Raw genomic sequence first — 120,741 nt, 5'->3', positions numbered from 1 at the left:
CATCTTAAAACAGTGTTGCGTTACGAACTCGAGGCCTAAGATGTTATTGCATGCGTCAGTAAGTCAGAAATCACATAAAATAGCCTTCCTAACCCACCAAGATCAAAATCGCAAGAAATGGTGTGACCTAATTTCGTATGTAAACAGAATCACTGAAAACAGCATGACTTAGTCTAGCAGAATTGCATGACATAGCGTGACCTAGTTTGCTTGTAACAGAATCAACCAAAAAAGCGTGACCAAGATCATTATGTAACGGAACTGCATAAAATAGTGTGACCTGGTTTTGGGAGTAATCACTCAAAATGGCGTGACCAAGATCAGAATGTAACGAAATCGCATAAAATAGCGTGATTTCATAGTTCTTTTAGCGTTAGCTCCCAGAACCAATATACACGAAGAACATGACAAATTGTAGGGAATCGACACTGAAATGATGAAGGAAATTCTTTCTTAGTGATTTGTTTTGCCAGCTGTACTAGACATGAACTTTACTAGTACGGTTCAATACTGAGACATAGAAACAGTAATGTATATAATTCAGTGTAGCAGCGTCGTCTTCGCAGTTCGTTTACCTTGTTCCTGTTCTGATCGTTCCTTTAGCTCCGTAGTTGTTTCATGTGGCTGACGCGTAATACAGTGTTGGTGTGTGTTTCTATGGTTACACGTAGAGCTCGGTAGTCGATACAGAAGCTAAGCAAGCTGGCTACATACACTCTTTTTTTATAAGACTATTGTTTTAGCGGCTTAAAATATTCTTGTAAATATTAGGGAGCTTAATAAACCACGACGGCGCCGAAGACAACGTCTGTTAAATAATAATTTCATATTTCACCTCCGAATCTCGCGGTACCTAAAGCCATTTACTTTGTTTATCACTGTCAAAGCTATCACGAAACTGAATCTAGGACACATCGATAAATTCCAAATAAGAATTTTAAAAATAAGCCGTTGTGGTTCACGTTCTCCAGGCAACGCAGAATTTGGTCATTTGACGTTGTTGTTTTGCAGAGTAAGGCAAAGAAATGTACCAAGAATTATAGCGCACGTGCACAGCCATTGTTCTCCTTATCAAACCTTTCATTTAGCGACGTTGCCGTTGCCCTATTCTTAGATTAAAGCATATGACATATCTGTTTTCGAAAGTATCTGGTGTCTGGATGGTGTTAAGACGGGTTCCGTTCCAAGTTCGAGCAATAAATGCAAAAATTATTTATTAAAAATCTACTCATAGCACGGTAACTTTGGAATACTATTCAAAACAACTCACTTTAGTTCATTTCTCTAAGCGACCCGCCATTAAATTCTCAAGCATTCTCTCGAAAGTTAATGTCAAACCTCGTAAGAAGGCTTAATGTGTGTGTTATTGCGGTTTTAACTAGCGCGAAACGTATGTGTTAATTGAAATATTGATAACTTCAAGTCAATTTCCCTCACGGGGTCAGCTTGAGAGCTGAAGTCTCGATAAGTTTTTCTCAGTTGTATTCAACCATGAGGTTTTTTTGGTAACTTAATTTTTGCCATTATTGCTCCAATGCTCTGTTGAAATCATCTTAATCATCTTAAAGTAATTCTGGAACCAGCCTATGAGGCACATAACGTCTTGCAGAAATGTTATTAGCATTGATCATACGGCTACTTCTGTTTTTGTTACTTTTTGGCCAGTTTTGCCGTTCAGAGAAAGGAAGAGTTTTATACAGCTTACTTAAAAACATATAATTGTATTGTATTTACAAACTTTCAACGCTCATTACTTATATTCTTTTTAAAATCTCACCCTCGGGTTTATTCTTAAGATATTTTTAAATTTCGCAAATTTCAGTCTCGATATTCTTCTAAAATATACTTCTGATAAAAAAAAGGAGTGTAGTATATCAATGAAGATGACCCTGAATTCTTATGTTATCCGTAAATAATGTTTCTACTTTTTTTCTCCATGACTGATGCAATTCAGCGATCTATTTCACCTGAACATAAGAAAGGAAACGAAAGGAAAAATAGAAGCGGAAAAATGGGAACTTATTTCGCTTTGAGTCCCACGCTCAACATCAAAAAATCTTCTCAATGTTTGCTTAAATATTTTCTACATGTCTCATTAAGAGAGTTTAGTTACTTAACTAGGCAATCATCGGTTGTTTCATTCTTATGGGTCAGTTAGAAAATGAGAAGTGCAATACATACGGAGAGAGAACTCATTTATATAGCCGAGCTCGAGAGCGCGTGTTCAAGCTCTGAAAATGACAGTGAATGTTGTTTTTATGCCTGGTCTGTTTTTCGCAAATGAAAGAAAAAAAAAGGACCTTGATCGGATTAAAAATAATAACAATAATAATAATAATACCCAGAACTAAAAATAACTTAATGATTTTATAGCGTGTTGTCTGGCGGGTAGGAGTAATCGGGCTTATGATTTTTCCCACGAGGAAGATGAGTTTAAAGTGATATAAATTGCATTGAAAAATTTCAAGCCCTTTAGAAAATCACGCGATCGTGTTAACTTGCTAATCCTTTTGTAGCATTTCTAAAACGGAAGGAAACATATTCAAGTGTCTTTCTTTCCCGCATTTTAGTTCGGCTGCTTTGAAGCTGAATTCGCTGCATCGGTTTGCAGACCAAAAAATAAAATTTGTGTTTAGGTACAGCCTGCTAACGACATGTGCAGAAACACGTCATTCCACAGACACAGTCATTCATGCTGTTAAGAGATTTGATGCTGAACGTCCCTAGCTGAATAGTGTAACAAAATTCAAGAGCTTTCGTTTGACAAATGATCACTCACTTTAAATTTAACGATGTGATATTCCGGTGCTGTTTTCAGAAAGGGAGACGGGCAAACATTTGCAGGATGCCTTAAAACTGTCAGATATGTTCTTAGATTACCACTCGCAACAGAAACGAAGATAGCGATTTTATAGAAGAATCCCGCCACATAGATAATTATTTTGAACCGTCTCCCCTTCAGTCACCTGATTCAAGAGCAATATTTCAATATGACTTTTATTTTGCTCCCCAAACCGGATCTTATATTAGATTGAGTAAGATTTTTTGAACTCCTGCAGTTGGTCTGCACAGTTCTTCATTTTTGAAAGGTCAATCTCGACCGTACTCAAGCTACAAAACTAGAAACAGTTCAATTTCCACATCGACCTTTTAAAATCTTCTTTTGACACAGTATGAACGAGAAAGGCAGAATTTCACTTGACAAACAAACTCGTTCATGTTTACTTGACTAGAATAGGGTATGCTGATGATCTGTAGTTGTTTAACCTTTTACCCAATGCTCAGTGACTTTGATCGAATATGTGTCAACTGCCCTTTCGGTCCACGGTTTCAAACTTCAAACAGCTATAAATCTCAAAATACCCATCACGGCCCATAAAAGTTACGAGCTACTTGACAAAAAAACCCATTAACTGTCGAGTCTAAATAACATTAAACCACCTCTTTTTGTACCGTACATTAACAAACCAAAATAACCCGAGCGGTGAAAAAACTATGTTCCGTGAAATCAGCCTTAGACAAAAATCTGAGACAAAATATTATTTATTTAAATCAACCGGCTTTTTGCCTGAGGCGAAACTAAATTCTTGAAGAGAAAAATCCAGGACCGTGCAAGTGGCGAAGCAATTCGCAGGTTCCTCCAGTTCTCAGTTTGATTTTCTTAAGCATGAGAAATAAATATCTTGTCTCGAACGGATGCTGCCGAGAATTGTCTGAAACACTCTTGGGGGTCTCACAAAACATTCGTGACAACACATTGAATTCGTGATTTCGAAACTGAAATTCGAACGTAACTTGATTGAAACAAGCACGATATACTGCAGATCACTTCAGCGTTATTTTTCGTGACACGGGATTTTCACCACTCTCATACCGATACATTTTTTCCCAGTTAATTCACGTCCGCAAAAGCTGTTACATTGGTAATTCAAGTCGCAGTGGAACCTAGACAAGACCAGACAAATATAATGACACATTTTTTATCGCAATGCGTAAAATTGGCAGGGTGAATAGGGCATCGTATCGGCTTGCGTCTTGTGTATGTCCTCCCGTTTTTGCTCGTCTTAATTAAGGGTAGATTTCTATCTGCGACTACGGTTAGTTTTGATCTGTGTCGGGCAAACTCTGTTGTTTTTACTTAGTCCAAGTGTCAAGCTTCACGAGTGGAGAAGATAATTTTTTTTATGTCAAACACCGGTCACTATAATTTCCGGTTCGCTGCCCTTTTGAAAAATTTCACTCCGCCTTCACGGTGTTGAGTTGCACATCGCTCCTTTGCATAAAAAATCAAAGATCACTTTTTAGCACTACTGCTCTCAAGAAACCTATAAACCAATGCATTTGTTTTTGATTCCCTGTTGTGCTCTAATCATTTGCAAATAAAACGAACCGCGCGTTGCTTTAGAAATTTTAACACAAGACTGACACATCTTGATGTCCGGCCATGACGCCCAGGTCACCTTTTCGCCTTCATATCCGTTCCAAGATATTTTCTACGAGTGAAGATCTAAAACGGCCAAAATGCGCAGCTTAAACTTTAGTCAGAGCGTTGTTAATGCATTGTATTCTTTAGAAAAACTTGTCAAAAATAACCCTGATTCACTGTTATGTAAATTTAACTGTAGGCACGTACAAAAAGCCAATTTAATGTGCCAACTTGTAGTTACTGCAGATTCATCTGGTTCCCAAGTTACATAATTTCTCAGGGATTTTTCGTTCGATTCCCGGCTAAAAGTTTAGGTTTGGTCCCCCTGAACTGCCAGTTACTTTTAGTTTGATTCTCAGAGATACTGGGACTGTTGTATAAATTCTTAAACACACATTTGCCTTGTAGGTCCATTGTTGAAGTGGGAGGCATCCAAGTGTGACAGTAAATCCAAAGGGAACCCACTGCCCGAAGGAACAAACCAAGCACACTTAACATTATCTCGTGAAAAAATAATTTTATTGGCCAAAAAATGGAAACATCAAATACGCGATTTCAGCCCAAGGCACAACAGGAATGACTATTTTTTTTTCTCTGATTATTACCGCAAGACGTTTACAAAAGCTATCATCTCTATCGATCTCTTATTTACATGAGGATAGAATCGTAAATCAAGTTTCATTTGGCAAGCACTCTAATGTAGAGGAACGCTATAAATTAAGAACTTGGTAGCTCTGTTGCAACATAACACACTGCGACCTGGTCTTTTTCTACCGCCTGTCAGATGATGTGTCAGACACAAAAGTTGGCATGTAGAGATTTTTTTTGGCTTTTCGCGGAAAGGGAAAACAAGAACTGTAAAATTCTGCTCCAAATAAAATAATATTCGGTTTCAAGCGCATGAATCGTTCCGTGAATTTTACAATAAGCTGTGTTCTAGTAAAATCGGGTTGCGAGGCACATCGCTTCGATTCCGCTAACAAGAAACCGTGTGTGGTAGCGTGTTTATAGCTTCTGTAATCGAAGCCATGCGAAATTTTGTTCTCCTAGCTGAAAGCTGCCCATGGCAGCAAGTTAAATTAAAATCCTCGCTCCATAGGAGCTAATTCGTCAATAATGTTCCTGATCCTTGAAATCGCTCACTTCCAAACGAGTGTGTGCAGACGAGAGGGAGGTGACTGTGGGTTCTGTGCGGTAGTGGTTGGTGTTGAAGCAGGAACAACAATAGAAGGAACATTGGAGATCGCGAAGGCCCGTGAGGTATTACCACTGACTTCAGGCTCACCGAACGGGAATTGAAAGGCACCGTTTTCAGGCTGGTTTCTCTGCTGCAGGGCTGACGGAGCGACTTGGTTCGGAGGGTAAGACGAGGGAAGCTTTTGTAGCTGTTCCATAAACTCCGTGTAACTGGATGAGACGGAATTATTATTCGACAAGAACTTGTTCGCTCCGTGTGTTTGGGTGAAGCCGTGAGAGGAAAACGTGACGGACGAGGCCGTTGAAGGTGGTGTGGACAGCAGCGGCTGAGTATACGAGTGCAGATATTGATCGAACTCCGTCGTGTCCACCATTAGATCTGTGGTCAGGTCGCCCATTTCAACGTGAAAGTCGATCGCGCTGTTGCCGCTGTTCTGCTCTGTTTTCTTTGGGCAGGCAGGAAAGCTGGATGGAGGACCTGGGATGTCAGACTCTGACACGCTCGCCTCGGAGAACTTCAGTCCACCTTCCAACTTGACCGTGGCTGTGGGGGTAGTTGGAGGCGAAGTTGCTGAACTGCTGGAGCCCGGGCTGCTAGCTTCGTCGCTTAAGCTGCTTTCTGGGCTCGCGCAGTTGCCCTCTTGGCATCCAGATTTTGGCACCAGCTGTGTATCGCCTTTCAGGACTTTCAACAGATCATCGGCTGAGATTGTTGCCTCCGGTTGATCGGGACCGCCGTTGCCTTTTTGCTTCTTTCTCCGCGGTTGATATTTGTAATCGGGGTGCTCTCGCTTGTGTTTCAGCCGCAGTCTCTCGGCTTCTTCGATGAAGGGCTTCTTCTCCGCATCATTCAGCAGTTTCCACAGTTTTCCTAATGTTTTGCTCAGTTCAGCGTTGTGAAGATGTGGGTACTGATCAGCCAGCTTTCTCCGCGCCGCCTGCGCCCAAACCATAAAGGCATTCATAGGTCTCTTAACGTGTGGCTTGTGTTTATGGCCTCCGTTCACTCTAACAGGCAGCGGAATTAAAGACCAGTCGTAGCCATCTAAGACATGATTTACCGCAGTTGCGATGGCGCTGCTTAAATCCATATTCTTCGCCTGAGCGATGTCCGGTTCGTTCTTCTTAATTTCGGGGTTCGTTTGTTCCGTCATGATCTCTACCACCGCAATCAGTTGTTTTCTAACGCTTTCAAACCAGGACTGAGAATTCTCCAGCCGAAAAATCGAACTTCGTGCCAATTCGTATATTGGCGTATAGATATTCAAAACACACATATAATAATATCCTGACCAATCAAGCGAGACAACATATTATGTTACCTCTCTCGCTGATTGGTCGAGCCGAAAACCGCAGCCAATCAGATGGCTCGTGTCAAGGACATAAACACCCGCTGGATGTAGGTGTGTTGAAACCACTTAACTAAGCTCTGTTATTGGCCATCGCCAAGGGATCTCAGAGCACGTGGGCGTCGAAGTGTTACTTTCAAAACCTCAGCAATTCTGTTATCTTTTTTTGTCTTTCTGGAGGCGAGGAAAATTTTGATTGGAACTCATTTCCTTTTCGCAGGATACGTAGGCCTCGAACGCTGCTACAGCAATTCCGTGAGAGTAAATAAACTACATGCCGTGCGCGCACTCTATAATTATCTCGCGCCGTACTGTTGACAGAGCTGGCGCGCTCTTCTCCCGTCTCAAATCAAACGCTTGCCATCCACTGGCACGACACGGTGGTGTGATCTTTGGCGAGTCTTAAACAGTATCAAGTTAAGCCACGGGAGATATTTTTTTTTTACAGTTGCATTGGTACCGTCTGAGATCATGAAATGCGACTTCGACAGTCTTTTTTCGAGACAACATTTTAGCGTAGGAGCTGGGAAAAAAGGATTTGCGTTCGGGAAAGGGTAGAGAACAAAAGAGGAAAATAACAGGAAAGGGCGACAAATATCTTAGCTGGAACAAATGTCGTAAGCGCTCGTGGGAGATATCAATTTGTAGAAGAAGTGTGCGCGCGTGTTTGATAAGGGCGCTGATAATTAGACGAACCGTTTGATAAAATCGTCCATAATTCAGATCTCCTGCGAGCAAGGTCACTTCGATCTTTCTGGAAAATAGGTCCTGTTAGCAGGGCATAATTAAATTACAAGTTCACAAGGCAACGTATTTCAGAAAGATCGCCAAACCCGACGTAACCAGAGTCTCGTTTTCAACGCCATTAACGGTTGCATGTGTGAAGATTAATAAACCCCAGATGGGGTCAAGGAGAGAGCAAAAATCAAGCGAGTGACTAAACGAACGGTGAATAAGCTAAATCGCAAAATTTCACGTCATGTCGTCGAGAGCAATTCCTTTTTCGCCTCGCCAAACCTCATTTGCGTTTTTTATTCCGACATTCGCGAGTATTTCGAGCTAAGAGCAAATGCAGATGCTTTCGGGGTCAGACCGAGACTAGACGGGAAACATATATCCACCCGAAATAACCCAAAGGCCATCGCACCATTATCTCCACGTTCCAGCGGCAAAATCAAGATAGGCCGAGCTGGTACAGTATGAGAGTCAGCAACAAGCGATAATAACTGACTGATTGGATTACACGGAGATTGTGAGGAGATAACGCGGGTTAAAATCACGAAAAATGAATTGGGTAAGATTTGGAAAACAAACCGATGAGCGTGAATGTTATATTGAATCGCCGCGTGCTTGCTGTGTCTCACATGCACAAACGAGGGGCTCGCGGCCGACGCATTTGTTACCACTAATGACATTACTTCCGAAGTGCAATACCGCACACTTGCAGTCCGATACTAGTCTTGAAGTCATGTTATACTCCGTCACATGGTGTTGCGGTCTCTAGCGATATATCTGCTCTCAGTTCTAATCCAGGGAGTGCTATAAGCCAAAAAAATATTCCAACTAAATAAATAGATAACAACCGCCAGGACCAACGCTGCGTGAACTTTTCAGCTACGCTTGAAGAACTGTGGTCATGAAATATCAAGTCGACGTGACCACGAACCGAAATATCTCAAAATATCTTTACCGCTGTCAGGGTTAAGCCGGGACCTATGTTTGTTTTAAACGCAGTCCCTGTGAGTGTGTTATCACTGCGTAACCGCATTTTTGTTTGATTGTCTATCAAAAGTGCTACTTTTCTAAGGTCACCAAAAGAGATACCGAGAGCATTTTTATCAGTCACTTGTGTGACAATTAGTACCAAGCTGTTTCCAAATTTCAGTTGCATATTTGCCGTGGTTTAATATATTTTTTGTACACACTATTTTTGGAGCAAGGAAATCGCGACCCCAATGTTTTTAAGTTGTTTACAAACTTTACAGCGAAACGTGCTTCGAAACGGGGACATGTGACGCACTTCCGGCACGGGGGGAATCAGAGTACGGGGGTGTATTTCCGGTGGCTTCTTACCCCTGGATTAAATCCACCATAATTAGAACTAAGTCTTCTGATGTTTCCTTTGTAAAACTAGTAAACATCCCAAGGAAAATGCCTATGGTGCTTTTTAATATTTTCATCAGAAATGAAGGCCATAATTTAAAACAAGTTTGGTTGTAGGTGCTAAAAGCACCATATCAAATGCAGCCTGCCTGTGAGCCAGTTGATAACTTGTTTGCGATAGGCCACGAAGGGAGACAACTTGAACTAGTTGGCAACAAGAGAGCTATCAGCTCCGAAGTTTTCTTGAAAAGAATAATTCACTTCTATATAGATGTTGAAGGTAGATGAAATTAAAATGATTCGTGCGCTGCAGTAAGAATCAAGAAGTGGGTAGTGTTAAGCATTTTTTTAAAATTTGTTTCTCTCTATTACCGATTACGATTAGGTTTCCAGGCATAAATTCAGCACCATTGAGTTACAAGGTATCTGTCTGATTTACAAGAACCAAACGCACAAGTACACACACAGCCTCAAAAGACATAAAACGTCTGCCAATCGCTGTGTATTCCGATCATTGCGCTACCTGGGCTGCGGTTGGTATGTAGCTGCGATGTTTGCAGTCTACAGGTCGCGCTGTGGGCGGCTATTTTGGGGTGCACCCATTTTTTTTTAGGTGTTAATTTTCTGTCTAGTCTGGACTTTCTAGAAATTTCGTGCTTAATTTCGACTGCATAAGAGTTTTATACCGCGGGTATCCACTCCAAACTGCCGAAAATCAGTGATCCTCGTGAGAGAGTAACTCTCTGCACGCTTGTAGCAGGGAAATAAGTTGAATATCACGACAATTAACTTTTTTTATCACCATATCGTCGGTACTACAATTGCGATAATAACATGCACTTCTTAGGACAAATATCTAAAAATTTTCCTGAGGAGTAGAATTCCCTGGTTATAATCAAAGCTGAAATTAACAGATAAAATGTTCAAAAATGTTTCTCTTTGAGTGCATGCTTGATCGGTTAACATCATTGATATCAACCGTTAATACTCTTAAAGAATTTAGAAAATCCTTGATATTATCCGTTTCAGAGAGCGCGACTTCAGAACCCTCCACCTCAGAAACAAAAATTTCAATTCCTCATCATAAATAGTTGTTGGTTTTTTTAAAGCTTAACGTTAAAAAAAAAAACTGGGAATGCCCTAAAGAAGCTCGTAAAATTAGAAAGAGTTGCGAGGTCAATATTCCTGAAATAACAAAACCAGATTTACTCTAGCTGTAATTCAGTTCGGGGTTTTATTTATTTATTTTTTTTTTCACACAAATCTTCTTTAATTAAGATTTTATGATAACGAGTTGCTATGCAAGGTAGTTCCTCTCTTAAATATGTATCGGCAAACACGCAAATGTATCTGTAGTTCCAAAGACGTTCCACTGAATTAGAAAGAAGCTTGCAAACGTTTCCACTCGATCATTTTGCTCTAATGCGGAAAAAACTCGTTGCTCTTACGTACTTGTTTGAGTTCACACGTTCGGAATTCTCCAACGAAATTCTCCAAATTTCACGTTTCAGAAGCACGTTATTAACCTGTTAATAAACCTCTTGACCTCTTTGGGAATTATGTTACACTTGTCACAAACATTTCAGTCGCAACATTGGCAGCAGAAGGAATGAAAAACTGGTGTCAAAAATTTCTCGCAAGTAGAGAGAAACAAAGTCCAACTTATTAGTGCTTCGTGTTATTATAACGTCTGCTAATGCCTTGGTATTTTGAAGTGATGAAAGATAACACCGAAATGAAACAGTAGCACTGATAGAACACAGGATTAAGATATCAAATATATAAAATTTTCAAAGTGTTAACCGGAGAGTTCGCTAAACCCAGACACAGTCGAAAAAGCTAGATCAGTGAAACCACCTCTACACTGAAGAATTAAAGAGAGTTACTGAGACCTCAATGATCACAGCTTGAACCTAATGCAATGTGTGTGATAATCGTTACTGGACTGTAATGAGATTTCGTAACCTACGTAACCTGAATTGCAAAATCTATTTTTTTTTTGTAAAATTACTGATTAGTGCAAGGTATGTACTCACAGACTGTAGGTCTCATTCAACAACTGAAACAGATGTTACTTGAAAGCAAGGAAATGAGATTACTGGTAAACTAATCAGCAACAACAAAAACGACAGCAAGAACAGAGAAACAGTTATCAAAATACTACACTTAAATTTTCGCAGTTACATGGAAGATGTGCTGCGGAGTTTTTTTTTTTTTTTTTTTTTTTTTTTTTTTTCCACGTGGAAGATATTAATTAGCGGTGCGGACCTTTTTTCTTATTGAATGAGATAGACGGGTCAATAAATCTAAGGGCTACGTCTTCGCCATGTTTTGCTATACATGGACCTTTCATATCAAGCTCGACGGGAAGATAAGAGGGGAGGGGGAGGGGGGGGCAAATAACCGGGGGAATTCTTACTCATACCTTGGGGAAACTCTTAAATCTGATTATAAGACAGATAATTTGCTACCTACTATGATGCTTGATTGACTTATCATGGGCCTTGAAGTTTCAATCTTGGGCGGTCTAGGACGCCTTGCAGAGCGAGAGAGGGTAAAGATTTCCCGGCTGGGAAAAGAAATGCAAAACATGTATGGATGAGTTGGAAAGTATGATAATAATTCTTGACTTAAGGCCTTTCATTTTTAAATACTACACTAATTTGCTTTCAGGGATGGATTATCTCGGAACGGGAAGGAAAGAAACTACCCACTATATAGTGATCTTCCCGACCAAAGTCAATAATCTCCTTACTATCTCGTTGCAACTTGTGAAGTCTTCTTCGCCTTATACAGTGTTATGTTTCAGTTTTACTGAGAAGTTTTAGGTTCACTACTTCACTCCTTAAATTTGCCAGTTAAAATTTTAAAAAGGAAATAACACGAGGTTATCAGTGCTTAAAAGGTTTTGTATTACGTGTACAGCTAATGAAAAACTCTAATGCGCGTTCATGATAAGCTATAAGCTAGTTACCTGTACACAGTAGGTGATTATAACCCTAGCAAGCTGATTTAATATTTTATAAAGTACTGTCTGGTGCTGAATGAGCACTCTTTCGTCTGGGAAATTCCGAAAATCAACCTCGATCTTTAAGTAATGAATCAAACTTTGATTACATTTCCAAACACCGACAAGAGAGTTTAACAAACGACACGCAATGGAGTATAAAACTAAGGAGAAATCGGTGGAATAAAATCGAAAAAAAAAGTGCTTATCAAGATCAGAAATCAAATAAAATCCTTTGTTTAAATGTGGTGAATTATGAACGGTTTGATAACAACAGTTTCCTGGCAAAGTGATCGGCAATTTCGAATCCCGTCAAATTACGGATAAAGATTTCCCGGCCACGAAACTTTGTACTATTCTGGAAAAAGCTTTTGATATAATTTAAGAGGGAGTGTTTTCATATCTCGTTGCTGGGCATTACCAACTATCATTCGTGCAAAGACGATACTCAAAGGAGTCCGGCTAAAGCAGTCAGCCGTTGTTTTTTCTTCAGTAAACTTGTTATGCAATAACATTGTCTGAAACAAGCTAAACAAGCTATATTAAGCTGCACCCAAAGCGCGAACTATAAACGAAACAACAATATTTACATTGGGCCAGCATAATAACCGCAAGCCGAAAAATACTGATGCACTAAATTTATCTACGAGCGGTCAAATTGTACTTGCCGATTGTTTTGTACTCAAAACAAGCAGAACCCACAACCTAAAGAGCATAATATTGCACATGATGAGTTCATAAAATTGAAATCTAAATTGTTTTGAAACGTGTTCTAAAATAATCCACGTTTCCTGTAATTAACAATCAAACAATGAGCGAAATCTTCCACGCTGATCTAGCGTATATAAAATGGCTTCCGGCTGAGTGGACACACCCGGGTACCTCAAGAGTGCAAGCAAATTAATTCTCTTTGTTGCGGTGGACGAACCTCGGTTTATTAAATGCTTGGCACGTACCGCGATACCGCGGCTATTTTCAGATTAGACTGCGGAGAAAAGTGTTTCGTCCATGCAAAAAATTACAACCAACTCGAAGCTCTTTGCATTAATCTTGGACCAATTCACCGTATAACCTTAGGCAATGGTGTTTGTTTTAAATGGGCCGGCTTTTACAAACGGAACAACATTTTACTGCTTTCCAAATTGCAAAAAGACCGGCCCCAAAGTTACTCGTGGGTGAGTTATACATGCAGAACAAAACTGAACAGGTTTGCTCTGCGGAATCAAGTACTCCACTAATAGTTTTCCTCTGGTCCGTCCGTTGTACCTCAAGATCTTGATATATAGAGGAAGCGTAAATCCCGAAAACCGCCCGATGACACAACATTTTAACAACCATTTATAATAAGCAGAAGTTTGAAATAACCGTAGTCTTAAATAAAGCCTGGCAATATTTCTAACTGCGACAGGATGCAGCTCCGCAAGCAATTATATCGTCGGCTGTTTCATAAATGAATATTCAAGAGCGGAAAGGTTGAGGTTAATCCAAATGAACAATTAAAAACACTAAACAACATACTGAAATAGAAATCGAAAGTGGTTATTGAGTTGAAAATAGCAATGCATGAGACGGGTCCTTTAAACTCAGCCAGCGTGAAAATTGGCGAGCGGAAACAACGGCGACAGGATGTAAGAAATGTTGGACTCGTAGTTGAAAGAGAGGTCGAAGACGTTGGGTGCAGTTAGCCTGCAATGAAGGCGTTTTTCGTATATTTTCCGTCAACAGAATTCTCTTCTCAACGAGACTGAAAAGGCGGGAACGTTTTTTATTGTTAATATGACGTTTTCGTTTTGCCCATTTGATATTATAAGAACATTAAACGTGCATTAATTATCATCAGCGTGACCTCGAAAAAAAGAGGAGTTGGTCAGAGTTCCTGTATAAATAAATGCACCGAAGCTATAAAAAGAGGCGCCATAATATCACGCATGCATTAATTTGTGATGTCAACTTAAAAAAGTCTAACGGGCTTTATCAAAGTCTTGAAAAAAAAAAAACTAAACAATTTATTCCACAATTCGCGTAATATCTCCTTCTTGGTGCCGGTGTTCTGAGAGCATTTCGTTTACGAGCCAAGGTACTGAAGCATAATTTTGGAACATGAAGACAAATCACTGCAATTGCCCTTCAAGCCAGGGCTGCAAGACACCCTGCGGGTTTCAGTTATCTCAATTCGCGATTCTCAAAAAGTCCGTGCAAATTCTGGGAGACAGCTCAGCGTCAAGGAAATAACCAAGTTAACGGCTGGGTGACACGGTCAAGATAAACAATAAAATTCTTCCAACCAGAATTACAAGAAACGCATACAGATCAGTATGGAGAACTCAGTTTATGATATTGACATGGTTGTAATTTGACTTGATTTTTTTTTTTTTTTCATTTTTTCACACTTTAAAGCCGTTAGTTAATCGTCTATCACCGTAAGAGTGCATTCAAAGGCCTGGCAACTGAAGAAATGCGACACAAGTCAGGACTTAGATTTCTTTCTACAGATCCCTTTCGTTCAGTGATTTTCCGGCCAAGTTCCGTCAGGCCAAATTGAAAAAGGGTGGGCCAATGGGAATATTGCTACTCTTTAAATTCCGCTTTCCAGGATAACCCTCAACCGGGGGTGTAGTATGTGAAGAGGGGGAGGGGAAATTTTGTCCCCCATGTTATAAGTTGAGGGAGAAGGGGAAATTTGCCCTCCGAGTTATAATAATGCCGAGGGTCCGGCTGCTGCTGGACACGCAAAGATGGTTGAAAAGCGACGTTAGACTCTCATCCCACAAAACAGCCACCTAACTGTCACTAGATAAAGGTTTCCCTTCTATTTTTAACGGTATGCTAGCCCAGACACTCTTTGTCTATAGATTTATTGCAATTAAGGTCATCTTCGCAACACCCGTTTGTATGCAATCGAATCTAGTTAATCCCAGTAATATTTGCACGTAAAGTAAAGTCACGCGAGGCAATAAGAGAGCTGGGAGATACGACACGAAATGTGAACAAAAAGCAGAAGAATATGTAGTGGGACACGGCTTGCAGACCAACATCAGTGGCGCTCTTCTGTGGAATTGGCCTCGAATTAGCTTGAGTGTATCAAGAATTGAAACGACTACTGAACTATGAACTCTAGCGTCAATTATCGCTTCGCTCTCAGACGTTCTTCCACATGCAGTAAATAACTGGCACATATTTGTCATGCCAACTTAACTTCTTCACATTTTTCAGTCTAATACGGAGGAAATGGGAGGCATTCCGTCATCCGACAAGAGGCATGCACGAAAGTTAAGTCCAAACACGGCAATGAAAATAAACGTCACATATCTGTGGCACTAAAATGCAATGAAGTCGACTGCCCAATTCATCAGTCACGTTTCACGTTTGACAGCTGTCTGGAATACGATATGTGAACTATGTTTTTTTCATGTCAGAGTTTTTCCAAACATGTTGAACGGCGATCTCATGACCTACTTGAGATGAATGTTCGAAGTTCATACAAAAAACTAGCGAGTTGGAATCACCTTGAGTTGTAATAGAGACCAAATGAAAGTACTGTTCGATAGCTGTTATTTGAATGGTCACACACTAAAGATTCATTCATATAAAGCGGATAAACCTTGCAGAGCACTTTAACAGTAGCAAATGAAACTATAATGCTAGATTACTGTTATTTGACTGGTCACACAGTAAGGATTCATTCATCTGTTCATGTAAAGCCGATAAACCTTGTAAGGCACTTTGACAGTAACAAGTGAAAGCGCACTTGACCTGCGATACATCAGAGATCTGACAACGTTGCACGACGATCTCGCGACACACCTTAAATCAAGGTATTTTGTAAAATATTGAAAACTAGTTAGTAGCTAGTTGATAGTACACAACCAAAAGAATGTAACGAATAAAAAGTGTTACTCAATTTTTATTCCATTTAGTGGTTTTATTACTGCTATTTTAGCCTGACACTTAAATAAAGTTATTACTTACTTACTTACTTACTAACAGTTTAGAAAATGGACGCAATATTGCTTATGTGGTTTCGTGCAAAAGGTATTATTTCTATCGTATTCTGCGAAAGGTACATGAAAGGATATAGGCCTAAAACCTGGGGAGGGGTACTCCCAGAAAAATCGGGTGGGGGTGTGCGACCCGCTTCCCAAAACCCTTACCCTATTTATGACCAAAATCTGCGGTATTCCCCACCCTATTAAATGACCTGACCAAAAATTCGAAACCCTATTTATGACCATACCCTTAAATCAAAACCCTGTTTCAGACCTGCGTTGTAATAAGTTCCCGAGTTCAGACCAATGTTAAATTACCGTAAACATAATTTGTGAAGGGCTTTTGTTGATTTTCTTTTCGATAATGACGAAAAAGTGGCTCCTTTTTAAAAATATACCCATATCAAGGCTAGAGTGCAAAAACCATACCCTATTTATGACCAAAATGGCTGAAAAACCATACCCTTTAGGACCGCACATACCTGTATAGCCCATATGAGGGAGTACCCCCCCCCCCTCCCCGTGGCCTAAAACTTGTACGCCGGTTTTAATTTGATAAAGCTCCAAGTTTAAATAAAAGATTCCATCCATCCACCCATACATCCATTCCATCCTACATATATTGACCTGTAAAGCTTCACTCCGGCTTTGTGGAGTACCCCTTCCCCTTTCCTGGAGAGGGGATTACCAGCACTGCCATCTCATGACAGCACCGGACACGTGTATAGTGTTTATACACGTGTATAGCGACTATATACTAGTTATGCAATGTTCTCTCGTGGTATACCACGGACTATCCCACGACTCACTTGTATTTTCTTTTAAGTAACAGCTATCTATTATTTATTCTTTTCCCTGTTTCCACTCGAGCACAAGTGACAAGTGGATATTCCATGGTATATCACGAGAGAGCATTGCATAACTATTTTATAGCATGCCATAGAATATTCAGTGGCCAAGACAGAAAATGTGACATACGCGCGGATACATAATGAGAAGGTTGGAGGCTTCCTGTCTTCTGAGTGGCTGTATTTTTTAATGGCAACACGTGTATAGTATAGATACACGTGTACGGTGTATATACACGTGTATCTACACTCACGTGTAAATGCACAAGTCCAACTTATTTCGGGGTGATTTAATTAACTTATAAACTTCTTTAAACATGAAAACTTTGACGGGAACATTTCAAGAACATTTTTAAACTCGAATCGCTTTTCGGCCCAAACGCAGAAATTCTTAAAAAACCTGTATTTGTCCTTCCCGATGACTACCTTAATCTCTTTTGATAACTGGACCTTCATCGTTATGACGAGGAATGTGAAGAGATAGTTTCAGACCACACAGTGTTGTAACGCACAGGTTATCATGCTATCTTGCAATCAGATATATTAAAGATGAGGCGGCGAAAGAATTCTAGCTGGGGCACTATCTTGAAATAAGCTATGGTCAGTTTTCGCAACCCATGAACTCTCTCCTACGCTTTAAAAGCACAGTGAGACCAACGGAAAAAAAAACAGCTATGTCTCGTAGTCGATAAATTAATATACACAGAGTTGGACTCCGCAGTCACGTTTCTCAAGTCATGGGGAAACAAACACGCGAACTAGGAAAATAAATAAATGAAAAACGCGTCAAATTAGAGCAATCTTCACCAGTGTCTCCGCTTGGATGAAGGCTTGGAAACGGTCTGCATTTTCCCCTACGATTAACTAACAGTCTTGCTGAAAGACTTCATCAATTCACGAGGGTGGGAGGTTTGATAGTTGAACGAATGCCTTGCGGCGGATTTCTCAGACAGAGAAACACAAACCTTTTCGTCCTACACACCTGTATATATTGACCTGTAATTAGTATAGTTCATAACGAGTGATACAAATATTGACTTATAATTGGATGTAGAAGGCTGGTCAAAAATAAATGTGAAAAAAATCATTGCGGGTTTCCTTCACGGCCCGACAAGACAAGCCCACTCTGCAAAATCAACTGAAACTAACAGAATCTGGTCTTACAATCGGCTTACGATGTACGTGCCCGGACATTGATACACTTTTTAAGGCGATAATCTCCAATGTAAACCTTAAAGTAAGTAATTGAGCTCTTTTAACACGCTTCTTGGGGAAAATCCTATCGCTTTAACTTTATCTTGTGGTTTTTCGGAGGGATTTGCGGTGCAAAAACCGGAAAAGAATGTTGACCATCAAAATGTTTGCGAATAAAATGAATGCCAGCTGCAACATTTTTTCGTCTCGAACTACCCGATACGAATACATGGTACGTTTAAGTCTTTATAAGCATCGAATTCTTTGTATACTTTCATTTACCAACAGGATGGTGTTTGGAGTGCCTTTGTTGGGAAGTCAGCCATCTATCAGCTAATTCTTTTTTTGGCTGTTTGTCAACTGTCACTAAGTCAGTGGTAAAACGGGGAGATATAAGTCAGTGATAATTTGTTAGCGAGCATTTGAAAATTTGGGCCGCAGTCAAAAAAGTTGCGGTAATTAACCGCATTTACAAGCTTCTTTAATCTACGGAAGGAAAAAAAGAAGGTAGCGTCTATTTCACTCTCTTAATCCGTCCATCTAATGGGATGTGAATGACTTTGATGCCCGGGGGGGACTCGTCGTACCTTTCTGGGTTTAAAAAGGCAGTTTTGGTACCTCGTAGGGTGTAGAGTCTCAAAAGGTCCACTCCGGGGGTCCACTGCAGGAGCTTTTGCGGTAACTTTTAGGGTATTGAGCCGAACAAAATATGACAGATTATGTGCCGTTTTAGAATTAGTACCTATTTAAGGTGAAAACATTTTAAGCCACGCCCACAAAACAGGATCTTGGTACCTCTAAAGGGGCTCTTTTCAAAACTTCCGACGAGCACCCCCGTCTCTTTTATACGGGAGTTCCCCCTCTCCCCCTCCGGGCTTAGATGCCAGCAGTTTAATCTGAGGTTAGTTTGAAGTCCGCGATTATCTGATGCATGCAAGCTTGGAAAACTATTGTCAGTGAATTTCGAGTTTCAGCCATTAGGAAATCCAACACTGCATGAGCAGACAGACATGCCTGATTACATGACCTACCGATATTAAAGAATAATGGTCTGTTCCATATATTAATGACTTTAAAAATTGCATTGCTCACTAGGAAAGATCTATCCGGTTCATTATACCATCATGACAGCCGGAAACGAAATAGTTCACTACGAAAACAATTTCTTACTCAAATACCATTTTCCGTATAATGACCGAACACCTTAGAAGGACTTTCAAATATCGACGAATCTTCAATTCTTATAATACAGTCAAACATTACCCGAGTATCAACAAGCAGATTTCGAAAGCTGTCTCGTCAAAGTGACTTGATCGATATGTGCGATATACCGGCCTCACCGATCTTAGGCAGCACAAGATGTGTAAATAGGCGGCCATTTTATACGAGTTGCTTCCTGCATGTTGGAAAACGAAGCTTCCTGAACCCCCCCCCCCCCTCCACCCTCCCTTCCCTTCCCTCTGGGGGATTACTCTCTTATATGGGTTATTTAGGAATGTACGGCCTCCAGTTAAGGGTATGGTCTTTGAGCTGTTTTGAGTGGAAGCCCTTCTCAAATGTTCACGCTAATGGCAGCCATTTCTAGTTAGCTGCGGTCATGTGTTAGAGCCATGTACTTCTTTAGAGATGTGAAATGGTGTAACGTTTTCTGGCTCAGGTCTGAGATAAGGCAAGGGTTCCAAGGCGCGGGCCTCAAACTCCTACTACCAAAAACTTTGGGGAGTACTTCCTGCGGGTTCGCGCCAAACCTAGTCTCCTCCGCAGTCGTTTTGTGGTATGCAACAGCAGCCGTTTCTTTGGGGGAAGCGTTGCGTGACATCCCAAAAAACGGCTGCGGAAGAGACTACGCCAAACCAGACTCATATGAAAATGCGTTCCCTCTACAGGTTCATTTTCATGTAATTCAAACACATTTTCGTATCAAAGGTTTTGCACGAGGCCCGGTCCGGATACAGAAGCGGAAACACGGGTCGAAGCCCTCTCAAATTCTAACTGGTTTATAAAAATCCTTCATAGCTGGCACAAAAATTCGAAACCAAATAATAAACAAACTACATCAAGTTCATTCAGACACTGAACGGGAGCTCCCCGACTGTGCTGACAGTAGCCGGAAGTGAAACCATATCTTGCGGTAGTTTGTCTAAATTACAGGAAATGTGGTTCATTCATTTCACGTACAAAGCTATAAGCATATCTTTCCTGCGGCTTTTATGAAGGTTATGTTTGTCGCGCGGTTGTCTTTGATACCGGCTCGGAAGTGCTGATCCAATATAAATATGTTTCTTCTGCAGCTTGGTATACTTCATAGACGATATGGAGCATTGTTGAAACCAACTTCACCAAATGATATTTAGGTAAGGTTTGACAGGAAAGTTAACAAACTACCTTGTGCAAAACAAAGTTTACCAGCAGGTTAATCCATCTGCAAGTTACTGTGAAGGGCCACATTTCTCTATAGATGATTTTCAACGCTTGACCGAACTGTACCGTAATGGTGGTTGCAGTGTTCACATTTCTTGCCATCACATGTAAAATTGCTACTGCAATATGTAATCAGTGGTGAATGAAATATCCACTATTGTATATCGATGTCAGTCATCACTTCAATGCAACGGAAGTCGTCAATCCAGATATTGGAAAAAAAAAAAAAAAAAGTACTTGTACCGACATGAAAATTTCTCTCTCACCATTTTTCACTGATCAGTGTTTTGTTCTGGTTGAAGTTAAAGCCTGGTCCTCATTAGCGACGCAAGCACAAGCATAGTAAAAGAAGCTTATGCTCTAGTGAGGACAGCCATGACAGAAGCATAAACATAAGCATAATAAAAGAAGCTTATGCTCTAGTGAGGACAGCCATGACAGAAGCATAAACATAAGCATAATAAAAGAAGCTTATGCTCTAGTGAGGACAGCCATGACAGAAGCATAAACATAAGCATAATAAAAGAAGCTTATGCTCTAGTGAGGACAGCCATGACAGAAGCATAAACATAAGCATAATAAAAGAAGCTTATACTCCAGTGAGGACAGCCATGACAGAAGCATAAGCAAAACAATATCAAAACCTTGCGTTCTTCTTATGTTCATGCTCATGTCGCTATTGTGTGCAGTGAGGACATGTTGGCATAAACATAAACATAAGCCCATGACTATCAGCCAATCAGCAAGCACTTTATGCTTATGTCAACGATGTCCTCACTGAACATAAGCATAAGCATAAGAAGAAAGCTTATGCTTATGTCGCGGCTGTCCTCACTAGCGCATAAGCTCCTCATGCTTATGTTTATGCTTGGGTCACAAGTGAGGACTGGCTTACTCCACCGATACTAAATAAACATGCTGAGCAGATGGTTTACATCACTGGACAGTTAGAAATGTTCTGCAATTATCACATACAACCAAGTTATATCCTTTTCCCTCGGTTTTCTTGCACCATACATGACAAGCCAAGAATTTTCACAGAGAAATTTCAGTTAATGCTCATAACAGGAAAAAGAAAAGGGGCCTCAAAAACAGCTGGTAAAAAACACCACGATCAGAATGGCAGCACAAAATCCTATCCCACCTCACCTTACTATTTTGTTCATTTAAATAAACAGCCACAAGCAGTACTTATGCAACGAGTTCATATACCACACCAGTAGAGTACTTCAATTTTCTGTTAACGTAACCACCCAATAAATGTTATCGAGAAGTAAAGTTAATCAATCTTTATTTTATCTTCAACTTTAAATATAATATTGGCCGCAATATTTGTCCATCACATATTTCATGTTCATTCCCATTGAAATGGAAAACCCTGCAAATGAAAGAACACATTTTTGGTTATTCTCACAATATTACAACAGCAGTAAACCATTTGAATAAGAACAGCCTATTGAGTACTGTCAAAGTTTGGCAAAGAAAAGGCTAAAATGGGTTGCAACTTGGAACAGCAGTACCTCACTCTATCAGTGGTTTCGTTAACATTTTTCGCCAGAGGGCAAGGCGGGTACAACTATCAGAACTGAACTTCTTTGTAAGAAACACTTTCCGCTGGATGGTCAAACCCGGGGGGCAAAATCGTCTTCACAACCAGTCAACTTGCCCGGTGCCCAGTCCCTTAAGAAACCCCTGCTCCATCAGAACATACTTCACTGTACCTTTGATACTGTTCACTACCTTTGTAATCTAATGTAAGATTTTCCCTCGCCCAAGAAGTCCCGTATACATAGTACCCACATGGCAAAGGGATGGTGTGGTCAGACAGTTCTGGCTTGCCACAGGGTGGCAAAGAGCTTATCATCATTGTCGATATGATGGGGAAAAAAGTTGCACATCATTCCACACATTATAACTTGCAGGTAACATAATTCACAAATACACCAAATCTATACTAAACCTCTAAAGTCCACAAAACTTACCAACTTACATTTCCTGAGCTTTCAAGTTCATGCCTACAAAATACAATACAAGCAACAATTTTATTTTCAATGAAAATTAGAGGAACCACTTGGAGCACATGGTTTCTTTTAATCAAACCAGTCAGACATCCAAGGAATTAAAACCATCAGCAAGATGCAATTACCTTTCTGGTGGAAACTGCGAACATGGCTGATGATCATCACACTGGTTTTGATGTACATGTGTGAATCTATATTGTTGTACCACCTAGAACACCTCATTTACAGTTTTTTATTAAACACTGAAACTAATTTATCTCAAAAATGGGCAATGTTAAAGAGGGTCTCTTACAGTTCACCGAGAAGCACTCCTTAAAGTGGTACTGTGACGAAAATTGCATCTTTCCTATCGCAGCAATTTTAAAACATAAACAAGTAGCCTTTGCGAGAAGAAAAATGCTGTTTACAACATTCAAATGTCTTTTTTCATTCCAGAAATATTCAAGTTTTTAAAATATCCAAATTAGCCCAGTCATGATGTCATACACTTAACCAAATTTTGATCAAATATGATGAAAAAAATATATCTCAGCCAATTTGTATCAGAAATGTTTGATTCTTTACAGTAAGATTCTACTAAATGTGCTCCACAATATGAGCTTAACAGTTTGGTTAACATGGCAATATATTGGCCTCCCCATTATTAAAGGCCTTTCTGGCCACCTTTGGTGTTCCATTTTAATATTTGCAAATTGCACCCCATATGCATGATCCAGCAAGCATATAAATGTGTTAGCTCAAGTTTGTGGCCTTGTTTAATGTTTTGCAAGCTGAAAATCACTAGCATATTGAAATCAAGTGGGTAGGGACTGGAAAAGAGTGAGTTGCCATGGGAACAGAATATTTTATAGCAGTAGGTGTGTATCCTGTAGAACTATTAGCCCACGAAGTTTCAATGGTCTGCCCTGCAAATTGACCAAGATAGCTCCATTTATATACTTCATATAAAATTGGGTTGAGTGCATAACGTCATCAGTCATCCATTTGCATATTTTACACATTTTTCAAACTTAAATATCTCCAAAACTAATGCAGATCATTGCAAACAGTAAACGGCATTTTTATTCTTTCATGGAATTCTATGTGATATACCTAAAAAAATCAAGGGGGAAAAATTTGATCATAGTACCACTTTAACTTTCACCACAAAATTAATTCTACAGTCAAAACCGCTCAAGTTCATCAAGTGAAGCCAAATAAACACAAGGGACTGGATGTTCTAACTTTTGACAAGAAATTATGTTTCAGTCAAAACCAATCAAGCATTTGGTCAGGTGAAGTTAGTCCAGTCAACATTTGAGGTTTGAATGAACATACAACTAAATGTACAAGAAATCAAATTTTAAAATTTTGTTTCGGGGAGAAAACCCAATTAATCAACTTGACTTCCAAAGCTCATTGCCTCACTTTACTGTATCTGCATTGTCAATTTGTTGGTTTGTCTAGAGTGAACTTACCAGCTATTTTGCTTCTTTTGAATAACCTTTTGCCCACATGTGTACATCTAAATCAAACAGACATCTTGTAAGTAATTTAGCTTTAGTTCTAACTGAAACAACTGGCAACTCTCAGAGCCAACCAGTCAGACATCCAAGGAAATGAAGCCAACATTAAGATGTGATTATCTTTCTGGTGGAAACTGCGAATATAGCAATTTATCATCATTCTGGTCACAAAGTCACACCTAGTATTTTCATCAATAGTTGCAACACAGAGGGAACTTACCAGAACCCATCTTGGTTGAAGTTAATTTCTTAGCTTTTCCTCGACAATCAACGCGCATTGTGGGTCTGAAATCAACAAATCACTGTCAATAAATCTCAGAGGACTTCATTGTTAGAGTAAAAGTTTTATATATATAGTTAACCAGTCAGACATCCAAGGAAATTAAGCCAACATTAAGACGCAATTATCTTTCTGGTGGAAACTGCGAATATGGCAATTTATCATCACACTGGTCAAGTAAACATGTTAACAGGACAGTAAAAACTTTCATGCTCACCTCACTGTGCATTCTTCAGTAACCCTTGAAGCTCTGTCTGTAGTACAGCTAGAATGTAAAAAGAAATATTTGTATATGGTAACTCAATTTTTATACCTAGCTTAAATAACCTGGTGTTCAACCCACAGTTCAGCTAAATTTATCCCCTTATAATTGTGAAGATCTTTAAACTGCATGGCAATGCTAGTGGGGCTATAACTTACTTCTAACTAGCTTTAAAGGTGTTCGATTTTTTCAGTTGTAGGGCTTAAAACCACAGCACTGAAGCATGAATTTATTATTCTCCACCCTTTATATTTAATCTTAATTCTGCACAGTACTAACAAGTTTTAGGTTTAGTTTAGTGAAAGAAACGGAGAAAAAACTTCTGCTCTGACAGCATGTAAAGACTTGTGTTTAGACAGTTTGGTTTCTTCAGTTGAATTCTTTGATTTGTTTTGAATTGCTCACTTTTACTTAAGAATGAAGTTTGTTTAATTGCCAAAAACTGACTTCTTAAGTTCTTTATTTGATCTTTCATGCTATAATTCAGATATCTGGATCCTTTAAGATATCAGGTCCGTTGGGCTGTCCTCATTGTGGGTCTGGAAATTTAAGGGGATGGATAGGAAGAGTTACAGGAACAATGCAAAGTTCATAAGCTTCAACACCTAGAGACATCCTAAAAAAATCCCTTACTTCAAACTAACTTGAGCTGACACTAGTGAATACAAAGAACAAAAACTCTGGTTTGGTTGCCATTGTGGAGAAGTGGCCATTAAAGAGAGGTTAAAATAAGAGTGAATGTGTGGTCCAACTGTCTGCTGGGACAATAAGAAGTGGCCCTGGTTGTGAGGTGGCTATTAGTGGAGGTTCTACTGTGTAAGGAAAACATAAAACCCAATAACCTGATGCAGTCAGAGAGGTTTGGCTTGGTCACATAGTGACGGAAGGGTTATCTTCATTGTCGATAAGATGGGGAAAAAAGTTTCACTCATCACCCTGCATCATTTCTGTTCCTACTACTTTCAGATAAAACTTGTAATCTGAAGAAACTTACCCAAGGCACAGAAGTTGCTGAACTGCATTTGTTGTATAATTTTAAAGAGTATCTGTAAGAGATTTCCATCTGTTAAATACAGTGATTTCAAGCAGCAAGAAACAAGAAGCTTAAAATGGAGAGAATCAGCCTGACGTGTCATCTCAGCATCTTTGATAAGACAGGGATAACTGAAAGTTTCTCATCACAACTCTCCATTTTGAAAAACAATTTTCATTAACATGATAGAAAGGGAATCATTACTGATGTTGTGCCTCTGGAAGGGCCTGAATAGAGGCCAACAGCTTACCTGCAAAGCAGAACATTAAATGCAGCTATTTAGTTTTGAAAAACTTTCGCCTTCAAACACCATTCATCACTTTCACACTAAGTAAAAATCTAGGGTTGAGCCTATCTTGCGGTTGCTCGTGAGACTCTTAGTAGGGACAAACCAAAAGATGAGTTCTAAGTTAAGCTGTCCCCAGTAACCATTCCACAAGGGACTGCAAGATGAGATTTTCCCCAGATATCTTCTCATTTCTGAAGTGGTAGGCCCTAGTCACAAAATTAAATCTTAGTTACATTGCTAGTGTCAAAGAGACTTAAATTAACATTGGCAGTTAAGTAAAACACTTTTGTACAAAAAAAAAACTTGTGTGTCTATCCAGTAAATGTACCTTTCTTAGATGTAACTCAACACCTTGTAGTGTCAGAGTCAACAAGCTACATGTAATTTCTTAAACCAAATATTTGGCACTTACCATTGTCAGACAGAAGAGGAAGCAGTTTTCAAATGCATCTCACTGAAATAGTAGGACAACAAAGTGAATTTTTTAAACAAGACAAGATGAAGAATTGGTCTAACATATGCTGCAAGCTACCTCAGAAGAAAAATGCGTTCAGCGTGCAACAATCATAATTGTGCACTCATACAAGAGGTGTCAGAAAGGAGTTTTCATCATATGTAACTTGTCCTGATGTGAATTTAAGCAAGACACTTTCTCTTTCTCGAAAGTACTTTCTCACCTGGTCTAATGTACCTCATCCAAAGGACCTGAAAGCAAAGCAACAGAACAGATTTTTACTTCTTCTACTGACCTTATTTTCCCATAAAAGATACAAGATAAATAAGTGACAGAATCAGAACATCAAAATTTTCTTCAAGACCATGTCATTCAGAGACTCTAGTCTAAGATCTCATCATACCATCACTCAATGCAAATTCTAAGGGACTGCTTGCACTCTGTGGGTACCATCAACTTTACTCTCACCAATCATTTCTACATTTGATAACACGTCGTCTACCTTTAGATAACACTTACGTATGTCATGCAAAGTGGTTCTAAATTTTAAGTTTGTAGATGAAACTTCCAAGTGTGAAACCATTTAAATAAAAGAAGCACCCCTTTTGGCAACCTAACTTGTACTGCAAGTCCAGATGAAGTCCCAGATTACGACATTTGCAACGCAAGGTATTAAGCTGTATTTTCACATGGCATTTTTGTAAATATTATAATATCAGATATAGACCCTTTTCATAAATGGCTGCCAATTATAAATTCTTTTGTAAGTATTAAAATTAGCCTGACTAACCTCGTTGATAATTCAAAAGAATTTTTACTCCCAAATGAGTTTAGTGAGGCTAATTTAAATACTTACAAAAGAATTTTAAATTGGTAGCCATTTATGAAAAGGGTCTATCAAAAGTGGTAAAAAAAGATTGGGTGGATGCTCTCTCAAGTAGGGTTAATCTTCACTGGTGAACAAACAACCAGTGACCACATCTTGTCTCAGTGTAGTTCCAGATATCCCACTCTTAAAAGATCTATTGTAACCTTTCCTTACCATTGGTAAGAGGTGAAAAAAAATCCCAGTGTCACTGATTTTTTTGTGGCCTTTAGAAGACCTCCACTACAAAATGCTGTAAATGAAAAAAAGAAATTGAGAGAGTAACATCAGTGCAATGCTTTCAAAGTCAGAAATTTTTCCCAAAAGAGAGAGATATGAAACGCAGCCAGGCAAATTTACCAGAAAACAACCATACTGTCTGATACTCAAGCACCAGCTTCAGACAAATGCCTCGATTCGACATCATAGTTCACAAAGAAGCTACACAAAACGCGATGCTTCAAAGATTAATCAGGCTCGTCATCTTGTGTCATCACCAGCTGGAACGCCGAGAACGACTGGCTTTGATATTAATTTTCTTCTAAACCCCTAAACTCACTCGCATAGCGATCGATCGATCTTGCCGCCGTTTTGAACACAAATTTTAAGCTTAATTCGATTACTGTACTCGCTACTTTCAATCGAGACTGCAGATTATGACCGAAGCCGAAATATTTTACCTTCTCTTTCATCATTTAGATGTTCAAGTACCTTTAAATAAGACTTTTGACCTCTCATGGCCGTTTCGAACGCGAATTAAAGCGAACACGTGGTACCAAGTATTCATCCACAATGAGTCTTACAAACCAATTTCATTATGAACAACCGTCGACCTAAGATTAAGCAACGTCTAAAGACTTCAGAACTTGATCCAGTATCTGTAGTAGTTGCTACTGAACCAATCTAAGCTTGAAATAACGACTTACCATAGCATAACCGTCCGTCAACGTCCGCCATCTTTCGTACCTCGTGCAAACTGGCTTGTGGCAATGATTTTATAGTAACTAGCACGTGATCAAAATGCAATACGACGATTGGTTCTCATCTGTGTGACGGTGAGTGGCGACGAGTTTCGTTAAAGACTTGCGCACTCTTGCACCTCGTTCCCAGGATCCTAAACGACTTTATTTTCTGAGTGGAACACTTGACATACCGTTCCTTGTTGTGCAAACTTGACGAAACGAGTGACTCTCGAGAGTTCCGTTACCGGCTCAAATTTAAGTAGTTTTAAGTTATATTAGCCACGATGTTTTGGATTACTGATGTCCAAATGGGTACGCACTCAAGCACGCGCGAAAATCAGTTCCAGTAGCTCTCGCTCGCGTCGACTTGCCGCCGCCCATTCAACTAACCCAGGGGAAGTGAGGGCTATCTGCAAGTCTATCCATACGCTTCAGTGCTTCAGGATTAAGGATTCTAAAGGGTAATGTTCGGTTTTTATTATGTCAGACGTCTTCTGTTGCTTTTGGACGACTGGCAAAAGCCGAGTCTATTTTTAGTATGTCTCGACGCGAGAGGCAACACCCATTCACAGTATGGTCACGTGTCACATCCTGCTACATTGAGGCCGGGTATCCCTGGGCTTATCGGGACTTAAAGTTCTTTTAGAGACGGTGGCATTTAATTAAAAAGGCGCCACGCGCTTGTTAAAATCTCTCGAAATTTTGATGCGACACACACAATTGTCCAAAGATGATTTATATTCGGACCAGTAGCATCAACAGCCATGCAAAACAAATGTCAGCGTCAGATTTCCCAATATTCGGAGTCAAGTAAATGAGTAGAGCGCAAACCTCGTAGAATAATTAAGTGCCGGTTTGTATTGTTACAAGCCCTTGAGCGAGTGTAACTTGGAAAAATATTCAACATCACGAACAGTGTAAATCCTTAATTGCTCGAGTTTTCATACGATTACTCAATTATTATATGTCCGAGAAAATTACGAACTCTCGCGGTGCAGTGCAAATTAAAAGTCATCGATTAATTGGCCTGCTCTCAGCCAGTCATAATGAAGTAACTTTCTCAGTCATATAATAAATATGGGTTGATTACATTTCAATATCGTATGTGAAAAATTACCCTTACAATAGAGGGCTTTCGACTTGTTTATTCTATTGAGAAATTTCACGCCAAACACCATGGCAATTTTGTAATTTCATATGTGAAATTATAAATTAACGCTGAAATGTCGCGACAAAATTAACGTGAAATTTGTCGCCCACGATATTAAGGGCTTAACTGAGGGCCGCGTTGTTGTTCAGTGGTACGGTGCTTATTCGAGGACAACGTTTTTTTTTTTTTCGAATAAATACTTGCGTCTTCCTCGAGCGCGCGAGAGAGGTACACGCGAAAAGAGAACATCTAGAGACTGCGCATGCCCTATCATTGTCTGTCCGAGCATCATTTCAATCATTATTTCTTTAGCCCAGCGCAGTTTGCGCAAACAATTCAATTCAAGAGCAAGACACAACGTCAAAGTTCTGGCCTTACATTCAAACGAAACCACGCTTTAATGTAGTCTTTATTAATTGAACAGTAACCCGATTTACAAAATATTTACGAGGATTCAAGTGAATACAAGAATGTCTGACTGATTTATCAATAATAATTACTAATAAATAAATAGCATCCATGTAAGGCTCTAGACATAAATTTTTGCACCAAAGTTGGCCTCTCTAAATGGAAAATACTAAAAACGTTCACATATAAATTTCTTTATATAGCAAAATGAGAAATTTTGAATCCATCATCTAGATATAAAACTGTCATTGACAAGAAATACTAACTATTTTCAGGCTCCTGGTATTTTAGATTTGCTGAAAATTACCTTTACTAGCAAAATAAATCTATTTCAGAGTATGTGAAGCACACTGGCCGCGATCATAAACGAGGGCATTTACCGAGGAAAAACCGCAAAACGCGACTTTAACGCGGCTGGTATCTTGATCTCCTGAAGTTGCCCAGCATCACATAAACTAGCTTCGGTATGAAAATGAAATCGAGGTGAGCGCAGCCAGTTTAGTGCAGTTCCTACGATATTTATGACACATTATGAAATGAATGACGTTTCGTTCTTCTTATAACCTTACTTTGGTCTATTGTACTTTTCCTAGCATTAACAATAGAAGAATATCTATCAAAGTGCCTCAGCTCTCACTAACAAACAAAACTTGAGAAATCCTGTTCACTGGTCTATGAATAACGGGAGAGCGTAACGAGACCACTACCGCATTCCAGCAAGCAATGACGCCGATTCGAGGTCAGGGCGGCCACATATACAGTGAATGTTTGAAAATCTCTACAGACAACAGCACTAGAACGAGACTGAGGTTCGTACTGAAGTGGCTAGTTTTCGCAAGCTGCAACTTCAAAAGCATCAGCAAGGCAATCAATATGTTAAGTACGAACTGGTCATTCGATAAAAACATTAGCTCATAAACAAACAGATATCTGACATTTTTACCCTAGCGGCTGAAAAAAAGGGAAACCCCTTTGTTGGTGACTAATGGGCGGCGTTTGCCTCCACTTTAATGCCGAAATCTACCGTAAAACGTAATTACATTTTTAATTGAAAATATTACCTAAATCCTTCAAGAAAATAAATTAAATTTTTACATATATAAATGGCTGGCAACTCACTTTTCAAAGCAAAACAAAAACAGCTTTACAATCGTATTTTTAAATTAACATTGTTTCAAAAGCGAGCGATGCGTAATATTATCGTAATGTGTGCTTTTTCGTTGTTGCTGTTGCTATTTTAATTATTACCATTATTAACTTAGCATTTTAAACATCTTAATAATAGGATCCGTTTAATTTCCTTTCTCCAATCAAAATTTGAGACGTTTGGCAAAGAGTTGACGTCAAAAGTATTGTGGAAATCCTTCCAGCGTGAAGCACACGTCGCCTCGACTCCATCACAACCCTATCAGCTTCTATCCCAACCTACACTAAGGTAAATGTTTATAATTTTTTGGCCGACACCCTTATGGGGTTCTGTTATTAGTCAAATCAAAGCCTACAAACATGAACCGATCAATTCTCGCTAAATTCGCCGTTCAAAATTTTCGAGCAGTGCCCACTTTTTCATTTTCCCGTCGCGAAACCTTACTTTGACACGTGGGAAGAACATGCATATCGCCCAATAACGACACATTTGTACCACGTGACTAGTTACAATGGACGAATCAAATGGCGCGAAAACAAATCAATGGAAGGAAAAAATGAAAATGTAGTACGATACCTCTAAGTATAGAAAAACTCGTCATGTTTGTTTTGCCATGAAGTCATGATTGTTCTGCCAAAGCATACTTCAGGTATATATAATGATGTAAAAAAAAAAAAAAAAATGATAAAAAATAGAAAACCTCCATCGTGCGGTGTTCGCAAAAACTTCACAGTAGTACCGATGAATCCACGATCTCTACCTTTCAGTCGGAAAACAACACGAGCATTCTCCGAACGTCCCTCACCTTAGCAAAATACCACCGACTCTAAAATCTGCGGGGAATGAAGACCACTTAAATTTTGCACTACGAACGCACAACCCATCGATGGTTTTACTTCTACTTTAGGTAAAAAATACTTTACATACAATGATGGAGTCATACAAAATTCCATCTGTTCTCGTTATTTTTCCTAACGACCGAAACTTGCGATTATGCTTCAACTGCGGAAGATGAAACTTTGTTAACCTTGACAGACTTTTTTCACGACAAGTAACCAAGTTGTTTCAGCGTGTTATTCTAAAACGCTATTCTGTAAGGAAATTTTAAACACCCGTAAACTTCCGTAAATTTCAAAATGTAAGTTTTCAATTCACGGCTGAGATAATCTTCACCGTGCATCTACATACACATATGAACACTGCATGCGATCAACAACTAGAATCTCCTTAAAACAGCAATACGAAATCAGACTAGTAAATTACGATAATAAAGGCGTTGATCAGCAATGGAAAATTTTCTTGATCTAAAATATGTCCTAACCAGTAACTGTACGAAATGTATGGAACCAATATTGATAAAACGCTGAACATACCTACCTACAATCGTTTCTTTCCAGCAAAAATTGCGCAAGTAAGCAAGTAACTATCTTTTTCTACGTTTATCAGGGGGTTCACTACCGTCTCTTTCAATGCCAGGTCTCAACTTTCTAAGTTCCCTTTCAAGTTCGGTAATACGAGGAGACAAACTATTTCTGACCTCTCGCAACTGGTCTTCTTTCGCGCGAACTTCTTCCGCCTCTTTCTCGTGTTTTTCGAACGTTAACTGCAATCTGTCCAAAGCTTCGCACCTCTCTTTCAGTTCGCGATAACGCACCTTTTCGCGAGCCGGTAACGCTCCGAACGCGAACCGCAAATCTTCCATTCTTGGTGGGCAGCGCTTCTTGGGATCCATCAACCCGTCAGAGGCGATCATGTTCCCATCACGTGTCAAAATCGTGGGACAAGACTGCTTCATTCGGGTGAGGTGCTCGCGATACGTCTGTCCAGACTTCAGATCTTTGACCACGATCGTCTTCGATAGAAGATTCCAAAAAAGGCTGCTGCGAAGGTAGCCATTGTCACTCGTAAACTCGAGCAGATTCACAGCGAATTCAATAGGGCTTCGGTAATTTGAAGGAGGCGCAGGGAGCTCTAAAGGCAGAGGTTTGCCATCGCTTCCATCAAAGTCCCTTTTCGAAAAGGGAAGTAAAGTCGCTTCGCAGTAAGCCGAGCATCCTGCGTCGTAAACCTTTCGTTGCTGTTCTGTGGTGGTAGTGAGCGCTACTGGCATTTTCGACTGAAGATACCACGAGAGGATGCGAGCAACTAATGGGTCAGAGACGTACGCGAGTTCTGCTACAATACCTGAAGAAGAAAAAAAGAAACAAAAATATTTCTTCGTCGTTTCCACACAATTTCTGGGAATAAAACAACACTTGTTGCTATAACGAATGACCAATGCTAATAACCAAGAAGAAAAACAATATCAACTGTCAAACCTAAGTTTACAATTTCCCGCCAAAACAGCAAGACAATTTTCTTTCTTACCTTCACGCCCACAAAATCAATCCAACATTTATGTGACGAGAACAAGCAAATCAGTAGCTGCTGAATTTTTTCAGAGATAACACTCCACCAAATCATGGTTATCAGTAACGGGAACTTATATCTCAGTTTTCCAGCTTTGGGGCATATTTCAAGCCGGGTGATTTGGAGTCAAGACACGTTTGAATTCACTAGTAGACTTTTGATTCATCTCGTTTAACCGTAATTGGGAGGACACTAACTTCGCGATGCTCTCGAAAGTTATGACATGAGTTTATTTGCCGCATGAATATCAAAATGCGAGATGTCCATAATATGTTATTTACCTATGAAACTCGGAAGAGCTCTGATGAACTCGCTAAAGTGTTCGTAAATTGACATCGAAGGAATACAAGAACCAACAACAAATTCGATCCATTTATGACGTCGGGTGCAGGATTCGACCCGGACCACACTGATGGGAGACGGGCGCTCTAATCATACACTGAACCACCCCCCTCCCCACCACCCTGCTCCGCAACACTGACTTATTAAACCAAATGCAACAGTAAACACACCCTTTATGTAGTGTCGTATCCTAGCAGGAGGGTGGCCCGGTTGTGTGATGACTGTTCGAGTAGTGGCCTGACTAGATTCCAACTGATTCAGTTCGTTTCTACTGGTCTGAAGTATATTCACTACGTCGGGTCTCCTCGGCATTCCTCGGAACGAGCTTCGGACAGGCGTGAGTGCCGTCGTCAACTCCGACTGGCACCGAGACAGTCTTCTTTTGGATTCTGCCACGTTCTGCTCGTAATCTGCAATCTGTTTTCTCAGCGGCTGTAGCTCATTCTGTATGCGCTGTATATGTTCATCTGGAACAGAATAGAATGTATCCTGATTCATGACCTCTAGATAGTTACGAAGTCAACCAGGCATGCATTGGGTGAAATGAGGAACAGTTTCTTGTGAAGTGGCTAAAAAATATAGCTCCTTAGTAATCAAGTGCAACGCCGGAGATCGTGGCGTTACAGACCAACTGTGACATACAACATCGGGAAGGGCGAATATTTCCCAGTATAGCATGAGGAAAAAAAGGTTGGCAATCTATACATATGTACGACAATTTTCAAAGATACTGCTTTAGAGAAGACTGGCTTCAAACAATCTATCCAGCTGTAATTCATTTTCCGAAGACCAACCGCAACATTTGAGACTTTTAGATCCAAGTTTCCCGCGAACGGTGAACCGCTAGGGGTCACCTGACCCGTACCAGACGTCACGTTTGAGGTTTTCGACCCGCGTTTTGAACGTCAAGAGGTGGGTTTTCAAGTAAGTCATTTACCGCTAGCTTTATTGCCTTGAATTTTTTTTCTTTGCCGCGTGCAAACGCCGAAATTGAATAAAGTAACGCTTTTTCAACTAATCGGTTATAATCCATAGGCGAATAAGCAATTTCCTAGCCTTTTGTTGTTGTTGTTGTTGTTGTTGTTGTTGTTGTTGTTGTTTTGTAGAAATGCACTGATCCTCAGTAAAATTCCAATATGGCGGCGGCTTTTAATTTTTTTAAAATCCAAATTGACCTAATTTTGACAATTTCCAATGCATTGACAGGATGATTTCCATTTGCTTCAATTTACTCCAATCTAAATCGACTAACGTCCGAACAGCGAAAAGCAAACGTCTAAGCTCAAACAGCAGTTAGACGTTTGCGGTAAACTTGGATTTGAAAGGTCTCTAGCACCGTACATCCGAAAACGCGTCCGATTCTTCTTATCCGAAGATTCCCAAAGCGACGATGAACTTCCACGCCGAGAAACCTCCGCCTATTTTCCGAACTGCAACTAACAACTTAGATTTTCTGGGAGGAATAGCGGTAAAATACAAAACCTCTTTTATCCACTAAAAAAAAAAAGAAGAAAAGGTAGCGATAGACTTACCTGTACTAAAAGCAAACTTAACGGAATATGCCTCGACATCGACGTCAGGAGCGGAAAATACTAACATATATTCCCCGATATAATTTCCAACGCGACTACAAAGAGTGAGCCTTGGTAGCCTTGCCATACCACGGTTGAGAGTGAGCTGGACCGGACTGTTCTCCAAAGCTGGAAGGACCGTGCCATCGGGCACAGTCCCTGAAGGTTGAATGGCCACGCTTGTTGTCAAGGAGACGTTCGCGACATTGCCGCAACTGTCTTCAGCTACGAGGTCCACAACCTCTACGCCGCTAAAAAATAATAATAATAATAAAAGAAGAAAAAGTATTGAAAGTGTCACAGTTTTTCCGTTTTTGTTAGTTTGATTGTCTTATCCTTTTCCAAACGACTTCTTACCTCCTTCCAGGTCGCGGAAGAATGGTACGGCCCTTGAGGTCAGCAGTGCAAGACGCAGAGATCACGCCGGGTGAACCAGACTGAAAACGTAACACGAGTCGTTGAGGAGGACCTGGAAACGGGTACACAAAAATAAAACAAAAGCTTACCTTTTACGCTAATATACAACCAATTTTGCGACACATAAATATGTCTTCCAAGGAGGACAAAATGACATTACTTATGACACTACTACACACAGCTAATGTAAGACGCATGGATTTACCGGGATGCACCACGAACTGAACTGGAAGGCTCCTGGTCATGTGATCAGTCACGGGCAAGACAGACTTGAGCCTCTCCCTGTACTCGTTGTACTGACAAATGATGGACCACTGCCCCGCCTCCTCCAAGTAACGGTTCGCTATTGATTGAAAGGTGACGACGCCTTCACGGTTCTGAGTGGGTTTCCGGTAGATTGACGTGTTTACGGGTGTGCCATTTGGACGAGTTATTTCAAGGCTAAGATGTCCCATGGCATCGACTCGAACTCCATCTTCTGTTTGACATGTAACCTTCGTGAAAGTAGATGAGTATGCGAGTGAGTGACTAGTCCTTGCTGCCGAAAGCAAGAGATCAATAAACGCTATCGTGCTGTGACGATGGTTATTCAAGGGACATGATCACGGCGACTAGTTATTATACGAGGACAGAATGTTAAGTCTGCCAGTCTTTCTCAATTTGATATCACAACCTTGTGAACACCTAATCCATTATATCGCTATTATTACACTTGATTGTATAGTAATTTTTAACAAGACTATACAGATCTCTATAATCAGGTTTCAACCAATCAAAAGATGTCTTTTTGGCTTTCGAAGTTAGTGTTAAAAGCTACAACATTGTGATAAAAGTGTGTACCTTCAGTGTGGGATAACAACCTGTGGCCAGCAGGGCCTGGTCAGCGGATACCTCCACGACTACAGCTTTTACTCGGTTACTCTTTTCCAGAGTGGCTGTAACAGTAGCGGCCTGCAAGACAGTACAGACAAAAGCTCGCTCAACAAACTGAAAGACAAAATGGCATCTTAAGCAAACACATCACAGTTGAACCCCTATTAAGCAGCCACCTATTAAACGGCCACCCCTATTAGGCGGCCAGTAATCAAAGTTCCGATGAGGGCTTTTCTATTGCTTTTACCTCTATTAAACGGCCAACCCCTTTTAGGCGCCCACTATCCATTTCCCCGAGGGTGGCCGTTTAATAGGGGTTGAACTGTATACCTGTGTTTACCTGTAAATCAAATTTGAGGCCGCCACATGCTCAAAATCTTTTCGATTTTTCTGGCGCTTTCTTCAGCGACAGAATCGAAACAAAAAAACGCTGGCAAAGCATTCCGGTCGGTAGAGAGTCTTTTTAAGTAAACAATTCTCCAGAAACTCACCGTTAAATTTTTGTGATCTGAACTGAACACCTTCAGTTTAACCTGCTGATCTCCACTGCGACTTCCGCATTTCATCGTGTTCGCTTCAAACACCGCCTCTCCTTTCTGAGCCCTCTTGGTCAGCAGTAACCCGCAGGAGGATGGGGTCCAGGACAGATTCAGCGTTGTTCTGAGTGGAGTCTTGTTCCCAGAGCTATCGCAAACAAACGCGTGGACCGGCGCGCTGAGAAAGCAGTTGGAGAAGAGCTTGGCTGTGTGCTCATGCTTCTGTGAGGGATCATCGAATGCTTGGCTTTTCAACTCAATGTGATGCGGAGCACCTGAGATCAGATAAAATACGATCATTTGACGAATAAAAAAGTCTCATTGAGCCATGATCGGAATCAACAAGTACAATGAGACATTGTAGTGAAACTCGATGTGAGAAAAATTGTTGCCTGCCTTATAAAAAGAACCATCATTGATCTTCGCAGACAGAACAGCAAAAACAGTGCGACCAAGAGTGGATAAAGGGGTAAGAAGGTTTTCCTAGGTCATGCAGCCTGAGTTATTTTCGGATCATTCCATGTTTCGGTAATCCCAGGCATGCCTAGAAACAGGCAATCCTGTGACGCAAATGTTACTCACGTGACAGCCCAAGCGACTTCACATGCACTTCCATCCTCCACGAAAACATCCACGCATCGCGCGTGCTAACATTATCCGCGGAAGGACTGGGTACCATGTCTAAAAATAACTCAAGGAGGATTATTTTGGGAATAAGGGCTGTATAGGGATTAACTACCTTACCATTCATGCTCTCTTGGTTGGCCAAACCATTTAACGAGATCTTCTGAGGTGTTTATATACACGAAATGTTAATCACACCTTGTCAACACAAAGAAAACTCACTGACCGGGTTTTAGACTGATTTTCTGAGTGTCTCTGGAGAATTTCCCTTCCTTGTCAGACACACACATGGTTATGATGCCAGGGTTTCCGGAGATAGTCGCGTCGTTGTTGAACACGAATTCAGTTCCCTTCAAGGTTAAATGTCCAATGAAAACTGCCGTGCTGCTACTGCCGAGATTGAAGGAAAGAAAAAAAAGTTGATTTAAAATGTTATATACTAGAGTATGAAAGTAATAATCAAAACTACTGCAATTCATATAAAACCACTATTTAAAACTGTATCATTGGATAATGCAATTCAAGGGTTTTCATTGGCTTAGCCATCATGGTATATGAGCCATTACACCATGCTCTACAAACATGGTAAGCGTTCGCGCAACTTTTGGGGAATTTTCATTTTCATTTTCATTTTTTTTTCATATTTTGGGGGCGTTGTTAATGCAACATTTATTTCACCCGCGCTCGTTGGATATGAGATGATTATAACCAACTCGGAGCTACTCGCCTCATGAGTTTTCTATTATCATATCCAACGCGTACTCTTGGAATAATTGTTAACTGCACCACAAAGTTTGGTCTGTATCTTTCTACAGTGTCATTAGCCACAGTGATTACCTTGGTTGTTCTGGTTTTGCACCAAGCAATTAAATACTGTGGAATAGTCACATACTGTGGGAAAAATCTGGAAGTGTTATTCTACCAAGCCTACGGTGTTTAGATGCCAAAATGCCCATCACAATACAGCCCATACATTTAAAATGTTATTACCTGTATCAGTATGTTAAAATCAAAACCAAAAGCAAACCTGTACAGAAGAGTGTCAAAGCTATCGAAGATCCCCTCCCCCTCCCCGCCCCCGCCCCCTGTTCCTACAGTTTTTAACGTAGCAACTTATGCGCCAGAAATACGATTTAACAAAATTTGATAATGGCTTACCTCTTGGATGGCGAATGTTCAACTGTTACGACAGGCTCCACACCCGCGGGACACTCTGCGGGATTTCCTAGCTTGTCCCGTAATTGTACTCTAAGCTTTTGGCTCAGTTGTTTCTTGCTGTCACATTCGATTTCCACAGAAGCCGTTTCACTAGAAAAGAGCCACTTCTGAGGTTCACCTGATGATGAAATAAGACAGCACAGGTTCTACCACAAGGAAAATCTACTTCAAGAAATACATCAAACACGAAAGACCGAATTTGATCAGATTTTCAAACAGCGAGAAAAACGTTGAAACTTCGAGGTGTTTGGTAATGTGTGATCAAACAGTGTCTTGAGTATTTAATAAATCTTCTCAATCGAAACTAAAACTAAGGAGAAAACGGAGAAATAGAATCGTAAACATCTATGCTGATTGAGATCAGAGATCCAAACACCGTCTCGGTCATGAAAGAATTATTAAAGAGTTTGAGAAGACTAATCAACAATTTACTAAACGCTTAAGAGTGTTTTGCTTTAACAACGTTCTTTTAACGACTCGAACAACTCGTAGAACACGCTTTCAATAGACGGGCGCAATTTGTCGGAACTCTTTAATAATAATTATATAACAGCAAAAATTATTCAATAGCGCCGCTCTCGACTAAACGTTGCAACTGTCAAACTTTAAAGAGCGCCGTGACACTCAATTGAGTAATTACGGTACCTGCAATGGGTTTAATTCTTATTTGGGATTGACACTTGACGTCACTACACACACACTCCACATTTCCCACAAAAGTGCTATTGGCGAGATTAGCCACAGGGCAGTCAGGCAGATACGGCAGACTTCTCACTGGAACCTTGGAAGAACAAAAAAAAATAACAATAATAATCAAAAGAGAAAAAACAGCGAAGTACTACGAGTTAACTTGTCGTCAGACCGTTACTATAACCAGCCAGAACAGAACTCTCTTTTATAGCACCTTGGTAGACAGAAATGAAGTAAAAACGCTAAAATAACTTCCTAATGGTTGCGAGACTTACAGTTACTTAGAATTAATCACGGATTACACATCACATTTGCTTTACCTCTCCGCTCCAACTCGTGGTCACTTTAGGCTCGGCTGCCTTAAAGTCTTCGTCACCCAAAAACCTTCCGCTCTCGTCAAACACTTTCAAGAACAAGCCCTTAACGATGGAACCGGCAGGAGCCGTCAGCTCTAAACAATCTCTACCCTCCTTGGAATTCTTATCCACTCCATTCGCCGTCGTCATTTCGTTCTGGTTTCCTTCACAGATCATCACTTTATGCGGCAAAGTGCTGGGTAGAACTTTAATGGAGAACTGTTTTAACTCCTTCAAAGTTTCGCTTACGGTGAGTTTTCGCCGATTACTGTCCACGACCACCAGGGATATTTTAACCTTGACAGTGCAAGGCGCTTTGCCAGGAGCAAGTTTCACCTTCATCGGGGAAAATCTGCCTTGTCCGTGCTCTATGTTGGCGAGATGCGGCCCGGTGATAAATGCCTCGCATTCGGCGTGAAGCTTCGTTCTTTTGTCGCTCACAGAACATGGTTGACTCCACTGGTCCAGGACCTGAATCACGAACTCAGGGAATTCTTCGTAGTTAGGAACTTCGGTTGTTTCGAACTGGGGAAGTTTTACAGTTTGTGGTTGACCTGACAGCGACAAAAAAAAATTAGCACAACTGAGAAAATGCGATTTAACGTCCATGCAGGGCCTAGAATGTTATGAAAGAATCATTACTGCGACAGTTGCAGCTTCTTCACGTGAACTCACTTAAAATTTTCGCCATTCCGTTCTTCAGTCTGCCAGTAAACAATCAGAAATGGCAAAGCACACATCGAAATTACCGTAACATTTGATAAATGAACAAAAAGTTAAACCAACTGGAGCGCAGGTTAAAGCGAACTTGCTCTGTACAGTTAATAACAAACAACAAACTATTCCCAGCGTTCTTAGTAAGTCAAAAGCCTTGACGTTCAAGCAACAAAACAACTGAAGTCAATCTCCTTATCTTATTTTCTCAGACACATCTCAGTTCATAATCCTCAAATTAAGAGCTTCAGAGCGCAGTAATCGCATCAACGGTAATCTTAAATCCCGACATTAAAGCATTTAAGGAGGAGGAACTCATTTATGTCTAGCATTTTGAAAAAGAATAGCATAGCTCTTCTATGGCAAAGATAATAGCGATAGTCTCAGCTACTTTATTAAAACTGACAAACAATAGCTATGTCTGAAAACGATCCCAGCTATTTTTACAAAGACAGAAATAAACCCTTCCGTTAGGGGGGGACTCCCATATAAAAAGGACAGGGGGTCCTCGTCATACCTCTTAGGAGTTAAAAAAGCGGTTTTGGTAGCTCTCAGGGTGTACAACCCCTAAAGGTCCACAGCGGGAGCTGATACCTCTAAGGGGCGGAAAAAATTTCAAGCCACGCCCACAAAACGGGATCTTAGTACCTCTTAGGAGTTCTTGTCAACATTTCCGACCAGCACCCCGGTCCCTTTCATATCGGATAAATTTCCCCACGCCCCCCCCCCCCCCCCCCCCGGGGATAAAACCTTCAAACAATTCCTACTTGCACCGTTCTTACCTGCTTTAATTTTCACCGGAAACGTCACGTAATTACTGTAATCAATTCCAGTGACGTCAACTCGGACCATCTGATCGCGCCCATACTGCACCTTGCCCGAGGCATTGGGAGTCAGAGTTATACCGCTGACCTCAACTACTCCGTCGCTGTTCGGCTTGTACTTGTCCTTAACGCCTTGCACGTCCAAGTTTGGGCATGTCACTGTCAACTTGACGAATTCCCCGGAACTGAACACTGTCGCCGGGTTGTTTTTGCTGTCTTGGAATAGGAGCTTAAACTTGAGGGCCGGTTCGCCCAGCCCAAGACGTGGAGTTTCTGTTCGTGAAGGCTCGGTAAGAGTGAAATGGGAAGCGATGTTGGCTAAGAAGAGAAAGACAAAACAAGATCAGATTGCTATATTACCTAGTATTTGTTTGGGAGGCGCGGTGGCCCCATGGTTAGTGCGCTCGCCTCAGGATCGAGCAGTCCAAGTTCGATCCCGCGCCAGGGACACTGTCTTGGGTTCCTGGGCAAGACACTTAACTGTCACAGTGCCTCTCTCCACCCAGGTGTATAAATGGGTACCTGCGAATTCAATGATGGGGGTAACCTTGCGATGGACTAGCATCCCATCCGGGGGGGGGGGGGATAGAAATACTCCTAGTCGCATCATGCCACAGAAACCGGAGATAAGCGCCGGCCTGCTGGGCCCCATGGCTCGTGACGTAGGCAGTATTTGTTTGACGTTTGGATGCTCGAGTTGTAAATAAGAAAATCAGCAAGCTAAGTCTTGACGGAGCCTAGTGCTTCAACAGGCTGGAGCATATCTCCGGTTTTCTTAGCATGAAGAGACTAGAGGTATTCCCTGGATGGAATGATTATCTACGACCATCGGAGGATAATATGCAGGTTTCTTCAACTGAATTACTTCCAGACTCTGAAGCCATTGACTAACCTTTGATGACAATGTCGAATTGTGTGAAAGCCATTTCCCTCTCTCCCAGCATCGCAATGTATTTGAGAACGTAAGTTCCCGCCACTGACAACCCGAAAGGCTTGAAGCCGAACTTCTCTCCGTCATGGGGTTGGTCATTCTGAATGGGCGCCATGTTTTCTGGTCCCTCTATCACTTGACGAACGGACAGTTTCTTGTTGTGCAAGGTCACTAGCTGTTTGGGCGGTCGCTCGCCGTTGAAGATTTTCACCCAGAAGCCGGTAAAATCCTTCTGTGTTTCACCTGCCGACCACTGCAACACTGTTTTGGACGTGATTTCATTGCTCATGTTGTCCTTGTACACTCTGACTGTCAACAAGATCAAAACCAGTTTGTAATTACATGTAGCAGCTATTTCTTTGGTAACGCAATTCGCAACGCTTCCTCAGAAGAAAGTGCGTCACGTTGCGTAACGCAATACTTCTCTCCACTTGAAAAGTGGTCAGGTACTGAGTGACACAATTTACAATTCGTAAAACGTAAATACCGTGAGAACATAAAACAGCATTTCCTGGAATTTATGGAAAAGAGGACAACCTCCCGAGGTATACCAAAATTGTCGGAACTTTCTTACCGGGAATCTCCGTTCCACTTAATTTTTCTCACGGCATTTTTGGTTGAATGGTTCGCTTTACGGAAATTCAACAATTTACGGATTTTCTGGGAACTTTCCAGGAAATTTCCTTTCCATTTGAACCCGTTTTGAAATTTTCACAATGTTAGGTTGAATGGAGCGATTCAGCTTGAGATTTTGTCGATTATCTGTTGTATTTAACGATTAAATCAAAGTTTGTATCCCATTCAATTAGATATTCAAGATGTAAACTTGACAGGGGAGTGAAAGAAAGTAGAGATGTAGGGAGAGGGACTTGATTACTCAAGGACGATGGACAGGGCTAGGAAGGAGGAGAGTCGGGGTGGGTGGGGGAATTATTCAAGGAAAGCGATTATTTCACATCATCCACAAATGGGGGCGATTAATCGAGGATTGGCGATAACCCCAGGAAATTACTGTCTCTCTCGCTAGCGGAGAGACGACTCGCACGACACACAAATGTAAATTACCTGTTTTGGGAAGCATTTGTTTTTCCTGGCTGAATACCTTCTTCAGAGTGTTTTGATCAGGAATTTCTAATATTCTGGAGATAGGCCGTTCTTCTTTTTGAGACGGGTAAACCTACGAATAAAAAAATTGTTAAGATCAGTGCGATCAGTGTGATCGAAATGGGTTTCGATCACAGAAGCGAGTAGTTTGCTGTAGAAACTATTTAACAAAACGCCTACTGTCTCGTCCTTACATACCTCTTCTGGTTGTCGCTGTACAACAACCTTGTCTACGTCATTTTTCTTGCTGACTTTTACAAAGTGCATGACTTTGCCATAGATGATGGGTTTGGTGTCCAGTTTAACAATATCACAAACTTTGTAGACTTGTACTCCTGAACTAGTTGTGACACGTAACACGCTGTGAAGCACATCCCCTGACCTCGGCTGTTGAGAAGCTGGCAGTGGAGAGTCGAAGCTCACCTACGAAAGACGACAGAAAAATATTCTTTTAAGACTGCTTTATCAATCTTTCAATCTTAATTTTCGTTCTCCAATTTACATTTTTACAGTTACTAGTAGACGGGCCCGCGGATAGGCGGGCCAGTCTATCAAGAACTAAAAACAAACGTTTTATATTGACAGTCGAAAAGAAGCCCTGATCAGTCCGAGGAAAAAGTTTTCTTTTCACGTAAAAATAAAGCTCGGGACACACTAGTTCGGGGAGACTTGAAGCGGGGACAAGTGCCTTCGTGTGTACACATAGGACGCATGTTGCAGGGATAGTAAGCAAGCTGGTGCACACGAAGCGGATTGAGGCATTAAAATGGGTCCTAGCGGAGACAGTTTGCGAGAGCAGCGTACATGATGCCACATTGAAAACTGAGGTCAACTGGGCCTGTTTCATGGCGCACGAATACAAACTTGCTAAACTTCGTGTTGTGGGGACAAAAGTCCATCCCCCAACAGTACCTTTTCACAAAAACGGACATGTCACACAAGGAAAACTATGGCTGCATCATGTCCTTACGCTTCATGTCCCTTCAACATGTCCCCTAGTGTCCTAACACCAGCCACGTTAATTGGCTTGCACGAGTTTTCCTGCGGTTTTTGCAGACTGCACATTTTACGTTGAATTGTGATAAGCTTAATTAATTATTGCAATCACTGGGATACTGTTCTGAATACAATAAACACTGTGTAAAAGAAGAAACATGCCAGCAGAATAAAGTCATGGCGCAACGCTTAAACACCGCTGCGTGCGTAGTTTGAGACCTACCTCTTTATCCAGCTCTCGATGGCATTTTTCCAGCCATGATCTGAATTCCTGGGGCAGTCTTCTTTCAGTTGACGCATCTTCCAGGGCACTGGATAAGTCCTTTCTCTCGTCCAGCAGGATCTTCAGTTTGTTGTTAGAGACAGGTGTATGTCTGTTAAAGAACAGAATTCCCTTGAGCCTGCGATAACAGCTGTCGGGCACTACATCTTTCTGCTTCTTTGATCGTTGAGCTGGAGAAGTGCAAAATTCCATCCTATGGAGACAATAGTGTTGTTATGTAGAGGAAACTACACGGCGACGCCAAAATATGAATTTCATTTTCGAGTGGTAAGCCAATATTTTACGAAGGAGCACAGGGACTATAACTGAGAAGAAAATGGAGAAACAAAATAATAAAAATCGATGCTAACTATTGGCCATCGCGGTTTGGATTTTCTTGGCTCTTGGTTTTTCTTGGAAGTCCGATGCAAAGAGTGGTCAGGTTGCTGTAAACAATCTTTTTTTTTTTAAATAATTGAAAGAGTTCCCTATTTCAGATTTATCGGCATGCACGGCACGACATGAACGCCTTACTTGTGAACATAGGAGAGAGGAGCCAGTCTTCCTTGCCAGAAACACTCAAATATAGGCTCTTGTGCATCATCTTCAAGGTCAGTTGACCGAGGAAGAGTCTCGTGTCCTGCCTCATGAGGAAAATACATCAATACCCCCTGAAAAATACACAGATATACAGTCTCAAAGGAATTCCAAGTTTCGCTAAGATTTAAGCGAAATTTCGAATGAGCCACTCTTAACCAAACTTGATGTGCCTCCCGTGACTGGTTTAACAACTTCTGCAACACGTGGTCTACCAAAGCAATCACGGTACATGCTGTTCTCTCAACCAATCAGAAGCGAAGGCAATGCCTTGGCTTAAGCGAGTTTTCCCGCGCTTACCGCGGGTTGCACGTTTTGGCTTCACATTTTCATTGGCCCATGGCAGTATTTGCGCCTCTTCTGATTGGCCAGTGAATCCTTACGTTCTAAGTTTACAAAAGTCATCAAAAACATACCTGGACAGTTTGATGAGGGTCCAAACCAGGAACCTTCATTGTCAACGAAAACGGGAACCATTCCTTGGCTCTGGTCTGGTACAAACTTTCCAGATCATCATCGATTTCACGAAGATTAAAAAAATTCTTTTGGTTGGAATTTCTCCCATCGTCTATCACCAGCCTGATATCCACCTTCAGGAAAGAACTCATTCCTAACTCCATCTGAATACAAAGAAAGCACACAGATTAACTCAGTTACAGTGGAACCTCTCCACAACGGCCACCTTGGGGACAGGGCAAAGCGGCCGTTGTAGAGAGGTCGCCGTTAAGGGGGCGGGGGGTAGAGGTGCAAAACCACACCTGTCCATTGTTTTTGTTTCTTTTGGGGGGGAGGGCAAACTTTTTTTGTCAAAAAACGTTCATTTATTTCTGCAGACATAAATCAAACTGTACCAATAACACAGAAACTTAACAGAAACAGAGAAAAACGACGCGCGGTACGGATCGGGTTTGGTGACCTTTTTCCGTTATGGGGAGGTAGAGGTGCAATATGACACCTATTTTTTTTTTTCGTGGCTGCAACATTTTGTTGTCAAAAATATTTATCTTGGCATATATAAATCAAAATGTATCAATAAAACAGAAACGGAGACCAAAGATGCACAGTACGGTTTTTTTTTTTTCGTGGGTGCGACATTTTGTTGCCAAAACTACTTATCTTGGCATATATAAATCAAAATGTATCAATAAAACAGAAACGGAGACCAACGATGCGCAGTACGGATCAAGTCTGGTGACCTGTACTTCATAACTGTGAAGATTTCTTTCACCAGGCTATTGATCATCAGACCACAGTATACTTACAGGGATTCTGGAGTTACTCAAGGCGGGTAACTTCATGTTGCCTGTACGGCCACGCTCACCAAACAAGTAAAAGTGGTAGACATGGGCGAGGTTCCGGGCCAGACTGCTTCCACCATCCTCACGGATGGAATTGATGTGAATGTCACGTATGCCGGTGATAATAATCATGGTGAATTGTGAAAATGCCGCCTCCCTTTCAATCTGTGAACAAAAAAACAACATTTGTTTCATCGTTACATTTTATCATTTCTCTTTGTCTCCTCTGCCGCCATTGTTAATTTGTCTTCCAACACTTCTCCCTATTGGCTAAACCGCGCACAGGAAGGCGGCTCGGGTTTACGCCAAAAAGCGTTGTTCGACTACCTAAGTAACAGCTACCAAATGACTAAACGTCTCGATGGCTTAGTATTATTTTAATAAGTCTCGTTTTCAATGTTATTTTTCTTGTTGTACATGTATAAGCCACCTGAAATCCTCAAGGACTTGTCCTGTGCTTGAATTTAAGGATTTCACCATTTCTGCGAGATATGTTAGTTAGGACCCCACCCCTGCCATACATAAACGTCTGTAATTCTCACAATATCTTTCAGACATCTCTCTTCTTCTCCTGGTTGCAATGTGGACGTGTCACTGGGATTTCTTATCCATCTGTAGTCCTCAAATACAGGCTTGCCTTCCTTTGCTCGTTCTTGAAGCTTTTCCTAACAGGACACGTAACAAGACATGAATAATAACATACTAGGTAATCAGAGCTTTCAGTAAGTTTGTGTTAAAGCAAGCATTGAAAAGGGAGTCTAAGGTGAAACCCTTGCCAGTTAGCTCCCTTCCTCCTACATCTCCCCTGCTTCTGAATGGAGATAAATTTCTTTCAGTAACTCTGTAAGATGTAAACTCCAGGTTAAAAACTACTGACAACTTCTAGTTCAAAGTGTACAAAATAGGAATACCTCAACATAAAATGCTGTCCTATAAATGAGAGATCACTTTACCTTGGATATCGCAATTTCAGTCACATATGGGCATTCCTCCCTCTTGGTAATAACTTTAATACGGTCACCAAGGTAGAAGCCCTGGAACAGAAGCAATGGTCTGGGTCAATGTAAACAAAGTTGATTTCAAGGCAAGAAATACTGGGGTCTGACATGATTGTCAAACCAAGTATGAACAGTGTTGACTACATGTAGATGTAAGTGATGGAATGATGGATTCAGTCAAAAACTTATTTTGTGATATACCATCCACTGCAGGCTTCAAAATCCTGCCAAAGCAAATCATCAATAGCATTCTATTCCTTCACTTTACATTACACGTAATGTTTGATCAGCTGTCCATTAAGACGTCATTAAGGTACACTCTGTGCAGCAGATGGACTACCCTGGACATTCCAGGCAATCGATTGCCCAAGAGTCCTCTCCTATTTTTCCCACACAATTCTTTGAGCTGCTCCTCGACCAACCAAACACCTGGAATCGGAAATGGGTGGACAGCACCTTCTGCATCCTCAGTCAGATTGGCTTCACAACAATTTTTATCATCTACACACAGTTTCTCTTTATTAGGGACAGACCATTAAGTTTTTGAGAGGGAGGGGATTGGGCGATTTCAAAACAAGATTCCTGCACAGCAAAAACTGCTGAAAAAAATTGTGCAAGTGGAGCCATGGGGAAAACACTGAGCAAGTACTTTCTACTGGGCACCATTATTTTGATTTTTGATGTTAGGAAAAATTGTTGCACAAGCCACTGTCAACCAAAAAAAACACGCACAACCTACAGGTGGGAAAAAAAAATATGCTCCCAAAAAATTGCCCAGCCCCTGCCCCTCCCCACTCAAAAAAATAATGGTCCATCCCTTACATGGATTATATTGTCAAACAGACACTGTCAGGTGACTGTGTCACAACACTTACTGCTTGCGTAGCTCCCACACCAAACTTGGATATAGCACCATCCAAATATGCAGGTATAAGATCTACCTCCTCTTTTTCCAGGCCACGATCAGCTTGTGATAAAAAGTAAGTGGCAAAGGCTTTTAGTCCCTCATACGTCATACCTTCTCCGTTGTCAAATATAGCCACTAATTTCTAGGAAAAAAGACAAAACAAAACATATGTTATAAACAGCAGGACTTGATTTACTTTAAATTGTTGTATCTCTCATCAACTCCACACACTGTGATTGGTCAATTTGGCTGGATGAGCTCTACTTATGGCCCACTAAAATTTTAAGCTATTTTTGTAACTAAAATGTCTTGTAATTTAATGCCTTGAGTGTTCTTAACTTTCTGGCAAATAAAAATTTAGAATTTTTGTTTTTTTAATGACTTTACAATTTTGAATTGTCGTACATCCACAGAGTCATTTGAAGACATCCCACATGACTAGAAATTGTTTCCCAAACTCATCAGACACCAAGTAGAGATATCATAAATATCTTACTAACTTACTTACTCACTTACAGATCCTTGTTTTTCTTCCATTGATTTATGACCTGTGCGCTTTGCGCTTCAGCTATAAATCAACTTTGGGAAAAATGTGGTCCGTACATGTAACTTATAGTATGGACCACTCAGTCAGTAAGAGGTAATACACATACTGCTAGGATAATGTTCATGAAGGTGAATAAGAGAAAAAGTGGCCATGGTAAATTAACCTTCAGTTGGTAGATTAAAATCATATCTACCAAGAATTATTAATTTTAGACTATACAGCCATGCAATCAATTCCATTTTTAAATGCATCAAGATTAACATTCAATTACATGTATTCCTCCTTAGAATTGAGAAATGCTACATGTATGCCTTACATCTCTAAGGAAGATGTGTATGTCTATCGTTCTTTCCATGTCACGGCAGTTGTTCGTACTTGTGGCTTGTATGCTGTTGTCAATAAACTCACAAAATGCTTGATAACTGGCTGCAAACAGAAAAAAAGATAACACTCCATGGATGGGAATTATGTGTACATGTAAAAGTAAGAAAGGAAAAAATACTAGATAACCTCTGCATCAACAAGGACAATGTTGAAAAATACACAAATTTAACACAACAATCTCATGATGCCATTGTAAGAAAAATTAAGTGTGTGAAACTTGATAATTTCCCTAGGTGTTTGTTTTAGAGTGAAATTTCAGCTGGTGATTACAACCACTCCCATCAGCTGGTGAAATTAACCAGTAGCCAGATCTTGGCTACATCCCGGAAAGAAATTATTGTGTGCGACAGTCACCATTTCAACTTCTATGAACTACAATGAAAAGTTGTCTAGTGAGTTGGAAGGAAAGGAAAACTTGATGAGCAAGTAGATAAAGATTCTGGTGTTTTAAGCCATTTATGTCCCTGGATTGTGCCCAGACTGTGCAAGACACCTTACTCTCACAGTGCACAATTCAATCCTGTTGTACCAGAAGGTATCAAAAAACTTACAAATTACATATGCTGTGAATGGGTGCAAAGAGTAACTTACAGTATCATGTTATAGGAACAGGAGTTACTTGGAGCTGGCCATCCTTATTAGCACTATCGCTTTATTAGCAACTAATTTCACTGGTAATTAAACAAGGCTTGTAGAAATCTTGATTTCCAGCTTTCCCTTTGGACAAGTAGTTCTCAAATTTTGCTTGCCCTGGGCAAGCCTTAGTTTGCTCTTTATAGATTTAGTTGGCAGATGACTTGCCTGGGCCCTTGCCCATCAGTCAAGTGAGAATGAAAAGTTACTTGCCCACCGGGAAAATCTACCCGTCCCTGACGACTGGACAGCACTTTTTTCAAGCCCCGTGAGAGCAAACTATTCCTTACCACTAAAATGGTAGTTGCCACTTTGAGTGAGTGCATTTGGGTGCACATCATAGCGCATCAATTCAGAATGCGGCTTGTCCAGTTTGACGGCATCTTGCTTCGAGCCACGTACCTGAGAATGGATGGTACAAAACAAATTTATAATTTACTTCAGCGTATAGCAAAAGCTAATTCTTGTAGTCACATCTGCGAGACTTTTACAAAGGGTAGAACTTGCTGTGGTTTTATTCCAAGCCCTGAATTCATGTGTTCAGCTCCAGTTGAAAACTGTGGTTTAAGGCAATTAATTTGAGACAAGATCTTCACTAAACTGGAGCTAATAGTAATAATAACCTTTATAGTGTTTATCACATAAAGGCTAGTGGGGCTGAGCAAACAAATGAAACAAATAATTCAAACTGAAGATAACATTGTTACAGTGTGAGAATCACAACTGGCCAGAGGTGAACCAGTTGGCTATTTACAAGCGTGGCCAAGGATTTGAACTCAGGGCTGCTACGAAACAAATACAAGTAGTGGTCAGAGCAGGACTCAAACCCTGGACTGGTGAATTGTGAGTCCAACACACTAAGCATTTAGCCTTACCACTGCCATACAGAACTAGAAACTAGGGCCCAACCTGTGCTGTAAACTCACACATTAAAGAAGTTAAACAAAAATGATGCGTAGCCAAAAAATTGTTCAGCTAGATAATTTTCTTCATGATTGCAATAAATTAAAGGAAAATGTAATTATTTCTCACCAGACACCACGTTTCAAGTCTGCTGTTTTTAACTTGATGAAAATTTCCCGTGTCCAGTTCATTGAAATCTCCATCACTAATAGTAAAATGCTAAAAAAAGAAACAAAACAGGAAGATATCTAGAGTGTGAAAGGGCAGTTATATGCTTTGGGAACCTACATAAATTTATACACAATAATCACTCAATAGATGCATGTCCCAAAAAGTATACATGTCGAAGCACATGCATACATGTACACAAGAATTTGTATTACAGCCCTAATAATATGCACATGAAAAAATTACTCGATTCTGATTGGATGAGAGTAGTGCAGTTCAAGTGTAACATCAGTGCAAAAAGTGTAACACCAGTACAAATTACACATCGTAATTCTGGATTATGATTGGCTGAAAGACAATAGGAAATTTTCCAAGCTAATGATATCACGTAAAATGATGACGAAAATTTTGGGCAGAAACTTTGAAAGAAGTTTTCACGAATGAGAAAAAATGGCTTCAAAAAAGATCTTCCAGCACTTCCAACACGCAAATTTTTTCATGTTTACGTTATTAATAAGTAATCATACGGTTTCTCTAGTTCAACTTGGAATTGATGTGCACTTGTGAGTTTTTCAAAAAACTGAAATTGCACTCACCGAAGTAACAGGGCAAATTAATTTCAAACTGAACAAGAAAACTGTATGATTACCAATACTTATCCAGACTACATGATTGTATGATACTTAATAATAGATTTTGATATTGTATCCTCTAAATAAGTAATATCTCAAACACAAGAGACCATGCATGTTTTACCACATTTCCAAAAAACCTAAAAGAGAGTTGAAAATATCATGTACAGTAAAGTGCACATAATTTACATTTACATTAACAATTTTCATTTTGTCAACCGCTAATGCTCTGTACTGAATCTGCAAAAACATGTGGCGCAATCGCATCAGCTGTTTTGATCAGGATATGTCATTTAGTAATGGTAACACTTCAGAAAAAAAGAAGCCAAACAAGAGAAGGAAGAGCAAGAGCATTCCTTTCAGCCTTCATGGCAGTCAAAGAAGCCTTGGTTTTCATTTGTACCAGGATTTTCTGTGTCCACCGACAGCCTCACTACGGCATGATATACTGGGAGACTGGTCACATGAAAATAATAAATAAATAACCTTTCCATTTACATGCTGTTCTGTTGCCATTCTTCCCTATTGAACAGGCAAGTAAAATTTTGCCAGGGCAAGTATGTCACCTGACATACATACCCAGCTGACGACTTGGAGAAAAAACCACTATGGATCCCTGCTGTTAGAATGTTTCAAACGAACTAACCTCTGGTAAATGAGGAAAGAGAGACTTCACTTGTGTCCTAAATTCATCAAAGGTACAGTCCCTTTGAATCTTCAGTGTCTTGTCGTCATTTCCACAAGAAAGCAAGACATTCACCTCCGCCATGGAAGCACAAGCCTGAGCCCGGCAAATATTCCACTTCCTGTATAAAACAAAAAAAGTCACAGGTAAATGTAACACGACATTGCATTTTTATATCCTTAACTTATTGCGTGCCATCCCATGACATTAAAATTTAACAAGGTCCATTTAAGTACCCATACTTGATATTTTAGAGTGCAGTGGAACTCTGTTATACAATGGTCTGTTTAATACAAAAACCCACTTGCAAAGGGGTAGACCCTGGTTTTTTCGGAGGGGTGGGGGCGGGCTAGTACCTTAGGGTTGCAGAATCAATGGGGCGTGCCCCAAAAATCAATGTTGTAAGTTGAGAATTGAAACCTATTTGACAACTGTTGCAGTAAAAATACCTGGAATGTCACAAAATAGAAATTACAATGATGCACCTGTAAATTTAAGTGTTTTCATTTATGTTTGCCATAATATTCACAATCTTTTTATTTTTAGCTTCTCCAAAAGGAGAATAGCTAGTGACCCAGTCTTCCACCCAGTCTACCACCCACTCCGACCTTAAATTCACTCCTGCTTATTATAGACAATTCGTCTTGTCCCTGTCAAACACTCAATATATTCTCTCTTGTATTGGCCTACTTATTACAGACACCAGTCAATAAGGACTATACTTTTTCTGTGATTCAAGGGACAATAAATAAATAAATAAATAAGTATATTTAGAGAGGAAGCCACATCAAGCTACACCAACCTCGCTTTACAGACACTGATTAACTGCGCACTGTAGATTTTCAGTTTCACAAATATTATGTTCCATTATTAATAATTTAAAAAACTTTGTGTTAACAGCTATATAAAAATAGCTGCAGTTAACTACTCAAATTAAGGAGACTATAAAATAATAATACAACATTTAGATAGTACAAGGATTACAAACTTCAATAATTCCCTACCCCCTCTTCTTAAGAATAAAATTCTAGCAACAAAAATTGATATTCACCTTACGTTAGAAAATGAAAGCTTTTTACTGGTTATTGCAATTTTATGAAGTTACATGCTATAAAATTATTACTCTGTTGACTTTAAACCTGGCAAGAAAGCTCCATTTAAGCGAGAGACATGCATTTGAATGAGCAAGCATAACGTCTCTTAGGGTTTGCCTCAAGTTACATACAGTTAATGCATTGAACATCATTCAGTTCTTTTGGATTTTTCAAAACTTTCTGATAAGGAGAGTCAGTTGCAAGCTCATAAGGGGCAAAGGAGCAAAAGTGAAGTTGCAGGAGACAAGTTGGCAAACGAATGAGCCGGCAAGGAGCCTGGCACAAAAATCAGAGCCTGCACAGACTCCACTGTTTTCCAAATACAGAGCGATCTCTGGCATCTCCCACGGATACAGCATTCTGATTGGTGGAAAACAACAGGTCCTATTATTATTATCACAAAACCAGCATTGGCGATAATCAAACACAAACATGGCATTCAAAATCCAAATTTGAGCTTCTTTTTCCCAAAGCTTTACAAAATCTTTGAGAAAACTGACCTTTTGGTCAACCCAAATAACCTAGTCAATCTAAAGCACGAACAGGGAAAAGCAATTGCTAGGTGAAGCCATGATGTGAAGGGAGCTGACAAGGGGCCTAGAAGCTCAAATCATTGGCTCTGGAATTCTGTGGTGAGAAACTTCTGAAAGACTTCCTTTCACACTTCGTTGGTTTATGACACTTGTTCCATTTCAAGGACTCCCTTTCAGTGTTGACATTATGGTTGGCACCTGACACATACTTTGAGTAAGAGAGCTGTTTTTAAAAACCTCTGTATTGCCTTTCACTGCACTTTGTTATCTTAAGTTGTTAAAAAGCCTGAATAAGTTCCTTATTTTTAGCACTCAATTATAAACTCTACTAGACACACCAGCTGATTTATGGTTTGTATTCCTATTCAGTTCTCACATTGCCCCCAATAATTCTCCACTGGTTCTATCATGATTCGATACTTCAAGTAAGTTCTGTTGACCAGATCTTCCAGTCCCGTACCTCAATATTTGCAACTTTCCTCGGTGTTAACCCATGATCCATAGCAAAGATCCATAGATGTGATATGAACTAAACGCATCAACATGCAACTTACTGCTCTATTTGTTGATGTTTGGCTCATTTTCTATTGGCTGGTAAATTTGACACATTCAGGTAACCAGTTGTCAAAATCTTGACACCTTTGGAGAGGCTGCATTCTGAAAACAATAGCATCTAGGTGGGTTCTAATTCATGCTGGCTCCCCACCTCATCTCTAGCAGCTTCGCCTTTGAACAAGAGCCTGCTCACACACTACAGGGTGCTATACAGATCTGTCAAAGGGACCACAGCTCGTGATCTTGCACTTTTTCAACCCACATTGAAAATCGTGGCTGTTTGCTTCTACTTTTCATGTTTTCTGGTTGAAATCTACAGCTCTGATTGGCTCTGCTATTGTAAGCTGTTCTGCAATAGGACTCAGGCCCAGTAAATACGTCGCATTTCTGCCGTGTCGAATTCAATTCAATTAAGTGCAGCAGAAATGCGACTGTGGATTCATACGTCGCACTTGTGTCACACTTAAGTCAGAATTTATACTGTCGGGTATGTCAGCCGGCGGAAAATGTTTTAAACATAGAGTATTCCTTATGGCGGACGAAAATACTGAGCGACGAAGGACTCAATACATAAACATAATGTATGCATTAGATTCAACATGACAGAAATTTGACATTTTTGTTGGATAATGCGACAAGACCAGTCAAACCTGCAGCAGAAATGCAGCAGCCGATTCAGACGTCGAATTTCTGTCGCATTTAATTTGTTGAATTGAATTCGACAAGGTAGAAATGAACCGGGCCTCAGTCATGCTCGAAGGTGCAAAGAAAACAACGTTTCAGAACAGGATGTTCTCGAAAGGCTCAATTATTCTTGATCTTCAGTTAAAATACATAAAATTGTAGCTTTGGACAGCGATAATTTAGAATGTCTACTGAAACAATTAGACTACTGCCCTTGTTTTCGCAAACTTGGGTTTTTAGACTAATTGTCAATTAGTTAAGCTTAAAAACATACGAACCTTTTCAACTTAGTCAACCGTATCGTCTATTACTGTCTGCAGCTCAAAGGTACAGTAATCTAAACATTGCTCTTCTTACGTAACTCTCATGTGTAATTAATATCAGCACAAAATTCAACCAAGTCTCCTAAAAAGGCACACGCTGGTTCAAAGAAGAGTTTCCGCCTAGCAAATGAGTCTGTGAAAATGGCAGCAAGGCCAGTGACAAGTTCAGTTTGACAGATGCGCCGAGAGAGATCGATCGGAAATGAACATTTCCTGGAATTGAAGGAGTTTGCTACAACGATGTCCTGAACTAGAATTGCGAACCAACGTGGATGTGAAGAAAACGTCGACTACAACATATCTGCCTTAAGTCCGATGAAATAAAAGTTCGGACGCAGAACTGCGCACTTGAAAATGATGACAACACATCTGTGCATCTGGCGTCCGGGCGTGAAACTTGCGATCTGTCCGAGAAATTCTAAGAGTTTCTTTGACCCATTAATTTCATCAGAGAGCAAGAGTGCATTTTGTCAAGAACTTTAACAGAAGGTATCAAAGTTCTAGGAGAAATCATATGCACATTTGCACAACCTAAAAATCAGCTGTTTAAAATTTCTCTCCAGTGCGCTTTTATCCGCCGGTCGATCGACATTATGCACGCTGAAAAGATAAACAGCGTGCAAGTGAGCTTATGACTAGGCACGAGCCATTGGCAACATAATGCAGCCCGCAGCTACAGTAAAATAAAATACACTTACTTTGCTATACTGAGGGCTCCAATTCAACGACACAGCAAACAGAAACCGAAAGACTCAACTAGAAGTCAATCGTTAGCGTGTATACGTGTGATAGGCGAAACCAAGATCGTCCTGTCAAATCGCCTAGTAACCGCGCCAAATTGAAAGCTTTGTTGACAAGCAGCTGCTTGGAGGTTGTTAATTTTTGGTCTAACCAGACGACCTCTGTGGTCTAACCAAAAAATTAGTTTTGGCTCGGTTCAGCAATTAGAACTCCTGGAAATTTGTGAGTAATGTTAGTAGGTCTGACGTCTTCTGGCTGCGAGCGCAGAGAAGAAAAGATGTGCTCGCGAAACCCGGAAACATAGCCACGCCTAAAAGCTCGCTCCTACTCGGGTTGTTGGAAGCCCGATAAGCTCAACGGCTAGGATAAGCGAGAAGTTGATTTGAGTTTTGTAACTTTGCGGTTAGGTTTTCTGTACATATTTTTTGGCCTTCTGTTTTGAGTTTGAATAACCTCAAACTACACAAAACTTATGCAGTTAAAAACATTCAATATTACAAGAAAAATTTAATTATACTTCGGTTAACATTTTGGGATGCGTTAACCGGCTTCCGAACAATAAAACTAAACTTGAGCCCGCGATACGGTCACATGATACAGGTCAGCAGATACCTTGTTTTGACAGGTGTCAATTGACTATAACATGGATGTCCAATATCTAGAAAGTCAGGTATAAACCAAGGCTGCATGTCTCGGCAACCTATTAGCTCGCAGGAGTATGACCGCCATGTTGCTCGACATCGTCGTGCGTCCGCGCCCACGACCAAAAGCGATAGCCATTGTAACCAGGAGAAAATCCACTCATGGGGTCATGCATGGGTTTCCTTTTTGTTTTCCTTTTCTTTGCTTCCGGCCGTCGGAGCTCGGCTATAGCAACATTTTAAAATCATTGAGCGATGATCGCGCCAATTTGCATTGCTCGAGGTAGCTTAGGTCGTGTTCTATTGGGACAAGATTGGGATCGACCGTTTCAACCGCCACCAGGTTGGGTTGATACGGTTGATGTTTCTCAACCGTTTTAGGTTGAAAAGCGTTAACTCCTGGGAACAGAATAGGGAGCGAACTCGATTGATCTCTCAAGAAAGCGTGATGCGAACCGGCCTTGGTGTATATGTGAGAAACCTTTCACGGCCATTACCACGTGAGGCAAGACGTTTAGTCTATAATTTGCTCAAAAGGGATCGGAGGAAAGTAAAATTGTGGTAAGGTGTTGAATTATCAGTTTTACTGAAAGCTTGCAATGGAGGCTCATGCGGAGGAATAAAAAGAGGTAAATGTCATTTGCATTTGAAAAGACTCCCCGCACTAGCCTTTGCTGCAAGCTTGCCTTGTTCCTGTACGGCTTTCTCCCAGGCCTTCACGGTCAATTGATTTCGATGACGTAACCGAAAACGAACGGCCCGGACCACACGACCCGAAACGATTGGCCACGGCAAAGTATTGAGGCCTATAGCTAGTGACTAGGAAAGTTGCAAGCTAGTTCTGGTTCAATAGCGAGAATACGAATCTGGTCTATTAGAGGCGAACAGTCACCACATTGGTAAACGGTCGTAGTTTCATTTCACCTGCCTGTTTTTACTGCATGCGGTGTGATTCGGAAAATCTTCGTGAGCAAGACGCAACGTATACGTTCATTGCCAGTTGCGCATATAACACTACACTCACCCACTAAGTCAAAAAACTTCGGCGTCAGGCCAGTGGCCCATACATCTTGAGCTTATCCCAGTTACTGTAACATGAAGCGACTGGACGTATTTCTACTCCCTCTTGTATGGGATGCTTGTCCATCACAGGGTTACCCCCAGCATTTGCCGGTACCCATTTATACCCCTGGGTGGACAAAGGTGCTGTAAAGGCTCAGGAACACAACGCAATGTCCCCGGCCCTGAGGGCTCGAACCCGGACCGCTCGATCTGGACTCCCGATCCCGCTTGCTAACTGATTAGGCCACCCCACTTAAGTCCAGACAAGAGGCATTGCTGATATCGAGAGAAACACTAAGAGAGATTTGAAGTTGAAGCTCACTCAGTTCTGGAACCGTTCTTGGATTTTCGTTCGTCCGAGATCCATGAACCAGAACCTTATCAGAATAGTCTTACCTAAGTTAGGAGACGATATTGGTTCAGGCCAGCGGCTGAGAGAACAATTCATAGTAAATGGTTTGAACCCAGGACTATCAGTAGTTCGCATAGTGTGATCGTCCGGGTGAGGGTAGTTCTCAAAAGAACTGTTGTTGGTGACTGACGTTTCGACATACTCCCCTACCCCGGGGGTACTCTACAAGTTTGATACGGGGAAGCCCCGTCCCGATGTCCAACCCATTACCCTTTTGTATACCATTTAGACAGAAAAGGTACCCCGTTCACATTTCTACTTAGCAACACTGTATCTCTTTTCTAAACCCTTGGAATGAAATAATGAACAATTTTACGGGAGAACTTCAAACATTACCGGATACAGCCACAAGGTGCGTCTGTTCGAGATAATTGAATTAAAGGCCCCTTTAAATACCTAAATGATAGATTTCCCTACCCTTTCAAATACCTCAACTTGTGAAATTCCTCCTCTTTTATATATCTGAAACCTGAAAAAAGCTACCCCTTTCAACTGAGCGGAGCCTCCCTGTTTTAGCCATTATTGAGAGTACCCGTGGCCGGTTCACCACTTCACATTGAAGATGACTTCTGCTCAGGTTGTCGAAACGTCAGTCACCAACAACAGTTCTTTTCAGAACTACCCTCACCCGGACGATCACACAATACGAACTACAGAAAAATTCATGTTTAGTACAAATTTGATTTTCTTTTATGATCTGTTCAGGTTTGTTTCTTCCCAAAAAAACAATGGCATTTTCATTTTCCAAAACAATGAGACGAATGCAGAATCGATGATGTAAAACAGTAATTCCTTTGTTTATCGATCTGTTTACGTTGTTAAAGGTCATAAGTAGTTTCTTACATAGATAAATACAGTCCTCAGTTATTGATGGTTCTCAAAGCAAGAGCGAGCAGGTGACAAACCTTTCACAGGTAAGCTCTAACGGGGAGTTTATTTTGTTTCTAGTTTTCTTTTTATGAATGTTCCTAGACCTATTCCTAGTCATTTTTTTTTTTTTTTTTTGCGTCAAAGAACATACAACAACAGTAACTAGCTTTATTTGCATCACCATGAATACATACAGTATTTATGGTCATCGATTATCTTGAACATATAATAAGGTTATGATATAGCAATCAAGTTACATTGGTTTGATTTGAAAGTAGAATACTGCGTAGATCAAAGCAAGATTATCACAAAACAAGGAAGGCATCAGATATGTGATTTTTGGTATCATTCCATTTTCCCTCGTATTTGAAAGTCATACTGTGCTTGCGCTATCACAGTTTTATCTCATGTTGCCACGGTTTTGTAGTTTCCGTCTATCAGAAAGGAATGGTAACAAAGGCCGGGCTAGCGGAAATAACGGCGTAAACAGCCACATTGAGAAAGTTTGTCGTGACAAAAGCGTATAGGAGTACGCAACAATAAATCTTCACCTCTACAAGAATCATCAGCAATGAAGGAGGTGGGGCAACTTGGAAGAAGAAGAATGTCGAAAGGTAATATTACGGCTAATGGTGGTTTACTGTTGCTTAATTAAAATTCAAGGTGTTTCAACGTAATAAAAGAAAACAGCCCAAACACGTGTATTTATGCTTTCTCAATCCTTCTTGCTGAAACACCGTGAACCTCAATAAAGCATTAAACTATTACTACCCATAATGCCAATCGGCATTGAAGCGTCGTTTTTGTTCAAAAACGGCCTTGTCGAAACAGCTAAACTGTGCAGGTTTCGCACCCAATTGACTTCACACCGTCCGAGTTCGTACTCATTATCTTTTCGAGTTCACCATCAGCATCAGTTCACTCTCACATTTATGTTTTTGAGAACAAGAAATTGTCAGTGTAATGGTTTCACTCTCAAGAAAAGGTAGGCGAGTTACCCTATCTGCGTGCTAGGATTACCCTGGCAGGTGGGTTAACTTTTTCCCTGGTAAACACTCCAGCTAGGGTTCACCCGCCTACCTGGGTGAACTTTCTGATTGTTTCCAGATCAAACCCAATGTCAAAACGTAGTACGGGTAATGGTGGCAGTTCTGTTGCTTGATTGGAGCCAGAGCCGTAGCTAGTAACAGAAATGCCTCAGTCATTTTTTTTTTTTGTTCTTGTTTTTTATATATAGTCATCACAAACACTCTAAATACCTTGGAAAAGAGAATTTAACCATGGGCATTACCTAAGTCATAATTTTTTTTTTTTTGAATTGCTGAAAGACCGTGAGCCTCGATCCATCAAACAACGCCAATGTCGCGTACACTTTTACGCTGTTTGCGTAACAACCATTGTCGAAACAGCATGTCATGACATGGAGTGTTACAGAGAGTAAAACTGACAATTCAACACCTTACAACGATTTCATTTTCACTTTTCCACTAAAAGCCTGTTTACAAGGAGGGAGGGTGACCCTAGCAAGCGGGTTAACCCTAGCTGAAGGGCAAAAGATGGCCCGGGTTTACAAGTAAAATTTCACAGGTAGGATAACCCTACACAGTGACTCAAGGAAGTGAGTGCATCGCAGAAAGTGTACTAATAAACAGCTCTTTTGAGAAAGGTCAGTCCTACAAAAGCGCAATAGCGTGTGCGAGAAAAAAAAATGGCACCGCACTTCCACGTGTAGTGTGCAATGTTTATTTTCATGAAGTACGTGACAGAATATTGTTTCCGAAAGTGAAAAAGTCACCTTGGGGCATGCAAATATATGCTAAATTCATGGCTAATGCAAATAGATCACGGCATTCAGTAAAATTCCCAAGGGCTGGAAAATGAGTACACCAACACAATAAACGAAAGAGCATAGCAATGAACAAGCGTTGCAGCGAATATCGCTAAACAAAATTAAACATTGTGTACACTTCTAAGAACGAGGAAACCAATTTGTCAGGTATGATAGGGTAATTGTGGTTTACGCTCGATTGTTCACGTTTTTGCCGCGGTTTTTGAAAGCTTTTTCGCGCCTAGTCTCGAATTTTCACAGTCGAGATTTGATGAAATATAAGTTGAGATTGTGTTGCATACTTTGACGTTTATCTGTTAAAAATTGCATTTTAACGTAGGCTTAAATATTGACCAATAATTCCTCACAGCGGGTCAAGGGCTACAGCTTGGCGACCTTTGTCACATGTTTATATTTTACGACGGGAAGTCAGAAGTGTTTGACGCAGAGTTTTAGAGTTTCGTTACTGCAAGTGGTCGATCATTAAACATGTCATCTTACTCAGACAGGGCTAGCAACCAAGTTAGACGTCACTGGCAAAGGGGAGAGGCGGAACAGAGAGAAATAGAGGATTTTTCAGACTCGAGAGCATCGTCCACGGATTGCTCAAACATGAACGACTCCGGCGGAGACGGTAGCGAAAAGTACGAACTGGAAGAAGTGACTATACAACAGCCAAATGGGAAAAGTGATCCTCGAAGGAACAAACCACGGCAGGCAAGGAGTAAAAAGAATAGAACGAAGCGAGTCCTGTCGACGAAACACGGCAAGCAACGCCGTCTCGTCGGAAAGCACGGAGGTTTGAAAGTAGTGGCATCACAAGTCCCACAAAAACACGGCATGTATATCTCTGATTTGTTTACAACAATGATTGACTCGAAATGGGGATGGATCACTTTGGTATACACTGCCATGTACTGTGGGAGCTGGGTGGGTTTTGGATTTTTGTGGTGGCTTATTACGTACTTTCGCGGAGGCAACGTTTGTGTCGATAATGTTGACTCCTTTACAAGTGCGTTCCTCTTCTCTCTTGAGACGCAAACAACTATTGGCTACGGTGGTCGACAAATCACCCCTAACTGCGCCGAAGCTGTTGTTTTACTCAATGTGCAATCGCTGATCGGGTTCATTATCGGTGCATTTATGTTGGGTTTGATTTTCGCCAAACTTTCTCGTCCACGTAACCGAGCGGAAACGATTCTGTTTTCTCGCAACGCTGTTGTGGCCGTCCGTGACGGCAAAATGTGCCTCATGTTTCGAGTGGGTGACGTTAGAAAGAGTCAGATTTTAGAAGCGGTCGTTCGAGTGTACCTCTTTCGTAAAAGAAAAACTCGGGAAGGAATTGAACTGCCGTTTTATCAACAGAAATTGCCCGTCGGAATAGACTGGTCCTGTGACGAGAACTTGCTGGAAGACAGTACCATCTTTCTGATTCTTCCACTTACCATAGTTCACGTTATCGACGAAAATAGCCCCCTCTACGAAATGCGACCGAAAGACGTGCTTAATTGCGATTTCGAGATCGTCGTAGTTCTAGAAGGAACAGTAGAAGCAACAAGTATGCTTGTTCAAGCGAAAACATCCTATATTGCGGATGAAATCCTGTGGGGCCATGAATTTGTAAGCACTACGGACGAGAGTAAGTGGAGGTCTGGCAGGTACAGGGTAGATTTTTCAGTTTTCGATGACACTCGCCCGGTTTCCACCCCCCGGGTTTCCGCTAAGGACTATTACGAAGGAAAATTGTTTAAAATGAATTCAGAAGCTTCTTTGCCGAGCCTTGGAATGCAAGAAGAGGTCGACGACGATTCAGACTCTGAAGAGCAAAGACCTGCCGATACAGTGTTAAATATTGGGTTTGAAACGAACGGAGGAGACACAATTGCGTATGTTTAACATAAGTTAGGTTGGTATTAGAAACAAGAAAGGTGTGTTGGAATGATAAGGTGTATATATAGCTTGACACGGCGAGCAAATTTTTTTCGCGACCTTGTAAAATGAGTGCTTGGAATATGAAGCACTGTATATGGGTGAGCAGTTTGGTAATTTTGGTATTAACGAGAGCGCCATTTCATTTCAGTTTTAAAAAGTTAAATCACAAGTTAGCTGAAGTGACTTCATTTTCGAACTGATACGCACATGTACTAAATCACGAAGACTGCTAATCGAAATTTCATGGCGGTAAACCGATTGACCTTTTTGTGTTTGTTTTGCACAGCAATTAACAACTCAAACGGCTTATCAAGCTGCGAATATCTACATGGCAATCAAGATCAAAATACTTCTTGTGGTAAATTTGCGTTTCGATTCGAATTAGATAATCATTTTCGAATTTCGATTTTGCGCAATAAAAATTGGTAATCTTTTTGTATCACGATAATCCGCCATACCATCGTTAATTCTGTTTCATCAAATTTCAGATTAAGAATTGACCCTTTGTTTTTCTTGCACCAGCTTGATAAATTCATCGTTTAAATAGCTCTGATCATAGCACGAAGTCGTTTATGATAGTTTTTCATTGTATAAGCGTTAAAACAGGCGAAATTTTTACACATCATAAAACGATATGACACGGAAGTTCTCGCAAGTATGTTTTGAGTGGTGATCAGAAAAGTTGTTGATTATCAGCTGAAACGAAAAATAGTAGAATTTGGCAGATAATTTTATTTTAGCCGTAGTTATATGCTGGGCAAACGAGTTAAAGTTAACAGCCTGCTCACGTTTTCTGGGAAGCGTCCCGCTGTCGTGGAAATTCACGCTAGCGAAAATTAAACTTGATTCTATCCACACGCGCGTATCCAAGCTTTGACGAGGTAAAAATAAATAACTGACATTATTGCTTTTTAGCTAGGTACTGCTAGCTATCATTAATTAGTTTGAAGTCATTCGTAGTGACCTGTTTTAACTTTTGTAGCGATCTAAAACGTTTGCGCTCAATCTTAAACATGGCGACCTTTACAGAAGTTATCTTAGTCAGTAGAGGTTGCGCAACGATGGAGAAACGTCTTCTTGGAAGGTGTGTTTAAATAGGCGTTAATTAAATGAAGCCATTGTAAGTGGCAAGTGAGAAAATGAAACTTGGTGGCTTTTTAGAAAATTTGTAGAATTTTTGCGTCATGCAATATTCTGGGCTCGATTTCCGCCGCTCTCTCGAGTTCGGCCCACTTTCCTCCCCGAGAAGAGACTTCGGGGAAGGAATGCAGGTTTCTTTCATTCCTAAACAGTGGCTGGTATAAATCAAGCCTAGCAATATTCCTATCTCGCATATAAATAACGTAATGAGTGTAAATAATGATATTCAAACAGCAAACCATTTTTCATCGACAAGGTTCTCAGTGAACTTCTAATTTGAGTGATTTATTTTCTTACGTGCACAGAAATATAATTTTAAGATCAGGAATTTGACCTGAAATAAATAAGTTATTTTTGAAGAAGGTCGAGAAATACTTTTTTTTATTTGATTAGTTGTGAACTTTACTACTCTTATGTAGAAAAAAAGCGCTTTCTAGACAATAATGAGCTGTCTAGTCCCTCCTCTTTCGTTTTTCCAACTGACTTTCTACTTGGCTGGCTTGACGAGCTAAGACAATGTCTGCCTTCTGGGAGGCTCTCATTGTGCTCAGGGCAGTGAAGTAAACGGAAGGACAATTCTTTCCTTGTATATGCCAAGGCTAGGTGGTAGGTGGGTTGTTCTACCAGGGCGCTAAGGCCTGGGAACACGAGCTAACACGGGAAGGACATTCGCAGAAACATGGATTTCAGTTTCATCTGAGGTCATTCAGACCATGGGAATTAAGTAGACAATTAGCCTTTGTGCTGATTGCTCTATATTTTGCTGCTACTCCGTGCTGACGAAATCCAACCAGGTCGAAACAGCTGTCCACGGTTGCATCTTAGCTTTCAGTCCGGATTTAGGATCCCTGAAAATGTACTGAGTGACTGCGAAAAATTGTGTAGACAGACTATCAGTAATAAACAAAAATCCCTCCCACACACAATGTTAGTCAAATTGACGATACGAGACAGCTACGAGACAACTGTGCAGCATTTAGCCTTGATTTATCCGAAATGTTAACTTTAAGGCCTCTGCAATTTCGTCTGGCACCCAGGTTTAGCCACGCGACTAGTTCAATGTCTGAGATTGGGTACTAGTTCAGAGAGCGTGACTTCTTCTGTCACAGCCGTCACAGCTCACACAAACATCTCAGAAAAATGGCATCTAACAACTCGAGTTTTGATCGCCATGCCGACACAAGTGATGCCAATGATGCAGAAGAATCGTTCGTTAGAATAGAACCATTCTCTTCTGATAATCTGGTAAGCATGCGATCATCGAAGCGTCAAGGAAATCGAGCACCAATTTCGCTTCATCCGCCATGTTCTTCACCAACTTTCGATCAACACACTCGATTACCTGCTCGCAGTCGTTCCAGGAAGAAACGTTTGGTCGGTAAAAATGGATCTCTTAAAGTGTCAGCCAGGAATGTACCAAGGAAAACGAAGCTGTACTTCGCTGATATATTCACTACAATGATTGATCTTCACTGGCCATGGGTGATCTTGATATTTTGTGGTTCGTATGTGCTGTCCTGGATTCTGTTTGGTTTGATATGGTGGCTTCTTATTGCGGTGCGAGGACCGTCTGTTTGTGCTACGGAGGTAAATTAAAAGAAAAACTTACTTTCAATTCCTCTAATATGTGTGCTCATAATCTGAATGTAATACTTACATACTGGCACTTACATACATATATGATTTATTGAAGGTGGCTAACCACAGTGTAGGAGTCCAACTTCTCCTTTTGAAAAATGTACCAAAATGTTTTTGCTTTCTTAAATTACTGTTTGCTAAGTCTTCCACCATTGTATGTGATACTTGAACAATTTAATTGTCAATGAATAGCCAAAATGAACGACTGGGAACTTGCAGGTTTAATGACGTTTTTCTCAAAATCTACCCGTCTGATTAAACATTTATGCAGAGTGAAAACAAAACAAAAAAATCTCTAAATTAAACACATTTTTCATGAGCTAAGAAAATGTGAAATTTTGCCTATTTCAAAAATAGCTCAAAATCTGTTTTAAAGATTTTTTTTAAAATTTTGGCTCAAAACACGATTCTGCCCTGCAAATCAAATGTGAAAATTTCATCATGGGTGTTACAATAGGTTTTCGAGCAATCATGGATCAAAGACTGGTTTTTACAACCTTGCGCAGGAATTGAACTGCGCATGTCTTTTATCTAAAGTGCATGCTTATGTGATGCCATCTATCACTCATGAGAAAGCAGGTTAGAGAAAATTAGAACTCTTGTACCGCATGTGTATCAACCATTTTTGGCATATTTTTTTGGTCCTAGGCTTAGAGACTTGCTTCAAAGCAGTTTGAAATTATCCCTTTTTGTACCAAAGTGATTTAAAGTAATTCAAGTGCTGAAGTTTTTTTTGTTTCTTCTTAAGGTTACTTCCGTTATTTTTGCATGCACAACTAATACTGACATCTGGAAGGCAATTGTAGCATGTGCTACAGAGTCTCTGAAAAACTGTAGTGAGCCACCTCAAAGCAGGTTACAAAGAATAGGCAAGTCAAAAGTCCTGATGGAAACCTGCTCTAACTATACTTATGAATATGATTTACAATGAATGAACTAGGGATAAAAAATTTTAAAAATTAAAAGTATATGACTGTGATATATGACATGAGAAGGGAGCTTGGGGAAAAGGGCCACTGGAAGGACACTGATAAAAAGTGTCTGGAGAAATTGTTGGAAAGTTTCAGCCTCCTCCATAAGCTTTTTGCACGACAGTGATCCCTGCTGCACTGTATGTTTGGGTTGGATGAGAAAGGGAAAGTTAATTTATTCAAAAGTATCAAGTAGTATACTGTACCATATATTGGTTTTGTTGGCCTAATACTCTAAATGGTTCGGATGATGTGTACTAAGGGCATCTGCAGTCGAGTGTCAAGTGATACTCTTGATCGACCCTCAGTCGACCTCTCGACCAACAATTGATGGACATATTGATCGATACTCAGCTAACACTCAATCAATGTCTCGATCAACATGCGATTGACAGTTGGTTGATAGTCAAAAGAGTTGATAGTCAAAAGAGTGTCAACCGACACTCATATGTATTGATAACACTCAATGGCATGTCTACAAAAATAAGTTGATTCTCAACCTAGATGTCAATGAAGTGTCGATCAAGTGTCAACTGAGGTTTCGATGGAGTATCGATCGAGTGTTGATAGGGGGTATCGATCAAGGGTATTGATCCACTCACAACCACTGATGCCTTTAGTACACATAATCCAATGGTTCTAGGATAAGTTATTTCTAGCTAATGGCAGCAATGATAGATAAATTAAACTATGGGTAAGGTTCAACTACAGTCACACTAAACTAAACTGCAGCTTAATCTGCATGCATGTGATAGGTGTAGTAATAATGATATTTATGATCTTTTTCTCTAGGTTTACGATTGGGTATCTGCTTTTCTTTTTTCAATCGAAACGGAGCAAACAATTGGCTATGGAAGCAGATCAATAACAAGCAAATGTCCTGAAGCTGCAATCGTATTGCAAGTGCAATCTCTAGTTGGATTAATTTTAGATGCATTCATGCTTGGTTTGACTTTTGCTAAGTTGTCTCAGCCTCGAGAACGCATGAAGACTGTGATGTTCTCAGAGTATGCAGTCATAGCTCCAAGAGATGGCAAAATGTGTCTGATGTTTAGAGTGGGAGATGTTCGGAAGAGTCAAATTGTCGATGCATCCATCAGGATGCAGCTTTTCAGGAAGTGGACAACCGCAGAAGGAAGGGAAGTCCCTTTCTATCAGGAAGATCTCAAAGTGTGCTACGATTGGCGGAACCCTGACAATGACTTCAGAAATCAGCTCTTTCTTCTGCTACCTATGGTGATAATGCATGTGATTGATGAAAATAGCCCATTTTATGGACTGACACCTGATGAACTTAAAAAATCAGACTATGAAGTTGTTGTAGTTTTGGATGGGATTGTTGAACACACAGGAATGAACACTCAGCCTAAGACATCCTATACTGCTGATGAGATCATATGGGGTTACGACTTTGTGGATGTGATTGACAGAAAGTTTCTTGAGAACGGCAAATATTTTGTGGATTTTTCAAAGTTCAATGAGATCTGTAATGTCGAGGTGCCATTGTGCTCTCCAAAAGAATTTTACGAGACACAGCATTAAATAACTTATAATAAGATCAGAGTTACAAGGACATGTATTCCACAGCTGACAAGATATACAGCTTATGTATCAAAACTGAGAGTGGAGGCTTGATGAAATAAAGTTTAAAAAATAGTGCACATGTTTGTGTAGATTCAGACATGAAACTAAAGTCAGGAGAAAAGTGTACCAGTATATTTGACAACTGGGAGCTGGTCACATTGAACAATTAGACTACAAGCCTGAGTTTTGAGTTGCCTACCACTCATCAAAAGCAATTTGCGAAGTATTTACTAATTAAAAGAAGTTACATGTGTTTACATAAACAGTTTAAAACCTGATTTGAACTAGCAAGCTCAACATTCCAATACTAGTTCATCTTTCATTCTTTTAGCATCAGATGGCAGTGTAAAGAAAAGGTCAGGAGAAAATTGTATAAACTAAAGAAGCCATTTACATAAACAGTTTAAAACTTGATTTGAACAACTTAGCAAGCTCAACATTTTAATACCAGTTAATCTTTCATCCTTTTAGCATCAGACAGTGGTGTAAATTCACCACCAGAAATTTTACATAATTGTCAATTTTTATAATATTTATTAAATTACATTCTTTGCTTTGACAAAGAGGACAACTTGTTATCCTTAGCAATATTTAATGAACTTAATTTTTAAATTGTTTCAAATTGAATTTTTTATTATCATTTTATTTTTTCAATTTTTAAATGGTTTAAATATTTTAAAATAACTAACTACCTCATTGTGATATATTACAGTAACTGTAGAGATACTTTTATACACATATGATTTTAATTCTATAAATGCACAGTGAATTCCACTTAGATGAGGTAATATATTCTTTGTAAACAGAGGTGTAGTGCATAATTTGCACAACTTTTAACTGTAATAAGATTGATTGCTTTTAGCAAATATGATTGATAAACAATAAACATCATATGACTCATCAGCAATCATTTGACATTTAACAGATCATTGCAAAACTTTTGCACCCGGAGTTCAACACAGCTGCAATGACTGATAGCCATTTAGATCATGCTTATATAATTAACTGTGTACATGGTCTTTGTTTGAAAATGGCTTTTCACTGGTTCAAAGAAAATTTAAAATAAATCAAATAATATAAAATAATAAAAGGAAATGTGACGGGTATCATAAGTTGAATCTCCTTGTGCCAAGGAAGAGAGAGGTAAAGGTCATGTTCTTGAGAAGGAGTAGGCCTTGGCTGTAGCTGAAACCAACTTGTAAAAAACGCAAACAGTCAGCTGCTGGCTAGCTTGTGTAGGAAGTTGCTACATATAAGCAGTTTTGGGCTATCGTAACTCTGATATCCCATTAAAAGTTGGCCCCACCTCCGTCCCATCTTAGAAGGCATTCTTGTCTCCAGTGCTACTCCTTTTAAAATGTTGACAAAAAACGGGGGCTCTGGGAACAAGAATGCTCAAAAGAACACTTAGCGTGCCATGGTGGAAAGCTACCCCTGTGCCATAGTGTCTCAATTTATTGGCATACTAAATATGATGATGTTGATGACAAAGTCATTTTTGTCTGGAACATTACATTTGAAACCCCTGAACACTTGTTACAAACATTTTAAAACAATTTTTCCAAATTTGCCTCTAGATGGGTGTGAAATTCAAATAATGTACACAGTGGTAGTATTAACAGCCATGGCGCCTAATGATTGTTTACAGTCGGAAAATGATTGTGAATACAGATTTATCTTACCTATGTATGAATGATACTTTGTAAAAGCTGTAAAGACACGTACAGATTATTGATAGTTAACTACTTGTGAGAAGCCCGGGGGGGGGGGGGGGGGAATTACTCCATTATATGGGCTTAATATAGGTATGTGTGGCCCCAAAGGGTATGGTTTTTCAGCTGTTTTGGTCATAAATAGGGAATCGATTTTGGCCATTTTGGTTGTAAATAGGGTATGGTTTTTGGACTCTCATCTTAAATTGGGTATGTATTTTGGAAGAAGCTACATTTTCATCTTTATCAATAAGACCATCAACAAAAGTCCACCATAAACTATGTTAAGTGCAACCGTGGCAGCCGCAACGGTCATAAAGAGGGATTCCAATTTTTTGTCAGGTCAATTAATTAAGGTAGGGAAGCTTGCAGATTTTGGCCATAAGTACGGTAAGACTTTTAGGAAGCGGGCTGCACACCCCCACCCATTTTTTCTGGGAGTAAACCCCCCCGGAGGGTGAGAGGCCTCTCTTGAATCGTCATCGCAAGCCTGTACGAAGCTTTTGGACTCGCCTTACATGTAACATTTCTACTTAAAAGAAGGTGGCAAAGGGTTTTTGCGTGATGCGTGATCGCCCAAAATTAGCAGTGTGATGCATGATTGAGACCAAATTAGGACATCATAACGTGATTTGCTATTTTACAAGCACGTGATGCGTGATTTACCAATTAGATTTCCGTGATAAGTGAACGTTCTTTGAACTAGAAGGATAGCATTCATTCAAAGTAAATAGTTAATTGAGTCTTAAAAAAGATCATCAAATCGTGGCAGACGTGACACCATTTCCTGGTCTTTTTCCTTTTCTTGACTTCCGATGTCTTTGATCTTCATGGATGGATCTCATGGTACTATAGGCCCAAACAATTGTGATACAAATTATAGCAATAAGTCAATTGAAAATAGTTAAACTTTGCACAAGGACTATGAGCTTCAGTGTTATTTTTGTCCATTTTGTCGACCGATCATTTTTGGCAGTGCATCAGACCAAGTTGAAGAAGAGTTGAAGAATACCACTTCACTATGATGTCACCCACCTTGAATGAAAACATTTTATGGGCTGAATTTTCTGAGATTTCGCCATCTTCCGTAAACTCGAGTAATGATAATGATAATAATAATAATAATAATAATAATAATAATAATTATTGATTTATAGTGCGCTTTTTAACATACCAGGTGATCAAAAGCGCATTACAACAATGAATGTCTTTGATCTTCATTACGTGAAGATCAGACAAATCAAATCTTTAAAATCCCCATATACCACTCGAATTAATCCTTCGTGTCTAAGTAGTTGAGTCGACTAGCCAAAGATGCAATTAATGATGAATTCTCGTTTGCAAAAGACATTTTTAACGAATTGAAAACATGATCGACTAAAGTGCAAAATAGCGGAGCGCGATAAGTAGACAAAGGAAAAGCACCTGATCTCCAAAGATTTCAGAAGAAATAAGTTATAACCGCCACTAGAGCACATCCTCCGATGTCCATTTTCTGTAATCTTAAGTGTTCTAAATCTAACGAACGTTGCATGTTACATGTAGCGACCGTCGCGGAAGTAGTATGTATCAGGAGAATAGCCCGCTTGGTTCCACATGAACTGATAACTGGAATTCTACTCCTAAATATTTATTTTGTTAACGGTGTTTATTTATGGTACATTTCTCCTTTGCGCGGGACCTCCTCCGTCTGATTATTGACTTCATTTGGAGCTTAGGAAGCTTAAGCCCGGCCGTCAACACTACACCGGAGCAATTTAAAAACGCAACAATCACCAGTCGTCTTATATTTTTCTTTGAGAAAATCTCGGCGAGGGACGTGGTTCTCCTGATCCTATCGTGTTCGAAAAGGTCCGTTTTCAAATTAAATGTTTTCCATCCACACGAAAACTCAAAGCCGGCGTTTTCAAATTCCTCCGGTTTGAAGAGCGTTTTCGAAAAGCCTGGTTTTCAGTCGTGACGGATTACTCTGGACCGTAGGCCTAACCGTAGAAATAAAGCTGTATGCGTTTTAAATTCCTCCGGCGTAGTGTGGACGGAGTCTAGAGCAAACCACGACGCCAATGAGCACCACTAAACAAAAGGTTTAATGAGCAAAACAAAAGCTGTACAAGTGTGTTCAGTAAACCTTTGTACATCTCATAGCCGTCAGTCCTCTGCAAAACAACAACGCAAAATGACCGCGAACGCGCACGATGAGTTAAACTGCTAATTTTTCGTTTTTCCATTTAGAATTGAACGCTGTCATTACATATTTAGACTGAGCGAGGTTTTAGAGCCATGGGCATCCTGGAAAATTCAATTTTGAGTACAAGCCGTTGTCCTCGGTGTCGCCGTCGTCATTGTTAAGATCCCTATATTTGCATCTCGGATGCTGGAAGATCGATACACTTGTTTAACGTGGGGTCTACCATCCTAAGTGGCTGCTTTGTGCTTTGCTCATGTTTTATCCCAAGACCAATCGAACGCAGATGAGAGTATCGAGTAAAACCGTAAAAAATCATATAAATTGCAGCTCTTTGCCAAGGTTCTTTTTAATTCAGCGATTTGTCGAGCGTTTCGGTAAAAAGTGTTTCCTTTCAACTGAAACATTCTCCTTTACGTTACTTCGCCGATGCAATACCTTTTCATCTCCCCCAAAAAACACGGCAATCGTTGCATCTTCTTCTTCAGTATAGCTTAAGGCTTTGAACACTTAAAGGCCATCGTCATCAATAGCGTCCTTGAACATGGCAAGTTGATACACGGGGCTTTCCCGCTCCAAACCAAGTAATTATAACAGTATTTCTCTTTCCATAGCTTCTAGTTCTCGGGGATCTCGCTACTTGATTGACCTTAAATCTAAATGTTGCGGAGACAATGATATCTGGTGGAAAAACATTGAAAATTGTGATGCTTTAGGCGGCGAGGAATCGAAAGTTGTTTTCGCTCGTAGGCATTCGTAGACGGCAGACGTTGCCAACGAATTTGAACTACCCTTTCGCTGCGACGTGTAGTATTTGATGGCAGAGAGAACGTTAAACGAACGTGATCAATCAAGGCTTAATCTGGCTAATGTAACTCAAAATATACAAGGTGAACGTGTATTTTAATATATAACTGAAAGTATAGCATAAATTACAAAGCCGTTACAGACCATAAGCGTGCACATAAAGAATGTTTGGCAAATTAGCATATTATAGCCTTAAATTAAGGTATATCCGCCATTTTGAATAATCAAATCCAGCCGGTGTCAGAAACTCGTTTGTCCAGTTTGGCTATGACGTCAGTGCTTTCTCATTGGCTCACAGGCACGCCTTTTGTTCTTTCGCTTTATAAGTGCGGCACCACCCGGATGGTTGGGCGGCCAGTTAACTCCAACGCAATATACACATCTCTCTTACTCTCTTAAGACAATGAAATACCTCCTGGATATATAATCAAGTATCCTTCCTCAACCATCCCCCTAAATATCCCTTCAATATCCCCTCAGAACCTACATTTCATTAATCTCCTACATATGCCTACACATCCTACACTTCATTTATCTCCCACATATACATACACATCCTACATCTCATTAATCCCCCACATGTACCTGCACAACCTACATCTCATTAATCCCCTACATATTCCTACACAGCGTACATCTCATTAACCTCCCACGTATACCTACACATCCTACACTTCATTAATCTCTCACATATACCTACACATCCTATACTTCATTAATCTCCCACATATACCTAGACAGCCTACATCTCATTAATCCCCCACATATACCTACACAGCTTACATCTCATTAAATCCCCTACATATACCTACACAGCTTACATCTCATTAATCCCCTACATATTCCTACACAGCGTACATCTCATTAACCTCCCACGTATACCTACACATCCTACACTTCATTAATCTCCCACATATACCTACACAGCCTACATCTCATTAATCCCCTACATATTCCTACACAGCGTACATTTCATTAACCTCCCACGTATACCTACACATCCTACACTTCATTAATCTCCCACATATACGTACACAGCCTACATCTCATTAATCCCCTACATATACCTACACAGCGTACATCTCATTAATCTCCCACATATACCTACACAGCTTACATCTCATTAATCCCCCACATATACCTACACAGCTTACATCTCATTAAATCCCCCACATATACCTACACAGCGTACATCTCATTAATCTCCCACATATACCTACACAGCTTACATCTCATTAATCCCCCACATATACCTACACAGCTTACATCTCATTGATCCCCTACATATACCTACACAGCCTATATCTCATTAATCCCCTACACATACCTACACAGCTTACATACATACATACACACACACACACATACATACACACATACATACATACATACATACATACATACATACATACATACATACATACATACATACATACATACATACATACATACATACATACATACATTTTATTCGTTATCAAATTAAAATTACAATTGTAACATGCCCGCGGATAGCGGAGCTAATCTAGGCGGGTCATGTTTGGACGAGTTATTAATATACAACTAGGTACAACTAAATACAACTGAAGGTAACAAGAGAACTAAAGAGACTAGAATTGACAACGATGACTAAAGACAACTAATAAACTAACGATATTACAAATAATAATTAACAACAGTTACGACGAGAGACTACAGATACACTAAAGCGAAATTATTGAGTATTAATGAATCCCCTACATATACCTACACAGCATACATCTCATTAATCCCCTACATATACCTACACAGCATACATCTCATTAATCCCCTACGTATACCTACACAGCTTACATCTCATTAATCCCCTACGTATACCTACACAGCTTACATCTCATTAATCCCCCACATATACCTACACAGCCTACATCTCATTAATCCCCTGCGTATACCTACACAGCTTACATCTCATTAATCCCCTACATATACCTACACAGCCTACATCTCATTAATCCCCTACATATACCTACACAGCCTACATCTCACTAATCCCCCACATATACCTACACAGCGTACATCTCATTAATCCCCCACATATACCTACACAGCTTACATCTCATTAATCCCCTACATATACCTACACAGCTTACATCTCATTAATCCCCTACATATACCTACACAGCCTACATCTCATTAATCCCCTACATATACCTACACAGCCTACATCTCATTAATCCCCTACATATACCTACACAGCTTACATCTCATTATTCCCCCACATATACCTACACAGCTTACATCTCATTAATCCCCACATATACCTGCACAGCCTACATCTCATTAATCCCCCACATATATCTACACAGCCTACATCTCATTATATTAATACCCCACATATACCCGCACAGTAATACATCTCATTAATCCCCTACATATACCCACACAGCCTACATCTCGTTAATCCCTACACAGCCGACCATTTCATTAATTCCCAACTTATACCTACACAACCCGCGTCTCATGAATCCCTCACATTTACCTTCACAGTTTGCATTTCATTAAATCGTTTCTAGAGTCATTACTCATTATAGTCAGTGGTTATTAACTCATGTAGAACCAAGCGGTCTTAAGATATCTTGGAACAAGTAAATTGACTATCGCTATTCAAATTATCCGTTCAGTTGTAGCCTGCGAACTGGCTCCCTGACTAGAAACGGAGCATTTTCAAAACTATGCGTTGTTAAAAGGCTCCACTTTTGAAACAGTTTTCGAAAACCTCCTTTTTCACTAGAATGTTTGGTCGTTTTAGTGTGGATGATCTGATGGGCGAAAACGCATCAAAAAGTATGCGAGTTCATACGAAAACATATTAGTGTGGTAGGGGCGTTTGTCATGCGATCGGCCAAACAGAGCTACTTTATATGGCACTGGGGATGAGAATGGTTTGCTATTTGAAATTTTGCTATTTTCAATTCAAGGTGACATAAAGGTTATTGTAAAAAAAAAGAAAAAAAAGAAAAAAAGAAAGAAAAAAAGAAAGAAAGAAAGGTTATTGTATTGTATTGTATGGTCTAGCACTTGACGGGTACTGGCCAAAATCTTCTAGTCTTTGGCGCGCATTTACTTCCTTGAGACATGGTCAAACTGGTCCTGGAACACTTTTACTCCACATAATTTGTGTATAAACGGCAAAACAAATTCATTACGAAAGTCCAGATTTGACTATAAGCCGTTTCGATATATTGCTAATGTGCATGACAACAGTCTAGTAATGTTATTCCGTCACGGGTCCTTTAGAGGGTAACGCGAATGACCGTCACGCGTCTGACCGTCACGACTCCCGTCACGGATTGGTGATGTACAGAAGTTCCAGGCGTTCGCTGTTTGGAAGTTTATGTTTTCATCTTCCTTCACTAGCTGAAATGGTGTGGTCTTTATTCGTGAATAAGACATGAATTCTGCAAATTTAAACGAACACCTTGTGAATTCCCCGCTCGCACGTAGCCGTTTAGACGAGGAAAGAGAGTCTTCGACACTAGTTAATGATGGAAGTGGTGGTGTGTTGGTGGACTCAACTTCACTTCGCGTGGAAACCGTAAGCGAAATTCCGCAAGGACGAGAAGGTTTCAACAAGCGGCGTTTGATTAACAAGTCTGGTGAGTTAAAAGTGCTGCCGAAGAATGTTCCTCGTAAAATGAGACGGTATCTTTCCGACATATTCACGACCATGATAGATCTACGCTGGAAATGGGTGATTTTCATTTTCGTTGCCTCCTATATCATATCATGGGTGCTGTTTGGTTTCACGTGGTGGCTTGTGGCGTATTTGAGAGGCTCTATAGTTTGTGTTCATAAGGTATGGTAATTGTTTCTGTAAAAGTAACGTATATTTAGTACTGTGTTTTAGTTACTTTTAGATCTCTTCCCTTCTTGGTCTCCCCTGCCTACCGGCTCCCCTGGTTTCCCCTCCCACCCACATACACAGTGTTCAAAAGGCTTGTTTTCCTCCAAACCTTCAAAGAACAGCCCTTTTCGCTTTTCTTATTTGCATTTGATATAATCCAGTTATTTTGGAAAATTTTGTAGTTTCTGTCAAAAATTTCCCTGCATCCACATTAAAGATGATTTCCAGTCTGTACTGCGCACTCTCGAGAGTTTGTTCACATTTTTGTTTTGTTTCCGGCATGTAACATTCTCGTCCCCAGAGGCCGCGCTCCTTCTGGTCAGCACCAAGAATTGCGACTTCTGGAAAGGTCCAGTGAGATTTCGGTTCTGACTGGCTTTGCAAACACAATAGAATGAGACTGGAACCAATCAGATTTGTCAGACTTGACTCTGAGCACACACAGAGTGATGGAAAGTCCATGAATCGCAGACTTCTGGTGTTGGACCTGACCAGAGGAGGAGCGCGGCCTCTGAGGACGAGAATGGGCATGTAAGACATCACAATATGGAAACATTTCGCAACTACTTATATGAATAAATTCAAAGTTTCAAAAGAACCGTCATTATGCATGGATGCGAAGCTTTTTGCTTCGTTCTTTCTCATATCACTTGATGAAACAACTTCGCAGCTGTAAAAATCAATGAAGCTGTTGGAAAAAGAATTTGAAAGATCTTAAAGATAAGGTATCTGTTTTGTAATGAATAACAACAATTTGCATTCCATTGAGTGAGAACTTATAATGTTTATAAACATTAATGTAATATTTGTATCTTGAGATAAAGCATTAAGAAAACAAAAAAATAAAAAGTAAATAAACATCAGGTTGCTGAGACTGCGCAGTACGAAAGTCCTGGAAATCATCTTTAAATTACGTTGTAATCAAATGAGTAAAGTTAACCATGAAAAGGGCTAATTTGCATGATGTTGAGGGTCCAACATAGGCGGCTTTTTCAAATTATCTGGCATCCTTTCACTGTTTTTGCCCCAATCCCACCCTCCTGCCCCAGTCAGAATGTTTATCTCAATTCTGCCTGGTTAGAGTTGCAGTTTTCCGTGTGATGTCTGATTTTCTGTTTTTCATCTTGCATTCCGCCGTCAATTTTAAAACTATTCTGCATTCTGTCTGTCAAAATGAACAAATTCCTTTCCCGCCAAAATATTTTTATCCCACATCCCGCTTATTGGAAAGTCCTCTCATCCCGTATTCCGCCTTCGTATTTACTCTCATCCCACATCCTGCCCAATCTATGTTGGTTGCTTGATGTTATCCCTCTTTGTTGATCATATAACTTTCACTGACAAATTATTATATCCTACTGACTAATGCAAAGCTTTTAAAGGCTTGGTTCTTAAAAAAGAAAAATCAATGCCATAAGTAACAATGGTGGAACAATGTTTAGCAGAGGTCCACATTTCCACATGCAAAGTTACATTTTAAGTTAGATGATGGGGAAAATGGAAGGAGTATAACTCCTGGTATGACTGTGCACCCTCAATGAGCAACCAATTTTAAGTACTGCATCTAGCAAATTTTGTGTAGGAAGTTTGCCAGATTTGAACCTTAGAGTGATATCCTTGCACACTGTAGCTGAGTCAGCAGTATCAAGTTGGTGTCAAAATTGGACTGCAGTTCATCAAAATAACACAGTAAAAAGTCTTTTTCTAATTTACTGAAGAACAAGCTGCTATTTTGTAGCACAACTAGTATCCCACCCAGCAATGCTTGGAGATTGGGTCACTAATTACCTAAGAGACCCAGGATATTAGTTAAAATGCAAAAAAAATGAAATAAATTTGTCATTTGTCTCCAATATATTATTATTATTATTATTATTATTACCAATATTATTGTTATTGTTATTGTTATTATTATTTATTGTGGTCTCACTTTTGGTGTTCTGAATGAAATGTCACTATTGTTTTTGCCTTCAAGGTATCTTTTAGGGTTGCATTTGAAGAAACAATAGAGAAAAACGCTGGCATGTTCCTTTTAAAGTGTATCACAGGGGAGTTCTAACCCCCCCGGTTAGAGACCACGAGGAGGCGACGTGGCCCAGTGGTTTCGGGCGCTGGATTTGAAATCTGAGGTCTTTGGCTCAAATTCTCTCCCCCTACCGCTATCTGGATTTGTTCTCGGTAGTTCCGAGCTCAACTCTTCGACCGCGTTGTGTAAATAGCTCCGCTGGGATTCTTAATAGTTTATGTTCTATTTGCAATATTGGTTTATTTATTTACAGTGTCCCCAACTAGCGCAACAGTGCTAAATACATTTGACACTTACATAAAGCTATTTATTATTTTATTATGTATTTATTACACGGATTTTTAGCTTGTTTTGCATGACGTGTTCACGCGTAGATGCAACTGGCAGTATTCCTTACACCTGACATTGGCTTTTGTTTATCAAACAGGTAAACAACTGGACGTCTGCATTTCTCTTTTCCGTGGAAACTCAAGAAACCATTGGCTACGGGCAGAAAGCAATAACGACGAATTGCCCCGAGGCCGTTATACTTCTGCAGCTTCAGTCGCTGGTGGGCTTACTCATCGATGCTTTCATGCTAGGTCTAACATTTGCCAAGCTTTCAAGGCCTCGAGAGCGCATGCGGACTGTGATGTTCTCAGATTATGCAGTCATAGCACCGAGAGATGGCAAAATGTGCCTGATGTTTAGGGTCGGCGACGTAAGAAAGAGTCAAATTGTCGATGCATCTGTGCAAATGCAGCTTTTTAAAACAACAACTACTAAAGAAGGTAAAGAAATCCCCTTTCACCAGGAAGATCTCAAAGTCTGCTACGACTGGCGTAACCCTGACAACGACTTTAGGAATCAACTTTTCTTGCTGTTGCCCATGGTGATTATCCACGTGATCGACGAGAATAGTCCCTTTTATGACGTCACTCCCCAGACACTGCAAGAATCGGACTTTGAAATTGTAGTGGTGATTGACGGCGTGGTAGAAGCGACGGGATTAAACACACAACCCAAATCTTCCTACTTAAACAGTGAAATTTTGTGGGGGTATGATTTCTGTAACACTCTGGAGAAATCTCATTTTGACGTGAACGGCTTTTACAACGCTGATTTCTCCAGGTTGAATGACTTGCATACTGTGGACACACCAAGGTGTTCACCAAAGGAGTATTACAGACGCCAACGGAAGGCGGAAACGTAGAACGTTAAACGGTCTTTTTGATTTAAAATTTATTTAGTCTCCACGCTCTTGGTCCCAGGTCCCCTGAGTTGGCGTTAAGTTTTGAAGTACATTGTAATATATTAAACACGAGAGACAGTGTTTTATCGGGATATCCAAACACCGAGAAGAGAGTTGAAAGTACGACGCTTAGCGGAGTATTTTTGACGAAATTTGAGGTGTTTGGATAGCCGATGAAACACTGTCTTGGGTGTCTGATATAGCGAAACAAAAACTAAGTAGCAAACGGAGAAGTATTGTCGTCAAAATCTATGCCAATTTAGACCGGGTATCCAGACATACTTCACGGTTGTGATTTTCTTTGTGTTAACTTGATGAATTATTAATGAGTTAAGAAGTTGCTAACCAATATGTATTTTGTTTTACCTTGTAAGAAAACTCTGGCTAAATGCCGCACTTCGAATAATCTAATTGTCTTAGTAAAAATCTAATAGTCGTTCAAAATTTTGTCAAAATCGTCTTCACAGACACTTCGAAAACACAAAGAAGCGGTCGCCATTTTACTAACACCGTACACTGCTTGGGTAATCACTATCTACAACAGAATGGACAGTGAGTAGCGTTGTCAATAGTGATGGAATGCCAGTAGATTTGTACTAAAACTCGATAGAATCACAGAAATTCGTTTAAATATGACCCGCCTAGATTAGCTCAGCTATCCGCGGTCATGTTATAATTGTAATTTTAATTTGAAAACAAAATAAAATGTACGTATGTATGTATGTAGAACTAGCACGAGACGATGTCGATGGTCGAACTGAGCGAGTGGAAGCAAGTTATAGAAACACGAGTGAAAATTTGGAGGAATACAAAACTGTTATGGAAACACTCACTGCGGCAGAAACACGGAAATTAGTTCCTATTTCGTAAATAGTGAAGTGCTTGTAATGTTCGGAAAGCTCTGTTTGTTTCAGATGGGACGACTGTAGTCGGAAGCTCTTCTAACGCCTCGAGAGTTTCCGAAAGCAGCCCTATTTAGCAATGTTGTAAGCTTTTTTCTGATTGGTTGATAAAATTGCTTTATCAGGCTACCAAAGCGCTCGATATTAGAACGATAACAGCAAAACATTGCTCCATTGCCTTACCTTCATTTAACGGTCGTACGATTGCTTTCTGCTTTTGTTGATACAATTTTATGCTTTTCAACCAGCTGATATAGAGCCTGGAAGAGTGTAAATCTGTAAATCTGGAAGGGTGTGACCGCGACTGGAAGGGTGCGACCGTGGCTGGAAAAGCCAAGAAGGCTGGAAAAGCCAAGAAGGATCCGGCCTTCGGCCTCATCAACTATCACCTCATAGAAATCGAGAGCGAATAATCTAATTGTTTTCCTGAGTAGAATTCTTACTACAATTTACTTCAAATAACGATTTCCAGTTATTTCTTGACGTATTATTAAACTTTGCGCCTGAAAAAGATCGCTCGGATTGACTTGTCATTTAAAATTGAAGTTATGTGCCCGCGCGCATCAGTATTTTCAATAATTTCAACTTTTTTAAAAGTCAAGAAACCGTAAATGTCCTTCGTTTAGACTTCTCAGGAATTCAACTATCCATTTGCATCAAAATTTTCCTCTAAAACTTCGGAAAAACGGAAAAAACGTCGACATTTCTTAGGCGACCTACAGCAACTGCACACTAACGGATGATAGTGTTCAATGGCTCAGCCAATCAGATTAGAGCATTTGCATTAGTATACTAGTAGAATTCTACTAAATGCATATAGTTATATGATCTCTATCATTACGTTTTCTAGAGTTTCTTTTTTCGTCTTACCTTTCTTTTGTAACTGAATAATGTGAATAAAGATTGTTGTTGTTGTCTTGTTTTCATCTCTAATAGTAGTAACCGGATAGAGACAAAACAAACATTTTTAAGTACTCCAGCCTTTATTTATCCACTTCTTACAATTTCTTTCTAACAGGTGCTTGCAAGAAATTCCTGCCTAAAGAGTCACCAAATTTACCCAATTACTTCCGCGCATATTTTGTCGGCTAACCATTTCATTGTTCCTAAGTTGACCGTCATTTCATTCATGGAGATAGACATCATTGCCATCAGTCTTCCTCCCTGAAATAGAAAAAAGAAAATGATTGAGTATTAACTAGGGTTATTTACCATTAGAATGTAAGCTTTGCTACCGAGAGCCAAATGAAAAAGTGACGCAACACTTGCAGGCGGACCTGAGTCAGGCCCAGGCCACATTGGTGGGAGGCGAGTGCTCTCACCACTACACCATCCCTGCTTCCCTGAAAATGACCCAAAGGGTTAAAAAAAATTACTTCGTGGTAGCAAGAGGTTCGAGCTTTTGGGGCTTCGAGGTACCGATAGTAAAATTACAATAAATTAAGACGCAAATCCACTTAAAATAAAGTTGGATCGAGTAAGCACAAGTTTCGTGTAACGGGGGCTCGAGTTATTAAGGGAGTCCAATATATTTTGTAAATCTATAACACCTGTTCGGACAGCAGCACTTCATAGTGGAGTCTTGACAGAGCTTCGCACACTCATCGTAAGGGCAAGAGCCAGAATCTGGCACACATGTGCCACCGATAGAAGAACAATAGTCTGTAAACAAGAAAAGATTACCCTCTTGTGAGCAATAACAGAGGGTCTAGACGAGGGTGCTAGAATCTAAGTTATTAGCTAAATTTTCATCGATATTTTAGCCGCGGCTACCGGAGTCAAGCTAAAAGATTTCAGCCGATTTCTCACTTAGCTATCAATAAATTTCGCAGATCTCGCATCTCAGCCATCCACATGACTTAGCTGGTTTCTTTATAGTTGTATCGCTACGATCGCTAGAGACAAATTTTAAGCGATCTAAGACTACCAGTCTCCATGATTGATACAGAAAACATTAATGCCCGAGACGGCCTGGTCCTAACACAACCTCATTCCCATGGCTTTAAGGGAAGAGAGCATGGGAACGAGGTTGGTTCTAGCAAAGAAGGACTGCATTTCGGAATATTTATCATTGTAAAAATCGCTATAATTCTTGGAGAGAGGTCTACATGTAATCGCAGCAATTGTTACGATTAAGGAGATAGATAGAACTGAAGGCTATTTCAGCAATCGTTGCCGCAAAGTCCGATAGTGTTGTTTCCATACGCTGGGGCTTTGGCCTTTACGGCTAACGGTTGATTTATTTTCCTTACGGTTAACAGTAATTAGTATATTCTCAGCTCCGACTATTGCATTTCTAGCTCTCTGATTGGCTCAAAAACTCCGACTATGAGCCATTAGTCGGAGTTTTACCTTATATGGAAAACAGTGCGCCAAGTTTAAAAATTTTCCGCTCTGTAAAATTGTTGAAATAAAAATCGGCGGCAAAAACCCGATTAAGAATATACTAAAACAATTATTCCATTCGACCTTGTTGGATATGAAGTGATCATAACCAACTCGCGCTACGCGCTCGTTGGTTATTTATCACTTCATATCCAACGCGGTTTCATGGAATAATTGTTAATTAGCTTTCAAGCCACAAGAGATCTTGAGACTTTCACTTTCGTGGCTAAAACTGTTTCACGGTTAACGTTTTTTCAAGCCTAACGGATAATTTCCAATTTTGACGCCTGAAAGCTAAATTTTGTCACGTTTTACTGCTGATAGCTAACCCAACTGCGACCCTCAACTATCGTTGACTGACTTTTTTCGGCTATCACAGCGATCATGCGCAGTGAGCAGTTCTCAGTTATCAGTTAAACCACTTCCATGACCTTGATGTCCACTAAAAAAGAACATTGCGACAACTTGCTACTTACATCCGGGTGGCGGTTTCTGACGCAAGAAATAAGCCTGCACGCGCATGGAGTTCTTGTTTAGGTTCCCCGGGCGTGCACCCTGCACGATAATGGTCCCCAAAATAATCAGTAACAGAGAAAAATGAAACTTGGCTGCCATGAGCTTCCTACAACGGAAAAACAATTCGTATTATATTCTTAACAAATCTCAGAATTAAAAGCTCACTAAGCTTTGTGCAAACAGTCGTAAAGTCACAGTGTATTCTTTGGGGGGCCGCGGGATTGAGCGTATAAATCCAGTTAAGTATTTCACTTTTCTCACCCACGTTACATAGCTTTTCTCTTTTCTATTTCTCAATCAAATGTAAACCGCGAAACGGCGAGAATGAGCCACTACTTCTTCTAGGTGGCACTGAGAAAAAAAAGGAAAACTTCTAGGACCAGGCTACATTTTTAAAAGCTCATTTCAGTCGTTTAAAGGTTAACGTTCGATTTGAGTCTGATAACATTTTTATAGCTGGCAAAGTGAAATAAAGATTCAGCTTGCGAGCTATATTCCCGGCGTGGTCAATTGAACATTCGGAAACTGAACTGAGTCGAACCCAATCGAACCCAATCGAACCCAATCGAACCCAATCGAACCCAATCGAACCCAATCGAATCCAATCGAATCCAATCGAATTCGGATTGAGTTCCGCAATCGAAACAAATCGAACAATGAAAGACTGATTTCCGAATCAATCGAACAAATCGAACCCAATCGAACTCAGTCCATTAGATTGTGCTCAATTGTGCTTGGTGAATAAATTCGGGATCAATTTTTGTTTCTAAGAGTAAAGCCGAAAGACTTCAGTCCTTATTCATATCCTAATTACTCATATCCTTGAAGTGAGACTTGAGTAATTATTCACTTAATTCCATAAGGAAAAAGCATTTAACCATAATGTCTTAGAACAGCTGAAAATGACAAAAACGCCAAAACTACTCAGCAAAACCCCAAACTCGCGTAAAAGCGAAACCGTTTTTCAGGCTGGAAGGTCACAAGAAAAAGAGACTCAGTTCAGTTGACTTTCTATGGAAAAAAATTAAATGTTCAGCAACAACAACAACAAAATGCTGTGCTGCAAAATGATAGTCAGAGATCACGCCCTCTTGTACTTCTCCCCGATAAAGGCTGAGTTCTATTTTTAAGGTTCGAGAATAAAGAAATTATAATTTTTTTTCCGGCAGATTATCATTCGCTGGAAAGAAGAGTTATCTGCTCCATCGAACGTTTCGATAGAAAACTGACGATATTTCGGCCTATTGTATTGCATGAAATTTGCAGTAACTGGTTCACAAGTTTGCGCCACTTCGCGGAAAAATTCAGAGAATTGTATGGAAAATTAAAAACACTACTGGACGCTTTCTGGCACAGCTACGTCCCTCAAATTGCTAGTGCAGTCCCTTCTCTAGTATCTTAACTCTGTGGAAAATAGATGGGGTTAATATTTTGTAATTTATAGGTCATAGGATCCATTCCCAGTAAGAGTGGGGGTTATATTTTTTTCTTCTTTTCAAAAGATCACCTCGCCACGTTCATATTTATTTTCAGTGTCGTGACTCTAGCGAGGCGCAGTGGCGTTTACCGTCTAAAAATTTCGATCAAGGTTTGACATATATCATTCGAAATTTCGTACAGTTCAAACATGAGGCTATTTTTCAGGGTTTTGAATTTTAAACAAATATGGACCAAGAAAAAAGAAGTGGTCACAAAGTGACGGAAATAACTGCTCACTTGATTGATGTACTGATCAGAACTAACACTATATTGACTTGTTTCATGTCTGATATTCCTACCTTTTCCTTGGAACTTGTTATGTATCACAGAGTTAAAACACTTTCTTCAAGTACTGCCGACTACAAATGGCGAAAATGATTCTAGAATTAATCTTTAAGGCCTCGTATAATTTATGCTTTTGCGTGCGACTGCCATCTTTTTGGCTAAAAGCATTCCAATACCTAAGCACTGTTACACCGACTACCAAAACACTTATGTCTGGCTTGTTTTTATTTTAGAATCTTCCCTGGGCCTATAGGGCATGTTTTAAGCCAGTTCGTACCTCAAAAAAAGGCGAAATGGTATGCCATTCATTTTCACTGTTTGATTGAATTACAATTTTATTTCACATTTTTCTCACAAGGGAACCTGGAGTTAATGGTCTACCTGAAACGGAGAGCACCTTGGTGAGGAGTTTTGGATTGAAACATTCTGCTATTAGGGCATTAGAGTCAGCAGTTATCCGATACCCCGCCTTGTAAATCAACTGATATACCAGTAGAATTTTAACCAAAGTAAATGAATCTCACTGGTAGCTTAAAAGTCTGCAGCGCAACTTGGGACAACCCTTATCTTTGTCGCATGAGAAAAAGTCGGAAAATTTCATGCAATTTTCATATATTTTTGTCGTAGAGCACTGAATTAATCGCGCACTTTTTGAAGAAAACTCACACGATAATTATGAAACATGCTTAGTAATCTTTTTCCCGTCCGATTTTTGTCTTTCGACAAAAATGGATGAAAATCGTGTGGTAAGGAGCCGCACACCTTACTGATAAAATCTATAAATGGGACTAAAATTAAATTGGCCTTTTGCCGTAAAGGTGTGCGCCGACTTTTAAGGAACAAATGCATTATGAAATAATTGGAAGACCCATGATTATATCGACCGCTAATGGCTTTCTAAACGTCTATTTCTAAGGGTGTTGTTTTCGAAAGCTTTCCAATGTCAATATTTTATTTTAAATAGCCAAGAGTACGTGTTTCTTGAGTGCCGTTGTAAAAATGATTTCAACTTTCTTTTTTTCCAGAAACAAAAAACAAACGAAGCCTAATCAGTGAGCGGTCTTGTGGACTTGTAGCTCTAGCTAAAACTGTGACCCCCAAATTTTGCCATTCCTTGCTCAAATATTTCGCCTGTTTGCTACACGGAGATATCTGCTTCTGCAGACAAGGTATTTTACAAAATGCAAAATACTTTTAGCTTTTAGCTACAGGTAATTAAATACACAGGCTGCTTAGTTATATTCGGTATCATAAAATTAACTTCCTGATGAGTTCTGCGCAAGACAGACGAAAAGCGTAGGAAAAAAAAGTTTCACAACCACGATTTCGAATTCAGTACTGCTTTCTAGCTTAGCTTCAAAATAATAATGTTTAAGCCGAAATAAGAAGTAAAAAGGATAAAAAGAAACTAAAAGAGAGTACCTCGATGATGAGTAGTGGACAGGAATATTTCGGTTATCAGACCATTTGGCTCAGCAGTTATCTGATATATCCCCTGGTTAATAAGCCGCCGCACACCTTTGCCACAATCTCGATTTTTATCCCATGAAAAAACAACGAAAAGAATAAATCACGTGCAATTTGTGAAATATATATTTTTCTTGTTTTTTCGTACAACATTTAATCCCACGTTTCTCAGATCCCCACTTACGACGAAAATTTCATGCGACAATTATCACACATGTTTCACAGTAATCTTCATGGAAATTTCTATATCGGTTCAGATCAGGATACAAATCTTCATTCCAAGTGGTCCCATGATTATAGCGTTGTTATGTTCTCCCTCGTATAAGATTATTTCAAAGCACGTCGTAAGCTATTCTGTACTAATAAACCGTGTTCTTGTAAGTCCAGGCGTAACAGAATAACTTGACAGAGGCATCAAAAGAAATTGGGCCGACTCTGTTCTTAAACAGATTAAGATCTGGTTTCGCCTTTTGTTCAATTAAAGAAACCTGATTAGCGGAGGATTATGCTTCGAGGAATTCTAGTAATATATATACTTCAACTATCGCATGGGAATAACTTCCACGTGATTATAAGGTCGGCCTTGTTCTCAAGTAACATCTCATGGAGATTGAAAATGCACGTGAAGTTGCTTGAGATGTGATATGTCCATCTGAGCAAATCTATGTCACGGTTCCCAGGATGGGCTATTTCTAGTTCTGATAGCGGGACAGATCTAAATAACTTGATAATAGGAGAGCGATTATCTTGGGAATAAGGCCTATATGGGGGATTAACTCTCTCCTGTTTTTTCTCGTAATGCAGAAGAAAATTGTTTTAGAGCCTTTTAGTCTTGAAGATATATTGTCAACACTTGCTCCTTGTAAGGCCCGGCTCAGAGGCCGTATTCTCATGAGCCGAATCGAATTCAATAAATTAACTCATGTGAAGTATGGCGTCTGAATCAATTCAGCCGGTCTAAATTAATTTGGGTCGGCCTAAATTCAAATTCGATTCGGCTCTTGTGAAGTACGGCGTATGAACCGGGCCTTATTGAACTTAATTAGTTAACGTTTCTTCAAAGGTATGTAACTTTCTAGGCTCGATTTCCGCCGCTCTCTCGCGTCCGGTCTTTGTTAAATCGAGCCTAACAACCTTCTCGCAAAGTAAATTAAACGTGCACAAGGAAACGCTTTTGAACTCGAGAACAAAGTTGTGGTAGTTAGTAGTGTGCGATTCTTCTAATATTTCGACTTGCTTTTTTAAAACGTTCTGTAACCATTTAGCAACACCCGCCACTGTCAATATTTGCCAGTACTCTCCATGCCTTATGTCACTCCAAACCTTGTTCCCAGGCTCTTCGCTGGATTATGATCGGGCAAGGTGGGTTTTGTAGGTTGCAGGTTGAAAAATTGACTTTTATGTTCGGAATAGCTCTCCAGTTAGCCTAAATTAGCTTAGGTTGGTTGCGGTTAGCCTTTGTACTGGGGTTTATGCGACTTCAACTCAAATAAACAAGTCGTTTCAACCTGCAACCTGCAAAATATACCTACCGATTATGATCTAGCTGTGCAAGACCTGGGTACGGTGCTCTCTCTTATATCCCTTTCCCATAGTTCCTTGCGCTTCTGGTTCTCTGACTCTTACACTTTCATATCGAGATTTAAAGGAAATTTAAGCTCTGCAGCGTGTTTCCGAAGCTGTTTTGAGTAGTTACTATCCCGTAATCAGGGGAATTTTTAACACGGTGTCGTAATTATGTAAATTTCTCTCATCAAACTGAAATAATTTTGTCTCAGTATATCTTTGTCATATATCTCTATAAGGATTTTAAAAGTATTGATCGGGTCATTACAGTGCACTGTGTTCACCGTATTTCCTGTTTTCGAAAAAAACAAAACATACATATATATGGTCCGAATCGCATCAAAGTGGGCGAGGGTTGGATTACGCAATTCCGCGGATCGGACGTGTGTTTAGCGAGCGTGGAGCGCGATTGTAGCGCGAGTTGAGCTCGTGAAGCACTCGCGCCAGTAACTCTGAATCTAATATTAGTTGATCGAAAGTGGCAACTAACAACAAATCAAGAAGTGATCAACTTTCGGCGCTACCAGCTGAACAAATCATAGGCTGCTAATTGGCAAACTTTGCCAGATAACGCACTAAGTTGTTTACAACTCAAAGTCACTTGTAAGTGAAGTCTTTGAGATGGTCGTTAATGCGTGCATGACGACGCAAGTCTTGACCATTATTTTTACCTGTTTTTCGGGTTTCCTCGGAAACAAAGTATTGTTACTGAGTAGCGTAATTTTGCAATACAAACTCCTTCGGTCCCACCTGACCGATATAACTGAGAAAACTTTCAACAAATAAACTCAATTTGCGCGTTCAAGGTTTGTTTCATTTTGAAATAATGAAATTTAGATTTTCAAGAGCAAAGTTTATCAGGGAGCAGATATTACCTTCTAGAAAGTTCAGTAGGGTGAGCACAAACTATGAAAGGACCTCGTGATTTGCATATTTAATCATTCTCATCGCGTGAAGATACCTGTTGTGACGCAAAATAATTTGACAAATCACGCGAAATGCCTCCAAAACAGATATCGCGCAAAAGGCCCCTCACGTGGTATCCATATTTAGCTGCATGTATAATCTTGGACAAGTCAGTGGAAAATTATCACATTCTGTCAGCAAATCTGCGGCTACGAAACTTAACTCGAGCGGTATTTCGAATATTGCCTTAGGACCCTTTGGAAAACCGTCATTGAACGTACATTGTTTACTTAAATTAAAGAGGCTTTTGATTGCCACTATGCCCAAAAGCCGCAGAAACAAATTGAAGTATCTGTTATCGTAAGTTCGGAATGCATGCATAATGTGAATTCTCTTTGTATCGAGACAGCGAAATATTGTAGCAGGATTATTCCATCAAAGATTAGAGGTTAAAACGGGCGGAAAGAAAAAACAAATAAGGACCCAAGGAATAAAAGAAAAACAGACAACTGGTACTGACTGACTAGGCAAATATTAAATGCAAGACAAAATAGAAAAACAGACAATGTTTATCAACACAAACGTTGGTACGAGACACACTCAAAATGTAAAATACCGGCGCGGCTTTAAACTCAAGGCGGTGGCTTTTCAAACAATCAGTTAGGACTACCGAACCTGCTAGTACAACAAAATAATTTACTGATAAAAAAGACTTGTTCAACTTAAACATATGTTATGAATATCAAAGCGATTTCCTTGCAAACGTATGGCAACTGTTATCGAAAGTCCAATCTTGACAGGAAATGAGCACAAAATATGCCGTTTAATTTTACAGAGCCTAGTTTTTTCTTTAACTGCGTTAACGAAAACACTGAATTCAAACTAGCTTATAATAACTGGTTGGGTCAATACAACTTATAATTTCCATTCTGCAAAAAATATCCTTACATCGTGTGAAGCTCAAACCAAAAAAACCGTAGTTGGCCATTTTGACAGCACAGGTGTAAATAAAATGTTTCTCACTCGGTTTGTAATAAAGATTAAAGACCGAACTAAATCAGCCCAGAAAAATCAAAAGCTCTCAGCTTGAAAACGAATTAATTGTTCGCAGGCACAAAAGATAAAACAATTCGCAGTTTGTCGGGTGAGTTTTAAGTCTTTCAACGATTGGATGCGAATAATGTATTTTTAAATGAGCTGAAAAGTTTGTTATGAAAGAAAATAGCGGGACATTTAATTCGGACTGCTGCTTACGAATAACATTGTCCATCGCTTTTTTAAATCCCCTTTTACAAATGAAATGCGAATGCAAACAACCGTCTATAATTTAGTGACTGCAGCTTGTTTTCCCACGTCTCCATTTGGAACGAGTGAGATCCCGCTGTGGGCAAATCTCTGGGATGCGTCCGTTAGGTCAACGTTTTCTTCTATTTCCTGCTGCTGGGAATTTTCTTGTTCGCTTTCTCGCCCGTTCCTGTCACGTCTTGCTTTGTAAAATTCTCTTGCACTCTCTCGCGGTAAATCGACCTCAAACGTCTCGTGAAACCGCGAGATGTCAACACTGAAGTGTCCATCGCCAATTGACGTGTCCTTATAGCTCATGATGTCGACAAATAAATGACCCCAGTGAATTTCTTCACCCACGTACGAAGTTCGCGCTTGCATAGTCATTCCCGTAGGCTCAACGATCCCTTCTAGCAGCACAACTATTTCAAAGTCGGCGAAGAGCAGATCGTCGGCCGAATAATCGAAGAACGGGCTGTCCTCGTTGATTTCGTGTAGGAGGACAACAGGCGCGAACAGAAATACTTTCTCGTCATCGTCGTTGTCATTGTCATAAGCAACTGTGAGAGGATGTCTAAAGCAACCGATTTCCTCTCCTTCTAATGTTTTGTGCCGGCGTATGAAATAAACGCGAATGTGTGACTCAATCAGCTGTTTTTTCCTCAAGTCCGCAAGACGAAACATGAGGAAGAGTTTGCCATCGCGAGGACCGATGACCGCATGGCGAGAGAATAGTATGGTAGTTCTGCGTCTGTGAGGCCGCGAAAGTTTGGCAAATATAAGCCCCAGCATTGTAGAAGAGATTAATAAACCAATGATACATTGTATTAGCAGGCAAATGACTCCTTCCGGACAATCTGGTGTTATTTGTCTACCCCCATAGCCAATGGTAGTTTGTGTCTCTAACGAAAACAAGAACGCCGAAGTCCACGAGTTAACTTTTTCAATACATGTTATGTTGTTGTATGTAAGGCGATAACTGTATATTCCCCACCAGATCGATCCAAACACTAACCAGCTCACGATAAAAGCCAGCGAGAAAATTAGAATAACATATCGCCAGCGAGCTTCGATTAAAGTTGTGAACTGGTCAGAGAGGTAATACAGCTGTCCGCGGTCCGGCACGTTTACATAGTTAAGATGAACTCGTCCCTTCTTGTCCACTAATCTTCGTCGTTTCATCTTTCTTGAAATTGCCCTTCCATTCCGATGCGTGGGACCTTTCTCTTCTCTTATTCTTGGGCCAGTAACATCTAACTCAAGTTCCATAACAGCTCGTTTTACTCTAGTCAGAACTCGACGGTAGTTTATAGAACTCGAAATTGGTGTATGATCTTCCACCTTGACTCTAGTTAACAACGCAGAAATGATAAGAAAAGAATTGCCTCCGGTATTCACTCGGCTTTATCTTGCCTGTTCCGTACCGATACAAATACGAAGTGGCTAGATCTAATCTGGCGAAACGTGAAGAACCGTAAATCAAAATGTGCAGTGCGTGTGTAGAAACTCGTGTATAAATATGAAAGAGTTTTAACAGCGCCGCTACGCTTGATTGGTCATTTCGTTACCTGCCACAAAATGTACATTCAAAGCGATGATTGGTCCGCCAAGAGGTCAGTTCACGCACGACTTCCGAAATGACAATAGACTTTTAATAGACCAGCATCTGCATGAAAAAGCTGGCATCAACACTGTTTATTTACATCTTTTTCTGCCAAAAGGCGTCAATATCTAGGCTAAAAGACACGACATCCTGGCGTTAAGTAATTTCCCGGCAGGGCGTTTTAACAAAGCAGGTCATTTCGGCTAATGCTCATCAACTGTATTTCTGGAAGCCCAGAAATAGCCAGAACATAACCCTTGTGGAATAACGAATTAATGAATTTGTTGTAAGGTAATTTTTGTTTAATTGGTGCGAAGATATACTAGTAACTGATCTTTCAGCCCTCTTATTGTTATTTAGTTGTTTTTGAGAACGTAGGTGAGAGTCCGCGAAATGCCGCGCTTATCTTTGCCTGTCACGCGCGTTTCTCGCGAGTTTCTCGCGCTTCACGTTTTATCATTCACGCAGACCACGCGTCCTTTGGCGTTCAGTGTTGTAAATCTCTTCATGTTTCAGAGTTAAAGACGGTCGAAATTAGTTGCGCGATTTGGATGAGGTAGCGTTCCACTCACTTTCAGGAAAACAGGGATTTCGTATTAAAGATACACATATCACGATTAATTTGGCAGGACAAATTTTTTCTTTTTAATCAGCAAGGGAACGATATCACTCCATTTCCCTCACAAAACAAACTCATAACTCATCGTTCATTCTACCACACAGTTATTTAAAACTTCCACCGGCTACTAAAGAAAATCCAATTAGTTCGAAGTTGTATGTCATTTCATCGGACTTTGCACCTTGACTTCCAACATTGGACCCTTACCAATATCTCATTATTTAGACCACCAACTGCCGTTATTCAAAATCAAATATTAAAGAGAGGGGGGCCTTGAATGAGATAAAATGAACGGCTGGGAGTTTGCTATTTTTACACTGGGAGAATGGGCTTTTATAATTGGAATCACAAACATAAAATGGGATTGGAAAACACCTCTGGTTTATATATATTTCATGCTCAATGGCATTTCTCAAGGAAACTAACACACTTCTCCTGCCCCGTGTCGGTGATATGCTTAGACAGCTGTGAACCTGTATTTGAGCATGCGCAAATCAAAAGAAGTTACGTAAGAGGACAATCTGTCCCGCAATTTAGAAAAAATTGGATGAAAAAAGTTCCCAAGACGGTTAAAATTGGATGAGGCCGTACGCCTAGTCCAATTTGACTGTCAGAGGGATTTTTTAAAATCCAGTTAATTCCAAATTGGATAAGCATCAGCTGAAGCAGGTTGTCCTCTCACATATGTTGCGTACTGGACTGTCAAAATTACTTGAAAATCTCGACACTATCCAAATTAAGGAGTAATTTGGACACTTTGGAGAATGATTCTGCATATACATATTAATTTTTTAAATGTAATTAGACTGAAAAGGGATTTTTTTTTCTGAAACGGGATTTATTCCGCGCCTTTCAGGACCCACTTACAACACAACATCCAACTTTAATCACATTCAGACATAATCGTGCAGTGCCAAAGAAACAAAACGCTGAGCTTGTGAAACAACATGCCGACTAAGTGGTTATCTGCGTCCAGTACCACAATCGCCAATCATTGGTAATCGGAGTGACATCTATATGGAAAAGGCCGATGACTAAACAAGGATCGAAGGACTAGAAAATCTGTGGAACCTATATTTTCCCTTTATTCCCCACCATGCAGGATGCAATATTACCAGAAATACGCTATTGTATCATGGCATTTTGTCAGTGTTCCCTGCCTAATTCCCTTTCCCGCTAGGTTAGATTATCGGCCACTGTTCGGGAAAACGAGCCCGCCCTCTTCCCCTCGATTCTCGGGAGCACCTTCGGGAACTGAACCCGAGGGCGGCAATCGAACTAACTTGCCGCCAGCTCCACTGTGGTATGGAGGGTATACAGTGATATTATTGAGTTATTCAGTGCTGTAATACTCTCACGGGTTGGAATAAGAAAACTCCGAGCTCCGATCCGTGATGGGTAGGACGGCAAACAGTCTCTTTTTTCTTTTATAAACAGCCCTTGTGAGTCGCTGTGTAAATTTATTTTCTCGCTCAAGGACCTCGAAGGACTGCTCGCTCTTTTATACCGTATAATTGTCTCTCATTAGCCTAAGCTGGATATATTCTAAAAGAAAGGTCTGATTTTTACAAGTGTACAGTCAGGTTTTTCGAATTTGGATCAAACCTCCGAAAGTTGCTTGTCTTGTCATCAAAGTCGCCTGAAATGTCTTGGTCAATGAGTTAACTTGAGAAGCAGGCTTTTCCTTCTCCCCTCCCCTCAGAAAGGGATTGATACACACGCTAACAAACTGTTACAGCAGTTTGAAATAAGTTAAGTTAATCAGAATACTCTGCAACAGATAAAAATACCTTTTTGTCAATTCCTTTAAAGAACATGCTTTGTTTTTATTTCGTGCTACTTTTTGCACTACATGGTTTGAATATTTACAATTATATTGTACATTAACTACAACGATTAAGCCAATTCGCACGACGACGATTCGATGTAACGTCGATGTCAGTTCACAAAAACATGAATTTTTATCTTACTCGCGGTTATTTTTAACCATTCTGTTTGCTTTTTTCTAAGTTTTGTATCTCGCTCTTTCATAATTACAGCTATGTGCAAAGTCACAATACAATCCTAAAAAACAATGGAATTTGATTTGTTTTGCACTGCCTCGATGTCAGTTCTCCAAAAAACTCAGGGCACTATCCATTCGATGTAAAATTCTGGTTTCAATTTCTGCAAATTGCCAGTGACGAGTATAACATTTTCGGAAACTTTTGGAAAAGGGGACAACCTCGCGAGGTATAGTCAAATTTACGGAAATGTCTTACCGAAATTTTCCGTTCCATTGGTTTTCCTCCAAGAATGTTCCGGAATTTTCGTTGGAATAGTAGGCTTTTCGGAAACTCAACAATTTTCGGACTTTCTGAACACTTTTCTGGGAAATTTCCGTACCAAATTTCCCCATTTCGGAATTCTTGGAATTTTTGTTGAATGGAAAGCGCCTCAGTATATGAACAAGATGTACCAAGATGAATGAACAGCGCATGTGTACAAACGCCATTTTACTGCTGAAGTAGCTTCCATTGCAAACCAAGCCCGGATCTCACTTGCGACGCAAGTATAAGCATAAACATAAGAAGCTTACGCGTTATTGCGGACGGATGCGACATAAGTATAATCATTCATTCATCCCTCTGCTTCTGTTGATACATATGTCGGTGTTATGTTCAGTGAGGCAATGGTTGACATAAGCATAAAGTGCTCGCTGATTGACTGAAAGTCTTTCGCTTATGCTTATGCCAACCACGTCCCCGCTGTACATAACAGAGACAGAGGCATAAACATAAGAAAAGCGCAAGGTTTTGATATTCTTATGCTCATGCTTATGTCCGGCTGTCCCCACTTTTATGCTCATGCTTGAAAAATCGTCGTCTTAATTTGCCTATGCCTTCGTAGCATCTCACTATCTTTTCTTCTTTCCTCCACTTTTCTTGCCCTTTTTGCCTTTCTTTCCTTTTTTCTTTTTATTCTTCAGCGCCTTTCTCGCCTTGTGCGCGCGCCATAGCGACTGGATGAGTCTGGCGGCGCGTATTTTCAGATTCAATTCTTTTTCCGCAGCTTCAGCTTTTTCTTTAGCAATTCTTCTCGCCTCCACGATTTCTAGATATTCCTTTTCTAGCGTCTTGAAACGCTCCTCCAGTTCGTTAAGCTGTCTCTTTTCTTCCGTGTAAATTGCATCTAAAGCATCAAACTCGTCCTGGAAAGAAAAAGTTCATTAAAAGGATTTCAGGATTCAAGTCTGCAAAACTCTATTTTCTCTCCTCGAAAAGGAAAAAGCAGAAATAATTCAATAATTCACAGTTTAATAATAGATAATTAAGTAGCAGAATGAGGTGAGTTATTGGAAATGAAGAGTTAAAATAGCAAGAATAATACAAAACTAATATTAAAATCTACTAATTAATTTTACCAAAGGGTCTTGATAGCACAAGTGTTGTAAATATTTTTAAAAACACAACAACGCTTTTCAGTTTTCGGAACTCGTTTCGATGTTTCAAACATCATCATCAGCCATAATGAATATATAAGGTTTACAGAAAGATCCTTATTATATATGTAACAGCCTATACAATGAGCCTTTATAAATTTAAATTAACGTAAAATGAAAACTTATTTAAACTAACCAATAAAAATTTTGAAAAGAACAATAGTGAAAAACCACTAAGCTGAAATAGATACATTTAAAAGTATAACGATAAATTGACATGCTCAACTTGTTTGTTGAGTTCTGGATTTAACCGTTCAATATGAAAACTCTTCTTGATTTTAAGTTGCGAGAAAGTCTCAGCAAAATCAATAATTTTAAAACTGGAGGCATCACAATTGTCTCGACAATGCTTAGAACAATATTATTGAGATGTTTAAAAACATGGGAATTTTTGTCCCGAAAAAGATGTTCATTAACACGTGTGTGAAAATGCCTATTGGTTTCACCAATATAACGAGCTCCACAGCTCGCACACGTAAACTGGTGCACAACACGTGATTTAAGAGACTCGGGAATAAAATCTTTAGGACTAAACATACTGCTCAGTTTGAAAGGAGAGAATATAACTTTTACATTTAAATCTTTGCAATACTTATTAATATTAGATGAAATTTTCTTCCCTGTGTAGGTAGAATAAAAACCAATATATGGTAGTTTATAAAAATGGCATTTGGATATGTCAGATGTTGCAGCATCTACATTCTGTTCTGTGGTTTTGATCTTTTTGAGATAACCCTTAACCGACTTGTCAATTAGCCAACTTGGAAACAAATTACGTTTCAAAATAACAGAAAGGTTTTTGATGTCATTTTGAAAGCCCTGAGTAGTGTTGTTAATTTCGTAGGCTGTGTCTATGAGAGTTTTAATTAAACCTAATTTGTACTTAAAGGGAGTAAAGCTAAAAAAATTAGTTAGTAAATCAGTGTAAGTCTTCTTCCGAAAAACAGAAGTGACACAAGAACATTGATCGTCACTAGTGCTCTGCTTAGATAACAATACATCTAAAAATGGCAATTGACCTTTTTCCTTTGTTTCCATTGTGAACTTGATGTTAGGATGGCACATGTTGAGGTATTCAAAAAACATATTGGCATGTTCACTGTTTCTAAAACAGCAAATAATATTGTCTACATATCTGTGATGGTATAGTACTCTAGGACCAGTGTAAGTATCTAACCAAAGTTTTTCATAACAACCCATAAAGAAATTGGCTAATACAGGGGCTAGAGGTGAACCCATAGCTACTCCATCTACTTGATCATAAAAGCAACCGTCGAATAAAAAAATGGGTGTGACTTGTGGCAAATTTGAAAACATGTTCCGAAAACTGAAAAGTGTTGTTGTGTTTTTAAAAATATTTACTAATTAATTGTAACTAAACTAATAAAGAGCATGCTTTTAGAAATAGAAAGTAAAAAATTGCATCATACCTGTCTTTCTCCCATATCAGTATCAAACTTTTGAATCCAGTTCTCTACCTCTGTTTCAATCTTGTATTTTCGCTAAACAAAAAAAACTAATTGTGTTCAACAATCTTTCATAAAATGCTACAAAAACTTACGACACTGGACTGAGGTATTAGATAAAGAACCCTGTCTCTAATAAGCGCCCCCCCTCTGAAAAGCACCTCACATGAACTTCGAAAACAAAATGATCCTCCCGAGCACTAAATCAAATCATTATGGCACACAACACAACAAAAACGGGATAAAACACTGGTAGTAGTACAGTGTGACTTTAGGGGTCACTTCGCTTTACACAAGACTTGTCCTTAACTTTTTTATTGTTGGTTGGTACTAAATGTGTGAATGGTTTAAAATGATATACAGCCATACATCCCTCTGTATGCATTACTGGCCTACTAATCTAGGCAGTAACATTTGTGTAGCAGAATCCTGTCTTTTGTTTTGACTATTTAAAAATAAGTTCACAGGATTTAGAAAAGTTGCCAAAGAAATGTGTGCAGATGTGATAACTACTTATTGGCAGTACCTTTCGCAAAGCCAGTTCACTCTCTCTATGAGCTAGTGTGTCTGACTCTAGTTTCTTCTTCAGCTCTATAATTTCCTGCTGTAGTTTGCTTTTCTTGCTGTCAGAAGTTTTCATTTCTGATGCATCTTGTTTGGCTGCCTCAGTTATGATCCTGCGACTTTGCTCCTCTGCAGTCTTCTCAACATTGTAGATGTCATTTTTCAGTCTTCGAATGATGTCATTCCTCTTGGAAATCTGTTAATTTATGTGAAGTGCAAAATTCAACAAATTAGCTACAGATACATATGTACGAGATACTGTGCCTTATGATTTAAACTATGATTTCCAAGTGATGGGGGAGAGGTAAGATGAACAGGAGGAGTTGCTCCCTAATTTGCAAAAGTCTCAGTTCCTAAACCCTTCTTTAATTTAGTGGCTCCCGTCTCACTTTGCTTGGCCTAAATGTATCACAAACTATTATGCAAAGTTCTACAAATATTATGTACATTTAATTTCCTGTTTCTCATAGTTCTAACTTGATTCCAGCAAAACAGTCTTTATTAAACAAAAAAGAAAAAAATCAGTCAGATGATTACACACAGCAGCGAGCAATAATTTTGATTTGAGCATCAGAAATTCTGCCAAATATTTTTACTTTTTGCTCTTGCCCTAGTTGCACAGTGAATGTTCTTGCATTGTAAGGGTCTCTTCATATGAACCCTGTCACCAGACTGGCTGGGTTACTGGGACGAATGTTGTTGCCTGTTCATATGGGAAATTTTAGCCTGGTGTAGTGGGATGAAATTCAAGAAACAAAACCGAACTGGTGGGACGTAAACTTGTATCATTCATGATTATCGTAGCTTTGTGGACCCTTGTAACTTACCTAATAAAGGTAATTCCATTTTGGCTGCTATGTTGCAAAAGCAAAGCTATTTTTTCAAAAACATTTCATCCTGCCACCCTGGCTGGAGTGTTCATATGGGAAAATTTTCATCTCAGTAAACAGAGATCTTGGTCCAAAAACCAAGATCTCAGGAAAATCTACTTGTCCAGATGACTGGACGACACTTTTTTCCAGTCCTGTACACTGATACACTCTGATTCCACGTCAGAGGTATTTACTGAGTTGTAGCTAAGAAAATGCTACGCTCAATTTTTTGAAGCTTCCCTATGGGTTGTATTTGGTAGGTATTCCAATATTGTATTGTTCAGTATTGCTGTGGTTTCAGCACTGGTTTCCATGTGCAATTCATGGGAGAAGGATTATTGCTCTGCTTCCTATCCTGAGAAGCTACAGAACGGTTTAACTGCCTATAGCTTGTACTTGGAGGACAATTAGAGGGTGAGAGGGTGGAGGTAAGGGGGGGGGGGGGGTGTTTTCAAAACATCGAGAACGTGTTTTTTGAATTTAAAAGATGTAGAGTACTTTTTAACGGTACCTCATTTTCTTTGTCATCGATAGCTCTCTTCAGTTCCTCTTGAAGTTTTCGTCCAGTTTCACTGGATTTCATCTCCCTCGCAACAATCTGCTTCAAATACTGTCTCCTCTCTTTCTCCTCGCTTGGTGTTGTTAGCAACTTCTCAAACAGAATCGCTCTCAAGGTAACCAGTTCGTCGATCATTCCATTCACTTCGGCCGACCGTTCGTTCCTAAGGTCTTTGAGTGCATTCATGGCTGCTGGATTAGAAGCAAACAAACGCAAGATATTTTTGACAGAATGCTTCATGTGTGTGCTGAGGCCATACACTACTTTGAGGTCTACAGCCTGATCGTCGCTCGCTTGGAGTGGGCTTAAACGACCTGGTTTTTGGCTTAAGGAACGCTTCCTTGAAGCAGAACTTGCCCTGCTTTCCTGCAGAACAACAGGTTCTTTGACGACTCCGTCTTGGTTTTCTGACACAGCTTGGGAAGCTTCACTAGAACGACGTGATGAAACATTCGATACTGTGGGGGAAGCGGACTGAGTGCGCCTTTGCTCGAGTGAGAATTTCGAAACGGCTTTCTGATAAGAGGCTTGTACACGATCATGCTCTTCCAAAACCTGAACCAGATCGGATCCAAGAATCACCGAGAAACGGTTCAAGTTCTCGATAATGTGAGGCAACAGTGAAACTAATTCCAATCTCTTGATCGAATCATCAACGACAGCTATAACTCGTTGTGCCTCGACCGATGTGAGCTTTTTTCTGACCGGATCTAAGACTTTAAGCGGATCCAGTGTGTCTTTAACCTTATCTTTCAACTTTTCCTTCGCTTTGGGAAGTAGTTGTTCAAAGCTCGAGGCCACAGAACCCGTTGTATCTGCCCTCACCACAGCTACGGCCGCCATCTTAGTGTTCCAATTCTAAATGCGTTTCGATCGAATTGCAGTCACCAAGGTAACCAACATTCCTCACGTGACATATAAACTCAAAATGGGAATTTTCGTCTATAGTTCTTTTTCACCTCATTTCATGTAACCAGTAGCCTGATGCAACACGTAACACAATCTTTCTCAGTAGGAGTGTGAAACACTTTTCTGTGAGATTGTTAGGAACAGTTTTCCTGAGAATCGGGTGCAAAGGGCCATCACAAGAAATATTGTGACTACTGCATTACAGTCCATTTCGAATGTTATTAAATTTAGCAGATAATTCCCTTTCGAGAGCAAGAGGCCTTAGCATGCAATCCATTGATTTCTTGAACACACCACATCTGAAGAGATTACTTTGAAAACTTAAAAAAAATGTTTCAGAAATTAATTTTCTTTCTCGGAACAAACCCAACGCGGTACGCGCGAGACACGCGCGTTAAGGGTGAGACACGCGAGCTACGTGAGAGATGCACGGAGGCGAGGAACGAGTTGTACGTGACACAACGCGAAGATCAAGTAAATTGCAGTTGACATAGGTATCTGATATTGTCAAAAAGAAAAAAAAAACTATGAGATGCTATTTAAAAGGCTAAAACGTTACGAATTAAAAGAAAAACCGTCCGCTACTTGTATATTTTAGTGGACGGTCTTTTGCCCTGAAGAAAAGTTCGATTTTTCTTTCAAATAAATGAAATAGCATCTTGAATCTTACGCGAATATTATGGACAAAAAAAACCCCTTTAGCTGCAGAGAGGGCGACAAGACATTGTCTGTCATGTTTCATGGCTGAAACAAAGCACGGGAAGCTTAAAATGTTTAACTTCCTCAGTTGCTTCAAAAAGCAGGAAGTATAAACCGACCAAAAGAAAAGCAGTGATAACAGTTGCACAATGAAGGATGCAAAATGAGGATTTCAACACCCTTCCGCATATTTTGCCCTGAAACTGTTGCCCGTAATATTGCCGCTTTGTTGTATGTTTTCTTTCATTATTATCATTGTTTGTAACATTAGGTAACTCGAAGAATTTAGCAGAAATGTTACTCTGTAAATTTGGGAGGAAATAAAGTTTATTTGTGTATTTACAGTGGAGAAGAAGGCACATCGTACAGCAAACGGTCGTAACGTTTAGAGTTTGGGGCAAAGTGGCCTGATTGATGCATTAATATTTATAAAATGTTTCCTCGTTTGCCATAACCATGAAAGGAATGTGTTTTGACAGCACGTCTGCATTGAAGGCAAATAATTTCTTAACCTACACTTTCCGCTTCTTAACGTAGTAAGAAGATTAAATGATGGACTTGGGTCAAGGAGTTATTTTTAGTTCATTGAACGATAAAACTTCAGAGACACGACAGAAAGGAGGAGAAAGGATGCAATACTAACATTGATGAGCTGTTATTTTCAGTTTCAAATGAAAACTGCTTTGCTCCGTCGGTGCAATACAAAACACTAAACTTGTCTTCAACTTGGTAAATAACGAGAGCTGTCTGACGACTCTCACGTGTAGCTAATAAAAATCTGACATTCGTCATTCAGAAATCCATCGCAATCTTGTTCGCTCGTCTCTCATTTATTGTCACGTTTCCTTTTATCTGAGTAACTTATTAAATCGGGAGTTTTTTCCGATTTGAACGTGACGTTTAACTCCTCGCATAACTTAATATATCATCAAACAGCTCTTTTTAACCGCCATTTTAAATATTCCAGGCATTAGCCCATGGCCGGAATGCTTTGCCTATATTATCTACGCTCCATAATGAAAAATCACTAAAATTTTCCATCTTATCTAACCGTCTGCATTCCTCTTTGAATTCCTGCCCGGGGAATTTCTCTTGTATCGTTCAAGCAAATGTGTCCATTGTTTAGCGTTTTAATATGAGTCTAAGGCAGTTTATATGAAATGGAATCACGTAAAATAAAACAGTCTAAATTATAGCGTCTAGAATTCATTGTTCTACGAGTACAAGTGTATTTATACGTAAATTGGCTACATAATGGTACACTCTTTCCACCATTTATGCACGACGTTTGTAGTTCATTTAACTTAAAAACTATCCACTTTCTTCCTTTTTAGTAGCCTGTCCCTTTTGTTTCTCCTTCTCTAAGAATCTCTTGAACGATTCATGCTCTTTCATTTCCTCCTCGTCCCAGTCTTCATCTCTTTCCTCCTCATCGTCACTGTCTAAATCCGCACCAAACGAGATGTGGAAGGGAGTTGCATGCACGGACTCAAAGGTCTGGGCACCACTTTGAGCCGTTTCCATGGCAACAGGCTTTCCTTGACCCAGATCTTTCTTCAACTTCTTCAGCTGATCATCTTTTTCTTTTTTCGCTTTTTCTTCTTTGTCTTTCTTCAGTCTTTCGTATTCTACAGGAAAGAGTAACAGAAGCTCTATCAGAAAATCAGGCATGCCAATGGGTCTTGTTCAGATAATGATTCTATTAACTCTGAGCTCTGCCTTGTTACCAATGAAACCATCCAGGTGTCAAAGTACACGGCCCTTAATTACTTTAATTTCAAATTTAACACCAAAACGATTGAAGGTAGAAAGCAGCCACACCTGTTTGCAATTTGATTGACCTGACTTTGAACCGTGTAAGCGCATCTACCGACAAAGGTGCATGTACAGTTAAATTTGTGTTCAAGCCGTGTACCTTATTAGGCCAGCACTCATCTCCAATTTCCAATGCATGATGCAAAATGGACAAAAATATTTCTTGGATACTCGTGTATAGCATCACAAATTAGTTTACCTGGTTTGTATTGGGTCTCAAATTCGACAACAGCATCATCAACTGCCTTTAAGAGCTCGTCAAAGCCAGCCCCCGTCATAGATGACACACCCACTGTTCGCAGATTCTGGTAGAACTCATCAAGAACCAGACTCATTGACCTTGTCAAACTGGACATGTAAGTTGTGTCTTGAGACAATGCCTCCTCAAAAACTTCAAAATCCTGCATCCACTCAACAGCAAAGTTATGATCAACTATATCAGTCTGAAAATATGACAGAACATTTATTTGTTTATAGATCAAAAATTATTGTGCATTGGTAAAGAATGAATGAATGAAAGAATGAATGAAAGACTTTATTAAAGTGTCAATAGTATTTAGCTTAAAAAAACTAATAGGGGACACTATACACAATATTGCACTGCTAATTCCTGGTTTTCATCTGCTCTGAAGACATTCACCCAGGGACTGCTAGCAAGAATAATAGATGAGCAACAAACCTTGCAAACTGTCAGCTGATAGAACCATGTTATCACATAGCTTCAAAGGCATGCAATGTGCACAACACAATATTTAGCTACTGCATGTTAAAAGTGTATTTGTGAACCTAAGCAATATAATTATGAGCTTATTGACAGAGCAGGATAGCTGAACAGGAAAGTATTTTGCTCAAGATTATGGTTTACAGAAAGAGCCCATCCAGGTCCATGCAAAATGACCAAGTGCCAAATATTTTCATATCTGGCCCAACCTAACCTGGTCAATAAGTACTTTATCATACTGCCCCGGGGGGGGGGGGGGGGGGGGGCACAGCCATATATGGGCTATATAGGTATGTGCCACTGTGAAGGGTATGGTTTTCAAGCAGTTTACTCTAGGATAGGGTATATAAATCAGAGCGTTTGGGTCTAGAATGGGTATCATTTTTCACAAAACTGACTGGTTGGCTGAAGATTTTATCTGGACTAAGGAAACCAGGAATTGTCACTCAAAAATATAAAAAAATCAAATCGGCAAGTTTAAATGTTTGCAAATCAGCCTCAACAGTGTCGATAGATGGGGGGATTTCGGGAGTTTACTCTAGTATAGGGTAGCAAAATTCAGCTGAACTAGCTCTGGTATAGGCTAAGGGTTCCAGGGTCCCAGCGGGACATCCCCACCCAGAAATTCCCAAAGTACCCCCCCCCCCCCCGGGCATACTACCTCAATGAAGCTGGATTTCCTTGAAAAGTTGTGAAATTGCCTGCTGTTTTTTTTTTTTGTACTACTTCATCTGGCAGAGCAGTGGTATGATAACTTTTAATAGAATTGATGTTATAAGGCATAAGGATTGCATCCAATGGGGATTACCTTGTTCAGAACAACTATAAAAGGTAACTTGGTCTTGTAGAGAATACTGCATGCATACAGCATGTTTGACATGAATGTGACAGGACTTGTGCTCCTGGCTGTGTCAATTATGTACACTATGACTGTTGCAAAGGAAGATGCCAGTGCTTCAGTTATTATGGCTCCTGATGCAGACCATGTGAACACCTCTATCTGACCTGGTGTGTCAAAAATAGCAAACCTGAAATAGAGTAAGCACATTTATAATGTTTGTTGTACATTTGTATACTGTCTACTCTGGCAACAAGTCAGACTGTTGTCCCCTAAACAACAATGCTACAGCAACTTAAATTGGTAAAAAAAGTAAGACCAAGCTACTGTTTTTCTGTATGCATGTGTCAGACTGCCGGTAAATGGCCCATCAGACCAGAGCTAATATCTCCAGTTAAATTCTGTAGCATGAAGTGACTAGTAGTATTTCTTCTCCCTCCTTAGTGGATGGAATGTTAGTACATCAAAAGGTTACCCCCAGCATTAAATTTGCCAGTACACATTTATACACCTGGGTGGAGTGAGAGTATAAAAACACAACACAATGTCCCTGGCCAAGCTCAAACCCAGACCACTCGATTTGAAGTTAAGAACACTAATCATAAGGCCACTGCGCCTCCCACAAGAGTAATGCAGAGAACATACTCTGAATATTAACATACAATGATGTTTAGGTACTAACTTGAAATCAGATGAACGTTTCTTGTCCAAGAAGCTCATGACCTGATCAAATCGTGTTGCAAACAGATTCAGAGATGTTACAATTCCCCCATTCGGACCCAGTTTGTACTGTTTCATGACTTCCTTATAATTGACAGAATCTCTGATGTCAATGTTTACAGGATATGGCACCTCCTTAACAGCTGGATCAAGGTTTACCACATAAGGTGTCTCTTTCCTGGCATACAAGTGTGCTGTGAGTCTCTGAAAAGAGGTCATTTGAAATGAAAGGTTTTACTCATGTTTGAACAAGACATTTTGCATAACATTATCATTAACATGGTTACAAGGTTGCAACATCAACCCGGTGAAAAAGTTTAGTTATTTCAAGATAAAACAAGGTCTGCATACGGGCCAAGTGGCCCATCAGTCTGGCGCTTATTTCTGGTTTCGGTAGCATGATTTCATATCAATCAATAAAGACACACATTTGGGCTGAAATATTGTTTTTTAAAAAGAAAATCACACCCTGGGAGGAAGGGACAGGATGCAAAATTACAACGTCGCTGGTCTAGTGAGGCAGAGCAGGAGGTAAGGAAACCCGAGACTCGAAGGCCTGCTGTAATCGATCGAGTAATAAATAACCTCTTTGATCCTAAATCAAAACAATACCTTGAAGCGACTAGGAGTATTTCTCCTGCCTCCTGGATGGGATGCTACTCCACTACAGTATTGTAAACACACTGATCATCACTCAAACTAATGACTAGTTTATTGGCAAAAGGACGAGTGTTTCTCCAGGATTATTTCTCACCGAGACGGGAAAAATCGACTAAGAAAAACTAAGCAATTAACTTAAATGTCTAATCGTTCTCAATTCTGGTGTGATAAGCGTAACTCATTTACAGATTATTTTTAGGATCTGGAGAAGCGTCTGTCTTCAAGGCCCCCGTGCAAGGTGATCAAACGTGTCTTCAGCATGCAGCACGCACGTGCGATAAACTCGGTTTGACAAGAGATTCAAAATGTACCTGTACAAACGTAGTCTTTCCAGATCCAGCCATACCGAGGCACAAAATACAAGTGGGCTTTTCCTTTTGGGATTCTGAGCTAGCAACGTCATCGCCTTTATCATCCGACGTCGATGGACCAGCAAAAGAACTGCTCTCCCCTCCACTTGCTTCCGCCATCTTGGAGTTACGTGACTATCTTACACGACACATATGCTTCTACCAGGGCTTCTACCAATAATCAGATGTGCATCGCGGGCTCGACTCTTTACCAATACCTCTCGATTCTAGATATCTCTCCTTTCGTTCTTCTCGACTCCTTGGGTTGACGCCTTGCAGATTTGGTACTTTTTCATAACTGAACTTCATATTTTCCTATTTGTATGGATCAATACGATTTATGTTGAAGTCATATTTTAAGAAGATATGTGGATTACTCTCCGGCGGTCCGTAGTCCATCGGAAAGCTATCAAATGTTCTGTGCAAGCTGGCCATAGAAGCTGGTCTTATCTCAGATGGTTCTCGGTTTCTTGTGGTGCAAATCAAACAGAGAAGCCGCATGTAGGAATTGTGGGCAGCGGCCCTGCAGGGTTTTACACCGCACAACAAATTTTAAAGGTGTGTATTTAAATTACAGAGAGAAATTGTTCCCTCCTCTCACCCCCTCCCCCACCCCGCAAACGGAGGCTTCAAATGACGAATATATTTCTTCAGTGGAGTGGGGGCAGGGGGAGAGGTCTAGGGGTAAGGGTGCATAAACGTTACGGGGGGGCTACAGAAGAGAGGGTGGGAAGTGGATTTCCAAATTGGATTTCCTAAGGGTGACAAGAACTGATAGAAATAAGGGAAATTATTATGGGACATTGCCCTATTGTATTTTGCAACAGGAAAGCACCAAAGGGGCTGCAACCACTACAGAAAGGGTGGAATTGGGAGAAAAAGTTACAAAGGTGTTAAATTTAGATGTCTGCTCCCCGTCCCTTTCTCTCTCTGGAGCCGTATATTTCCAAAAGAAGTGAAATCCACGCACATCTTTTATAATGCAAAGAAAGAAAGTGAATCTTGTTCTTTACATTAATTTGCAGTCCCATGATGAAGCTCTTGTTGATGTTTATGAACGTCTTCCAGTTCCATTTGGCTTGGCAAGATTTGGAATTGCCCCTGATCATCCAGAAACTAAAGTAAGACAGCCAAGTGTTAATAGACCTGGAAAAGTTCAAATAATTAATTAAAACTTCAAGCATTGATTTAAATTTACCCTTGGCTTTGGCAACTATTTATAGCACTTCAAAATAATTCAGCAAAATTGCTGCAGTAAAGATATTGTACCAGATGTTATAAAAGTCAAAATTTATTATTCCTGCATTTTGAGTGGTACTTACCTATAATCCATTGGAGGACAAACAGGTAAATTCCATGTTGCCATGTATCTATTTAGAAAGAGATCATGCACGGAAGACATCAAGATGTGGTAACAACATCAGTGACACAATCAACTAAAGGCGTGTGTGCCACTTTTTTGTTCGTATCACATTCTCATATCATCTGTGATCTATTACTGAACAGACACACTGCAAGTACGTAGAATCTGTTTTCACCAGGATAATTAGACCAATCTGGTGGGTGTAAAGAAAAATCCATGTGTTTCATTTAGTTTCACTCCATTTTCCTGGTCTCCCAGATTTAATTTTTTTTTCACGTTGGCATCTCTAGACTCTGGGATGAAAAGTCAAACTAACAGAACAAGTAAAATATTCAGTCATTCTAACAGTTATTTGAAATCTATTGGGAAAAATGATTTTTTAATTGAGAAATCTGTTTTTTGTTTACTATACTCACTTGATTTTTTTAACTAAACAATCTGATTAGAAATTCGTATTCAACTCTGTGCAAAGCAGCTGATGTACATGCAATCCTTAGTTCTAAGAATCTTTTAATAGAGAGGTTTCTTGTCTTTGTCAAACAGAATTGCATTAACCAGTTCACAACGACAGCACTGTCTGACAGGTGCTCTTTTATTGGAAATGTGAATGTTGGAGAAGATGTGAATGTGGCAGAGTTGTTAAAAGCTTATGATGCTGTTGTCTTGGTAAGCAGAAAAACTGTGTGTTAATAAGTTTGCAGTTCAACTTTTCTTATTGAATGACACCAGCTATAGTGCATCTGAGGGGTATCAGATTGACAGAAGCTCTGTGGCCTAATTGTTAGTGAGTTAGACTTCAGTTTGAACAGTCCAGGCTCATGGTGTCCTGGCCAGGATCACTGTGTTGTGTTCTTGGGCAAGACACTGTCATAGTGCCTCTGACTATTCATTCGCTTTAATTTGAAAAACGATTTTCTAGCTAGTGTGTATAATAATTAATATCTTATTTGTAGTAAATTTGAAATTCATTTAAATTTTTAATTAAATAAGGAAAACAATAGCCAAAGGTTGAACCTTTAGTTTAACTCACAGGAAAAATTATTCAGTAATAAAATCAAAATGTGATATAACATGCCTTTTGAATGTAATCTTAAAAATTATTGATTTGGCCAATATTTCTCACACTGCTTGAACCATTCCTTTTCTTTGCAGTGTTATGGGGCAGAAGATGACAAAACCTTTGGAATTCCTGGTGAGGTAACAACTAATCATTCTCTTTGTATATTAATTAAAACTCATAGTGTTGTTGTGTTGGTCAGTCCGTCAGTCCACCTGTCCATCAATCCATCCAACAATCCATCTTACGATCCATCCATCAGTACATATCCAACCAAGTTTCAATACTTTCCTATTTCATCCTCAATTCTGTTGACATGCATAATTTTGATTCTGTTATTTTTTGTATTTGAGGAGATTATCTGCCTTAGGATCAGATAGAACTGGAATTTGCATGATTCATTTTCTTGTTTTTTTTTGCCTTCAGTTTTCTTCCTTGTTGCTAATCCACATGAGTTAATATAATTGATGCTTTTTTCCCCCAATATTTCCTGTACCTTGCAGCTTTCTGTTAAGACATTAAAAAGCAATCCCTTGATTTCCTCAACCTGTTCTAAATACCTTCCCTCCAACTGTTTGTGTCATAATAGCAAATTCATTGCATTGAATTAAGTCTGTTATATGCTCAACTGCAAAGTTTTCAACTTTACTTGAACAGGATTTGCAAGGAGTGTATTCAGCAAGAGCATTTGTGGAGTGGTATAATGGACTTCCTTCTAATTCTCATGTATGCGTAAAAATAGTATAACTTTGTTTATAGATAATTATGTAATTTACTTGTAGTATAAGATTTCTCTACAAGCAAAGGAATGTGAACTACTGTAAGTTAAAACACTCCAGATCATAATGATAGGTAGTATTTCAAGAATCATCTAGTGTATACAGTTGTATGTACAGCCAATCCACTGTCAAATAGCTTTCTTTCTGTCATTGATCATCTTGCAGGGCTGTCATAAAGGGCCGTAACCCATAACACCGGTTACAGCTGAGTATGCTTGATTTTCCCTTGATGCTACTATGGATGAAATTGCCTGTGGTTGATAGAATTCAACCACAAAGTAACAAGTTTGCTATGGGTGTGGAGAACGAGGCTACAGGTGACTCAAAACTTAATGACAGCCCTGTCTTGTATTCAGATATCAAGAAATTTAAGTGTTTTATCCTAATTTGATGGAGAAAAGGCGAAGTTTAAAGTACCAAAATACACAAACATTGTGACTCAAATCAAGATGAATTCTTGGAATGAACATTTCATTTTTTTTTTTTTTCATGCTCTTGATTAAATAGTGATGCGACTTCTTATGACCAGTTTAGCTCAAAAACTAAGAAGAACATTATTAAATAATGGGTGTGGTAGTAGAGGGAAAGGCTTTCAGGGAAGTAAAATAGATATTGGTTGCAAAGGAGGGGGCTGAGAAAGGAAATTGGAGGGAACAATGCCATCTCAAATGTCCTGTGTAAAATTGCCTTTCAGCTAGAGCCAGACTTGAGTACAGAGGCTGCTGTCATACTGGGACAAGGAAATGTAGCTCTTGATGTTGCAAGGATTCTGCTCAGCCCGATAGAACTATTGGAGGTGATTTTTATCAATATTTCTACATTTAATCTGAGTGTATTATTTCTACTTACAGCATGTGTGTGGAATAAATTTTGTTTTTTCATTCATTGTTAGTCAGCTTAATATTACTGTACAAAAGTCATATATGCTGAAGTGGATATAGGTAGAGACACTATAACTGCCAGATTTTTGAACTGAAAAGACAGTTCAAATAGTATGATTAACTTAGTGAGGGTAGTTCTGAAAATAACTGCTGTTGATGACTGATGTTTCGACATTGAGCAGAAGTCATCTTGAGAGTCAAGTGACTTCTGCTCAGGTTGCAAAACAACAGCCCAGTTCTTTTCAGACTTACCCTCACCCAGACGATCACACCATACAAACTACTGACACATACATATACTTCTGGCTTCAAACCATTTGCTACGAAAAGAGAGTGTCAGGCTATTGTAACACTAATAAAGTCTGAGTTGAGCGTTATGCCTCCTCATGATGGCACATATCTCCAGTTTCCATTCCATTAAGTTACTAGAAGGAGTATTTCTACCCTCCCTAAATGGGAGGCTAGTTCATCACAGGGTTACCTCCTCCCAGCAGTAAATTTACTGGTATCCATTAAAAGATACACCTCAGCAAAGAAAGCCACTATGAAAAGTTTCTTGCCTAAGAACACAACATTAACCTTTCAAAAATGAGGGTTGTTAGCAGTTAGAAAATTGGCCTGAGAAGAACTTAAATGGTAATTGAATGTCTATGCCTACAAAACTAGGCATGATTTCTGTCACTCTCTAAAGTTATGCCGTCCTGATTTTGTACTTTTTACGTTGGTGTGCATGTAGCTAAGCTTTGACAATCAAGTTTGTCAAGGCCAAAAGTGTATCTGGACAATCAAACCAGTAGTGGGGTTTGGTTGCATATCTGGACCTTAGTCTTTATGTCAGCTTGTTTAATTTTTTTTCTAATCTAAAGTTAAGCATACCTGATCTACAAGATTTTGCCAGCTGTGTTTCGACTGTATTTGTAGAAAACAGACATCTGTGAGCATGCTTTGGAAGCACTTAGGAAAAGCTGTGTCCAGACAGTTTATATTGTTGGCAGACGAGGACCATTACAGGTGAAAACATTACAGTTCAAACTTGAAGTATTAATAAAACTACTTGCCTGATTGCTCCCTGAATAATGTACTCCATCCACTTGGTGTAATTACTAATTAAATAGTATTACTCAGTTTGTTTTCCAAATTATTATAAAGGAATGAATTTTGTGGCGAGATATTAATTTGTGATTTTTGCCAGTTGCTCTCTTGAATAAAAGGATTGACTTGGAAAGAAATGACGCCAATTGTAAATGTACTAGAATGGGCAGAATTCAGAAGATGTGTCACCCAAAATAAAAAATTATTTAATGATCCCAACAAGAGTCAAGCCTTAACCCACTGATCCTGGGGGGCACTCCCATATAAAAGGACTGTGGTGCTCGTCGGAAATTTTGGAAAGAGCCCCCAAGGGGTACCAAGATCCTGTATTGTGGGCATGGTGTGGAATTTTTCTCAACTCTAAGAGGGTAAGGTACTACAGGTAGCATAAGTAAATATGTTGTTTAAGAATTATTCTTAAACAACATATTAACTGACTCTACCTTTAGTTATTTCAGCTCAATACGCTAAAAGGTACTGTGAAAGCTCCTGCTGTAGACCTTTTGAGCCTGAACACACTAAGAGGTACCAAACCGTATCTTTTTAACCCCCAAAAGGAATCTCGTCCCCTGAGCCACCATCCCTCACAGGTTGGACTCCTGGTTTGGAGAACCCAGTTGATTTCACTTTTGAAGGAAGTTATATCATGGACTGATTATCATCTTGCTTACAAAGGGATCAGTTGATCTTCCTTTGCATTCTGAAGCTGTCTTAATTAACAAATTATGTATAATTATTGAGTATTGTCCTCTCTTTAAAGGTGTCATTTACTATTAAGGAGTTAAGGGAAATGACCAAGTTAGAGGGCTGTAAAGCTGTGTTTGACCCTGACGACTTCAGAACAACACAAGAAAAGCTTCCTAGTAGGTTTATACATCTTTTTAGACTACTGTTCAGGCTGTCATTTAGGACTGTAAGCTATGAAACTCACGGCTGAGTGTACGTGAAGGGCTCTTGAAGTGACAATAGAACATTTCTGTTGATATAATTCACCAACAAAGACCCAAGTTTGTTATAAGTGAGAAGATCAAGGCAACAGGTTCATGACTTGAGACTTAATAACAGCTCTGCTGGCTAAGAAACATTTATTTTATTACATTCTATATGTGTCAGTTCCTGTCTGCTCATAATGGTGGCTACAAATGGCAGCCAGCCCCCTAGCCTTTACCAGGCAATTGACATGTCAAAATTTACCAAAAAGTTTCTTTGCAGGCTGACATATGACATATGACATATGACACATATTTTCAAGGGATTTGAAGTCAACACTTGTTGTGCTTATTCAGTATTGCCTAGAACTATCTGTTATCCATTTTCCTGGCAATCCATGTAAGTTGTATTTTACTTTTTTGTATTAATTAAAGATATTCCAAGACCAAGGAAAAGACTTACTGAACTGATGTGCAAGACGGCATTGTAAGTTTAAGAACTGCTTTACTGGGAGGCAAACCAGGGGTGCTGAACATTGCAATACTGCCAAAATTTTTGCAAAGATGGGGACATCAAGGGGAGGGCACGGTGAACACCATTATACCGTAAAAATTCAGCAAATGTTGAAATAAGGCAGAGAAACACTTGGTATATAGGTTGTCTGCATGCTTAGCTGCTGGCTGCATTGTTGTGAGGGTAAAGGATTAGGTGAAATATAAGGGTGGCAATTTATAGTTAAACTAGTAAGAACAGTCTGATACTGCAATATTGCAAACTCCAGTGTCTCTAGCCTGCGTCACAGACAGTCTTAACACCAGCATTTTGTGACATGTCCAGCTGCACCACAGCCTACAATACCCCCATCCTTCCCTTCTTATGATTCTCTCTGTTACATAATCACCTGTTGGCTTGACAGTAGAGAATTACTGAACTATGAAGCTGAAGAAACTAACAGTAAAGAATATTTACACATGGAGACAAGAGTTGGTAATAAGAACTGACTGTGCTATTGATACTGAATCGCCTCATCACCTGCGGAAGGTGGTACATGTAACATTGTCACGTATAAGAAGTTTTGAAACAGTGGACACAAACCTTTTTTTGCTAACTGTATAACTGATTGTTATAAAATAACTGTTTTAAAGATCTTTTTTGTATAAATATTCTGATCTAGATATTCTTTACGTTTTATTTTACAAGAGATGAGAGCACTTCACTGAATGCTGCAATTAGAAAATGGAGTCTAAAATTTCAAAGGAGTCCTGTAGAGTTTCTTCCCATGCCAGGTGGAGAAAAACTATCTGGAGTTAGATTAGAAATCAATAATTTAGTAGAGGTATGTATATTTAAATATATCTTTTGTTGATTTAATGAAACAAAATGAAACATATTGTACCAGGTTTTTACAATTACTTTGTGCCAGAAGCATATCACCTATTATAGGTGATATGCTTCTGTTTGTACTTAATATATTGATCCTACTTCTGGTGTGTATAACAATTACTCTGGATCATAAGTGCGAACTCGTTGGAAGAGAGATTGTTACTTTCTATGTGACATATTTTCTGTCACACTACATTGTAATTTCAGCTTTATCATGAGCAATTTGTTTGACTGTTTGTTGTAGGGCTGGTTTTCACTAACACGTGAGCAGGAGGATAAACTTAAGAAACATAATTATCCAGAAGTAGTAAAATGTTGATAATTAGCGTCTTTTGGTAGGATAATTAAATCCCAACAAAAAACGCTAATTAACAAGACTTCTTCAATCTGCTACGTATGTTGCTGACGTCCTTTGGGGTCTAATGAGCACGTAATGAGAACAGAGATGGGGCAGCAACCCACCCTACTCTTTGCGATAAGTGAGTGGGTTCTTTAACGTCCCCTGTTAACCATGTAAGACTGCACATGCAGGAGACGGGGCTTACGGGGTGTAGTCCGTATCTGAGAAGACTTGAACGTCCAACCATTTGCAGATGTAATTACAAAGGTAGCACATTCTCCTCAGTTATTTTAAGGCCTGAGGGCTCAACCCCTTGACCTCCCGCACAGCAGTCTGGCGTTCTACCAACTGAGCTAACCGGGCGGTAGTTGATCATTTTCATGCAGACCCAGCGGTCTCATAGGCTCATCGCCCATTGAAACTAAAGAGAATTTTGTGGACTTACTTTGCCACTGCCTCAGAGTTGTCACAACTGTGCAAATTGCTCTTACTCATGGGGTGTTATTGTGTTTTCTCGTCGCAACAGAGTAATGGATCAGTCCAAGCTCATGGCACTGGTGTATATGAGGGTGTACCTTGCGGTCTGGTGAGTGTTCTATACCTGCAGTTGAGTCGTATTCTCAAAATATGGATTTGCCACATACGCGTCTTGTCTCGTTAGTTCTTAGGATTTGATGGCTGGTCTAGACAATTTCATCAGTTGTTGATTTTCAGACTCAGTCTAGTGAAAAATAACCCATGTATTAAGTGTTTGAGTCCGCATATGAGCCAAGTGGCCCATCAGGCCGGCGTTTATCTCCGGTTTCATGAGCATGAAACGTTTAGGAGTATTTCTTCTCTCCTTGGATGAGGTGCTAGTCCATTGCAGGGTTACCCCCAGGACTGAATTCGCAGTTACCCATTTATATGCCTGGGTGGAGAGAGGCACTGTGAGAGTAACTCTAGCCCAAGAACACAACAAAATGTCCCCAGCCAGGGCTCGAACCCGCACCAGTCGATCCTGAGACGAGCTCACTAAACATGCGACCACCGCGCCTCCACATATATTTAGTGTTGCCGACATAGTCTTTTAGAAAATGTTTCTTGGCTTTTGATAATTTAGTATGCAATGCAACATTGCTCCCTGGGAGAAACGATTCTGTGACAGATCAAAAGAACGTCTGTGTTAGTAGGTCAGATATTACAAGTAAAAGTACATCAATCGTTCTTAGACGATTCAAAGCTCAATTACGTGTGCCAGTGCGTTTTTTGAGCAGGTCTGCAGTCAATAATTACTTCCATGATGTGAATTCTCACAGGTGTTTCGTAGCATTGGATACAAGAGCATTCCAATGAGTCACGCTCCCTTTGATATGAAAAGAGGTGTTATCCCGAACGAAAATGGAAGAGTAAATGACTCAGGTAAGAAACGTCGACATCTGGCGGATGACAGTGATATACATTTAGACTCCACTCAACATTACTGTTTGCTAGAGTTAACAATTAGGCTATGAGCTTACGATTTCTATGAACGCGTAATATCACGCGATAGAAATCGAGAGCGAATAATCTAATTATTTTATGATAAATCTTTTAGTCGTCCAAAGCTTTATCTAAATCCCGTTCACAGACACTTCTATAACGCAAGGAAGCGGCCGTCATATTGTTAACAAGTGCACACCAGCGCGCTACTCACTCTCTACAACAGAATAGATAGTGAGTAGCGTAGCCAATCAGAGAATGGCATTCATGATAGAACGCTTCGTAGATTTATTCTAAAAGTAGACAGAAAACTACTCCTCCGTCATCTCCTCTTTGTCCTGTCTTCTCCTGGAGGACGGGAGATCGGACTCGAGCGAGAGAGCGGTGGAAATCGAACCTAGCACACAGATCAATACTGCACTTCAAATAGAAATAGCCAATGAATAAGTCTGCAAATTACAGATCAGAGAAGAGGTCACATGTAAATGTCGTTTCTTGGTAGCCAATTTTCATCTGTCGTCGATTACTCCCACTTTTGTAAATGTCCTGGGCTTTAAGCAACCTTGATCCCAGGCTAGCTCTCTCTCCTTTGCCTCCTTTGTGTCTCTCTTCAATGACAAGGGTAGCAAAGGAGGTGATCGAGCTTGTAATTGGGCTGTAAGCTCAGCTGGCATCGTTTAACGTTTATTTATGAACGGTCAGATTTTTCATAAAGCTAACTCAAGCTGGCTTTGTTTGTTCCCCGCAGGTCTGTACTGCAGTGGCTGGGTGAAAAATGGTCCAGTAGGAGTTATAGCCACAACAATGAACGATGCTTTCCATACTGGACAACTCGTTGTACAAGATTTAAAATCTGGTGGGGGGCCTTCATGATCAATACAAATCGCTTAGTTTCCGTTACTTTTCGATAAGTTCAGCGACCAGTTTTAAGCCGCGCAGGAAAAGCTTGGAGGATTATTGTGCGGGAAAATGCACTGATTGAAAATAAAATTCTCCTACCAAACGTTATAGGGAATATATGAACAAGCGTAAGGCGAATATAGATTTTGACCTCGGGAGCTCGTACGTCTGCGATGGTGAAATTAGAAGGAGTGTATTAATTTTTGTGTGCTAAAATAAAGTAAATAAATAAATCACAATGTTTAGAGAGGAAACCACATCAGCCCTAGCTGGTTTTCATGCGGGTTCTTTATCCCGGTCGAATTGGAATTTGAAGCGTTGGTTTTTGTGCAAGGAGGAAAACCGGAGAACCCGGAGAAAAACCCTCGGAGAAAGGCGAGAACCAAGAACAAACTCAACCCACACATGGCACCGGGCCGGAATTGAACCCGAGCCACATTGGTGGGAGGCGAGCACTCTCACCACTGCGCCATCCTTGTTTACTTTTATTCGTTATCTAGGTGGACATTTTTTCTTTTGAATTTTAGTTGTTATTCGTTTTCGTAGTGACATTGACTGAAGGAAAGTAGTTGACGATGCAAAGTTTTCACTGAGGCTGGAAAATCTTGCTCTTTCTCCTGGCCTAGTTTCCAGTAATATTATTTCCCTCCTTATGAAGGTGAAATAAAGATAAAGAGTCAGACCAAAGGATTTGAGGTTATAAGAAGCTTATTACACTCAAGAGGTAGGTCTGGCTAGAAGTTACTAGTGATAACTGTATTTCAGGATTTTATATCGTGTTTTCCGACTTCAACAATTTTGAAAAACTGAACTTGTAAACGGAACGAAGACATACATCTTACGTGGGTCTTAGCAGACGAATTTGAGAGCTCGTATCAGACCCACGCGTGGGTGAAAATGCCGCCTACATCCATCAGTATATAACAGTTATTGACCTCGGTTATCGCAAAATATCGTGATTTGTCAGTGGCGAGCACATCAAATAATTGATCTGCGAGACACTGAAAAATCACCATATTTTGAGACAACCGAGGTCAATTAAATCGTTGTTAAAATCATTCGATTACCAAGTTTGTTTTCATATTTAAATCACTTTCTGAAAGCTCAGGGGGCGATCTGCCTTTTTTTCACCCGAGAACGTGGTTCAATTACGCATGAGCAGAATATTATTTGAAACAAAACACATTTAGAGGGCACTACGCATTAGCAGAACATTATTTTTAGGCAATTATTTGCAAGTCACGTGGTGGGCTCTCGGCCAATGAAAAGGAAGGAAAAATGCATGGAATGCTAACAATGTATTTCTGAATACTTCGAAGTTTTTTGTAACTCTTCACTTTTTTCTCTACCTTTTAACAGGAGTCAAACCTGTTTTCTTTGATCAGTGGCGCAAAATCGACCAAATTGAACAAGAAAGAGGAAGGCAACTCGGAAAACCACGAGAAAAGATTATCAGTGTGCAAGAAATGTTGGACATTGCTTATAAACATGAAGGAAGCTAGTAATTCTAGAGATCTTCGTTGCACACAAAATATGTGCCATGTCAGTGCTACCGGCCCTCCAATGCAGATGTCACAATCCAGCCTAAAGGGACAACATGGAACAATCAAACATTTCATATTTCCACTGTAATAAAGAATAGTAATATTTTATTACAACAAACAGTTTAAACTTAATTTGCTGTCTGACTGTTTTGCGTGTGAGGCTCTCGGTGACGTAATGTTGGTGCATTGGAAAAACCATGCCTGTGTGCTTGTGTTTTGTGTTATGTGCTTGGGAATCTTCACGTTCATAACACAGTAGTTCTCTCCGCCCGTTTGTATAAATGCGTTCTTCTCAGGTTTCTTAACGACTAGACTCTGAAAGACAGCCAGTCCCGTGTGTAGACCCTAATGACAAAAGCAGTTGCAGATTGGCAACACGTCAAAATGTCGATAACTGCTCCAAACTAGCATAATGAAATCATTATTTGGCTGTCATCAAAAATGATTTGGGCGCAAACTGTTTCACTTTTGGTACGAGCTGTTTTTCCAAGAACTGCTTGTCCCCCAACGTGTTTGCCTTCTGAAAGATCGCATGGCTAGTTTGCACTGACCTGCATTATAAATGAAAAACCATCATGGCAACTATTGTGAATAAGGTCTCTTTTTGTCTCCTTTCGAGAGGGACGCGTACGTGAGACTGAAACCCGAAAAATTCCATTTACACAACACAGACGATGATTGGTTGTTTCTGGTATGTGAAGTTTCGCGCGCAAGTTATCAACCAATGGGAGACTCGGAGAGAATACAAGAATTTCTGTAGAGATGCGTTATCGTAGTAGAACTTTTTGGCTGGAATCCAAAAAAAAAAACTTATTTTCGTGTAGCATGGGTTGAGCGGGCTAAGCGAGGAGAATGCTTACTGAAGCTGTAGCAAACGTCAAGCAATTCTGGAATTACCCTCTTCCTAATTTGCAATCTGATTCCGAAAACATTTCTTTGATTATTCTCTGAAGTATAAATTGTAGTGGACTAGGTCTTCTAATCTCAAGTAATAACAATTTAAAACTGAAAGAAATTTAGACTAAACTCGTGAAAACGACTGAGTGGTATGCATATCGAGTTCCTGATTGATTGATTCTACAATGGCTGATTTCATTTCTTTGGAACTTCTAATTGCATTGTTTGTTATACGGGCGCCGAGATGTCTTTAGCTAAATGAATATATTTTTCTCTTTGTTTCTTTACACACAATATTCTTATTCTCATTTACAGTCGGCGCTTCCGTTTTCCTGTTGAGAAAACAGCGATTTAAAATCTTGTCTCAAATCACTTTTTTTTCTCTTTGCCGATACATTTTCACTAATGTGACTAAAATATATGATTTATTTATTTTGCATGCCAGTCACTCTTTCCAAGCCGTTTGTATTTACAATAGCAATTTAGAACACGTTAAATTACAAACTGTCAAATTATGTTTAGTTTACAATGTTCTATGTGTGTTGTGAGCATAACACAGACACCCTAAAATGGACTTCAGCTCCATTTCGCTTCCGTAGTCGTGGGTAATATCAATTAAATATTCCTTCAATTAGATCTTTCGCAGAGGCGTATGTTTTTAACAGGGGAATACATCGAGACTGATCTCCTTCATGTGCAAATTCCAGTTTTTGGTGCAATTTGCCACCTGAAAAAGTGAGTGATTTTGTATATGTACATATTTTTTGTTGCTGTATTGAATTGATGCGAGAGAGCCACAAACTGCTTATTAAATGAATTGTTTTCGTTTCGCTGATGAAACATCCAGACCAGTGCTCGTTATGAGGCCGTCCAGATAAAATATAAAGAGTCTGACTGATTTGAAGCCAGATAAAAGTGAGTAGGGGTCGTTTAAGGGACACGACCAATTAACGCGTTGGCTCTGATGCGAAAATGATTTTCAACGATTCCAAAAAAAACAGCTGGAGTAGCGCGGCTCAGGCGTTGGTCGGTTGCCGGGCGAATCCGTAAATTTCAGCTGGGCTGTTAAA

The 120,741-nt window shown here is 39.9% G+C and overlaps 9 protein-coding genes, 1 long non-coding RNA gene, 1 other non-coding gene and 1 pseudogene across 14 annotated transcripts; 4 read left to right on the top strand and 8 right to left on the bottom strand.

The window, feature by feature from the left end:
* Positions 1 to 4,923: 4,923 nt before the first annotated feature.
* Positions 4,924 to 6,915, bottom strand: LOC110051544 (transcription factor SOX-9-like). The gene has a single exon (XM_020757581.2). The coding sequence runs from the start codon at positions 6,898 to 6,900 to the stop codon at positions 5,566 to 5,568; it is 1,335 nt and encodes a 444-aa protein (XP_020613240.2). The 5' UTR covers positions 6,901 to 6,915; the 3' UTR covers positions 4,924 to 5,565.
* Positions 6,916 to 21,805: 14,890 nt separating this feature from the next.
* On the bottom strand, positions 21,806 to 28,230 carry LOC110051578 (uncharacterized). 2 transcript variants are annotated; one of them, XR_002296959.2, is made up of 10 exons: positions 28,167 to 28,230; positions 27,418 to 27,493; positions 26,599 to 26,626; positions 26,334 to 26,375; positions 25,594 to 25,645; positions 24,555 to 24,602; positions 24,278 to 24,342; positions 24,010 to 24,056; positions 22,514 to 22,546; positions 21,806 to 21,909 (listed from the first exon to the last, which is right to left on the bottom strand). It is a non-coding gene; the product is annotated as an uncharacterized LOC110051578 (long non-coding RNA). The 2 variants fall into 2 exon arrangements; XR_002296960.2 differs by lacking the exon at positions 28,167 to 28,230 and adding an exon at positions 27,601 to 27,757.
* Positions 26,710 to 26,780, bottom strand: LOC149112837 (small nucleolar RNA SNORD52). The gene has a single exon (XR_016207579.1). It is a non-coding gene; the product is annotated as a small nucleolar RNA SNORD52 (small nucleolar RNA).
* Positions 28,231 to 29,712: 1,482 nt separating the features above from the next.
* Positions 29,713 to 56,523, bottom strand: LOC110051530 (structural maintenance of chromosomes flexible hinge domain-containing protein 1-like). Its single transcript, XM_020757565.2, has 27 exons — positions 56,414 to 56,523; positions 52,488 to 52,647; positions 51,171 to 51,260; positions 50,429 to 50,540; positions 49,438 to 49,547; positions 48,543 to 48,716; positions 47,623 to 47,703; positions 47,212 to 47,334; positions 46,634 to 46,834; positions 45,788 to 45,991; positions 45,309 to 45,445; positions 44,736 to 44,988; positions 43,715 to 43,939; positions 43,478 to 43,589; positions 42,374 to 42,721; positions 41,440 to 41,799; positions 39,908 to 40,497; positions 39,543 to 39,678; positions 38,838 to 39,015; positions 37,906 to 38,069; positions 37,011 to 37,330; positions 36,487 to 36,597; positions 35,852 to 36,140; positions 35,587 to 35,698; positions 35,191 to 35,480; positions 33,829 to 34,125; positions 29,713 to 33,091 (listed from the first exon to the last, which is right to left on the bottom strand). Exons 2-27 carry the CDS (start codon positions 52,608 to 52,610, stop codon positions 32,331 to 32,333), a joined length of 5,901 nt encoding a protein of 1,966 aa, XP_020613224.2. The 5' UTR covers positions 52,611 to 52,647; positions 56,414 to 56,523; the 3' UTR covers positions 29,713 to 32,330.
* Positions 56,524 to 61,254: 4,731 nt separating this feature from the next.
* LOC110051570 (ATP-sensitive inward rectifier potassium channel 8-like) lies at positions 61,255 to 64,703 on the top strand. Of its 2 annotated transcripts, XM_020757610.2 has the most exons (2): positions 61,255 to 61,437; positions 61,775 to 64,703. In XM_020757610.2, the coding sequence occupies exon 2, from the start codon at positions 61,882 to 61,884 to the stop codon at positions 63,163 to 63,165; it is 1,284 nt and encodes a 427-aa protein (XP_020613269.2). In that variant the 5' UTR covers positions 61,255 to 61,437; positions 61,775 to 61,881; the 3' UTR covers positions 63,166 to 64,703. The 2 variants fall into 2 exon arrangements, with proteins under 2 accessions (XP_020613269.2, XP_020613268.2); XM_020757609.2 differs by lacking the exon at positions 61,255 to 61,437 and having other exon boundaries at positions 61,642 to 64,703.
* Positions 64,704 to 64,802: 99 nt separating this feature from the next.
* LOC110051571 (ATP-sensitive inward rectifier potassium channel 11-like) lies at positions 64,803 to 69,437 on the top strand. The gene is made up of 2 exons (XM_020757611.2): positions 64,803 to 65,928; positions 67,743 to 69,437. The coding sequence occupies exons 1-2, from the start codon at positions 65,482 to 65,484 to the stop codon at positions 68,490 to 68,492; spliced, it is 1,197 nt and encodes a 398-aa protein (XP_020613270.2). The 5' UTR covers positions 64,803 to 65,481; the 3' UTR covers positions 68,493 to 69,437.
* A 7,113-nt stretch (positions 69,438 to 76,550) lies between these two features.
* Positions 76,551 to 81,110, top strand: LOC110051518 (G protein-activated inward rectifier potassium channel 4-like). The gene is made up of 2 exons (XM_089288680.1): positions 76,551 to 77,073; positions 79,575 to 81,110. Exons 1-2 carry the CDS (start codon positions 76,669 to 76,671, stop codon positions 80,337 to 80,339), a joined length of 1,170 nt encoding a protein of 389 aa, XP_089144806.1. The 5' UTR covers positions 76,551 to 76,668; the 3' UTR covers positions 80,340 to 81,110.
* Positions 81,111 to 82,244: 1,134 nt separating this feature from the next.
* LOC110051520 (small cysteine-rich protein 8-like) lies at positions 82,245 to 86,050 on the bottom strand. The gene is made up of 4 exons (XM_089288681.1): positions 85,960 to 86,050; positions 84,142 to 84,287; positions 82,831 to 82,942; positions 82,245 to 82,444 (listed from the first exon to the last, which is right to left on the bottom strand). Exons 2-4 carry the CDS (start codon positions 84,278 to 84,280, stop codon positions 82,432 to 82,434), a joined length of 264 nt encoding a protein of 87 aa, XP_089144807.1. The 5' UTR covers positions 84,281 to 84,287; positions 85,960 to 86,050; the 3' UTR covers positions 82,245 to 82,431.
* A 4,385-nt stretch (positions 86,051 to 90,435) lies between these two features.
* On the bottom strand, positions 90,436 to 92,723 carry LOC110051572 (G protein-activated inward rectifier potassium channel 3 pseudogene; annotated as a pseudogene).
* Positions 92,724 to 95,181: 2,458 nt separating this feature from the next.
* LOC110051539 (dynein regulatory complex subunit 10-like) lies at positions 95,182 to 101,210 on the bottom strand. The gene is made up of 4 exons (XM_020757576.2): positions 100,285 to 101,210; positions 98,864 to 99,097; positions 98,302 to 98,373; positions 95,182 to 96,580 (listed from the first exon to the last, which is right to left on the bottom strand). The coding sequence occupies exons 1-4, from the start codon at positions 101,173 to 101,175 to the stop codon at positions 96,287 to 96,289; spliced, it is 1,491 nt and encodes a 496-aa protein (XP_020613235.2). The 5' UTR covers positions 101,176 to 101,210; the 3' UTR covers positions 95,182 to 96,286.
* Positions 101,211 to 102,249: 1,039 nt separating this feature from the next.
* Positions 102,250 to 107,204, bottom strand: LOC110051541 (GPN-loop GTPase 1-like). The gene is made up of 5 exons (XM_020757578.2): positions 107,006 to 107,204; positions 105,997 to 106,238; positions 105,285 to 105,504; positions 103,955 to 104,198; positions 102,250 to 103,568 (listed from the first exon to the last, which is right to left on the bottom strand). The coding sequence occupies exons 1-5, from the start codon at positions 107,162 to 107,164 to the stop codon at positions 103,252 to 103,254; spliced, it is 1,182 nt and encodes a 393-aa protein (XP_020613237.2). The 5' UTR covers positions 107,165 to 107,204; the 3' UTR covers positions 102,250 to 103,251.
* Positions 107,205 to 107,287: 83 nt separating this feature from the next.
* LOC110051540 (NADPH:adrenodoxin oxidoreductase, mitochondrial-like) lies at positions 107,288 to 118,906 on the top strand. 2 transcript variants are annotated; one of them, XM_020757577.2, is made up of 15 exons: positions 107,288 to 107,602; positions 108,070 to 108,165; positions 108,951 to 109,073; positions 109,560 to 109,604; positions 110,122 to 110,190; positions 110,938 to 111,039; positions 112,046 to 112,135; positions 112,977 to 113,079; positions 113,581 to 113,632; positions 114,347 to 114,482; positions 115,396 to 115,455; positions 116,168 to 116,270; positions 117,079 to 117,186; positions 117,889 to 117,954; positions 118,590 to 118,906. In XM_020757577.2, exons 1-15 carry the CDS (start codon positions 107,411 to 107,413, stop codon positions 118,730 to 118,732), a joined length of 1,488 nt encoding a protein of 495 aa, XP_020613236.2. In that variant the 5' UTR covers positions 107,288 to 107,410; the 3' UTR covers positions 118,733 to 118,906. The 2 variants fall into 2 exon arrangements, with proteins under 2 accessions (XP_020613236.2, XP_089144804.1); XM_089288678.1 differs by lacking the exon at positions 118,590 to 118,906 and having other exon boundaries at positions 117,777 to 117,910.
* Positions 118,907 to 120,741: the final 1,835 nt, after the last annotated feature.

This window comes from Orbicella faveolata, unplaced genomic scaffold (genome assembly GCF_042242905.1).
Source record: "Orbicella faveolata isolate gen_17 unplaced genomic scaffold, um_ofav_v1 contig_2, whole genome shotgun sequence".
Classification (NCBI taxonomy): domain Eukaryota; kingdom Metazoa; phylum Cnidaria; class Anthozoa; order Scleractinia; family Merulinidae; genus Orbicella; species Orbicella faveolata.
This window is presented reverse-complemented; position numbering and strand designations above follow the sequence as displayed.

Excerpts from the sequence above, each read along its gene's own strand:
- LOC110051544 (XM_020757581.2), bottom strand. The coding sequence starts at position 6,900 with ATGTGTGTTTTGAATATCTATACGCCAATATACGAATTGGCACGAAGT.
- LOC110051530 (XM_020757565.2), bottom strand. The coding sequence starts at position 52,610 with ATGGCGGAGGTGAATGTCTTGCTTTCTTGTGGAAATGACGACAAGACA. Across the intron at positions 51,261-52,487 it reads TCTTTCCTCATTTACCAGAG|CATTTTACTATTAGTGATGG; the intron begins GTTAGTTCGTTT and ends TTCTTTTTTTAG. Across the intron at positions 45,992-46,633 it reads TGAGTAACTCCAGAATCCCT|ATGGAGTTAGGAATGAGTTC; the intron begins GTAAGTATACTG and ends CTTTGTATTCAG.
- LOC110051570 (XM_020757609.2), top strand. The coding sequence starts at position 61,759 with ATGTCATCTTACTCAGACAGGGCTAGCAACCAAGTTAGACGTCACTGG.
- LOC110051571 (XM_020757611.2), top strand. The coding sequence starts at position 65,482 with ATGGCATCTAACAACTCGAGTTTTGATCGCCATGCCGACACAAGTGAT. Across the intron at positions 65,929-67,742 it reads CGTCTGTTTGTGCTACGGAG|GTTTACGATTGGGTATCTGC; the intron begins GTAAATTAAAAG and ends CTTTTTCTCTAG.
- LOC110051518 (XM_089288680.1), top strand. The coding sequence starts at position 76,669 with ATGAATTCTGCAAATTTAAACGAACACCTTGTGAATTCCCCGCTCGCA. Across the intron at positions 77,074-79,574 it reads CTATAGTTTGTGTTCATAAG|GTAAACAACTGGACGTCTGC; the intron begins GTATGGTAATTG and ends TTTATCAAACAG.
- LOC110051520 (XM_089288681.1), bottom strand. The coding sequence starts at position 84,280 with ATGGCAGCCAAGTTTCATTTTTCTCTGTTACTGATTATTTTGGGGACC. Across the intron at positions 82,943-84,141 it reads TCAGAAACCGCCACCCGGAT|ACTATTGTTCTTCTATCGGT; the intron begins GTAAGTAGCAAG and ends TCTTGTTTACAG.
- LOC110051539 (XM_020757576.2), bottom strand. The coding sequence starts at position 101,175 with ATGGCGGCCGTAGCTGTGGTGAGGGCAGATACAACGGGTTCTGTGGCC. Across the intron at positions 98,374-98,863 it reads GTGAACTGGCTTTGCGAAAG|CGAAAATACAAGATTGAAAC; the intron begins GTACTGCCAATA and ends TTTTTTGTTTAG. Across the intron at positions 96,581-98,301 it reads CTGATATGGGAGAAAGACAG|GACGAGTTTGATGCTTTAGA; the intron begins GTATGATGCAAT and ends TTTTCTTTCCAG.
- LOC110051541 (XM_020757578.2), bottom strand. The coding sequence starts at position 107,164 with ATGGCGGAAGCAAGTGGAGGGGAGAGCAGTTCTTTTGCTGGTCCATCG. Across the intron at positions 104,199-105,284 it reads TTATAGTTGTTCTGAACAAG|ACTGATATAGTTGATCATAA; the intron begins GTAATCCCCATT and ends TCATATTTTCAG. Across the intron at positions 103,569-103,954 it reads TGAGACCCAATACAAACCAG|AATACGAAAGACTGAAGAAA; the intron begins GTAAACTAATTT and ends TCTTTCCTGTAG.
- LOC110051540 (XM_020757577.2), top strand. The coding sequence starts at position 107,411 with ATGTGGATTACTCTCCGGCGGTCCGTAGTCCATCGGAAAGCTATCAAA. Across the intron at positions 107,603-108,069 it reads CCGCACAACAAATTTTAAAG|TCCCATGATGAAGCTCTTGT; the intron begins GTGTGTATTTAA and ends ATTAATTTGCAG. Across the intron at positions 110,191-110,937 it reads GACTTCCTTCTAATTCTCAT|CTAGAGCCAGACTTGAGTAC; the intron begins GTATGCGTAAAA and ends ATTGCCTTTCAG.